The sequence below is a fragment of the Thermobia domestica genome, chromosome 1, assembly GCF_964235325.1.
Source record: "Thermobia domestica chromosome 1, izTheDome1.hap1.1, whole genome shotgun sequence".
Lineage (NCBI taxonomy): Eukaryota > Metazoa > Arthropoda > Insecta > Zygentoma > Lepismatidae > Thermobia > Thermobia domestica.
The window spans coordinates 137084599-137219745 of NC_137454.1; the positions used below are offsets into that span (position 1 = coordinate 137084599).

The window sequence follows — 135147 nt, forward strand, 5'->3', positions numbered from 1 at the left end:
TTTTTTTTTTTTCATAGCTTACACTATATTTTTCTCGTAAATACCGGACTCAGTTATGTGTTTCTTTCTAATTGCCAGTAGCGGTTCGTGGTCTATACAAGCACCGGTTGCAATCTTACAATATCAAAGGTATGTAGGTATGCGCAAGCAGGGATGGATTCAGGGGTAGCCCGGGTGGAATGTCCCCCTGAAGAAAATTTATTTCCCCCGGAGAAACTCAAAATTTCAATCATATCACAAAATGTAGAAATTCAAACCCAAACTCCCCTTCTCCCTGAGGAATTCACATCCCCCCTCGTGTGAAAATGTCTGAATTCAACACTGCGCGCAAGTGTTCCCCCCCCAGCATTCTTGAGTCTTATCAAAAAAAAAATATATTCAGGAAATATGAAGAGGAAAGTCTTTTAAGCTCTATTTGTATATTATTGATTAAATATTTCTCTAATATTGATTTAATATATAAGCTATTTCCTTTTTTTTCAAACAACCACTATCAATGTACGTCTATCCATTTATGAATATTTTCCTCTTCATTTTCTTTAGGGTACAGGAACACCTCTCTCCTTCGACAATATGCATTTTGTTAGCATTTCTTTGTATGAATATAAGGAACAAAAAGTTCATTTTCAGAAACCACGTATTTTTGCCTACTGTTCTACTATAAAGAAGCATGAAATCTAAGATGTTTTCTTCCGAAAATGAAAAAAAAAGTAATAGTTTGACATTCCACCAAATTAGGTAAAAGAAGGCAAATGATTATTGAAAGTGAATGATTTGAGATTATTTTTTTATTACTCTCCACCGGAAATCGAACACGGGATCATATGCGCGAAAGACACAGAGCTAGGAATTAGACCAGTGGTAAAACATTTTCTTCTTCGAGACTCGATCCCCCCCTAGAATAGGATATTTTTTAATTTTAAAAATAAAATTTATCCCAAGAATTTTCTCCTTTGTATTATAAATGTTAAATAAAATCTATTGACTTCGAACGACCGCCCCCCAAGCTTTCAGCCTAGATTCGTCCCTGCTACCACCAGATCTGTGTTTGTCCTTTGCAAGTTCGTGTTTTGTGAATAACTTTTTTTTTCAAGCGTCTGTATCTCCCTCACCCTATCAATTGAGTGAAGCGCTGCCAAGCGGAGGAATTCGTAACTAGGGATGTAAAATACCTGGGTATTTATTTCGGCGGATAAATACCCGGGTGTTTACCCAAAATGGGTATTTTAGTGGGTATTTTATGTTTCAATTATCCATAAATGGGTTTTATCGTTGTCAATGAAAAATATAATCGTCATTTGTATCACCTGCAACAGGAATACTAAATAACTACTGAACTAATCATTGTTTTCTAGTAATTAAATTATGAATTTGATATTTATTAAGCAACAGAATACGGATTTCCTAGCTACTTACCATCATTTTTCTTTCTACTTACACTAAATTTCCTTCTATTACCCTTCGCGGAAAATAATTGTCCATTCTACCCCATGAACTTTTACCTTAGTGTGCCCCTGAGAATTCCCATTAGCTACGCGGTAGAATTCGATAATGGACCAAACCAACACGAAAATATATAATTTATTATAGAACATAACGATGACTAACAAAAGTGAGATCAGTTGTCACCAAACCAATCACACACTATTATTAAGTATTCAGCCTGCCAGCAGCTCCTGGTATTAATGACACGGAAATTAGGTTCTTCCTTAGGTTCGCGTCTGATAAAACTACTTTCTCCATTTCTCTCGAATTGGCGCATCTTCATTTATCTTCCACTTCTCCAGATTTTCAAATCACCGATGAACACACTAACTAAACTATCTAAATAACAGCAGGATCTCTATTACTAAAATAAACAACCACATTTTCTTTTGGTTTGCCAAACACATTAATGGCGGGAAAAGAACTATTAATAATTACTTCCCTATGTTGAAGATCTAAAGTTTACAACAATTTTATTGTACATATATATTTTTAACATTACCTTAAAAAGTTTGAATAGTACAGATGAAAAACAACTTTTTTATATAATTAAGAAAACTGAATTCATATTCTAAATACAGCTGGTTACTTTCTTCACGCAAATAATGTTATTTTTGGTATTTTACCTATAGACAATTAAATGTACTGAATTGTTAGTTATGCAAATAATTTGAACTATAAGTTTCTTGTGTTTTACTCCTGGTTTACTGAATTAATAAATAATAAAATAAGTTTAGTTTTTCCCCTACAATTTTTTCAATATTCTGTTTTTAATGCTTTTGTCTGTTTTCGTTTGTTTATGTAATTCAAATTATGGTTCACTCTTTCGTTTGGTGTGTTTGTAATTGTTTAACTAATGTCTTTACAATTGTCAAAGTCAGTCTTTATAATTTGTATGCTGTGCTTTTGAAAAGAATTTCCGTAAAGAAAGAAAATAAGTTGAACTATTCACCGTCCGGAATTGCGCGACAAAAAAAGTAAAAAAGATTGGAGTGTCTTTGCTTATCTCACAATAATTGTTAAAAATTAACAAATTGATGAGCAGGATAAGTATATCTTTTTTTAAAAATGGAATATTTAAAATACAACATTCCCTTGTGCGTTTTATTCTTCAAAGTTCTTAACGAAAACTAAGTGTAAATGCAAAGTGGAAAAATAGTAAAAAAACGTCATGGTTGTACTTTGAGAGTAGAGGAGTGTTGATATAATTATAGTGCTAAAATGTGTGTTTGCACTTATAAGTAATAGTATTGTTCAAAAAATCAGAAAATTCTAAAAAAACTTATCTACATTTTAATGTATTATAGCACAGCTGCAAAGTTTTAGGTGTATTGGTAACTACGGTAAAATTTTCGGCGTACAGTTTTACCTGTACTGTAAGTGTTAAATAAATTAAATATTTTATTATCCTTCAGGAATAACCGCTATATATGTATTTTCTTTTTACAATAACTATGGTTCAGATTTAATATAAAATATTATGGGGCAACAAAATTATAATAGCACAAATCTTAAAGCAACAAATCTAAATACATAAATAATTTTAAAAAATTGGTTCCTTGGTAAGTTTTTCTTCTTTTTATAAAAAGTGGCAACCCATGCTAAAAATACGTTATATTTTACATCTTGGCTAATACGTTTATAACCAATAAAAACAACACAAAACAAAATATTACCAAGTGTTTCCCAAAATACAATTTCCGTTGCATTACATAATAAATGGCGACCCAGCCAGGATATTTGTTTATAGACGTTGACTGCTAGGTTTTGTTCCAAACAAGCCAAGATAGAAAGTATTTTTAATAGTACGGTTATGAACAATTTGAGTTAAAAACTTTTAAGTAGGCTTCTGAAGGAAATTTAATAGTAAATATCAAAATGTCGAGCGATAGCAGTAGTGGAGAAAATTCTTCCGACGAAAGTGTTGGACATAGTTGTTGTAATCGAAAATATAGGTACAGTGTAGCTTGTAGTATCCGTAAGCGCTGGTATCATTTAAGGTGTCAGGGGATACTAAATACGAAATTTGAAATACTAAAAATAAAATGTATAAAATGGAGCTGCTTAGAGTGTATGTTAAAAACGGTACAGATAGAGAAAAGAATATAGATCGCCGTAGTGCCGAAATCACAGATAATGATAACGTAGTGGGAACAGTGTGGAGGAAATTACCGGTAAGGAAATTGAGATAGGTGGTGCTTCAAACGTTACCACACAAAAAGTAAGCAGTGGCAGTAAATTCAACGGAAGATCTTGTTAACGCTAGTAATCAAACCAGTTCAAACGTCGAGTTTATAATGATGTTAGAGAAATTAAAAGAAATGTCGATAAAACAGGATAATCAGTCAAAATTGTTAACTGAAAGATTAGACTGTCAGGCAAGGGAATTTAGTGAAAGGTTAGAAAACCAGGTTAAAGCAATAAGTGATAATTTTGATAGAAAGATAATTGAGTTACAGGGTGAATTAAAGGATTTTCAGTTAGAGACTTGCGTTGAAATTCGTAGGGACTTAGAACTTGTACAGGACGACGTTGAAACTCTGAAAAACAAGTGTGAAGAAGTAGATTCACAAGTAGAAAAACTGAATGACCGTTTAGTGATTTTAAAAAAAAATGATACGAAGAGACATGAATCTAGTATTTGTCGTTAAATGCACATGTAAATTCATTAGAAGAAGGAAATAGGGTTAACAATAACGAAATAGAGCAAAATATTGAAAGAAATATCCATTTGTGTAGCCAAAGTCAACATCTAGACCAACGTTTGAACGAATTAGAAAAGAAAGTGGAAAGCTTTAGTTTAGTTAAAAATAAAGTTACGTCAGAAAGTAATTGCATTGATAATCGAAAACCACGCCAATATACTGTAGGTTCTAGAAATTCTGAAGTTGAGATGCGAGAAATTCCAATCGCAAGTAGTTACACGAATTGTACTACTACAAGTATTGTTACTGCAATAGCTAGTACTCCGTGCAATAAACAAATTAATATTACATCGCCTTTTAGTTTGCCTCTTGAACCAATTAGAGCAAATAAAGTATATGGTACTGAAGTGACTAACGTTCATAGTAATGCCAATAGTTTTTATCCTTTTAACACTACTAAGAGCCAATTAGGTAGTTCAACTGCTATTGCATGGTCTGGTTTAAGGTCTTTTCAACCAAATACAAATATTTTAGTGGTAATAGTGTTAACAATCATTTCTACTTTCGACCAATGAATCAAAGCAATACTGGTTTGAGTAAAAATAAAAGTATGTTCCCATATTCAACTTAAGAGTCTACTAAACGCAAAAATGGTAACAATACAAGCTTTTCCTTAATAAATTTAAACGCATTCCCAAAATATGGTAATCCTACGCAAGATGCCGCTCAAAACTTTTAAGAGAATTAGTTCAGTGCATAAATTTGTATAATATATCAAAAAGGAAGAAATTGCTAGTAATTCAGAGATTGTTAACACATTCGACGTCAGCGTGGCTAGTCAGTTTCAGAAGAAATAAATTCATTCAATGGTTTTGTTTAAGAAACAGTATTTCTCAGCGCGCCTAAAACGTGCACAAAAAGACAGTTGCAATCTCTTCGTTACGACAAAGTAAAGTTCCCACAAATGGTAAATCTTGTATGGTACATTGTAAATCAGTATTACAGTATTTGCGATACGGTAAATAAAACAGAACTAGTAAATCTAATACTCGAGTATTTACCAGAAGGAGAGTCAAAATTGTTAAGACTAGTAGGTTGCCAGGATACAAAATCTCTAATTGCTCATCTGATGGAATTAGAAGCACAAACAAACGTTGTAAAGTGTCAATCCTCTAGTGTAAAGCAAATAAAAAAAGCTTTTGTTAAAAACGTTAATGTTCAAAAGGGTAAAAAACAACAAAAATTGATTCTTCGGTGCAAACAAAGCAGTTTTTGGTAATAGAAACAGTAAAACTTCTGATTGGAAAGGTTATCACATTATTAGTATTCTTACAAGCCCTACCGTTACCAACGGAATAATAAGTTCAAAAGAAATGGTCGTAGTAGGAAAATGATATATAATAATGATAATAATAGGAATTATAACTCAAATTGGAGACGTGACCACCCCAAGTTAAATTCGTATCCTAATGAGTCGCCAAGAGTACAATATTAATCAAAGAATAACAAAGGCAAAAAATGTAAATTATCGTATGGGAGCCAATTCCACTCAGAAAAATCCTAATAGAATACGGTAATAACAGATGCTGTTGTTCATCACTCGCGCGAGGAAAACTTCCCGTGCAGTCGACATTAGAAGGGGGCAATTTCGACTGCAATTTGAGTCCCCTGCAGTTCTCAAATTTTGAAAATACTTCTGGTAACAGATGTTTCAATTTAACGAGCAATTTGCATATTGATAAATCTATTTTTAGTGTTAGCAATATCCAAGAAAAGGGTAAAAAGTTCAATAAAATTTTAGTGGATAGCGGTTGTGCGTCAAGTAAAATTTTAAAATCGCCCTCAAAATTAGTTTTCAAACATTGACAAAATATTTATCAACTTATACCGCAAAGTCAAATCGTGCAATCCAAATACGTTCTGTTATCAATAAAGAAAGTGAGCTAAGTAATTCTAAAAGAAAAATTACAAAGTGTCATCCTCCTACTATAAACTGCAAAATACCTAAACTTCCTATAAAATACATAATCAATTGTAGCTCAAAATTAAATTTACTAAATCTATCTGTTTAAAATAAAATAAAAAATGAATATCCTTCCGCCAAATTACGCCCAAATCCTAATATTATTTTGAGTGGTTTCGCTAGAAACAAAAAAATACTTAGTAAAAGATTATCAACTTTTAAATCTAAATATCCAGGGTAAAATATTCAAAACACCAGTGTATGTGGTAAAAAACCTGAAGACTGGTATAATACTTGGTGTTCCATTCATTAAAAGATAAAATGCTGTGCTAGATTGGAAAAACAAAATCCTGTCGTTCGAGGATTCTAATGAAACAGAAGTTACTGTAAACTTTAATAAATATAATATCTTTTTGGCAAAGTTAAAAGTGCATGATACAATCCAAAAAAAGGGTGTAATATCCCAAGAAAAAAATGAAAATTACGTTCGTGAAAGAAATATCTTAAATAGCGAAACAAAGTCAAAATTATTATGATTGTTGCTGAAATATCATGCGTTGTTTTGTGAGTATCCAAAAAACAAAACAGAGCCGTATAAAATTCAGTTTATATATATATATATATATATATATATATATATATCCATCTGAAATTTTTGCCTTTTAGCCACATTTCATTTTTGCATAGGCCTAGCTTCTTCTTCCTGCTCTAAAGGTTTGAATACGCTCACGCACACACTAGAATAAACATTTTCTACCTGACTTACTGGCAACCCTGCTAACTGTCGTAACTTCCGTTCTGATCCTAACCTGAATTTTTGTATAGTTCCTAAGTGAAGTCTTGACCCGACTATGGTAGACAGTGGCGGCGGTTGGACGTTAAAAGTGGGGGCAAGACATGATCTTAACAATTGTATATCAGTGTTAGATTTCCTGGTTGTTTCTAACACTGTTTGATGAAAGGTTGTGTAACTAATAGGATACTATCTTTTTTCACTTAAAATGCCGTGTATCGTATTTCTATTTTATTAAGTAAATTCATAAGAGCAAATACAGGTAGGTACTATTCCTTTATACTCTTAAATAACGAAAGTGTAAGAGATTTGAGTTTTTGCTCATGAACATTTTAAAATTCTGTCTAGAAAATTGTCTGATCAGATTATTTAATAAATTTGCGAAACAAATAAATAGAAGGGATAATATTAATCATAGTAACGAATAATACCACTTGTTTTGCAGAAGTTATATTGAAACTCGGAATCAGTTGTAGCGTTCAGTTTTTCCCCTACAATATTTTAAATATTCTGTATATAATGTTTTTTTCTGTTTTCATTTGTTTACGTAATTTTTATTATGGTTCACTTTTTTGGTTTGTTGTGTGTTTGAAATTGTTTAACTAATGTCTTTACAATTGTCAAAATTAGTCTTTATAATTTGTATGCTATGCTTTTAAAAAATGCCGTAAAGAAAGAAAGTAAGTTAAACTGTTCACCGTCCGGAATTGCGCGGTAAGAAAAGTAGAGAAGATTGAAGTATGTCACTTATCTTACAATAATTGTTAAAATTAACAAATTGATGAGCAGGATAAGTATATATTCTAAAGAAATGGAATGTTTACAGTATAACATTCATTTGCACATTTTTTCAAAGTTATGAACGAAAACTAAGTGCAAATGCAAAGGATAAAAATAGTAAAAACTGCATGAATATAGTTTAAAAGCGGACGGGTATTGATATAATTATAGTGCTAGAATGTGGTGTTTGCACTTATAAGTTATAGTATTGTTCCAAAAAATCGAAAAATACTAAAAAGACTTATCTGAATTTTTAAAATATTACAGCACAGCTGCAAAATATTACGTGTATTGATAACTACGGTAAAATTTGCGGCATACAGTTTTACCTGTACAGTAAATGTTAAATAAATTGAATATTTTATTGTCCTTCAGGAATGACCGCTATAGTATTTTTTTTACAATGATTATAGTTCAAATTTAATATAAAATGTTATGTGGCAACGAAATTATAATATCACAAATCTTAAAGCAACAAACCCAAATACGTAAAGTAAAATTAGTTCCTTAATAAGTTTTCTGCTTTTTATAAAAAGTGGCAACCCATGCTAAAAATATGTTGTTTTACGTCTTAGCTAGTACGTTTATAAATAAAAAATAACGTAAAACAAAATTTTACCAAATGTTCCAGAAAATACTATTTCCGTTGCATTACATAATAAATTGGCGACGCAGCCAGGATATTTGTTTCTAAACATTGATTGCTAAATTTTGTTGCAAACAAGCCAAAATAGAAAGTATTTTTAATAGTACGGTTATGAACAATTTGTGTTTACTAAACCTTTAAGTGAGCTTCTGAAGGAAATTTAAATGTAAATATCAAAATGTCGAGCGATAGCAGCATTGGAAAAAATTGTTACGACAAAAATGTTGGACATAGTTGTAATAAAAAATATAGGTACAGTGTAGCTTGCAGTATCTGTACACGCTGATATCATTTAAGGTGTCAAAAAATACCAAATACAAAATATAAAATACTAAAAATAAAAAGTGTAAAATGGAGTTGGTCAGAGTGTAAAAAAGGATTTGCCATAATGGCAAAATCACAAATAATGATAACGTTGTAAAAAAAAGAGTGTGAAGGAAATTCAAGTTACCGATAAGGAAATTGAGATAGATGGTGCTTCAAACGTTACCACACAAAAAGTAAGCAGTGACTTAGCAAATGAAACTAAAAATCTTGTTAACGCTAATAATCAAACCAGTTCAAACGTCGAGTCTGTAATGCTGTTAGAAAAATTAAACGAAATGTCAATAAAACAGGATAATCAGTCAAAAAGTATTAACCAAAAAATTAAACTGTCAGGCAAGAGATTTAGTAAAAGGTTAAAAACCAGGTTAAAGCAATAAGTAATAACTTAAATAGAAAGATAATTGATTTACAGGGTAAATTAAAGGCTTTTCAGTTAGAGACTTGCGTTGTAAATCGTAGGGACTTAGAACTTGTACAGGACGATGTTGAAACTTTGAAAAACAAGTGTGAAGAAGTAGATTCACAAGTAGAAAAACTGAATGATCGTTTAGTGATTTTAAAAAATGATACGAAGAGGCATGAATCTAGTATTTGTCAGTTACATGCACGTGTAAATTCTTTACAAGGAGGAAATAGAGTTATGAATAACTAAATAGAGCAAAGCATTAAAAAATAGTCATTTTTGTAGCCAAAAAAGTAAACATCTCGACCAACGTTTGAACAAATTAAAAAAGAAAGTGGAAAGCTTTAGTTTAGGTAAAAACAAAGGTACATTAAAAAGTAATTGCATTGATAACCGAAAACCACGCCAATATACTGTAGGTTCTAGAAATTCTGAAGTTGAGGTGCAAAAAATTAAAATCGCAAGTAGTTACACGAATTGTACTACTACAAGTATTGTTACTACAATAGCTAGTACTACTCCGTGCAATAAACAAATTAATGTTACACCGCCTTTTAGTTTGCCTCTTAAACCACTTAGAGCAAATACAATATATGGTACTGAAGCGACTAACGTTTATAGTAATACTAATAGTTTTTATCCTTTTAACACTACTAAGAGCCAGTTAGGTTGTTCAACTGCTGTTGCATGGTCTGGTTTAAGGTCTTTTCAACCAAATACAAATACTTTCAGTGCTAATAGTGTTAACAATCCTTTCTACTTTCAACCAATAAATAAAAGCAATACTAATTTGAGTAAAAAAAAAAGTATGTTCCCATATTCAACTCTAAAGTCTAGAAAACAAAAAAATGGTAACGATACAAACTTTTCCTTTAAAAAATGTAAACACGTTTCCAAAATATAATGGTAATCCTACGCAACATGCCGCTCAAAACATTTTTAAAAAATAGTTCAATGCATAAAATTGTATATCAAAAAGGAAAAAATTGTTAGTAATTCAGAGATTGTTAACACATTCGACGTCAGCGTGGCTAAACTCAGTTTCAGAAAAAACAAATTCATTCAATAATTTTGTCTATCAGTTTAAAAAGCAATATTTCTCAGCGCGCCTAAAACGTGCACAAAAACAGTTGCAAGCTCTTCGTTACAACAAAGTAAAGTTCCCGCAAATAATCAATTTTGTATGGTACATTGTAAATCAATATTACAGTATTTGCAATACAGTAAATAAAACAAAGCTAATAAACCTAATACTCAAATGTTTACCAAAAAAAGTCAAAATTGTTAAAACTAGTAAGTTGCCAAAATACAAAATCTCTAATTTATCTTCTAATAAAATTAAAAGCACAAACAAACGTTACAAAATGTCAATCCTCTAGTGTAAAGCAAACAAAAATAGCTTTTGTTAAAAACGTTAATGTTCAAGAGAATAAAAAAAACGAAAATTGATTCTTCGGTGCAAACAAAGCAGTTTTTTGGTAATAAAAACAGTAAAACTTCTAATCGTAAAGGTTATCAATATTCTTACAAGTCCTACCGTTACCAACGGAATAATAAGTTCAGAAAAAATGGTCGTGGTAGAAAAAGAATGTATAATAATGATAATAGTAGGGATTATAATTCAAATTGGAATCATGACGACCTCGAGTTAAATTCGTATCCTAATGAGTCGCCAAGAGTACAATATTAATCAAAGAATAACAAAGGCAAAAAATGTAAATTATCGTATGGGAGCCAATTCCACTCAGAAAAATCCTAATAGAATACGGTAATAACAGATGCTGTTGTTCATCACTCGCGCGAGGAAAACTTCCCGTGCAGTCGACATTAAAAGAGGGCAATTTCGACTGCAATTTGAGTCCCCTGCAGTTCTCAAATTTTGAAAATACTTCTGGTAACAGATGTTTCAATTTAACGAGCAATTTGCATATTGATAAATCTATTTTTAGTGTTAGCAATATCCAAGAAAAGGGTAAAAAGTTCAATAAAATTTTAGTGGATAGCGGTTGTGCGTCAAGTAAAATTTTAAAATCGTCCTCAAAATTAGTTTTCAAACATTGACAAAATATTTATCAACTTATACCGCAAAGTCAAATCGTGCAATCCAAATACGTTCTGTTATCAATAAAGAAAGTGAGCTAAGTAATTCTTAAAAGAAAAATTACAAAGTGTCATCCTCCTACTATAAACTGCAAAATACCTAAACTTCCTATAAAATACATAATCAATTGTGGCTCAAAATTAAATTTACTAAATCTATCTGTTTAAAATAAAATAAAAAAATAAATATCATTCCGCCAAATTACGCCCAAATCCTAATATTGTTCTGTGTGGTTTCGCTAAAAACGAAAAATACTTAATAAAAGGTTATCAACTTTTAAATCTAAATATCCATAGTAAAATATTCAAAACACCAGTGTATGTGGTAAAAAACCTAAAGACTAATATAATACTAGATGTTCCATTCATTAAAATATATAATGCTGTGTTTGATTAGAAAAACAAAATCCTGTCGTTCGAGGATTCTAATGAAACAGAAGTTACTGTAAACTTTAATAAATATAATATCTTTTTGGCAAAGTTAAAAGTGCATGATCCGATCCAAGAAGAGGGTGTAATATCCGAAGAAGAAATCAAGAATTACGTTCGTAAAAACTGACTTAAATAACGAGACGAAGTCAAAATTATTAAAATTGTTGCTGAAGTATGGTGCGTTGTTTTGTGAGTATGCAAAAAAATTAAGACAAAATCGTAAAAAATTCAATTAAAAATAATAAGCCAGTAGTAGGTAAATCTTACCCAATTCCTCAACATATACAGGGCAAATTCTAAAAAACCTTAAGTAAATAAATACGTATTGGTATAGTGAAAAAATGTGTTAGTCCTTTTAAAAATCCAATAGATTGTGTTCGCTAGTCATCAGGAAGCATGAGGCCTGTATTAAATTTGAAACAATTAAATACTAAAGTTATATCACCAAAAATACAGGTGAAACCAATAAAAAAAATTTAAATCATGTCAGGGTCTACTATTTTTTCTTCATTGAATTCTACAAATTCATACTATGGAATTACTCTTCATCCAGATTCATCTCTTTGTACTAGTTTCCTTTATTTAAAAAACAATTAATCTTTTTACAAATGCCAATGGGACTAAAATTTTCAGTGTCATCAATTTTTCAATTTTTCAGTGTTATAAATCATTATTTTAATATTAGTACTAAGGATTTTATCATATATTATTTAAATAATGTGGTGTGCTTCTCGCCTTCGTACAAAAATCATTTTTCTCACTTAAAAAAGTCTTTAAAATTTTCAAACAAAAACTTTTCATTAAACATTTAAAAATGTCAATTTTTGATATCCTTAATTTTATTCTTAAGACTTGTAATAAGTAAAAATTCCATACAGGTAAATCCTAAACATAACAAGGCAATTCAAAATTTTCCAATTCCCAAAAACAAAAAGCACCTAAAGGCATTTTTAGGGCTTGTTAAACGGAAAAAACATTTCGTCAGTAATTTTTCTAATTTAACATCACCTTTGTACAACCTATTAAAAAATAAATAAATTTAAATAAACACCTAAAACTTTAAAATCTTTCAACAAATTAAAAATCATATTAAATTCACCTCCTGCGTTATCTCAGCCAAATTTTAATCTAACATGCCATATCTATACTAATGCCACTGCCCAAAATCTCACTGGTTATATTGCACATCTTAAAAATATATAATTGGTTACGCTAACAAACGTGTTAAAGCCTATAAAATGTCATTATCAATATTTCAGTTAAAACTACTAGCAGTGTTATTTTTGTGCAGGCAATTTTCATATTATCTATTAAAAAAGCTATCATACATTGTAATAATACCAAAGTAAAGCATGCGTTAACTCCAAAAAACTTAAGTCCGCTCACAACCCACATAATTCTAAAACTGCAAAAGTTTAACTTAAAGTGTGTACATTTGCCAAAAATAAAAATCAATTTTACAAACATTTTAAGCAGGTATCCACTTAATGTGAAAAAAACCTCAAATATACCAAATAAACTTCATGTCTCAAAAAGACAACTCACCTCTAAACTTTAATAAAATAAAAGAAATGTCAAACTTCAAATAATTATGTAAAGCTAAAATCTTTAACAGCAAATTTACAATTTCAAAATAAAATTAAAATTTTAAATGGCATAATTTATCAAAAAATCCTAAAACTCAAAATTGGTTGTTAATAATCCCCAGTAAAATAATTTCAAATTTGGCACAAAAAATACATATTAATAAACATTGAAATTAAAAATGCCAATTTTTTGCTAAATTAGTGTTTTATTATGAAGGCATAAGATCTGCCTTCGCAAAATGCATAAAAATTGCCTTAATTGTGCTACGTCTAAGTTCACTAATAAAAATAGCTAAATAATAAAAAATCACATTACTGCTAAAAAACACACAAAAAATTGTGTTAATATTGTTAGTAAACTTCCAGGCATTTCCGGATACTATTTTATACTTTTCATTTTAAATGTTTTTTCAAAGTTCATTTGTATTTATCCACTAAAATTAGCAGAAACAAAACAAAATATTACGATATTAAAAAATATTTCCATCATTATCCTATTCCAACATGTTATATTACTGATCAAAAAGCTCAGTTCATTCAAAAGTGTACAAAAATTATGCAAAATATAAAATACAACATACTATAACATCCCTTTATAATCCAAAGTGTAATAGTTTAGTAAAAAACATAAAAACTTAAATACTATCATCAAAGTATATTGTCATAAAAATCACACACACTAAAATAAAATATTAAAACAAGCCCAAAATCTAATAAACAATTCATTTTATAACAACACGGGCTATACTCTATCTAAACTATTTCTTTCATAATCAACATCAAAACGTTTTAAATCTAACTATCCCTGGTCTAAAAAAATAAAAAATGTAAATATGAAAAATCGTTTCCTAAAAGTTGTCAAAAATAAATTCTAAAAGAAACAAAAACACAGTAAAATCATCAAAAAATAATAATCAAAAAAATTAATTTTAATAAAAACACATGCACTTTTCTCATCCTTTAAATAATACACAAATACATAAGTACTTACACAAAACCGTATGTAATTACTAAACTTACAAATCTTAAAAAAATGCGGCTGGCATTCAAAATTTTTCAAATTTAAAAATATTTTATTGTTGCCAAAAAACAAAAAAAACTGTTAAAGAACTATGTTGTAGTTTCATCAAGTTAATTTGTTTTGTGCCTTATTATATATCAATATTTAGTAAATTTATATTGTTTTCATTTTCGTTGTATAAACATTGTTTAATAGCATTTGTGTATCTACTAAACATTAAAGTAGTAAGTTAAATTTACATCATTCTTCAACTAAAACTTTTATATATTAAAAACTAAGTAATTTTAGTGAAGTATTTAAGTTAGGTTAAATAATATAAGCAAAAAATAATAATTAAAAACTGTTAGCATTTTTTTACTCATATATTATTTTTTCGTGTGGCAGCAGAAAATGTAGCATCCAGTTTTTATCCTACAACATTTTAAATATTGTATTTATAATGGTTTTATCTGTTTTCGTTTATTTATATAATTCTAATTATGGTTCACTCTTCTGGTTTAGTGTGTTTTTAAAACTGTTTAACTAATGTCTTGACAATTATCAAAATTAATCTTTATAATTTGAAAGCTATGCTTTTTTAAAAAAAATCCATAAAAAAGTAAATAAAACTGTTCACCGTCCGAAATTGCGTGGCAAAAAAAGTAAAAAAATTAAAGTATGTTACTTATCTTACAATAATTGTTAAAATTAACAAATTAATAAACAGGATAAGTATATCCTTTAAAGAAATGGAATATTACAGTATAACATTCCTTTGCGCATATTATTTTTCAAAGTTATGAACAAAAACTAAGTGCAAATGCAAGAAATATAAATAGTAAAAACTGCATAAATATAGTTTAAAAGGAAACGGGTATTAATATAATTATAGTGCTAAAATGTAGTATTTGCATTTATAAGTAATAGTATTGTTCCAAAAAAATCAAAAAATACTAAAAAGACTTATCTGCATTTTAAAAATATTACAGCACAGCTGCAAAATATTACGTGTATTAATAACTACAACAAAATTTGCGGCATACAGTTTTACCTGTACTGTAAATGTTAAATAAATTAAATATTTTATTGTCCTTCAGGAATAACCGCTATAGTATTTTTTTTACAATAATTATAGTTCAAATTTAATATAAAATATTATGTGGCAACAAAATTATAATAGCACAAATCTTAAAGCAACAAACCTAAATACGTAAAGTAAAATTAATTCCTTAAATTCTGTCTAGAAAATTGTGTGATCAGATTATTTAATAAATTTGCAAAACAAATAAAAAGAAGGGATTATATTAATCATAGTAATGTATAATGCCGCTTGTTTTGCAGAAGTTATATTGAAACTGGGAATGAGTGGCGTGGCGTGACACTTTCACAGTTGTTACCGGTTGTTCTTTTTACAAGTATCTCTAGTTTTTCAATATCAGAAAATCTAGTACTTTTTCCTTTTAGTGTGTCAATTAATTTAAACTATAGGCATCAGGGAGGAGTCAAATCCCACTTCATTTACCTTGATCTTTTGAAAAGTGTGGCTTTTCGGGTTCTTCCATTTTTACTAAATAATCGAAACCGTCTCTCAATGAATTTAGATATTCTTCAAAGTCATTAATTTTTTTCTGCAAAAACTTACATCATGAATTTCCTTCTGTAAGATAGTGAACAAGATTTCTTATCTTGACCCGATAACATAAAACAGTTCAAGTAAAAAATTGAAGTCAAAAGTTTGAAGGGTTTGGTAGAATTTTGCTGCACGAACTCTGGTTTGAGAATCTCATTCGTCGATATTTTCGTCATGGATTTAAAGAGTCCTAACAGTTCATCTTTAAAGCTATACAGCACATCATTTATCTTACTTGTATAGTACCATTGGGATACTTTTGTTGACTACACAGGCTGGCAGCCAGCCCAAAAATGTAGGGGGGCGGCTGAAGTTAAGGGGGCCCGATCCAACCTTATTATACTTCATCACCATAATATAGTTCATTTGCAAGCCTACTGTGAAAATCTTAGGAGGCAGCAAAAATTTAGGTGGACCCGACTCCCCTAAATCCCCCAGAATACGGGCCTGTGACTACATAGTCCAAAGCATTTGTTCTTTTTGAAGACTTCGAGAATAAAGAAGCAAGTCACGACATAGTTTTAGAAAAAACTTACACCGTTTTGTACAGTCAACGGACTTTTCTAACACTAAATGAAGCCTATGGACATGACAATGAAAAAAATAGATTTCTGTATATCTTTGTTTAACAAGAGGCTGCTGCTACCTACTTCACCAACCATAACCGAAGCTCCATCGTATGTTTGAGCAATAAGTTTTCCGTATTGAAAACTAGTCAGACTGTCAAACATAATGCGGGACAGTCAAACTACGGTATAGTGAAGACGATTGCACAGTTCTTTTTCAACACACCAAACTGCATCAAAGTGCAAATTAAACTAGTAGACTAGAGGCTAGGGCTGGAAATTTGCTGAATCGAAAGTAGGTATTCTATACTAAATTAAACACGTTGGCCGCCATGTGCATAATTCTGATGCACAAATAGTGTGGTCCAAAATACCCCCAAAATTTGGCTTGGCGGCTAACGTGTTAAAATATTTTCAACTTAATGAGCACAAATCTTAAATAATAATAAATATACGAATTAGAAGGAGCGTCGGGAAACATCTCTACTTCTCTCTAATTATCATTACTATGAAATTGTATACTGTTAAGACCATGGGCGGCGATTAGGGGGACAAGAGGGGGCAGTTGCCCCCTCACTTTTTTGAAGTGACGCCCTAATTTATATAGGCTAGTTCCATTTGAAAATGTAAACAGGTGTCCACACAATTTGGAGAGAAGATCTTTGACTTTTTCCTGACTTTCCATGACGAAAGTTCCCTGACCCCTGAATAATAAAAATATAGAAAAAAGAAACACGAGCGTCCACACTCCCCATAGTTGGCCTTATTCTCTTCCGCTTCGGTTTCTTTCTTTTTTCAATTTTCTTTCCAAACGAACGTAAATTTACAAACACGTGCGTTAGGCTGATATTGATTAGGGCTACATATTACACAAAATGTAACGTTAAAAACGAAAGTGTGCAGTATACAGAGTACTTAAGATATGAAAAAAATTATATTAGTCGCTTACACATTATACCAATTACACAGCATTATAATATTGCGTATAGTAATAAACAGTTCATACATGATTTTACTGATTAAGAAAAAAAATACACACACAGACGTTACGTAACACATACTTTGGCTAGTGCAATTGTTAAATGCAACCCATTTAGAAATTTGTTTTCATCCTTTCTCGCAGTTTTTTTTCCTCATTGATCTGAATATCCTTCTTGTTGTCTCCGCAGTTTAATTTTCTTCTCTTCTTCCTCCAGCTCCTTTAGTTGTTGCTGAATTTTCCGTTTCTCTCTCCTCTTCTCGTCTCCAGTATTTATTTCTCTTTTCTTTTCCAAACACACCTGATATTGTCTCATTGAACTTCTTACTGAATTTTTTATACCTCTTGCAATTATTAATCCTGATGATACACCTGTTCTCATCACAGAATCATATATGATCCGTTGGGCCACCAGAGATTCTTCTTGTAAGTTGTCAACAATGAGAATTTTATTTATTATGAAACCACTTTCAATAAATGCGTTTCCGTGAAAGAAGATAAAACACAATTTCATAACTGACCATAAGTCAACGAAGTTCTTCCCATTTCCTAAGACTAAAAAAAAACTCATCAAGTCCAATACCATCTCTGTCATTGGCTATGAATTCATTCGAGTGTTCCTTAAATTCTTCAGTCTGAGCTTTTACTGTGAGCTGGAGGTACTATTTCTTCGCGTTTTCAGCCACTTGTCCAGATATCCTCTTGGCACCATGCAATTCTTCTAGAACAGCGTCTACCCTTTTGAGCAAATATGCCATGATGCAGTTAGATGCGTTTTTCACAGAAAATTAGTTTCAACAACTATATCAGAGAACACTGAGTTCCTCAATATCATCATTGAGAACACCACATTTTGCATTAAGTAACAGTAAAGAAATCAACCCTGTTTCATAAATTCAGTAATTGAACAATGGACCTAAATTGATTTTTCCCTGACTTTCCCTGACCAATCGCCATTTCCCTGACTTCACCTGATACTTTTTTACTTCCCTGACCTTTTTCTGACTTTCAGTTATTTTCCAGAATGTGGAAACCCTGGTAAAGGTTTCGTATGTATTACTGTTTCATAGAAAAAAGAATGGTGAAATATAATATTTGCCATTGCGTGGGTACGTATTGGTTATTTGTCTTTCCGTCGAGTTAAGAAAGCTACAGGAATTGCGTTTTAATTGCAATTCAAAGCAATTAATATTGCAATTTCATATTTCTTTAAATATCATATCATATGCTTGCAGTACTTACTGTATTTCATTTTCTAAGAAAATAATGAACTGTTTATTACTATAGGCAATATTATAATGCTCTGTAATTGGTATTATAATGTGTAAGCATATAATGTGTATTTTTTCATATCTTAAGTACTCTGTATACTGCACACTTTCGTTGTAATTTTACATTTTGTGTAATATATAGGCCTAATCAATATCGGCCTAATGCATATGTTTGTAAATTTACATTCCTTTGGAAAGAAAATTGAAAAAAGAAAGAAACCGAAGCGGAAGAGAACAAGGCCAACTATGGAGTATGCAGGCTGGAGTTTCTTTCTTTTTTATATTTTTAAGTTATCCAAGGGTCAGAGAAATCTGGACTTTCGTCATGGAAAGTCAGGGAAAAGTCAGAGATCTTTTCTCCAAATTGTGTGGACACACTATTTACATTTCCAAATGAAATTTATAAATTAGGTTGTCACTTCAAAAAAGCCCCTGCCCCCTCTTGCCCCAAGGTTGGACTATACTTTTTGTCTTATCTTGGTGTAAGGAATTACCTCCAAATGTTGTCGGTGTTGTTTTGAAACACCCTATATATATATATATATATATATATATATATATATATATATATATATATATATATATATATATATATATATATATATATATATACATATATATATATATATATATATATACAGAGTATTCATTTATTATGTATCCAAAATCCACTGGTGAAATCCCCACAATTAAACAATGAAAAATCCAGATGAACATAGGACGAAAAATGTGTTGTTTCAAAGTTACGGGATGCCAAAATAGAAAAAAAAATGTAACTTTGAGGCTGCCTCAAACTATGAGAGATATCAAAGGCGGTTAAACAAATATTTGAGGAACTAGTACACAATCTATCTAAGTAATCTACGTAACCATGTTTCAGAGTTGGGTTTTACCGGCGCATATGATTTTAGAGCTAGGGGAGGAAGAGCGGATCCTATACCGCAGCTCTTCTTTAAAATCCGTTGTGCCGATACGTCTCAACTCTGAAACGTGGTTATTTAGATAGACAGCGAACTAGTTCCTCTAATATGTCTTTAAAAGCCGCTGATATCTCTCATAGTTTTCGAGCTGGGCAGTCTCAAAGTTAATTTTTTCTCGATTTCAGCATCCCGTAACTTTGAAACAAAGCGCTTTTTGCCCATGTTCATATGGACTTGTTTATTATTTAGGTGTGAGGATTTTACCAGTGAATTTTGGCTACATAATAAATGAACACTCTGTATATATATATATATTGGGTGTTGCAAAATAAGTGTTACAACTCTTAGGAGGTGACTCCTGCCGCTGAGACAAGAAAAAAGTTCTCTTCAACTTTCGGCTATCGGACATAGTTTCGGTAGTGGCACATGTTGACATTTGTCCATTAGCTACATGTTGATATCAACACACACATTGGCCACATTTCAATATCGATCATGTGACATTCATTTAGTTTACCCAGTTTCTTAGTGAGTCCTCTTGCACAATTTCAACTTGGCCACAGTTGCTGCATCCTTACTGGTATGAAATCGTAAACATCATATTGCATCGGATTGATGGAATATTATTGGTGAATTGGCAATGGCTTTCATGTTCTTGATGATATTCCTTATATTTTCGACGCTTTCAACTCACGTTTACTGAGTATGAGTGCAATTCTGGGCATTTTTCGTTAAGTGTTTCCTTACATGTGAATCATCCTGCTTCATCTGTTGTGCTCTACCGACACTCCAGATGTCTTTCTAGAGCATTTGACTACAAATTCGCAACACCCAATACTCAGAACGTCACTGTTGGCCAGCATCCGTACCTGGCGATTATGCAACCATACACAATGGTCATGAAGGTGTCCGCCATTTTGTATTTGTTCCAGATATCGACTTAATACAAACGAATTGTTGTTACCTGGCAGAAACCCTATTAATTCATATCCATTTAGACAAATTTTCATTTAGCAGATTATCCGGGACTCCCTACGTTCCTTTGGGAATCCCTTGCGCGTGCATGGTAGGATTATGAAACATGTAAAATTCAATACAGCAGGTATGACTTCTTCAGTGAATTTTTTACCCGCCCTCTTTACGTTGGATAGTTTCCGAATTATTGGAGTCCGAAAGTCATTTTCCCACGCTTTCGGCACCTTGTAGATCCGAAATTATGTCCGATAGCCGAAAGTTGAAGAGAACTTTTTTTTCTTGTCTCAGCGGCAGGACTCACCTCCCAAGAGTTGTAACACTTATTTTGCAACACCCCGATATATATATATATATATATATATATATATATATATATATATATATATATATATATATATATATATATATATATATATATATATATATATATATATACATAACAAAAGTATTTCATCAATATGTATAGCCAACTTGTGGAAAAATCTAGAACGGGTAGTTCACTGGTGGATGTAAGTTATTTGAGGCCGAGTATTACAACTAGGGATCAAACCCAGCACCATGCGGTTATAAAATACTTGAATACGAAGAAGTACTGGTCCTAATACTTTCAAATATAGATATAGTCTAACGTAGGGCCAGGTTTACCACTAGACTCGAGCCTAGGGGCGCATCGTTCTTAAAGGCGCACGTCGGACGAAAATTTAGTAAGACGAAAAAATTGCGAAAGTTGAATAATAATAATAATAATAATAACATATAATTAAGACCAAAAAGATCGTAAAAGTTGAATAATAATAACAAAAAATATTAAATTAAAGGTAAACATTTTCTAAGCAATATCGACATCAGGTTTAATTTCTTCGGGGGGTAGAGGGGCAGAGACATTTTTTGGGACAAGTTATGTTCTTGAATATTGAAAATGATAGTTTTCATTAGTTTGAGGGAAGCAGAAAACTTACTGCCGTGATTGACAATTTCCATATATTTCAGAACAAGCATCTTCCTAGCTTGATGTGATATGCAGTCCTTGAAAAAGGGAAAGAATGAAAATAAAGACGTTTATGAAGCTATGGGAACATTTTGTGACTTTTTTATTCAGGCTCTACAAAGACATTTCAGAACAAACGAATGAAATAAATGCTTTTATAGCTATAAAGCTTGTAAACGTGGTTCCTGCTTTTTATGTTTGAATGGAAAGAGTATATTACGTCACAGAGACAGCTTTAGACAAGGACAGAAAGAGGAGAAGAACTAGTTAGATTGAATACCAGGAGCAAGCAGTCAATCGAGACGTGTTTTTCTGAATGCATAACCACACGGCGCAAGAGTTTTTTTTAGTAATTTGGACTCAAACTTTTTGTAACATTTTTAATGCCAAATATTGTACGTTCAAATGTGAAAGTTGGTCCTGCATTAGCAGATAAGAAATGAGGTTGTGAGATGAACTTAGGAAATTATAGAATTCCGAAGTTCACAATATCCAAAAATCAGCAAATATTATATTGATAGACCTGAACACTCCCATAAGTAATACACACAGAATGTACAGAGTCCTAATCTGGAACCTAAGGAAAACAAATATTTGTAAAGCTATAGAAAACGATGAGAAGGTGAAGCAAGATATTACAGAGATGGAATAGAGCAGTTCAAATTGGATTCACTTAGTACAGATAGAATGCAGTGGATCCTTCGAGTTCCTTGAGCCTTAGAATTATGCACAAAATCGTTATATATTGCATAATTATTAAAAGCCATTCCTAAAGAAAGAGAGAAACAAAAGATCCTCAGCAACAAAATTTAACACTTAACAAATAGGGCAAATTCCAACGCGTAGTTGACATTGTAACATAATATCCTGGTAGGCAACTTATTTCAGCAACAAAACACAAGGAGGCTTAAGGTCACGAATTTAATGTAATAAAATCTGCACACGTCCAGTAAACAGTTTGGAGTACCCAGAAAGACTGGAGACAGCGCATTGTTGAAAAGTGTAGTACGAAATCCTACCATTATGAAGGGACCGTTAATGACAGTATGCCTGATGCACTTAGTGATTAAGGATGGATAACATTCATAAGTTCTAAACGGCATAAGACCTAAAAATATAGGAACTGGACCTAAATTTTATTTCTTCTGCCATTTAGGACTAGTGCCTCGAAATGATTTTTAGGTCCTGTGCCGTTTAGGACTTGTGCCGTTTAGGTCTTGTGCCTTTCTCATTCACCCGCTTTAGTTCTGAAATTCGCCACCACCACACGAAATTGCGACGATGAAGTAATTACGAACGTTGCTAATTCCAACGGTAACAGCTATATTTGTACTACTAAAATTATTTTTATCATTATGTGTTCTGCAGTTATACATGAATTACATTATATAACCTATTTCATTCTAAGAATTAATTATATAATTGATTAAGAAATTCGTTTCTTTCAAATGGAGATACGAGAATCCCATTACAAATTCCTAAAAAAGAATTTACTAAAAATGTTTTTAACATCATATTTTACCATACTTTTCTGAAACCAAGCAAGCATTCAGAATTGTAATAAATATACCCTGTGGACTGTATTTTATTAAGAGTAGGACAAAAGCCCACTCTAACTTTCCAAAGGTAGGGCACAAGCCAACCAAAGTTTGCTTAATTACGACAAAAGCCCACTAGATATTTCACAAGTGAACACAAAATACCAATTATATATATTAAGAACGCAGACAGTTACTATATTTCACAGTGTGTTTTGATAGAGTTGATATAAGTAAGAAAAATCAACAAATAACACTAAATTACTAATATAATACGCAACACAATACGTTTGAAGAAACCAATACATAGTCATTTAGGGATGCAGCTTGCAAACTTTTCCAAGGGAGCATGCTTTTTTCATACTAAAAGCAAACCAAAGGTATGTTTCCAAATTACGAAAGCTTCAATAAGACAACAAATATATACATATTACACACGTACATAAATACATATATTATTATTATTATTATTATTATTATTATTATTATTATTATTATTATTATTATTATTATTATTATTAATAATAATAATAATAATAATATAATAATAATAATATATTTTCAGTTTGTTACCTTTTTGAAACCTGGATCTTTACAGTGCGTGAATTTAAAACTACAGCTTGTGGGAAATGTACGAATAAGGGAAGTCAAAAGAAATCGGAAACTGTTCATGAAAGTCCATGAGTTTGACTGTATTTATCTTCTGTACTCTTATATAAAAGAGTTAAGATAAGTAACTTTCTGGGCATACTACTGGCAAGTAGAATTGTTAAATTTTAATTGTAAAAAAAAATCATTTTCTTACGAAAGCAGGATATAAGAAAGAATTTTTGGAAATAAGTATCGTAAAAATGATGGGGTAAGATTCTTTTTTGAAAAAGAGTAGTGTATCTCGTAAATCTCTGAAGCTAGTAAAATGGAACTTGGCATATAAACTTTCCACTGTAAAACAAACAAACCCAACTGAAAATTCAACACATGTGCACTTTCTTTAATGTTCGAATTTCTTATTACTTATTGAGAAAATATTTATAAAATAAAGAGGGATTTGCTTAAGCTGGATGCGTGAAACTCGGTAATGGCTATTTGAGAATGCGTTTTCGAAGCGTTACCCCCTAGAGCGAACGCGACCAAGTTGGCTATTTGGTAACTTTACTTTTGCCAGAATTATAAATCATACTGTGAACCAGTCAGGGTTTCCAGGTCTTTTTTGCCAAGACCAGGTCTATAATAGCAGAGTTCCAGTACTCTGCACAAAGCATCTTCAAAGCAGCTGTTTCTTGCTAAAATCCCCTTGCCTGGCAATACGTCTTTCCTTTTTTCCTTCCTTTTGACATCTTTTAAACAGCAGGCGGTCTATTGTTCCAAAACACACCAAATACGCTCGAGCTAACGTTTTCTCCGCGATTTATTGCTTTCGCGTTTGTGATTAGCCATCCACATATAAATACATGGTCAACGTATTCCAAGCGTACGCAAGAGCAATAAAATCGCTTTACAAATAGCCGGGTACTAAAAGTACAGTAATACAATATATGTCTCAGCGTCTTGAAAATTACATTTCTAAAAGGGAAGGAGGATCAATTTCTATAGTATTAATATTTTCCACTGCTTATGAGATTTGGGCAGAAAACTCTTTTCCTTTAGGTCTGGGTTCGTCCAGTTAAGCAAATGAGAGTATAAAGTGGATGATTAATTAGGTTCTATTAATTATTTTAAAATGTTGACGTAGGAATTTTTAAAAAGTGTTTCTTTCACATTCTATTATAAATATTATTAATTTGCTGTAATTATTAAACACAGACTAACCCCCCACTCGGGGGCCAAGAGTTTGTTTTGGGTGTTAAGCCATCATTTGCCGTCCGTGACATAACTTTTGATTTTAACTTCACGTACAACCAAGGCTCAGGTCTCAAAAATGTAGCATATCTGAAATATACTATAATAATAATAATAATAATAATAATAATAATAATAATAATAATAATAATAATAATAATAATAATAATAATAATAATAATAATAATAGTTAATTCCAACGGTAACAGCTATGTTAATAATATTAAAACTATTGTTAATAATGGTAACGAGTAAAGGGTAGTTAATTACAAGTATGACACCTATTTGCTACGGAAAGAGTTGAATATAATAAATATATGTGTAAAAATAATTTACTTCAAATCAGCCCAAAGAAAGCAAAATTTATGACGTATATAACTAAACACAACATTATGTTACTAATATTACTAATACGAAGTCACTAGCGTGGGAATAATAATAATAAAAAATACATTATGAAAGATCTGGGGATCATTTTTGATAGGTAGTTAATATTTTGTCACCACACAAATGCTATCATGCAAACAGCAAGAAAGAACAATAGGCTTTATTTATTTATTTATTTTATTTCAGAACGATAGAATATGTATTTATACACACACACACACACACACACACACACAAAAAAAAAAAAAAAAAAAAAAACTTGTAAGAGCTAAGCTAGAATCTGGTTCTGTAATATGAAGCAGTATATCTAAAACTTTGATTAACAGATTGACAGTATTCTTGGCACGGACGCGATGGTAGCGCCACAAGGGATTTTTAGGTCCAGTGCCGTTTAGGACTAGTGCCGCGTCCCCGTTAAAGGGTTAAATTTTGCATTGTCTTAGAGATAAACGATAAGAGCTGTCTGTAGTTTAATACTGTGTTCATCTAGCTTAGTTACTAAATTACTTTGTGCTTACGTGGAATAAATATTTGTGGATTTTATATAAGTAATTACAACCATATTTACATTTAATATGTCCCTTGTCTTATAACAAATCAAAGCACTCTTATGTTCAACATCATTGTTGGGAATGAGGCTATGGAGTATGGATAACAAAGGTTTTAGAAGTTAGCACATGCCTAGATATGGTATGTTAGTTGCTAGGGATGACACTGTGAAAACAAATTATCATATCAAGATGGATTTCAATAAGAGTACAATGTATGTGGGTATTTTGGAATCTTTGATGTTATTTCGATAAGTGTAATCTGTGAGTAGGAAATAGATACATGAAAAGTTAATGGAATCTGAATACTCTCATGGGGATATGGAATTTAGTGGAATAAATATATAAATAGTAATCAGTCATTTATGTTTGTTGGTGTAAAAGCATTTAGACCTAACAAGTTTGATTAGGTGTTCTATTGGATTTGAAACATTGGAAGATAGTTAGCACAGATCCAGTTTTGACACTCCAGTATAGTTAATAAACCATAAAATTATATGTGGAAGAGAGAAGAAGTGCAAATGAAAAAGCAATTAGTGGAATGAAAATGGAGGATCAACTTGGGTTAATAATTGAGAATCAAGTGAAGATGCAGAATCAGATTAAATATTTAATGAATCAATTAATGATGGTCGGTAAGAAAAAGAAGAAAGGAACTAATTAATGATGATCTGTAAACGATTTGATTGAAACAGAATCTTAGATAAAAATGCAATGGTCTTAATTAATTGTGATTATGAATAGTGTATTCGAAAGAAACTAGTTTACGTGGGTTATCCACATACTTGTTCTTATAATCTGAATTAGGTTATGTTGTTCGGTATAATAGTAATATTTTTTTGTGGTAATCAAGTTTGTCTCAATATATGGAAAGGGGGAGAGTGTTGGGAATGAGGCTATGGAGTATGGATAACAAAGGTTTTAGAAGTTAGCACATGCCTAGATATGGTATGTTAGTTGCTAGGGATGACACTGTGAAAACAAATTATCATATCAAGATGGATTTCAATAAGAGTACAATGTATGTGGGTATTTTGGAATCTTTGATGTTATTTCGATAAGTGTAATCTGTGAGTAGGAAATAGATACATGAAAAGTTAATGGAATCTGAATTTATATTGGATACTCTCATGGGGATATGGAATTTAGTGGAATAAATATATAAATAGTAATCAGTCATTTATGTTTGTTGGTGTAAAAGCATTTAGACCTAACAAGTTTGATTAGGTGTTCTATTGGATTTGAAACATTGGAAGATAGTTAGCACAGATCAAGTTTTGACACTCCAGTATATTTAATAAACCATTAAACTATATCTAACGATCATCATTATTTATTTTCAAATAAATAAAGACAGGAAGGCAGAAAACGTAGCGAAACGGCGATTATTAACTATTAGGAATTAGCATTATTATCAGTCTGATATGATTTCGTATTATAAATAGATAGTCTTTATTATGGGAGTCAGAGGCAAGGAAAATTTCACAGGAAAATTATTTCATTTGTTGTAATTAATGTAATTGTTTACATATTATTGAAACGCTTTTTGTAAGGAAAGTTTGATTTCCCGCGTGGTAGATGGGTGGTTAGAGTTATCGCACTTTTATGAGGGAGATCTAGGTTCGATCATCAATTACCCTAGCAGCATAGACAGGAGATGCACCAGCTGAAATTGGCAGGTTAGCTGTCTGAAAATATTTTCCCTTCGTTGCAATTGATCGCTTTGTTAAGCATCTACCAACCAACTCAATTGCCAAAGTAATCATTACGTAAGAGGTACAATTGTGATAGTTATCACAAATTATTGGTTGGCCAACATACTCTTTAAAAAAAATACGTTGGAACAACTTATTTTTTCAACTTCATTTCTGCAATTCCCAATCATGTCGATCATTAACTTACCTAGGGCTTTACTAGTATGCTGCTAGGGGAGACGGAGTAGTCATGTGGTTTTGACCATATTTATTTAGAACTGATGCTGAAAAAGTGATTAATTAAACAATCTTATGGTTTTAGATGCATGCTAACATTGCAGCTAGTGTGTTACAGAAATTATAATAGAAAACAGAGACGAACCTGTTTATCTGGGGATGGAACTTAAGCTCGAAGTTAAGTCGAACTGATAAGTATACTCAAAGTTCTGCCCAAAATAATATTTTGGGTGGAATTATTACTTTAAAAAACTCAGTAGAAGGACTTCAATCAAACGAAATTTAATTCTATTTTATATAGGCCTATATTAACTTAGGAATTTCGAGAACAGATGTTTTTGATTCAAAATATAAAAATATAGCTTCTCCCCCCAAAATGTCTCTACCCTCCTACTTTCCGCCAAAGAAATTAACCTTAATGCTATACTTACTTAGAGGACGTTTATTTTTTTTTTACTTTAATCATGTTTATTATTGTTATTATTTTTATTCCTCTTTCAGAATCTTTTTCGTCTTGATTACTCTATATGTTTCTTATTATTCAACTTTTCAGAAATTTTTCGTCTTACTAGTTTTTTGTCCAATGTGCGGCGTTAAGAACGTTGCGCCTCTAGGCCCGAGCCTAGTAGTAAATCCGGTCCTTTTCGTATGTTAGACTATATCAATGTTTCAAAGGATTAGGACCAATATTTCTTCGTAATAAAATGTTTTCTGACGTGTGGTTCTGGGTTTGATCCCTAGTGGTAATATTAGGCCTCAGATAAAACACAAGAAATGATTCCGGATCCCACTTTAAGCAGTAGATTCTGTCTCATGTAGTCTAGACAGAAAATGAGGATGTTAAATTCCATTTAATTCTGTATCATCAGTTAACGGATGTCTGGACACCCCTGCAAGTCTTCTTTGAAATTCTGTAACACGTTTCAATGATAATCTATTTTATTGAACTTACAGCTTACGTCATAGGCTAAAGTAGCATTCATTGCTTTACTTTCAGTTAGAGACATTACCACAAATGCAAATAGGAAGCTCCCATGACCTTCTTGTTAAGAAGAAAGAAAAAAAAAAGGCGGAATGCCCCTATGCGTGCAAGCAAGCATCGTGATGGACGATTACGTAAGAACAAAACGTCACAAATTCACAAACTATAAGGTTGTAGGTTCTGTTAAAGTTTCTTTCAGTTTATTCGTGACTCAGATGGATATGCATTTTCGGTGTCCTTCAAGTAAGAAGGTATTAATTTTTCTTCACTGAGAAGCTCTTCCGTTTCATTCAACTAGTTACCGGTACGTACACAAGACTTGTTATATTCTTTAAAGTTCACTTGTTTATACACACTTGTAAGTTGTTCTACGAGGGCGCAAGTCTAAAATTTTCAGGTAAGTTGAAATTTATGCTTAGAGTTCCTTAATTGTCACTAATAGCCTAAATGACAACTTGGGGCAACATGTAATATTATGGTATAACATGAATCAATACTGTTCTTTCTGCTTATCTGTAATTGTCGTCATTTACATTATGTTGATTCACGAGTTCGATTCACGATGGGAATTCACGTGGTTCGGATTCCACCTTAAAACTGTAGGTCCATGTCTCATATAGCCTCGCCACTGAAAGGATGCTAAACTCTAATCCAATCAACTATGGCGATTTGTTTCAACCTTGAAGTTTATCCATCCGTTTGTATACTGATTGTAGCTGGAGATTGCCACCAGCAGGGAGGGCAAGGGGAGAAAAATTGCCCACCGATGAATTTTCGAAAGAAGTCAACTGTTCGAAATACATGACAAGATATTTTAGATAGTAGATTTGCTTACACAATACAGTATATTTATTGTAGTTAATCGAGTTACGCAATGTATATAAATATATTTGGTTTTACATGAATGTGCTGCGTGGTTCAAGATGTTTGTGGGCTGCGACTGCATTTGTGTATCGGCCTTCTGCGTTTCTTGAAAAAAGACTTATGCAGATGTCCCAGTCGCTGCACTTCCTCGTACAGTGCGCTTACTTGAGCTTTACATACAGGGTGTTTCAAAGATCTGTAAAGTTCATTTTTTTCATGTTTTCCGCAGCCTATAACTCCGAAAGGAAGTATTTTTGCACCCAAGTTGGTCTATACTTTTTGTTTTATCTTGGTGTCAGAAATCACCCCCCAAACGTTGTCGGTGTTGTTTTGAAACGCCCTGTATAATAGGAACAAGTTCAAATTGTTAGATGTACAACCAGTGACAAACTAGAGGGGGCAACGGGGCGACGTGTTGTATTGTAATCAATGTAATGTAAGTCAAGTACTTTATTATTTTCAGTACGGTATACAGAAAATGAAATGAAATGAAATATTTTATTTTTACCCCCCATGGTTATGGCGTGTAGGCTACAGGAGACTGTAATGATGAGAAATTAATGAAATGGAGAAATTTAAACGTGGGAGGAAGCTGGAGAACCCCGAGAAAATCCATCCACACTGTGTTTATCCACCACAAAGTCTACTTGGCGCGAGCTGGGATCGAACCAGGGACCCCATGCATAAGAGGTGAATGCTCTGCCACCGCGGCCCAGTATAGAAAAATAAGTTCTCCCTCTGTCCCTTCGCTTGCCTCCCAAGAAATTAAAGCGGGCGTTGTCACTGTGTATAATGTAATCTCGAGCAAAAGAACTGAGAAGAGGTTTGAATGTTACTATAATAGTATTCCGGATGGTGTGTCAAATTTCGTACCAGTCTTAGCAAAATAAGCGAAGGATGGTTGTAAGTTAAGAGAAATGATCCCTTTCAGGGGTGGACTGGCTATGTAAAAAGGGCGCGGTCACATACTCTGGGAGGGCACCGTCCATCTGAGGCTTTCGCTTGTATGGAATACCCCCTCCTAATAAAAGAAAGTGCTGGGGGGCTTCCCCAGGAAAATTAGTAGACAAAAAAACAACAAAAGATTAAGTAGCTATTACAGTTAATCACGATAGAATTATACAAATTCAATATTTTCATAAACAAACAAAGAGACTTTGAGTACTAAATACGAGGCGCGTTTTTTAAGTAAGGTCCGTTTTGTTGTAGACCCTAGTAGTTCGCGCGCATACCTCAACTAGCATGCCTCGGGAAAAACTGTGCTCAGTTTCAACTCTGTAGCTGACCTGTACGGTTGTGTTCTGTGCTTTCCCAATGTTTAAGACTATCAAGTCGCCCGCCGCGTGTGAGGTTCGCTCAGTGATACGGTTTTTGTCAGCAAGTAACCTGTCTGCTGCAGAAATTCATCGACAGATTTGCGAAGTGTACGGTGATACTGTTACGAGTGCAAGCAAAGTGCGTAAGTGGGTACGAGAATTCAAAAATGGCCGTGACAAAGTCCATGATGAGGACCGCTCCGGTCGCCCTTCTTCGATTACAGACGATTTGGTGGCTTCAGTTGAAGCGAGGGTTCATGAGAACAGGCGCTTCACAACAACAGGTCTCTCAAACGAATTTCCTGACGTGTCAAGATCAGTGCTTTACAAAATTGTTTCTGAACACCTACAGTTTAGGAAACTGTGCTCCCGTTGGATCCCGAAACTCTAAAGAGGACCACAAAAACCAAAGATTTGAGTGTGCCATGAAGTTCTTGACTAGTTATCACGAAGAAGGTGACAGATTCTTGAGTCAGATCGTAACTGGAGACGAAACATGGGTTTCGCATATCACGCCCGAATCGAAGCAACAGAGCATGGAATGGAGACACACACACTCGCCTGTAAAGGTGAAGGCCAAACAGACTCTGTCCCAGCGCAAAATCATGGCGTCGGTGTTTTGGGATAGGCATGGTGTTTTGTTGGTCGACTTCATTCAACGAGGAACCACTATCAATGCAGAAGCATACTGCCAAACACTGAAAGCTACGCAGAGCGATTCAAAACAAACGAGACTCGGCATGCTGACAAAGGGCATTGTTCTTCTTCATGGCAATGCAAGACCTCACACTGCAGGTCAGACCCGCGATTTGTTGGACTGTCTTGGCAGGGAAGTTTTAGACCACCCACCCTACAGTCCTGATCTTGCGCCGAGCGATTACCATCTGTTCCTCCACCTCAAACAACACCTCAGTGGCAACCGTTACAATGATGACGACGATGTGAAAACGGCAGTGAACTCTTGGTTATCGGAGCAGGCGGCAAGTTTTTATGAAGAGGGTGTTTGAAATTGGTTGAGAGATATGATAAGTGTTTGAACAAACTTGGCAACTATGTCGAAAAATAGAGTAAAGTATGTACTTTCTGAAAATACATTTACTTTTTTGAAATAACCTTTCGTTGTGTACTTATGTTCAAACGGCCTTACTTAAAAAACACGCCTCGCAGATTAGGCCTATATAAATCTGCACACTTTAACTGAGACTACAAAAATCACACCAGTTGTTCAAATTCTTCGGCTACATTTGTTAACAGCGTAATTATAACTGAAGATTTGAGTTAAGTTTGGGGCTTATGCTATTTTTCATACTTCTGTCCTTTTAAAGCTATGTTCATCATAACATTAATTTATTTTTCATCTATTTTTAAAACCGTTGATAAAAAGTATTCTTGAAATATTTACTACAAATTAACAAAAGTAAATTTAGAATTATATACCTACCTAGCGAAAAAAGAAATTCAAAAACAAAACTGGAAAATGAAAGTAAAGTCACTGCTGTATGCTTGAAGGAGCCTTCGCATCTCCTTGCTTTTTTCACACATTTTGTCAATAATAAGATTGTTGTCTATTTTGGTCAGAATGTCTCTTTCTGAGTTCATCAAGAACAATGATTCCAGATGTTCATCTGTAAGTCTTGAACGGAGTCTTGTTTTTATGTAACGCCACTAGCGTCTCTAACCGCGGGAGTGGGAGGGAGAGACATCTAAAAATGATCCAAAATGACCGAGATTAGAGTCAAATCAATATATTTCGAAGTCGCTGGGATCATTAATGGTACCACTAAAGCCTAAAACAGAAAGGGCAAGGCCGTAGGCCGAGTAAAGACGGGATCTGGGCACGGAGCTGTGGGGGTGGGAGCCCTAGCTGGCCAAAGGCTAGCGAATTTATAAAATAATTATGTAGGAAACTGTTCAGAGAGGAAACTGTGCGCCTTCCCGAGGCTAAGACGGGTCTTAGCCCCTCCCGAGGAGGGCGCAAAGGCACTGATGTGAGGAGGGCGCAGCGGCCATCGGGCCGGTACTTGATTATGGCCAGTCCACCCCTGATCCCTTTAACATCGACCGCTTTCAACTCGTAAGGATTAGCATCTTCAATGTGCACTTATAATGATTTTAGTCCTTTTCTTTTCCCTGAAAAGTTAATAACAAGGATATTATTGTATATCAAGCGAATTCAACGAAATTCATCCGAGCTGGATCAAAGTTTGTATCGTGGTTTATCTTAACGTGTTACTCAATATTATTGTAGGGCCGTGGTCGCTCAGTAGTAGAGCGTTCACCTCTGGTGCATGGGGTTCTTGGTTCGATCTCAGTTCGCACCAAGTGAACTTAGTGGTGGACAAACACCGTGTGCGTGGGTTTTATCGTTTTTCTCCCGTTTCTTTCCACTTTTTTCATTCCAATAGTTCATTCATTACTCACCATCACCGCAGCAGCGGATCTAGCCGGTCGGGCTGGGCCCCCAGTCTTTTAGTGACAAAAATAAAGCTATTATTTGTATATTTTAGTATTTTTGTATTGTATATTTGTATTTATAGTAATCTCATGATATAGCCTACGAACCATAGTCTGGATTCTGGCTGTCATCCCCCCACCTAAGTTTTGACCTTCTAAATCCGTCTCTGCATCACCGTCTCCTTTAGCCTAGCCGACATAATTGTGGGACGTAACACTTAAAGATTTCATTCAGGAGCGTCATTTCAGATTTTGCTTGGAGGGCAAGACTCCCTGATATAAATAAAATTTCGCGTTTATCACTGACTTACTACTATTCTATTGGGGTAAAATCTATATAAATCTCAAACTCCGGAGGGCAATTGCCCCTTGCTGCCCCCCCCTAAATGATGCCCCTGATTTCATTTCATTTCAATATTATTGTGTGTAGATTTTCGGTTCCTAAGTTATACGTAAAATAAAATTCAATTACAAAACGAGTTTTCACGACTATGTGAAAGTTTTACTATAAAAAGAGTGAACTATTTTGAGGACACTTCTTAATCAGAGCTTAGCAGCATTTTTTTTTTTTTCGAGCGACGCTAAGAGAGAAGAAAGTATTGTGATCATGAACAAAATTGAATCCGAGATTTCAACGAATTTACACGTTTCGTGGCTCCTACAAGCCGACAAAGTGAGTTTTCATATCTGTTCGTTCACCTGTTCGTCCTAGTGTAAATGTATCCTACGTTCACTCGCTTTGAGGCCTTATCCTTATCATTCAAGGTATCCGCACCAGATTTTAAACTTAAGTTTTTTTAAAGGACTCTCCAGGGAGTGGAGATTTCGAATTTTCTTCCTACCCTCAAATTTAAGGATAGTTTACGGAAGGGTGAAAAACAATGCAATTTTCTTTTAAAAAATGCTTTAGCGATTTTGTTTATATTTCATATATGCATATATTTTATATATATATAAGTAATAACTCTGTATTGTTGCTTAAATTACTTTCAATGAAAATATCCACAAAGGATAATTTACTCTTAGAATGAGTTTTCTTCGGGTGAAGTTTTCCGAAAATGTCATATATTTTTGTTCGTATTTCACAAGAAAATATTTCATTGATAAATGCACCGTAATATTATTTAGTTTGTGGTGTTGGAGCGAGAAAGTTTAGTGAGGTGGCCCGTACCTTTTCCTTAAAAAAAAAAAGTGGTATCTCATCGGAATTTACTATACTAAATCATAGAAATGCGATGAAAAACAAACTGAATAACAAAATGTGTTGCATCAACCGTGCCAACCGTCTTTTGATTTGTGTGTTTCATATGTAGTTGTTATGAACATGAGTTTGTGGACAACATTGAACGAAACATGACAAATAAAATGTCTGGTGTCGGTGCACAGAAACGTAACATATCAGTTTGTTTTCTGTGGCCCCGTGTAACGTAGTCGCTAATGCCCTCGCCTTTGGTGCAAGCGGTCCCAGATTCCATTCCTGGTGGGGATACTCGGTGCTGCATCTTCCTCATTTACACCACGCAAATGTCGGGATTGTACTCAACATAAAGGTTTCAGACCGCTTCTTTCTTTCCCCATTCTTTTCTTTCTTCCCCACTTTATCGGGTAGTGTGGTCGCCAAGGGACGTCATTCCTCATATATGATGGGCTAATATTGCCATAGATCCCAAATGCTCGGAAATATAATTCCTAATTCAAATCAGTTTGTTTTCCTTTTCTTTCTATTCTTAATTTCCCTAAGATCCCTGTAAAACAAGCTAAGCTAAGGGAAGATTCAGATGTTATGATTAAATTTAGAGATGAACTAAAGGATTGGTATTTCGATTTCAGCCCCCCCCTCCCCGCACTGATGAACAGTTATATTGCAAAGTTCGTAACTATGATTCCTCATCAACTGGCACTGAATGGAAGCCCAAGAAGATATAATTTAGGCAAAATGAAAAGAATTTCAAGCAAGAGTAAATAGTATAATAACATTTCCATGGTTTGAATATAGCGTTATTCACAATCCATTGTTTTACATCTTGTGTCAATTTTTGTCATCCGAAGATAATTCTTAGACATCGCTGACAACAAAACATTATGTATACTAATTGAAAACAAGTGATTATCGTTTCATAGTGTACAACTAAGACTCTCAAAATATGTAAATCCAATACTCAAACTTGCAGAGTGTACCTATAAGTACTGGTTTGCAATAGAGTATCTAATAAAGTCAAAGTTAGTAGGGGGAAGGGGGTTACATTAGAACAGGGGGTACATTCGAACTTTCAAATTATTTCTGCTGTCACGAAAAATTAAGAAAGACTATTTATGTCATGGCGTTGACAATACTGCGGTGGTAGTCTGTCATTAATTTTCAGACATATTGGTTGCACGGTTGTCAGTAAATCTCATCATAGAAAATCTGGAGTGAAAATTAAATATTCGTGAAGAAAGTTGTAAGAACTTTTTGGAATCACCGTATACAGATATCTACTTGTGGCGATATTTCTTTATTTTCTTGTATGTTTAATTTGTTTAGATATTTCAACTTTCTCTCATTTTACTGTGTTTCATTCAATATTTTCTTTTTGTTATTATTTAAAATTCCCGTTCGTCGACATCACTATTATTGTATTATGTCATCCATTGTCTTTGGGAATTCCCGTTATCTCTATATCATGACCTTGAAAGGAAAAACAAGAAGAGAAAACGTGGAAGAAACTGCTAGTTTCCGGAAGAACTCGTAATAAATAATTATTCTTTTAATTCATGTGCGTCATTCTTTTAATGTGCTATATGAGTAAAAGATACCGGTACGTGGCTATTATGCAAGTAAAACATGCTAGATTTTCAGATCCTCAGTAGTTAGCAGCGCACGCATACCTTTTAGTGTATACATGTCCTGGATTTTCATCTACAGTAAGGGGAAGATATTGTTGGCTTCCCATATTTTACTGTCTTGATGCGTAAGTGCAATATACCATCTCGTCGCTAGGTAACTTTTCCAACCGTAGTTTAAAATATTTTATGCAAACATATGCGCAAAGGATTATCTTTGTTACTGTTAGGCAGAAAACAAACAACTACCACAGATATGATCTGACGCTACAAATATAGCATGTAATAAATAAATAAATAAATACTGTCAATTATTATCTGCGCGAACGAATGACAATTCTTAACAAAATACATTCTTCAATGTTATTTTCCAGAAATCGAATTGTGACTAGGGAATGCAACGTTCAGAATTACATGCAAGAACAGGGTGCTAAGAAAAGAATACTCACAGTCACAGACTAGGTTGCTATTTAAAACTTACCATTGCTACGTATAATGCGAAATGTCTGTCATCAGTAGGAAGGGAGCTACGGAAGATCAACTGGGACATCATCGAATGAGGAGAAATAAGAAGAAAGAAAGATGAACTAATCGATGTTAAGTACATTCGCCTACCCTATTGCAAATTGTCAGAATGTGGCAAGGCTGGTCGTATTAGATTTTTATATATGAAAAACTCAAAAGCAATGTCTTTGAGATATAAAGTATATCTAATCGAGTAGCAGGTTTGTCATCAAACTCTCCCATATGTATCGCACATGCCTGAAAAAAAAAATCTTCTGACTTAGGCTCAAGTTCCGTAAACCAGGCGCCAAACAATACAAAACCAATTTGATATATAATCCTATATGTTTTAAGTTGAGTTGATTTTGGGTTTAACGTCCCGTTCAGCAGCGAGGCTATATGAGACGTGGTCCTAATGATTAACGTGGAATCCGAACCACATTAGCTCCCACCGGGACCTATATGTTTTGAATTAAATTATATAGACGCCAGACTCGTATTTTCAGTCGTCATGGCGACTTAACACCTAGGAATTTTCGAATCCTGTGCATGAGAATAAAAGTAAGTTTATATAGCCTATCGCAAAATCAACTGAGTTTAGCCTTAGACTACCCTCTGGGGGGAGTAGTCGTTCTTTCGCTTCCTCCTGTCAATCCACCATTGTACGTACACTCGTGTCCAAAATTATTGTCACATGTCTATAAATATGTTGTACGAATATAATTTGATAACGAATTCGCCCAGTATTTCTTATAATGTTAGTATGTGTATAATCAACAAAGACATGTATGTAGCAAATTTCATGTTAAAAGAGCAGTAAATAAGAACAATAAAACGAAAATAAAACTTTCTTGTCCATTTAACATTTTGTTTTACTCATTCTAATTTTCGTTTTTTTATAATTCTTTTCCTATTAAATTTATTTCATTTCTCGATTATACACATAGTATCAGTACTAAAAGTATCCTGCAAAATCATATATATTCTTACAAGAAGTCATGACATGAGTGGACATGAGTGGACATTAAACATATTTTTGTAGATCATAATATTACGCCGATGTACTTACATGATTCGGTTATTATGACTTCATTTCTCTTGAGAAACATGTTTCTAGAAACGAGAGAGGATGATTTGCTTTTCTTTTCTAATGCCATACCAAATTTGACAAGCCGATATGACGTAGGATGACTAAATCGCTAGACATGTTTTCAAATGGGCGGTGTCCCGTGATACATTGGAAGACAAAGCGAAGGTGGAACCTGATATAGCAATTGTGACAACTATAATGCCATTTCAGAAAATAGTTTTGGAGCAAATCTATAGGTTAATCTATCATAAATTATTTTGAAATCTTCAAACTGCCTGCAATATGTGTTTTTTCCTACACAAGAGTAGCCTTTATGACACATGTTGCAACTATTATTCATTTTAGTCAACGATTACCAACTGTTTGCTACAACCTATGCCACGTTCACACTGTAGATAAGGCGATAGTGGGAAATACATGGGAGCCGAGAATGAGACCGAGATAGACACTTGTAATTCGAGACGAGACTGAGGTGAAACTAAGTTCAGTTTCGGTCTTGTCTCGAACATTAGCAAGAAAGAGAAAAAAGTACCAAAATTATCTTCATTCAAGATTCGTGGGCGTTGTTAAGTTAAATTTAAAATATTGGAACAATTACCATTCAATTACTGCAATCATAAGTGTATACATAGGAAAAAGAGGGGCAAATGCCAGGTATGAGTACAAAAGTTTGGATTGAGATTCGATATGTTTTATTCTCTTTCCACTCATTTTAATTACTTAAAGAGCATGTCGCTGACACATTTCGAAATGTAATTTTGTAAAGCAAACACCTAAGGTTTCAACTCGCCAACATTATTTTTCCATATAGCTAAGGAATTATCCAGAGATCAAGGCACAAGGGAATCAAGCCTCTTTTTTCTTTTCACCAAAGTAGTAAGAGTAAAAAGAAAGTTTGAATGATACTCTAGTGTACATAGAAAAGTTAACATTGTTTTACATATTAAAGGAGTTATTTACAACATCTAGACATGAATCCTTCAAGTTCTGAAAATAGCTTAAGATAAGAGATCTTATAGATGAAATATATCCAAAATCACCAAAAAAGTAGATTTGATTCCCATGTGCTCTGAACGCGTCATATGTTTACGTATGAGTAATAGTACCAACTTTCCTTTGAAACTAAGTGTAAAATCTTGAGATTAAAAGAAATAGAAACAGAAATTTCGGAATATGTTAGGGTAAGATCACAGAAAGAGTAAGCACATCAAATTAAGGCAAATAATTTGTTAGGACTATCAATCAGACTTTACATTTAAACTGTGTGAGAATGTCTAATTTTTTTAAAGAAACGATTTTACAAAAGTCATAAAAGTGCTACATACCGGTACATTCTATTTCCTTCTCTTTTCTTGATCTCTTCGCGGTCTGTGGTTTGAGATACGACTCCAGTAATTGTAGTGAAATTATGAATTCTGTGTTAGGGATTCTACAACTCTTTCAAATACAATAATGTAATTCTCATAGCATACAATTACTTACCCCAATTATAGTCTCAGGCTAATAGCCAGGAAAGCTTGAGGCTCTTAGCCTTTCTTGTTTTTAGTTTTTCCATATTCCCAATACAAATTTAAAACGGGCTATGCACAAATAATGACTGTCTCTGTTTCCTACCAACCCTGTTGGATGCAAACTTTCCCTATAATTTAAATTTATTATATATATATATATGTATATATATATATTTTATGGTTGTAGAATTTCAAAGAGGAACTTCGTTTCTCCCAAATTAAATATAAAAAGAATTAAATTCTTTGTTTTTAAACAAACTTTTTATTTATGTATTATCTGCCACGAAAGAAAATGCATGTTTTTCGCGGGATAGTATATTTTGCCCCTTCAACCAATGGAAGATATGAGAAAATCAGTTCGCTTAATAATGTAATTGACCTTTATAAAACTGTGGATCCTGGTGAAATAACAAAACACATTACTTTTTTCAAGTGCAGTTTACACAATACATAATACAAATAGTGTAATAAGCAAGGAAAGCAGAAAAAAATGTTATATAGTACGTTCCACACAACAGAAACATAAAAAATCACTTGTATGTTTAAAGTTTATAGCAGGAAAGTAGCACGTGAGTACATGGCGTAGTGGGTAAGGTTCTTACTTACCTATCAACTGACCCGTGTTCGAATCTTCATTAAGTACACTTTTTTTTTCATCGAAGGAATAGCTATTTAACACGTTCAGTCCGACATCTAAAAGTAATGAAGAAACTATGCTTTTCGAAAATCTCCACGTAAGCCATCTGTGGCATGCCATTCTTTCTTAATTCTCGACATGCGCTACCGATGGTACACGATCTTTATTCTGATATTCATGGCTATAAGTTGCTTTTGTGTATTTGGTTAGAAAAGTAGAACAGTCTTACGGGTTTTCTGTTATTATATACATCGTAGGTAATCTATAGAGCATACCTGTAAATCTTTTAAGGGAAATAAACCTGATATGTATTGTACATGAAGTGTGGTTAGTATGACATCTTTTATAATATAAAATACATATGGAAATGTGCAGATAATCGTAAATAAAACTTATTGAGAGAAAATTGTAGACAAATACTTTTTCAAGATCAATAAAAATAGTATTATTCACTAGAAAATACACTTTTAAAGAATCATAGATACACTGAAATGAAAATAACGAACAGATTGACGGGTTAATTATTTGGTTTTTGTTTCTTGAATCTTCTTAATGTTTCGCATTGAAGCACTCAAGACACATAGTGGGGTTACCTTCACAGCTATTTCAGTATTTGGAAACACGTTTTGCCAATTTTTGAGTTGCTGGGTTTTCTTTTTATGCTTCATGGCTTCGTAACAGGATTTTACGTTTCAAGTATTTACTACCACTTTTTACAAGTATTTACTTAATTGTGATAAAGTAGCATAACAGCACCAGTTGTTACACTAGTTTCAGCTTCTGCAACAATGCTGCTACAAACACTTCTGCAACAATGCTGCTACAAACACTTCTGCAACAATGCTTCTACAAACAATCTCCAAACACAAACGAACCAATACTGATTTTCTGTAATAAAGCTGCTCTTTGTGAGCATCTGCAGTTTGAAAAATATCCGCGAGACTACTCTCCCAACTCTTTGACAAGTATTGCCATCATCCAGGTATTCATCTAACTGCCTAACCTTCAAATAAGAAAAAAATGACAAAATTATTGTGTGCCACCGGTGGCCCACGAATCCAAATATGTGAAACTTTCAGCAAAATAGTATTTTATGTCCAAAGAGGCATCTCAGAATGGATTGCGTCATAGAAAACCCAAAATTCCATAAAATTTGAATGTCGGTTTTTTTGTGAAGGTAAAGTTTTTCCAACTGCGTTACTTTAATTATCTTATTTTGTAGAACGTATTAATGTAGTATTAGAGTTTTAGATATGGTTTTATTTTGTTAGATATTTTCTTATTTTATTCTAAGGTATTAATATAAGGCTACAAGTATGATTCTGGATCAAAAGTAATGGTGTTCTAGATTTTTTCATTAGTAAAATATAGAAATAAGCTTAAATCCAGAACTAATTATACATGCAATTGAAACGAAACTAGCAAGTGTCTACCAATTGACTCAAACAGCAATTGCGTCTCTGTTCGTTCGTCTGCTTTACCATAATTCTCGCGTAACTTATTCGAATTTAATGAAACTTGGTATATGCCTTCCTCCAATCTTATTGTTTGATGTTACAAGAATTAATCAAAAATAAGGGAGTAAAAAGGAATAAAATCCTCATCATGCTGCAGTTTTCACAGAAAATCATTTTCTGGTGGGAACTACGTAAACATGATTTAAATTCGATAAAACGTAGTGCATACTTTCTTAAGAGTATCTCAATCTTCCCTAATGATTACAGTTGAAACCGTTCAAGGGCAAGTTGGTAAAAAATGTAAGTTCCTTAAATTTCGAAGTTTCATTATTGAAATAATATGATACTAAGAAAATAATTTTCATTGATAACTTTACAATAATGATTTGGTTTTGATGCAGTATGGTGTATACTTTCTTATGGGCTTCCGAATCACCTCACTGCATAGCCTTAAGTTCTGTATCCCCAATGAATCCCCAATAAAATATATATATAATTTTATTTTGTAGAAACATAGAAATAAAAATTTCTGAACAAAGCAAGTTTTAATCAAAAAATAATAATCGTTTAACAGTTTCACCAACAAACTAAGCATCTTAGTTTCTTCAGACACAGTATCATGTACTGTATGATGAAGCCGAGATATTTAGTTAGTTGGTGAAACTATTACACAATTATCATTTTTGTTTAAAACTTGCTTTGTTCAGAGATTTTTTATTTCTTTTATGAAGTTATTAAAGTAAAGCAAAGCTAACATGAACCAAATAGCAACATAGAGCATATTTCCTTTGAAGTTTTCAATGATTTCCCCTAGATTGAGTTTAAGTCAGTCAAAAATGAGAAATAAATTTACTTTGCCGATAAAAATATTCCACGATAACATTTGTAAATAAATATTCTCTTTTTGTAGAACAGGCCTATTGGATACATGTATCTGACGCTTTCCAGTCATTCCACAACTTTCGAGATAGAATCGATCGAGAATGGAGGAATGAATTTAACTTCCTCCATGTAGCTTACAAAATATGTTTTTTGATAACTTTCGTAAAAATAACTAGATTTCATAGTATATCTGAACTGGACGTGAGTCCGACTGAACGTGGATGTCTCATGGTTTTATCTTTGAAGACAAATCTATGACGCGAAGAATAGTTCCGACTTCTTGAACTAGAACTTGATCTTGTGACATTGATGTCGCCTGCGGTCTTCTAGTCCATTCTTTCACAATTCTAGGATCACAACCAAAATCTCTAGCAATGTGAGACAACTTCTTAGCAACAAAATAAATAATATCACGTTTTTGATTGCCAGTCAAATATAAAGAGCCGAAAATGGCCAAGTGTCCCGTTTTAGCTGTTGTCCTGTATTTTTATTCTCAAACGAGATCCCTAAATTTCCCGTTTTAAGCAAAAACGAACACGGTGCCCTGTAAATGTTGTTTAAAATGTAAATGAACCGAGCTATTCTACATTTTTTCGTTAAAGTAATTATATATACACATCCATTTTTCGTAATAATACTCATTGGAAATGTTTACGCCATGCAACCCTTCCTGCTAGTCTAATGGCTAGCACTTATGAGTTTGGTACGCGTGGCCCTGGGTTCGATTAACGGAGTACAATACAAAAAGTTAATTTTACAACCATTCATTTTCATTAATCATCCGTTTGATTTAGGCTAAAGGGCATAACCATGGAACATTAAATTTAAAAAAAAAATCATTTCGTTTCATTTAAGACCACGCCTGGAACTTTTAAACGCTCTTGAATGTCTGAAGTTTTTTAATGCATTACTTGTGTATTTCTTAATTAAAAAACTTTGCTGGCGCTAAATTCAATCTGGAAATCAGAGGTTGACAGATCTCCCTTCCGATTCATATGCGTCCTGTTTTGGCAAGTTGAAATTCTGATCACTTCAAAAGAGCCTCTAGTTTTAGGAATTTTGCTGGCAACAATTAAATCACAGACGAAATATCTCACTTACTATATGAATGTGAGGAGGGCATGTATTAAAGATCAGAGTAAAATTTTGAATTAATTAATTTATTGAATCACGTTTCATTAATGTCGGTGCTGTTAGTTTTATTTCCCTTAAGAAACAAGTTGTTGTTCACATATACAAATACAATTATCTATTTTTCTTTTTTTGAAAAAAAAAATGACAAGCGTGGATTTTTTTTAGAAGTGTAGTAGCAAACAACTTGTTCAGTGAATCACCCCTGAACGTATAGGGAGAGAGAACAAAGCAGTGTTACCTCACGCATTCTTTGATATACTTGTCTTATTTCTGTCTTAAGTGTGAAGTGAAGATACTTTTTTAAACAAAATTTTAATCAATGAAATAGTCTACTGGTCTGTGTGTGAAAACGTAACGAAAAGAGAAAAATACTAGGATACTCTATTCTTATTATTATATCTTTCAGTATCTTGAAAGAATATTATTTAATCGGAATATGATTAATAAATTAGTGTTCTTACTGAGTAGAAAGACAGTATGTATCCTGGACCTTCATATTCTGTTTGAGAATACTCATGTGAGATTTGAAAGAAATGTAACATTTTATGGAATCAGTTCCACCAGGAGATTGCTTCTTGGTGGGACCTCATTTGGTTCGGGATTCCAAGTTGAGCGGTAGAGCTGAAAGAGATCCCAAACTCCCAATCAACCAACCCATTAGTCTTAGAGGTTATAAGTTTCAGGGGAGATGATTGGTTTATGATCCATGAAGGGTCGCAATTAATCTAAAAGTATGCATGGAGCAATTTCCACGTAAATCCAAAAATAGAACGAAGTCATAAATCTGAGTGTAAAAGTTAATCTCTCACTGGGCCATTGTGACCCATAACTAAACTTCGGTTCCTAATCTTCCAAAATTTGTACTTCTAGGTTCCTAATATGGGCTCAAGAGATCCTTAATTGTATTTCAAAATTCATCAAATAGAATATACAATTCTTTTTTTAAAATATTGACTGGGAAAATTCTTAAAAGGCAGACACGAACTAGTTGAAATTCTCGTTCTTTGAACGAGAAGAATAAGTTTATGGGAATATTACTTACTAAATATTTAACCTCCTTCCTTCAGTAGGATAGCATTTCAATCAAAGTGAAATAATAAAATTCGAAGTGAATCCAACTAACTATCTTCAAGATTAATTTTAACCAGTTAAAGGGTTTCCTCGTTTTGGCCAGTTTATGAATACCTAATGGGAAATTAAAATATTGTAGCAGTTACCCTCATTTCTCTGCTAGAGCTGGAATTTTCGAAAATAATGGAGCACGTGATCATAAATGTTTAATGAGGGGTTTATTAGGCAAGTTTCATCTTCCTAAACTCTTTCCAGGCTTAGAACAAAGTAGACATAAACAAAGCGAAATGTATTACTCCGTGCTCTCACGTGCTTCGGCAGCCAGAGACGTGAACAGCAAGATCGTCTGCTAGATCACTGTCGTCGCATAATTTCCACAATGTTAAGGCTATGGTTGGTTGGTAAATAATTAACGCACTGACACTATATTGGAAATATGTATTTTCTTAAATCCTTATAAAAACGAGCTTACCGCTGTTCCTGTGTCCACTTTTGTGTTTTATAACACGAGACGAAAATGGATTATTGTCACATATCGTCGCCACGAAACTCTGCATTCTGCTATAATTTTAAATAAGTGGGTAGGCGCGCCAACGCATACACATGCGCAGTAAATACTATATGTCCAAATACGCGTGAGGTTGAAATAAAGCAACATCTGTTGTCAAATATTATATATATTGCGTTTATTATCACAAAATGCAGGATAAATTCAGATATCTTTATTTGAAATTATTATTTTAATAGGGATTATATTGCGGTAGGATACTAGTGCAGTGAGTCCAACAACCAATCACTTGTCATTGACCCACTGGTAGTCAGATGGGTTTGTTTACATCTACTTTTTCCTAAGGCTGGAAATAGTATATAATGAAAGTCTCGTGAAATACTCTAATTTTTGGAGTACATTTTAATCCTCTTTTCCCCACTTAGGATATGCATTGTAATGAAAGTAACATAATAATAATCCGGTCCGAGCTAAGAAATGGCCAGCTTTTGCCTGCTGTCAGGCTTGGAAAGTAGAGAATGGTCAATTATGCCTAAATACAAAATTTCGAGTGGAAGTGCAACGGGGAGAAATTATGGGGTTGAAGTGAAGTTTACCATTGAAACCCAATAAGAAACACATTTTTGATGCAGCCGTATTCGGTCAGGTCCACAGCACTTAGAATTCAGGTAAGCGTAAGAAATATCAGAGCGGTTGGGGTAAATAATCTGTTAATCAGACGTTCATGTGTTCAAACCCTGTAAGAAGTTACGTTTTTTTTTCGTTCGCTCGCATCAAATTCTCTCAATGGGTTCCGATGCCAAATCTCAAGCCCTTATTAATGAAAGTAACTGGATAAAAACCCGATTGGAGCCAAATGCTAAATACATTTTGTTAAAAAAAATTCGTATCAAGCTGTTCATCCGTTTTGCTGTGATGGCAAGATAAACTTCCTCAACGTCATCATTCTTAAATATTGAGCAAAAGTTATGGAAGTTGAGCCTCTTCCCCATTTAATATCAAAATTTCTAAAATCGTTTGGACAAGTGCCCACTTGTTTATAATAAGAATTTTATATACCAAATTTCGTCTTCCTAAAGTCAGATACTCTACTTTTGGCATATATTTTTAACCTCTTCTCCTCCATTAGGATACCTTTTTAAACTGACGTGACAACAACACTGAGGAAGTTGTTGGGTTTGTTGAAAAATTTATTTCAAACGTATAAGCCATTTTCTTTATGATTGACAACATCTTTTTCATTTGTATATCATATGTAAATAAATTAATAGTATTGGCGCTGTCTTGTATGTGTAAGGTATTTATTGACATCAAAAATGAGTTGTTATATTTAATGTTGTAAACATTACATAACAACATTTTCCATGTTATCAACAGTCAAGCTTTGAATTGTCTGTAAGATTTGTATTATGTTGAATACGTCACACTAGCAGCAATCTAGGCGTGAATGCTGAAGCATTATTCAGTTCCATTTCTCAAGAAATTTTTCTCTCCTGTCCAATCATTATTTTGTCAATATCTTACAAAGCACTGGCACCAAACTTTTTGCATGCATAGTCTTTAACACCGCATACATGTTTCTCAACTTCCTCAGATTTAGTTGAATAAATTTCCTCAACACCTTTCCAATACTGAAAATTGTTCATGTAATAATTTACCATTAGCACCTAACTTAAAAAATGTTTCTGATTAAAGGAAAAATTAAACTGAATATACACAATATCATATTTAGATTGTTCATCTTGAAAAAAATTCTTTGCTATCAATATTGTACACTCTTTTTTTTTTTTTAAATTATATGCTACTGCTGCAACTGGGATTATTTTGGTCATGACTTTTATCCATGTCACCCGAGTTGAAGGTAACCCAAACAAACCTAGCTACTTGGACAGCCCTATGGCTCAAAAGTAACCGGAATATCGGTTCTACAGCATTTTATAGGGTTAAGGATGTCCACTATTCTAGCTCGAATATTCACGTGTTTGATTCCCATTACGACATTTCTTAATCTTCCAAGTCTTCACTATTTTTACAATCGTTTTAAGTTTATTCGTCTTCTTATACTAAAAGTAATGCAGTGGTTTTGAACACGTACTAAGCGAAAAGATTTAACAAAACACTACTTGGGCCCAGCGGTATCTCTTTTCTACACATGTTCTGTATGCTAGCTTGATTAAATTTTGACGATCCCTTATAAGAAAATCATATGACTTACCTTTTCTATAATTCTCACGCATTTATACTCTTATAGACCTTGTTATTTTTCACTGTAATGTACTGACACACACAGATACACACATCAAGAGAGAGAAAGATAATTATAGATTTAGTGAGAAGAGAGGGAAGAAAGAATTAGCTAGAATTACATTTAAAAATGAATGAACGTTAATGAAAAAATGGTTGATCAAAGTAAGTGCTAGTTAAGGTAATTTTTGTGATTACCTAACGAGAATCAAACCTGGGACTACATGCATCAAAGGTGCACGCGTTATCCACTAGACCAGCAGGAAGGGTCATACCTACATTATCAGTGTCACACAAATCCTCCATGTGTATGACAGTGTTTCGTCGACTCCAGGTCTATTCGGGTCATACCGGGTTTCAGATCTGACTGCTTCCAGGCCAGGAAGTTCATAACCAGTTTCATCACTGCTTCCCAATTCCGAGTATAATATAGTGTTTGTTCCAACACTAACGGTTAAGAACTGACCGTGGTCAAATACTGTTTTTTTCCTAAAAGCGGACTTCAATTTTCTATGGGAGTGGTTCGTATCCTACGTTAAGCTATAGGTCCATGTCTGATATAGCCTCGCTGCTGAACGGGGCGCTAGACTCAAATCAACTTCATCAACTAAAATAAGAGATATTCTAAAAAGTGCTTTGCAGACCATTTTCTTCATAATAAAATTTTATTCGTAGATATATCACACAGATCAAACATGTATGTATATCAACAAACTTTCTGTAAAACCTGTCATTAAATCTAGAAGGCTCAGGTGGGGAGGTCATGTAGATAGAATGGGAGAAAGTAGGAATGCTTTCAAAGTCTTAACTGGAAGTCCAATCGGAAAACGACCATTAAGAAGACCTAGGCACAGATGTGAGGACAATATTACGATGGATCTCATAGGAATAGGAATACAAAGTAGAAACTGCATCCAGTTGGCTAAGGATAGAATTCAGTGGAGAGCTTTTGTGAATGCGGCATTGAACCTCCGGGTCCTATAGACCATAGAGTTAGTTAAGTCCCATGTACGCCCCATGGGACCGACAGGTTGTTCGCTCAACGAACCGCATGAATGTCTATTCTGTTTCGTTACTTCCTTAGGAGGCCATACGCCACTTCGCCCTTTCACCGACGGTAAGTCCGATCTTGTTGAGACTTCCCCATTGGAAGGGACCGACGCGGCCCCTTCGAAGGATTTTGTGCTAACGGTCCAGTAACATTGTATTTTATTTGTTTTTTCGTGTAGAAAATTATTAGTGGCCCATTTGAAAAACTACAAAATTTACCACGGCGCTCAACGTGTTAAAAAAGCGATTTGATAGGGGGGGGGGGGATTCCGGCAAAAAATATTCCAACAAGTAAAGTAGGATATTATTGACATTATTAAATTTGATTAGTTGCTATATTTGCTAATAAAAGGTTGACGTTACTCGTTCTTCCTGAAATATATGCAAAGGAAAACAATATCTTTTGATCTAAAATCCGGTACGTAGTAATAATGTAATTAGTTATGTTGATTTATAAACAAATCGGGAAACAAGTGGTGGTTCATTGAGCCACTCCCTGGATTTCTCACTAGTTCAATCAGTTTGTAACGACAATACCATAGCCATGCGACTTCTAACTTGTGTCGAATTCCTCAAGGCTTAAAGTTCTTAACATTTTTCAGATTCTATCTAGAATCAAATTCAAGATCTATATTTCAAGATAAAATGTCCCTATCTATTCAAGAAACTTGTGTTTCAGCATATAAAGACAAATATTTTTGCTATAAACCAATATATTCATTGCAGTTTGTTTTATTATAAACCGTTGCCTAATTTATTACAGAATTGTTCATAATGTTTGTCACATTATCTTCGACATTTTCAAGTATAAATATATTCATTTTTGCATTTATTTATGTAACGAAATGTAATGGCATAGTGACATTTTGAGCTTTCTATTTTGTTTAGAACTAACGATGTGTATTTTACTTCTAAAGACAAAATGATTTTAATTATATTTAGTTCCAGAAATAAAGTTGATGGAAGCCAATATGGTGACCACACACAAAATAACTTAAACCCACCTCATTGTCCATAGCTATTTATGGACTAACATTATAATTGAAGAGAACTCAATTTAGTTTTCAGCTGTAAATCTATTCATACCTTTTATTAACAGAAAAATTTAGAGCGGTCTTTAAGCTTGTAAAATCCTATTTCATCCTCCTTACTTGACAAAAAAAAAAAAAAAAATATAAAAAATAATAATAATAATAATAAAATAAATAAAAAATAAAAATAAAAATAAAAAAAATAAAAAAATAGAATGTCGAATCACATCTAAAATTGTAAGAATATCTTCTTGTTTTTGCTATTGTTCTACCTGCTGAACGAAAAAAAAAAGTGCGATATAGATTCGAATGCCGGTTGTGTGGGTAAGAGTCCCGTACGGAACATGTAGCAGAACTCATGTACTCTTTAAATGTGCTTCTATGTAATAGCCGTATAAGTTTCAAGCTGTGAAAGAACGTAGTTTTATTTTCTTCTTTTTATTAAGTTTATGATAATTCTGTAGTATCTTATATGAACTGTAATGAGAGAGAGAACGCAATTATCGATTTTGTTTGAAATTGGACCTTTAAATCCTTTAATTAAATCACGAGGTGGTAGAAAGGTATGCGCACTGATTTAATTCTTATAATAAGGAGCAAAAGATTCTGTCTAGCGATAAACGCATTTTCTTTTGTGACAGATAATGTCATTATATACCATAAATTAGTAAACCCTTTAGCTATGTACAGGTTCAATGTATTCGTCCTTTCCTGAATTATTTTCCTTATTTTTTGTATATGAAATAAAGTCTCTTGGGTTCGTATTTATTTAGTTTCATAACTATATGAAAAAGAACTTCAATGTCATATTTCTTACTCTTTCTTTCCAGAAACATACATAACGTCTCTAAAATGCAACTCGTGGCAAATTATTTATAAAAGATCGCGACTTTTTTGAAGGTCAACTTCTATTCTTTATAAATCTTAATTAAACTTGGAACGCATTTGCAATCTTTCTTTGTTTACACTATTTTTTTTTTTTTTTTAGTTATATCCCCGAGATTGTCGACTGATGAGCACTGAATCTTTTAAATATATTTTTCTAATTGAGTTGTGTTAAGGACAAGTTGGCACTTTAATTTTTGTTAATCTGTTTTACTTCATGCAATTATTAGCAAATTTATGGATTATTTTGCTCTCGGAATTCAGTCTTATTGTAAACTTAAACCCTTTCTCGTATTCTTAACTTTTTCCTTGTGCAGTAAATTATACCTGTTAACTTCTTATGATTCTTTTTGAGCTTTTTCTTAAGAAAAGTTTATATGCATGTTAATGGTAAAGATTTAGGGCTATGGTAGTTTGAACTTATTGTTTTACAATTCCTATGTAAATATAAGTAGTTATTTTACTGGAAGTAAGGATGTGTATATATAGAGAATGCATTGATTTTATTTTGCTATTCAGTGTTGGTTCGTATTAGCCTACACCTACAGGTATGTTACATAGACAATATGCTATTTTGTTTATTGCAACTTGGTTTATCAGGCTAAATTTTAATTGTATGAATATTATTTTTAAGCTTCAAAATCGAAACTTCTGTAACAGACAAAGGAAAATTAGTGGTAGTTAATATGCTTGTAATGAATCCTACTTGCTCTTAAAGAAGCCGCGGTTGCGCAGGGGTAGAGCTTTTACCTCTGGTGCATGGGGTCCAAGAGCGCCGATCCTGGAGGGGCCGAGGGGGCTCATGTGGTCCCCAATATTGTATTTTTGAATATACAATATTTGGCATAATTTGAGTGCAATTTGTCTTAAAATCTTCATATATATGGGAGGGCCGGCGGAAGGGGAAAATATCATCCGGGCAAAGAATCCATATGGCGCCCCCTACAACCCATTGGTATTACTGAGTTTAAATTTGCTATGCTACCTTACAGATAGCTGCTTTTAAAGGATAACTCCTTGAACTCTATAACTATAACTATAAGAATCAATTATCAAACTGAGTAAGATCTTAACTTTTGTCGGTTAAATACACAGAGTAAGTTTGGTTAACGATGTACGAAACAATTATTTACAAATGAACATGCAAAATATTCTACGTCACTGATTAGAAATTTACAGAACGATTCAAGAAACAACGATTTATATAAAATTAAGATTGATGATGCGATACAGCATTTAATTTATTTACACATATATACATAAACAACCTTGTTAACTGCAAAAGAGAACACATATATGAACAAAAGAACATACAAATATATTTTATAACAACATTGTACAAAGATTTTGTAATACAAATAATACAACCAGTAATATAATTTTATATCTTTATACAGTTTTAATGCAAATTGTCCTTTGACTTGTTTACAATGCTAAATAAAGTTAACTTTTCGTGCCTTTTTCTCTGCAAAGTCTTTAATTAAAGTATCAGTGTCAAGCTCACACAGAACATCACATTCAATAGACATCATAGAAAGGCCTACAAGACGCTCTTGCGTCATCGTTGATCGTAGGTAGTTCTTTAAAAGTTTCAACTTGGAAAACCTTCTTTCTGCTGAAGCTACACTTACAGGAATAGTTAGTAAGATTCTTAGAGCAATAGTTGCATTTGGAAATAACCCAATAAGGGAGTTCTTGCAAATATATGTAAGTACTTGCAACGGTTTGCTCCCACTTTCAGAACCGAGAAATGAAGGTAAAAGTAAGAGCTCTTGATATAACTGAAATCCGTCAATATCACAGTGATCTTTGTCTGTTAAAGATAGTTGTAAGTCCTTGCAACACTTTAGTAAATACTCTTTGTCCGTTATTGGATGGACGTCATGCAAAAACCCAAATATTTCGCTGTGCTGCTTCAGTTGTTGAAATCTTTCATTCAGGGAACAGATAATTGTGTCTAATGTGCAAAAATAGAAGTTATATTTAAATGCACTGTATGGATCATTAATCGGTTCGTCTTCAGATTCATACAAAAATTGTCGTTTGACTTTTCTAGGTCGGAGTTTTGGTTCATTCATATATATAGAAGCTAGGCCGTCATGAACATATTGGTACAAGATATTTAGAAACAATTGTCAGTCTGTCGAATTTATAATTTATGCCTGTCGAATTGCAATGTACTCTAATAATAAAAGTAATTATGTTTCACTGCATTTCCTCTTATATTTTACACAATGCTGTAATTGCGTGATATTCAACCAACATGCAATTGTATGTTTATTCAAATCGCAAAATGTTTAACGTACGTCTATTACAATTTCCTGTGGAAATGCTGATCCATCTTCGTTTCGTATATCAATTGTTCCAGGTTTCAATTGTTCTTCTTCCTCCTGCGAAATGCTCGTAATCGATCGATCCACCTGTGGAAAGGAAAAGAACTAATACGTTACAAATAAAGTTTCTTTTCTTAAAAGAAAAAAATATATTTAATTTGTATTCTAAAGGTGAAGAAAATGCATAAATGATAAAATAACTGCGTATAAATATTGAATCTACATATTCCGTGTTCATTGTGAAAATGTACAGTTAGGAAAACAAAAAATGAGGCGATTCTTACAGAATCTAGGTAAGAATGGCCTCATTTTTTCTTTTGCTAACTGTACATAAAAATTAAATTCTCTCCGTATTCATTAACAACTTTGTGTTGTGAAAATCATCAAGAATCAGTGCATTCATAAAATAGATGCGAATGCATTCAAATTAGCTGCCGAAGCCCGAACACTTTTTTTAAGTCGCGTTAATCGTATTGCATAGAAACATAATCTATATAGTCTTACACTGGTACATGTTACTTATTTACGATATGTTTATGAAATAATGGGTCTATTGCAAAATTTGTGATAGCGAAACTCCACGAGAATCTGTTAACGGTAACAATCATACATTTTAACTCTTCAGAATTCGTTTGTAGACGATACTACTACTACTACTACTACTACAATACTACTACTACTACTACTACTACTACTACTACTACTAATAATAATAATCACTGGCACGGCAGACCAATATATCCTGTGCCTGCTCCAACGCCATCTGATAGCGAGTGGTAAAAATTCATCCACCTGGGTAACAGAACGCGGGTCAGCCGGTCGTGTCACTACCCGCCAACAGGCGTATTAGGAGCTTTGCAGGTCAAGTGACCGTCATATCTTTATTTATGTGACTCCCCAGTTTTCCTGCCGTTGAAAAGCGGAAAGTCCGGGGATTGAACCCAGGAGCACGTAGACATGAGTTCAACGCTTTAACCTCTAGACTATGGAGGCCCTCTACTTAATTAATAAATGAATGCTTAAAATACAGCTAAAGTTGGTTAATACACATCTAACGAGTAAAAGTCTTATCGCTTCGGTACATGTATCAAGTATCAGTGTTATTGCTACTTATATCAATGGGGAAAGAACTTTCTTTGAGCTTGAAGTTCGCCGCCTATCTGAGAGGCCGCGACCTTCCCACCCCAGCCTGCTAAGACGCTACGTGTGTAAACACCTCTTCTCTATTAAACGTAATAAAACGAAAATACGTTACGTAATGTAGGCCTACTTACCTGTACTGTGTTGTTATCTTCTGGAATATTTGTTGATTTCTTGCTGGTTTCCTCATTTTCTGGTTCTACGTTTTCATTTCCATTATTGTCTGTTTCAGGAGTACGAAAGAATTTCTTTAATGCTGCTGCCTGTTTCTCATTTTCAGCCGCATATTGTGCTCTTCTTTTTCTGTATACATTTCCAGAAGGCTTCTTTTTTTCCGACATGTTGATAACACATTAACGCAACGATTCTTCTACTAAGAGTCGAAATTCAGGAGTAAAAAGGAAAGAAGAACACGCATACCATGAAGCTTGCACTACCTGTACATGACTTCTGATTTATAATTTTCTTTCACGAGACATTTGACAGTACAAACAGGACTAATTTCTTTTTGGTTGCCGATAACTCAATATTGTTTGTGTGTATTGTTAGAGCGGCCGACATAGCTTTGTCGCAAGGAGTGCAATTGTCGGCACCGTGGCGGTTGTAAGTGTCAGAGCGTGTTATTGTTGCTCAAAACTCCCAACTCTCAACAATAGCCTTTAGCTTTGTCAGCGGAGATTTTTTTATAAACAAATAAGGTGAAGGGATGAAGGGATTTCCTTTATAGGAGATTCAAGAAGAAACCGGGGTTGTTATAAAGAGTGAGGCCTATGGCATGAGGTAGTAACCAATGTTGCTACACAATTTATGAAAAAGTTAATTTTTAGTTCACCGTTTACAATAATATAAATTTAGCAAGGATTTTGGCGCCCCCCAAACTCCCCTAAAATTTGGCGCCCCGGGCGGTCGCCCGGCTCGCCCGGCCCTTCCGCCGGTACTGTATATACCTTCTGCATCTGAATGGGCCCCCAAATTTATAGAGAAATCGGCGCCCTCGATGGGATCCATTGTTTGATTCCAACTCGCGTCAAGTGGGCCCTGTGGTGGACAAACACTGTGTGCGTGGGTTTTCTAGGGGTTCTCCCGTTTCCTCCCACTTTCTTCATTCCACAATTTCGTTCATTTCTCATCATCATTGTCTCTTTTAACCTCGCCGGCATAACCGTCGGACGAAAAAACTTTAAAATTTCATTTCATTTCTTTTTTGAGTATCTTTTGATTTTTGATATACCGTAATATATTTAAATTTATATTACAAAATGAAATTTTAGCTTTAGTGTTAGTGCTAGAGCACAAAGCAACTAGCTTTTTTTATTTTAAACTACAGCTAGGAACTAACACTTTTTAATATATCTATATCTATCTATCTATCTATCTATCTATCTATAGCTTCAACCGGTCGCTTCGTCCCCGAGTAGTAGATAAAAAAGAAATATATTTTCGTCAACTTTTCTCATATCCTAGCTTAACAAATTGTTATCCTTGATGTCAAAGAAAATGTTTCTGTAACATGTATGGAAAACCGTGAGTTTGTTCGTGAAATGCACCTCAATCTTCCATTGACCTTTTTTCCGCAAAATACTAATTAATTAGTTAATTAATTTGAATGTTTTGTTGCGGAAACTTCATTTTAGGGTGTTATTATTGTACTAAGAATTATCTACTATAGTATCGATTCACAAATAAAAAAGTTGACTTTTTTTCAGAAGTGAAGTCTATGTTGGTTTGTATATCTTACATGGGCTTCTCGCACTAAGTCAAAAATGATAAAAATCAACTTTAAAAATTTACTGCGGGCAAACTATTTGTTATTTTTTAACCGGATTTGAAGAATATGCTAGGGTTTTACACAAAGAATCTTAGAAAAAAATTGCGCTCCATTCCGTTAATAATAACGTAAGATAATTTAAAAAATATATATACTTTTCAAAAAATCAAGGTCGCTGAGTCCCCTAAAATGAGAAAAAAGCTTATATTTTTAAAACTGTTGTATTTAGTGCATCTAGGTTTGAATATGTTGGCTATCTAAACTTACTTTTAATATCACTAAAGTTTGTTTTATTATCTACATCGAAAATTAATTAACTAAAAATGATGTTTTCTTATTTCTGAAACCGGTCGCCTCTCGACTTTGAAGTGTTTCCAATTGCTGGGTATTACCCCACATGTTCTCAACCAATCAAATAATTCTATTTGGTTGTGCGACGAAAGAGCGTTTAACAACTTCTAAATTTCTATATGGCAATTTTGAAATTGTGTTTAAAAATAGTAACTACTCTCAGAGCTACCAACATTTTAAGAATATATTCTTGTGACACTAGCGAATGAAAATTCTTGGCGGGATACTGATTTTGCATAAGGAGAGACGATACAGTTCAAGGTCATAGAAGTAGAGGGCGCAATTGTGCAAAGACAATAAAGAAGCGAAGCGGGAATCGAATCTTACGGTAGCTCCATGCAGGGGAGGGGTTGTCTAGCATACATAGTGTTCGCGTGCGAGAGAGAGAGAGAGGAAGGGAGTGAGTGAGTGTGTGTGTGTGAGAGAGAGAGAAAGAGAACCATGTTGTCAGTGAAATGAATCAATTCAACCCTTCGCGCTTCATTGAGTACAAAATAGTTTTCTTTGTAAACACCTTTCTTGGAAGTTGTTTCAATGTGTTGATTATTTTTCATTAAAAGCGCATTTTTAAAGGATAATATAAGCATTTGTTACTAAAGGTATATTTCTCTTTATCTTCTGCTCTGAAACATACACACCAGTATAGCCAGCAATTTTTTCCTATGGGAGCAGGACTTCTTTTAGAAGAGGTGAACATTTTACACTAAAAGCAAACCAAGTTTGTTTCATATTTATTATTTATTCTCTACTTTATTGAAATATGGATCCTGAGACTATGTAAAAAAAAAAAAAAAAAAAAAAGACTGTAGATATGCAAGTTTATAAGGAAGCAAAAATTGTTCATCGTAGTCCACTTATTTGACTTGCATTAACAAAGATATTAAGAACGAGGAAATATTAGAGGAAAATTCAGTAATAAATTCGCTAGTGAGTGCATTCAGTTAGTCAAATAAGAGTAACAAATTGGGAGCAGTAGTGGCTCCTGAGGGAAGTTACATCAGTAAATATTTAAATTTTATTATTACAAGTCTTGTAACTAAAATTTTACAAACGCATAAAACACATATTAACTTCAAATCTGTATTTCTTTCCAACAATACCAATGAAATTATAATATCAAAAATTGCACTTTTACTAATTAAAGTATCTACATTAGCACATTTCACTTTTGCTTTACTGAAAAGTGAGATATCTATTTAATACCAACTATTCAAACCAAATAGTTACTTCTTAAACACTGTTTTGTCTATATATAGACCTATAAAATTGAAAGTGACAATTTTCGTAACTTAATAACTTTTGAACCACCCGACCAATCTCCATTAATTTTCATCATAAATAATGTTAAGCCTGGGATCTTTTCACTTTGAAGGTGCAACTTGGAGCAGGGGATGGATATATATATATATATATATATATATATATATATATATATATATATATATATATATATATATATATATATATATATATATATATATATATAGTGTTGCTATTCTAATTTCTTAACAACCGGTTTTTTCTCTCTCTCTCATATATATATAGTATAAGGATATATGTAACTCTCTTAGGAAACAAACTATACAAGGTAGACAAAACCAAAATATTTATTGGATGTCGCAAGTGACATGTACAGACATACACAGCATCCTAATACAATGTAGTGTGACGAAATTAGGCTAGGTAGCACTGCGAATATCTTGGAGACGGATTAGCCAAGATAGATGGTTCTCAAAAAATGTTAGGAAGATCTTAATCGAGCAGTGGACCAACAATTTATTATTGATAATGATACGTATGCGTTTCATATATAAATTACCCTCACCACGACACTCATGTGATCCCAGTTCTCATTCTTGATACCTGAGCTTTTGAGATTAAGAAATAAACGGTTATACCTTGTTTTGAGAGATCATATGTTTAACCCTGTAGATGTAAGAATTTCTAGAAGCAAAGATGCTTAAACTAAAATTTTCTATTCCTGGATATAATTGGGTGAAAATTACTTCATGTTTGGTTCTAACAAACGGTTCTGCGAACTCGAAATATTTTAACAACCGGTTCTGGCGAACCGGCTGAATAGCACCACTGTATATATATATATATATATATATATATATATATATATGATCGTAAATTACCGACATTAATGTCCAATCCATAGTTTTCGTGGTAACGGAGACGAATAGTGACACTTCCGATGCCGTTTAAATCCAAAAGCATCCCCCATTAGTACTCCTAAGGGAGACGGTAACATGTGAAAATAATTGAAATTGACAGATATTAGTGTCGAATTCCTAGCTTTTGGGATCCCTAAGTTGATTGGTGACAGTTTTATTGCCCTTTATATCCGAATTTAAACGTTGAGTTGATTTTGAATTTTACGTCCCGTTCAGCAGCGTGGCTATATGAGACGTGGACCTACTGATTGACGTGGAATCCGAACCTCATGAGCTCCCACCGGGAATCGAACCTGGGTCTCCCACGCCAAGGGCGCATACGCTTAGCCACAAAGGAGGTCCGAATTGAAACGCATTCTCCCTATGCAAAGAACGGGTATTCTGCTAGTCATAACATAAAAAAAGAAGAAAAAGATTCGTGAAACTAAATTTTATACAGATTAGCAACTACCCTTTTGGAAAACAATATAAAATAATCAACCTTCTTTTTACCTTTCTGCCTTCTTTTGTTCGATAATTTCCACCTTCAACAATAAGCTAAGAGAAGAAAGCTTTGTACGGCTTCAAACATGGAACAACACTCCAACACTATCTTTATTAAAAAGAAAAAAAAAAAGTCAGGGCTACCATTTAGAAGAAGCTCAACAGACTTATCTAATCGTAAGCGCAACACTGCCCATATGCTGTATATAAGGCAGGCCGCGGTGGCTCAGCTGCAAAGCGCTCTCCTCTGGTGCGAAGGGTCTATGGTTCGACCTAAGTTCTACCAAATAGAATTTGTGGGGGATATACGCTTTGTGCGTGGGTTCTCCCGTTTTCTTCTACGTTCTTCACTCCACTTCGTTCATGATCATTGTCACTGCCGTCATAATCAAATCCTGAAGCTAATCATGAAACTCCAAAGTATAGAAGAGGAAAAAAATTGCTATTTGACTGCCTGTGATCTCAGCTGGTTGTGAAAGGAGCTTTTCTGTTATGACACTCACAAAACATGAATAAGAACTATGTTAAATGGGGGAGCAGGAAAATTCGGTGTAGGAAATTTCGGTGTAGGAAAATTCGGTGTAAGAAAACTCGGTGTAGGAAAATTCGATGTACAGAAAATTCGGTGTACGGAAAATTCGGTGTGGGGAATGTTCGGTGTAAAGAAAGATTCGTTGTAGTAGACAGTAGTATTTATTAAAAACTTAACTTTGAGCATAAATGAGCGTATTAGTTTTAAGTTCAAACTTTGTGTAGAACGTACTTTTGCTGTCTGCTATACCAAATTTTGAAAAATTGTGATCGTGAAATAATTTGAATTCTAGATTTCGACGGATTTTAGCATTTCATGGCCCTTACATGACGAGAAATTTGTTTATTGATGTCCGTTTGTGTGATTTAGCGAAGCGATCAACGATACCAATCGACATTTCATTTAAAACTTAAGTTTTTATGCTGTTTTGGAGGATGTCTCCTAGAATTTTATATTTCCAAAAAAAAAAAAAAAAAAAGTAGGTTACTAGACGGGTAAAGTTGAAAATTGTAGATTTTTCAAAAATGTTCTGACGATTTTATGTATATTTTATAAATAAATATTTAAATTTAAATTCTTCAAAAACGACATAGTTTATTTATGTTACTCAAAGGTGTAAAAATAAATGCCTCAACTAAAGTATCTACGCCTGATTGGAGGAGAAGTCAATAAGGAGTCAATAGGGTTGTAGTACTTGTTTACCTTAAGGCAAACAAACTAAAGTGTCTGATTGGAGGAGGAGTCAACTATTTGTACAAATATTATATGATAAAACCATCCTGCTTTATATTGCCCTTTCCACTAAGACTTTTTTGATCAATATATTTTTGCATCTTACATATGTATATGCAGAGTGATACTCCCGGATTCATTGGGCTCTAGAATTTCCAACTAAAGTCCGGTTTTCATGCGGTTTGTTGCAAATTATCAAGGGAGAATGGGAGGTTTATGGGACTATGTTTACTGGTTTAAATTCATCCGGGGTAATATCGAGCAGGCCGCAAGAAAAACAGCAAATATTCGCCATTGTACGTTACAGTTCGAATGAGATATTGGATATTTGAAGCGAAATTGAAGAATACAAATTAAGTGTTAGTGAGAATACAAATTAAGTGTTAGTGAAATGAAATGAAATCTTTAAGTTTTATGTCCAACAACATCCGCCAGCGGTGTCCGATGCTTCCATGCCTTACTCAGAAGAGATCCTGTTTCCTGCAATTTATTCACTAGCGACCATGTTATGTTCCTGTTTGGGGCAGAACGTGAGGCAAAGTTGCGTGTAGCTGCCCTTTGCGTAGCAACAACAGATTCCGGCCTCTAAAATCTTTTTAACGATAAAATCACGTTGCTCCAAAGAGTACATTATTGTAACTGCGGCCTGATCATATTGGTACAGTAGCACAGCATAATTCTCAATACGAAGGCCCAGTCTCCTGTTTCTTATTGACCGTCGCGAGGTTACCATCTAACGAAGAAACTCAAATCCCCATACCGCACCTCACCTAATTCCAATTCGGTACAGTAGCGAATATTTGCTGCTTTTCTAGAGGCGCGGCCTATATTACCCCAAATGAATGTAAACCAGTAAGCATAGTTCCATAAATCTTCCAACGTTCCTTGATCATTTGCCACAAACCGCATGAAAATCGGACTTCAGTTAGAAAATCTAGACCCCCAAATGAAATCCGTGAGTTTTAAAAGAATCACCTTGTATATGTTCTATGATGTACTATATAGGAAAGGTGTTTTTAGTTGTTCCTATAACTATTCTCTGAACTTATAGTTGTAATTGTTTTATTTCTGACAAAAAGTGTCAGCTTCATTGTGTGATGAAAAGTAGTTTATAGTAATACCCCGCAAAAGACATGCAAGAGGTATTGGACTCAAGGCAGAAAAATAAATTTGCTTTTCTTGAAATAGGTAATAACATTTTATTCGTTACATTATATGGTTTTCGTTTTCACAATATGAAATGTCGTAAATTATTGTAAGTAGTAATATCCAATATGTATTACACCGAATCTACCGTACACCAAAATTTCCCCACACCGAGTTTTCCGTACACCGAATTTTCTGTACACCGAATTTTCCTACACCGAGTTTTCTTACACCGAATTTTCTTACACCGAATTTTCCTACACCGAATTTTCCTAGACCCGTTAAATGGTACATTTTCGAAATTGATTCTGCTTAACACTTAGTCACATTGTTAAGCACAATTGAGACCCCAATGGGTATTTGCAGATAGGGGAGGGGCTAGTGGAAACGTCGCCTCGGGCGCTGATTGCAAGACGCGTCTAACGAGCAAGAAGGAGAAAGTGTTGGAAATGAGTAAACATTCCCTGAACAGTTGTCAGTTTGCCAAGAAATAGATTTGTTAAATGTTTTCTTCTAAGCTCCGCTTGCAATCCAAACTTCTTAATAGGGGTCAGAACAGGTTTTCACTTATTATTTGTCAGTAATAGTTAAGAAAGTCATTATAAACCTAAGCAGGGCCGTACCGTAGGGGAAGCGAGCGGGGCGACGGCCCCGGGCGCCGAAGTAAGGGGTCGAAAAATTCGGGAGAAAAAAGGAAGAAAGATACGAAAAATTGTAATATATGTATGGGAGCGCCGTCGTATACTCTCTCCCCGGGCGCTGATTTTCCACGGCACGGCCCTGTACCTAAGTATGATTCCTTAATGATTATGTGATATACAAGCTGCTGAGTAATGATTTATAGTGTATGCAGGAGCGTTTTCAAAATTGGAAACGGTAAAAGTTTCAAATACGTGTTAGGCGCTTTAATGATGATGAGTTTGGTTCGTTAATCACACTACCCAATCGGATTAATCACGGCAGTCAGAATGAAAGTATGAAAAATAAGGCGGGTGAAGAAACACACACAACCTGCTATTTACGAGGGAATGTTAAAAACGAAGGTAAAGAAGGGAAATAATAACATTTTTTAACCTGAAGCAGTTGTAGAATAGGGGCTTAAGGGATCAGAACTTAACCCAACGAATTTCGTCTTTTTCAACGACTGATCACTACCAGTGATTGCTTTTGGTCCATTAACATATGAAATGCTTCCAATTTGAAGGACTTTATTGGGATCATTTTTTCAGCAACTACGTGTATCGCCAGGTAATATATATATATAGGGGAAACACAAAAAATCTAAAAACACTTCATACAGGACACGTTAGTTTGGCCCTCCACTGTACAACACGAATTGATCGTTTTTTGTTTTCAATGTGCTATGGGGACCTTCCTCTTCCATCAGCAGTAACCAGTTCACCTGTGAGTGTCGTGGTGTGAAAGTGGTGCGGCACAATGGGCGACCTGACAGACTTCCAAAGATGCATGATCCTTGGTGCCCGTCTGGTTGGAGCTTTAGAGGCAACAGTGGCGAACATTGTGGGGTTATCGAAAGGCACTGTGTCCAATGTCACGAGGGCATACACAATTCATGGGCAAACGACGTCTGCAAAGCACAACAGTGGTCGAAAAACAGTCTTGTCAGATAGGGACCAGAGGGCATTAAAACGGATCGTAGCAGCTAAAAAGAAGACCACTGCAATGGAAATTACGTCTGAACTCAATTCCGGCCTACAAAACCCGGTTTCATCGAAAACAGTGCGACGGGACTTCATAAAATGAAAATTCGTGGCAAAGCCCCTGGTCACAGAGTAAATGCAAAGAGGCGTGTCCAGTGGTGCAAGGACCACAATCGTGATGAGTGGACTCGTGATCAGTGGAAACACGTAATATGGCCCTATGAATCGACCTTCACCTTGTTTCCAACAACCGGTCATGTTTACGTGTGGAGAACACCGTCGCAGGCCTATGATACAGACTGTCTGCTCACAACTGTAAAGCATGGGGGTGGTTCTGTTGCAGTATGGGCAGTGATATCGTGGTTTTCTGCAGGTCCCATCATAGTCTTGCATGGAATGATGAATGCTAAGGTGTATGAGGCCATTTGGGAGGACCAGGTTCTCCCATGGCTCAAATTTTGTTCTCTGATGGTGATAGCATCTACCAAGATGATTTGGCACCCTGTCACACTGCAAAAACGGTGAAATCATGGTTTGAGGAGCATGATCAGGAGCTATCACACCTCCCCTGGGTCCCGCAATCACCAGATCTGACACATTGAGCCATTGTGGTCTGAGTTACAAAGGCGTGTTCGGTCTCATTACCCTCCACCAGCATCCCTTAAAAAACTGGAGCGTGTTTTGGAGGAACAATGGTACAAAATTCTACACATTACATTTCAGGAGCTGTATACGTCCATTCCACGTCGGATCCAAGCTGTCTTGGACACAAAAGGAGGTCCCACACGATACTAGATATGATTTTCACACTTTTGCAAACGTTTTAGATTTTTTGTCATATATATTGTGTTAGCGTATTTTTAATATGTTAATTAATAATAAGTAACCTTAAATCCAGGACTTTCACTTATTAAGAAATTAAGTAATTACTGCAATTTCACACATATGCAGTAGCCAAACTATATTTTGGATTTTAAATACAAACATTAAATATATTATTCAGCTCCATTTATCAATTTTGAGAAATTCACAAACAAGACTCCTGAATTTCCGTTACGTTTCAATATATATATATATATATATATATATATATATATATATATATATATATATATATATAGAGAGAGAGAGAGAGAGAGAGTCGTAAAATAATTTAAATTTAAAATGCTATTTGTGTGGTCATATACAAAATAAAATTACAATTTGTAAATTTCTATTACTGTTCTCCAAATGGATTTAAAGAAGTTTTGTCAAATTTAACAACAACTCTTAGTTATGAAAGAATACATAATGATCGCTTTTGGCAGTTGCAATGATCTGTCCAAGCAGCTTGGGAGGACCGCGTTGGCTCAGTGGCAGAGCGCTCACCTCTGGTGCACGGGGACCCGGGTTCAATCTCACTACCGCCAAGTGAATCTTGTGGTGGGCGAACACCGTGTGCGTGGATTTTCTCGTTTTTTTCGTTTCCTTCCTCTTCCTTCATTCCGTAGATTATGCACTTTTTCGTTTTAGCCATTATATCCTATTCCAATCTTTATATATAGTATAATGTGTATATATATATCGAAAATATCATCATACTCTCTTGTTAGAGGTAACTAAACCCGCGAATCTAAGTTAAAAAGAAAAAAAGTAAAGAGAAAGTTATTGGAGGAAACTGAAGAGCATAAACACGAAGCACACTGAGGTTTTGTAAGAGTAAGAACATAGCATACGACTAGAATAAAAGAAAGTAATATTTGTAATAATTAATATTTCCAAACCGATTTTTTAACAATGGCATATATCATTTTAAACATATTTGTGATAGGATCGATTTTGATTGATCAGTTATACGAGAGTATAGAGTTCAAAATTATAGAAACTATTTGCTCATAGTTGCTCATTTTTAAAAATGGGTCCAGTCAGTAGCTTGGTAAAAGATCTTGGGCCTTATGCAGAGTCATTGTGACGCGTGATTAGTGCCATACTAAGGATTTCGACTAATATGTTTCCTGCAGTACTCAGGCCTTTAGTATGACGCTAATCATACGTCAAAACGACTCTTCATAGTGCCCCTTATGTTCATACCATACGCGAGTGTTGTCAAACTATATGTGAATAGGAGGAAATACAGTGCCACCACGCAGAAAGGTACGTGAAGCATTAATTGATATAGTAATTTAAGCCAAATGTCGTAGTCCAGTTTTAACATGATTTCTGTTTATATATATGAATATAACTTCTTGTAAGAGGCCCAAGCAAAGAGCAGCAAATTTTGTTTGGTAGCACTGGATTCTTTTTGCATGCTTTAAAATATATTATAGTGAAATTGTGGTTAAATGTCTGAGGTGGGGGGGGGGAGACGCGTGGCCATCAGGAAAGTGTTTGACCCCTCTGAGTCGTGACTGTGATGGGTATAGGCGGAAGAAGTCGACTTTTTGCAATAATTAAAATGAAATTTGGAAACTCACAACGATAAAAAAAGAAAAGTTGTTACGCATGATTTTTAGTTTGGTTTACAAAATTTTCTTCAGGATACAGTGGTTAAACACAAAGTTATGGATAAGGTATAAGGCTCAATCTTGTGCATTTATTTTGTGTGGTACGTACGGATTTAAAGATCAATTAAATTTCAGCCGAAGTCAGCAGATTGGATGCATGATGGGAATCGTCCTCCCAAAATCTTCTTGAAGCAACATTATACACTGACTTTGATAGGCCTATTGGGCTTTTTTTTTTGCTACTACTATTTTTCCTAGATTCCAGTACGTAATACGAATATAGTTGTTAGTCAGTATGTCTGAGTTATCTATCTGAAGCAGGGTCATCGTTTGAGGAAGACAGGATAGCAATTGTTCCTCTGAGTTTGAGAAATACATATTAATCAATTGTATAATAATAACTAATAAAAAAATAAATTTTTATGTGAGTGAATAATCTTGCCCCCATTTAGCAAAATTTGCTGGTGTCGAAGGCAGAGTTTAGGCCACTTATTATTCTAAACTAGCTAGGTAGTAGTAGGGTGGTCAATTTCATTCCTCTGTGGTTCCAAATGGGAAATTACAAACTGGCATTTATATGCTGGAGTAGAGAAACTGGTTGAGAATTAGGATTAAAATTGAATTGGATTCTTAGTTTAGCACCCCTTTCAGCAGCGAGGCTATATGAAATGTGGTTCTACAACTTAATGTGGAATCCGAACCACATGAGTTCCCGCCGGCAGTCGAAGCCGTGTCTTCCACGCCACAGGCGTCCGGTAACAGTCCTAATGGCACTCAAATCCAAGTTTAGGCAAGAACGAACATGGCAGCTGGTTGGCGTTGCTCTTCGGCATTTCTATATTGCACTTATATTATGCTTATATATTGCTTTATTTATTTATTTCATTGATTTCTTTACTTTTAAATATGATATATTCTATAAATCTTATCTTCTCCATGTATTTCAGTTAGTATAAAATAATTCGTCAAGTAGATACCTTGCTTCAGGAAATTGTACTGAAATTGAACTAAGCATTCTTAAGTTTAAAAAAGAAAAAATGTGGTACGTGAAGGTTTTTTTTTTTCTGGTAAAGTTGACTTTCATATATTCTCATTCCGTCCCTCTGAGGAAGTTTGAAGGCCTGGAGTAGTGTATTTTTGTCTATTTTCCGCCGGAGGCTACGTGATTCATTTCTAACCAGGGTCACACTCACCAAAGAACAATATTATTATTATTGTACGAATTTATAACTTCTTAATTACTATATAACTCATATATGATGTATAATTCAGAACAGTAGGGGAATTGTTCATAATAATAGCTACGTATTTATTGAATTGTAAGTAGCTTCCTGTATATTTGATTTATTACAGGCCTCCTGGTATTTTGTTTAAATAAATCCATTGACTGTGTTCTACGTGCATAATGATTTAAATAAGTCTAAACTTAGGAATTTCTACCTAACAGAGGAATAAAATTTAAAATTAATTTATTTAAATAAAAACTGAATTTGTCGTAGAAGATTGTTCAGAAGATTATTGTAGTCAATAGTTACGGGTTACCATCGAGGCCGAAACTTAGAATCCAGTCACAATAGCTATCGCCTATATTGACGGCATGATACTTTGTCTTATTTCTGAAAATATAATTCAAATTTTCGTGATAACACACCAAATGTTCATTGTCCCAGTGAATAATGAAATACGAATGTTCTTCTCCACACTATACGTGATAGATTTTATACTAAAGTAAAATAAAATACAATGATTTTCCATATCCTGCGTTTTTCCATTTTGTCATTTTTATTTAATAATTGACACTTCCCCTTTGGGAAAAAAGATACTAGTTTCTTTTCCATTCTTTTCAGGAAGTGTATGATGTAGACAGACCCTTAAACACACCTTTTAATGCACTGAAACATCAGCAGAGTTGATAATTCAGAATGTTAATTTATGAGAACCACGTTTTCCTTAGTAACCCCTTACAGAGACCTCATCCGATTAGTTATCGGTGTATATGAAAAATTCTTTTTTCTGCTCCATGGTTTCTAAGCTACTAAAACTGAACAAACTGACAGAACATCCATACGTATGAATTATTTGTCAATTTACATGTTTTGCAAAAAAAAAAAAAAAAAAAAAAAAAAAAAAACTTTAGTTACATTTAGCGACATTGCGCGGTTCCTAGTGTACTTCAATCGTTGCTTCCTAGTTTAAAAATATATGCATGAACAAGGCTTCTTTATGGTATAACCATTATTTGTGTATCGCTTCAGATTCAAAAATTCTACTATCCCAAACTCCAGGTTGCATTGTATATTGAACACCCCCTATTTATATTATGCGAGTAAGGTAGAGCTAGGAAAAAATGCAAAGCTGAGTTGATCAGTTAGATTTTTTTTTTTTTTTCCTCTTAAATCTTAAGCTTTACGCAACACGAAAGCCACACTTAACATATGATGCGAACAAATATATACGTTCCGATTCAAAATGGGGTAAAGGAAAAAACATTTTTGTTTTCTTTCTAGTTTAACGACCCACGATTTTGCATCGAGGCTATGGGAAACGGTGATGATAAGACGAACGGGTCTAGGAAAATTCGGTGTAGGAAATTTCGGTGTAAGAAAACTCGGTGTAGAAAAATTCGATGCACAGAAATTCGGTGTACGGAAAACTCGATGTGGGGAAATTTAGGTGTAAGGTAGATTCGGTGTAAAACATATTGAATATTACCACTTACGGGAACTTACGACATTTCATATTGAGAAAACGAAAACCATAAAATGTAACGAATAAAATGTTACCTATTTCAAGAAAAGCATTTTTTTTGTGTATGTGTGTGCCTTGAGTCCAATACCTCTTGCATGTCTTTTGCGGAGTGTTACTATAAATTACTTTTCATCACACAATAAAGCTGACACTTTTTGTCACAAAACAATTACAGCTATAAGTTCAGAGAAAAGTTATAGAAACAACTAAAGACACCTTTCATATAGTACATCATACGGGGTGATTTTTTTTAAAACTCACGAATTTCATTTGGGTCTAGAATTTCTAACTGAAGTCCGATTTTCATTAGGTTTTTGGCAAATGATCAAGGAAGGATGGGAGATTTATGAAATTGTGTCTACTGGTTTAAATTAATTTGTGATAATATCGGCCACGCCTCTAGAAAAACAGCAAATATTCGCCAGTGTACCTTACAATTGGAATTAGGTGAGGTGCGGTGTGGAGATTTGAGTTTCTTCGTTAGATGGCAACCTCGCGACGGTCAATAAGAAACAGGAAACTGGCCGTTGTATTGAGAATTATGCTGTGCTACTGTATCAATGTGATCAAGACACAGTTACAATAATGTACTCTTTGGAGCAACGTAATTTTATCGTTAAAAAGTTTTTGGAGAACGGAATCTGTTGTTGCTATGCAAAGGGCATTTACAAGCACTTTTGCCTCACGTTCTGCCCCAGACAGGAACATGATATGGTCGTTAGTGAATAAATTGCAAGAAACAGGACCGCTTCTGAGTGAGACAGGGAAGCATCGGACCCCGCTGGCGGGTGTTGTGGAAGATGCCAGTTACCGACTCTTTAAGTCGCTCAAGAAATCTCTCTGTGGTTTGTAGTGAGAAACCGGCTATAGCTATTCAACATGTGATTTATGTGTATTACCACTAACACTTAATTTGTATTCTAGCACTTAATTTGTATTCTAACACTTAATTTGTATTCTTCAATTTCGCTTCAAATATTAATATCTCATTCGAACTATAAGGTACACTGGCGAATATTTGCTGTTTTTCTTGCGTGCTGCTCGATATTACCCCGGATGAATTTAAACCAGTAAACATAGTCCCATAAATCTCCCATCCTTCCTTGATCATTTGTAACAAACCGAATGAAAATCGGACTTCAGTTAGAAATTCTAGAGCTAAATGGAATCCGTGAGTATTAAAAGAATTACTCTGTATATACCGTACATATGTAAGATGCAAAAATATATTGATCAAAAAAGTCTTAGTTGAACGGGAAATATAAAGCAGGATGGATTTATCAGATAATAGTTGTACAAATAGTTGACTTCTCCTCCAATCAGATACTTCAGTTTGTTTGCCTTAAGTTAAGGCAAACAAGTACTGCAACCCAATTCACTCCTTTTTGACTTCTCATCCAATCAGGCGTAGATACTTTAGTTGAGGCATTTATTTTTACACATTTCAGTAACACAAATAAACTATGTCGTTTTTGAAAACTTTAGATTTAAATATTTATTTATAAAATAGACATAAAATCATTAGAACATTTTTGGAAAGACTGCAATTTTCAACTTTACCCGTCTAGTAACCTACATTTATTTATTTATTTATTTATTTAACAATTACCAGATACAGCTCTGAGACTATTTTATACTGGATATCTAACAATAACAATAACAACAATAATGGAAAGGATTTGGGAATGTATCGGCCAGGGCCTGTTTTAGTAGGTACCATCCCGGCATTTGCCTGGTAGGATTGAGGCTTCGCTTCGCTACTTTTATTTTTGGAAGTAGAAAATTCTAGAATACACCCTCTAAAACAGCATAGAAACTTAAGTTTTAAATTAAATGACGTTTGGTAGTGATGGTCGCTTCGCTAAATCACACGAACGGACAATGACAAATAAATTTATCGTCATGTAAGGGCCATGAAATGTTAAAATCCGTCGAAATGTAGAATTCAAATTATTTCAGGAACACAATTTTTTAAATTCCTTATAGTAGACAGTAAAAGTATGTTCTACACAAAGTTTGAATTTAAAACTAATACGCTCCTTTATCTTTAAACTTAAGTTTCTAACGGATTCTACGATCTACTACAACAAATCTTTCTTTCCACCTAGCATTCCCCACACCGAATTTTCTGTATACCAAATTTTCCGTGCACCGAATTTTCTTACACCAAGTTTTCCTACACAGAATTTTGCTACACCGAGATTTCCTACACCGAATTTTCCTGCTCCCAAGATGAACGATATTGTTGCAGTCTTGAAAGTAGGAGGAAACGGGAGAAGAAGACCCACGCAGACGGTATTTGTCCACCACAAAACCCACTTGGTGGGAACTCTAATGGAAAGCGGTATCTCACTGTTCAGAGGCGAGCGATTTACCACTGAGCTACCGTGACCCCGAATGCCATTTCTTTTGGGATTCTCCTGAACATAGGCAGAACCATAGTCTGTCATATTCTCATGTATGAGCTCCCTCATGGCTGTATGGTTAACATACGCGTCTTTGGCACGGGATAGCCGGGTTCGATTAATGGTGGGATTTCGTCTTGTTCGGATGCATGTTAATCTGTAGACCCACGTCTCATATAACCTTGCTGCTGAACACAACGCTAAAACCCAATTCTACTCAACTAATATTCTCATTTATAAATGTGAGACTCGTAGTTATTTATTTTTTTAAAAAGTACACTATATTCTCTAAGAAGAAATGACGCATAAGATTTAAAAAAAAAACAATTAAATAATATGTACTAACTAGGATGTTATTGTGGTTGACTGATAAAAAATTTGCTCTGTTGTGAGATCTCACAAAATTTAGATTTCATCTGAATATGTAGAATTATGTATCATATGGTTTCCTATGAGTTTTAGGCTAGACGCTGACATCCAACTATCTATTGCGCAAAAGCTTATAACATCATGGGTACCACTACTTTATATTATATTGCAATAATGTGTAAATACTGTATTAATTTGTTTAAATTTGAGAGTCGCGATTTTAAACAAATTGAAAATTCCGCAACTGTGAGCAAACGGTTTGTTTAGTTTCTTTGCTAAATTCAAACTTTCTTTCTTAGGTTTATTATTTGTATATGCAACAATCTTGCAAGTGTGTGCAGCTCCCAAGTTTGTGTGGTGTTCGCCTCTGTTAAGGAAACATAATACGATAGAGTCGTTCTTCAAAATTCTACAATATTGTTAGTTTTCAATGAGAAAAAAAGCTTCTCCAACGATGAGATACCAAATGATAAATCTGAGATGGACAAAATGGTATGCTGGAGTGTAAAAGCTCACATATAATTTTCGAGAAAATTAAAGAAAAAAAATTTAAGAATTAATATCGTATAGAAATCATGCTACTTATTAAGATGAAAGTAATACTGAAATATGTTCTTTCAATCTCTTCATTATGACACAAGCAAGATCACAGTACGGAGTATGATACAGAGATGGTGTGGATCAATGAAAACTTGACCCACGACCCACTGACTCACCACCCATCGTGATCCATGAACTACTGACCCACCGTAACCCACTCTGAACCACTACCCATCATGACTACTCCGAGCCACCACCCACCATGTACCACTGGGATTCACTCCGACCCACCAAAACCCATCATCATCTACTCTGCCCAGTGATTCACGCCTTCTTCTCTACTGACTAAAGAGTTTACACTTGTAATAAAACAAGGTTGTGAAATTATCAGTAATCGACGTTTGAACTTCTGCGGTGAATCGCGCAAGTACCGCTCTGCTACAAAAACGGTGGATCTGACGTTTGCGATATAAAATGGTAAAGTGTTTGTCATGGGCCAAATTACGATAAACTTCAATTTAATCAACAAATAGAAGTATTTTCTTGTTGAATTACAGATACTTTTCAGTGGAAAATTGAATGAAATTTGAGTCTCCAATCAAGGTATAGTAGACCAACGTAAAGGAGTAAAAATGGTGTAGTTTTCCATATATTTAAGCATACCGTACAAACTTCAGTTTCCATTAACTAAGCTTACAATATAAATTTTATCTATTTTATTCTCACAATTTTATGGCTTAATTGCCTTGTGCTCTGAACGCTCCATATAATGAACATACGATTCAGCAATTATTATAGTAGAAAGCAGTGGATATATAATGCGAAGCACTGTATTTCTTGTTTCTCAATTAAAAATTATTTCTCAATTTGTTTTTCAACTAATATCGATCATTTCTGCTTACTTTTAAAATCAACCCACGACCAGTTTCCCATATATAGAAAGAGATTTTAAAAAATGCTTGAACACGTTCTGTTTATTTTTAATAAAAAGTTAATATCCTGACTTTCAGCTCCGTCAGTTGAACAACTTGTGAGATACACAATTTTTTGCAAAAGTTCGGACCCCCACTTTCCCCATTGTATATGTATTATAATGAGATTTATAAAACACTTCAGTTGAGACTGGGGCCTAACTATATTCATTTCATTTGGTTTTGCCATTTGGTCGTAATCATCACGTGCAGATAGTTACAGTCATTTTTATGTAATAATTCATATAGTACAGCTGATTCAAAAATATATTTTTCCAGTAGTTAACACCTCTAAAAACTCACAGGCTGTATCTGGAAAGCCAGGTTGTAAGTCCTGTTGCTATTATTACAATTATAACCTGTATTTGAAGTTTTTTTTTCACTTAAATATACATGTATACATTCCTCTTAGATAAGTAAACAGAAACAAATGGAAAAGGAAGGAAAATGGAGACCTTGAAAGTAAAACATACGTAGAAATTCACCAGTGTTTACTGCTGTCTTAGGGATGCGCACGAGTCGAGACAAGTCTCGAGTCTCGACTCGACTCGACTCGAATTCGAGTCGAGATTCGAGTTGAGACACACTCTGTAAAATTCGAGACGAATCGAGACAGACGTATTTCTCGACTCGAATTTTCAAGTCGAGTCGAGACTGTTCGCAAAAATCTCGACCCGATTTGAATGTCTCGAAAATCTTCTATAATTTTTAATATTATTTTGAAGAAAGTACTTACTCAGAAACAGTCTTGAAACTAATTCAAGTGAGCACCCATGCATAGGCGTAACTTAGGGGGCAAGGGGCAACTGCCCCCCACATTTCTGAAGTTTATTAGAATAGTCATCCAGTGTTATCTATGAACTGAGCTGAAGCGAATACAACACCATTTTGCTTAATTTTATATTTTTGTTACACAGTATTAAGGTCTTTAGGCGAATAACGAGGCCAAGAGAAAGGAGGGGCAAGGAAGTGAAAAAACAGCGACCCAGGCCTGACAAAAGGTACCAAGTAAAACCTCAGTCACTCAGTCAGGATGGCCGGTGGGAACAGAGTTCGTGGCCATGCTCCACCTTTAAAATGCTGCTCGTTAGGCATACACACTGCCCAGGGCTTAAAGTGGTTTCAGTGAATAGCCACCTCACCTGAATGCTTATCCACAGTTATTTGCGAGAACGCAGTCAACAATGAAAGTAAATAATCCCTGATCCATGTTCCAGATCTGGTTTGATAGATCATATTACTAGTCGTTTCATAGACGGAACCAAAATATTAGTTAAAAATTAATGCACAATGTTTGTAAAGTGACTGTTTTTGCACACGAACTAAATTCTGACAACAGGCTGATTTGCCAGAACTTTGTGCCGAGCATTCCGGCTCACTTTAAGCCTTGACACTGCCTCTCTACAGTACTACTAGCTTGGTAATTGCCACTCACTTTCGATGCATGTGTTCTGAATTGATTCAAACCTCACTTTATTGCTTTTCTCGCTTTTAGGCATTACATGTTCCTTTACGACGGTAATAATAATTTATAAACTGTATTGTCATGATTTCTTTATTTTTCTGTTATATCATAAATGCGTGTAATTTGAATAAATATAGGACTTATTCAGAACATTTGGGGGGTGGGGGGTGGAGGATCACAGAGGCAGTGTAAAATTGTAATTGAATATATATTTAAAATAAATTTCTCATGTTCAGAGATGTTCATATACCTTCTCTCTTACTGATTCTGGCTGTTTCCTAGGCAATGGACAGTTATTAAAAATTTTGTCTTACGGTATCTATGCTGATATTATTATAAAATGTTCGACTGTAAACTGTCTTTAAGTCTGAAAATTGTTCTAGAATAACAACGGGAATGGAACTCTGATTTTAACCATATCTGGTAATGTCTTGCAATAAATGTTTTGCCACATCCATCTTAATAAAGGTTAGTGAACTTTGAGTGTGCTCGAGAAAGGGAATGCGGTGTACGTTGATGCTCAAAGGAAGAACAGGTCGGTCTGTTGTCTGGGATACAGGGTGAGTTTTATAAGGATAAGCAGAGACATACAGAACTCGGCTCTTTGTCGGAAATCTTGTGGTCCTAAATACAAAAGATATTTTAATCCTTTCCCTGTGTCACAAAAATAGCAACATCTATTGTTGTAAAGTGGAAAGGGAGAATTGTAAGGTTAAAACAACGAGTTATTTTTACTAATAGCCACCCTGGCACCCAAACCAAAAATAATACACTTGATTTATTCTGAAGTTTGTGTTTGCAGTGAGCAAGGGCGCCGATTCTAGGGGGACGGGCCCCCCAAAGCTCATATGGGCCCCCATACATTTTTTGAATATGTATGTTTATATGCATTTTATATTGTTATATGTATCTTTTTATGAATATACAAACCCACGTCTGAATGCCCCCCCCCCCTTTCCAGAGTTACAGAGAAATCGGCGCCCTTGGCAGTGAGCAGTTAGTTTGAAGGTTTTTTTTTCTGTATATATAGCCTTCACGTGTATCGGTGTATAGTGGTTTCATTTTTTATATTTTATCTAGGGTATTTGAAGATTTCTCAAGTTTTACAGGAAGTTGTTGTAAAACAACTAATATGCAGTGCTCCCCCCCCCCCCCAAAAAAGAAAGAAACTTTGTTGGAATATTTTAGTAAGAAGCCGAAACTTAGCAATATTGACAGTGCCAGCGGAGATAATGAAATAGTGACTAAACAATCTACTTCTTGCGTTTCAAAAGAATTCACGATCTCGCTTCATGAGGACACCTTATTACAACTACAATGTTGAAATTTGACTAAATATTTATTTGAATATTTCACTTAAAGTTTGTCATTTTCAATAATAATAATAATAATAATAATAATAATAATAATAATAATAATAATAATAATAATAATAATAATAATAATATGGTATTTTGATCTAAAAGGTGCAAAGTGTTGCAACTTTATAGTGTCCATATAGAAATGCGTGTAACTCTGAAAAGGTTAATTGAAATGTGTTTAAAATTTAAAAGGTAATCATAATTTTAGGACATTTAGGTTGTTACATCTTATTAAGGATAGGGTGGACTGTCCTCATGCTAGTGTAGTAATGAAAGGCTGAATAGTGTATACTTTGGAAAAAAGTTTCATTTTAATTATTGACCCTGTTAATGTTATGTACGAATAACATGTTTGTACCATAAAAAATTAGTTTTATCGATTTTTATCGCATGATGATCGCTTATAAGTATTAAGATTCAAACAAGTCATTCAGTTCAATGACACCTATTGATTGATGAATGTCTTATTTTGGACGTTTTTCCATGGAGCGGCAATTGTTAACTAATAGAAATTAGCGTTGATCACGAAGTATTGCTATTATAATATGATTTTATTGTTGATTCCAAAGAGGCTATATAGACTATCAATAGTAGGAGGTTTTCTATACGTATATTGATAAGATATTAATAAGAACATTTTTTTCAGTTTAAGGTAGAACTACATCATTATCCTAAAGTATTGCTGAAAATGTCCCTTAGTAAGATCCTTCTACGTTTTCTCGTGTCACTTCTACCCTCTATATATAGTCTAAAGCTCTCAAAAATGAAAGCTAGTTCATGTAACTAAATACTACTTCGCCTTCCACGCTAATTAGTACCTAGAGCAAGCACCTGCGATTCAGAAATTTAAATGGACTACAGTGATTCGGGTTCCACTCTAAACTCCCATCAAATCAATCAACCAACTAGTGACGTACACAAAATTTCATGAGGGAATAAGTTCAATCACCCAAAATCTTATTGTTTCAAACACATTTTTGAACACATGTCTTAATATAGTAATTGTTTATTTTTTCATAGAATCTTGTTAAATGGGGAGTTAAAACCAGGAAATTCCGCCTTTCTGTACTCCACTGCAACCAATTTACATACTACGACCCTGCCAAAACGCATTGTTGCACACTTCATTTTGTGAAACATTAAGTATTTTGACGAGATTTTTTAATTTCTTCAAAAGGTAGCTACTTTCTAATGATTGAAAAGAATGTTTGCTATTTTACCTTTATGCTGCGCGAGGGACATGTCGAAATCCTTCCTAGAGAGATTTTATTAAAACAGGTTTCCAGAATTTTGTCTTGATACATTGGACAGTGTGACCTCTAGGTCTGTAAAGGGGGGATGACAGGCAGACCGAATCAGAAAGCCAGTTTTAAGTCATGTATACGACATGAAACGCGTAAATCCGAAGAAACTTTTGTTTTGAATTATAACCACAAGACTCTTTACTAGTACTGTTGTTCCAAAGTCAAAAGCACATCCTACCTGTAAACTATCTCTCCACATACATCGTGACATGATCTCTTCAGGCTTTCCTAAGAAAAAAGATATTCTATTTTCTATATTGTAGGGTTATATAGGAGAACCCCCGAGGAAACACACGCACACGATTTTTATGTGCCACGAAGTCCACTTAGTGATAGCTGGGATCGAGGCAGGAACTCTACGCACCAATGGTAGGACGCTCCTCTGTGTATGAGGTTACCGGATCGATCTCATTCGTGGCAAGTGGACTTTGTGGCGGACAAACACTGCCTGGGTAGTCTCATGGTTCTTCCGTTTCCTCCCATTTTCTTTATTCCACCATTATCATTCACCTTATCATCACTCTTTTCACATCATTACCGTTAACCTTGGATTCATATTCATGGGACGCTAAACTAAACTGAGTTATCTTACAAAATGTGGAAAAATAATTGCTTGAGCCGTTTTTGAGAAAATTATCCGAACAAACTTACTTCAAGAGAAACTCAGTAAATCTACGGGAATTTCCCCAGAGAAACACTACATGAAGCTGTTGATGAAATACTTGGTTATGACACAATCATAATTGTTCGAGTCATTTTCGAAGAAACAGCGATTTCAAGTTTTCAGCTATAAGAAAATTACTTTTATACGGGAGTAAGGATTAAATTCGATGCATCCCCCCTTACTCTAGAGAAACTTATACACAACCTCGTGATTAAACTTTGGTCCGATACGTTAACCGTATAGTCTCTAAGTGTGCACACATATATCGTGACGAACTGACATAGCCTTTTCAACTTATAAGAGCCCTAAAATATGTAAATCTGTTCAGTGGCGTATTTAGGGGGAGATACACCCGGCTCGAGCTCCCTCATTGAGTGCAAAGTTTTTTTTTTAATGTACTTACAACAATAAGAGAAAAACTCACGAAATTGTCACCTAACGTCTCTTGTCGAAGTGAAGAACAAAAGGCAGCATATCTGCAACAGAATGACCCATCCCTCTTCACCTCCATCTCCAAACACACACACCAACGAACACTTTTAACAAGCGAAAATGTAATTGTAGTGGAACGCTTTAAAGCCCCATTCCAATTCGGCTCTCTCTGTTCTTGGCACTTTTCTCCTGTGCATATGTATATATATGTATATATATACAATACAGGGGCGGATCCAGGATATGATCAAGGGAGTCTCTAGCCACTATAGCCCCCCCTTGGATCCGCCACTACACACACACACACACACACACACACATATATATATATATATATATATATATATATATATATATATATATATATATATATATATATATATATATATATGTGTGTGTGTGTGTGTGTGTGTGTGTATGAGTGTGCGTAATAGCCATACTTGCATACTTGGATTCATGTACAACACAAAATAGGAATGTGTTGTACATAGTTTTGCCCGAAAATTTTCAGCGCCTTCCCTCCCATTGAAAATTTCTGGGTACGCGCCTGAATCTGTTGAAATCTGTTCTTTGCACAATGACGAGATATTACTATCATCATTGGAAAGTTAAGAAAGACATATTGATACTTTAAAATTAAAATAAAAATAAAAAAAAAAATCCCAACAGGGCACGCCAGGCAGTGATTTCCGAAGTGCTTAGTTGATAGTAGAAATATTTACCTAAATGTATATGAAGAAGAAGTAGATTTTATACTTTAAAAATGTAAGGCTTTTGGATCAGTAGATAAAAATCTGTTTATACTTGGAATCAGGGCCGGATTTAGGGGGATGCAAAGGTGCACGTATACCCTCCTTCATTGTAAATATACAGTACCTAAAGTGAGAAGCTACACAGTAAAAAATGGTTGTATTAATTCAACTCAATTTCAACACAGGGCAGTGGTTCCAGCGAGTGGGGTGCTGACTGCCACAGCCAATTATTGGTGCTGATTGCCACGACTGGCGCTGATTGCCAATATCAAGGTGCTGACTGCCACGATGGCGTGCTGACTGCCATGAGCCTGAGAGAAAGTTGCTAGACGTAACATTATCGGACGCCAAGAAGCATGAAACAAACTAGATGATCCTTAGGATCGTGTTGTTCAGACCAATACCTAACAAAGGTAAACAGGTCTCTGTATGTACACTCATGTCCAAAATTAGTCACATGATTATAAATATGTTGTTCTACTAATATAATTTGATAACGAATTCGCCCGGTATTTCTTATAATGTTAGTATGTGTATAATCGGCAAAGACAAGTATGTGGTAAATTTCATGTCAAAAGAGCAGTAAATAAGAACAATAAAACGAAAATAAAATTTTCTTGTCCATTTAGTTACTCATTTACTCATTTTACTCATTTACTCATTTACCCATTTTACTCATTATGATTTTTGTATTTATAATTCTTTTCCTATGAAATTTATCACAAATATAAATTTCCTGATTATACACATAATATAAGTATTAAAAGTACTCTGCAAAATTATCAAATTATATTCTTACAAGAAGACAGTTATAGATATGCGACAATAATTTTGGACATGAGTGTACTTTCAGTTTTGTCAGGGAGCGGTGCGTACAAAATTGGTACGATTTATGTATTCTCACTTGAACTCCCCATGTCAGCATGAACTGTGTACAGCTCTGCAAATTGTTTCGAGCAGCTCTTGAAAGTCCCAGCAAAAAAGCACTGCTGGCTGTACCTCACAATTGAAGTTCAGGAGAAAGGACTCGCCTGCAGAGAAAGCCATTTGAAGTCCCAATTTATGCTGATTATAACAAGCTAATAAAATTCCTGTACGGTTGAGAACGGTTCGAGATATTCAACTTGGAAGTTTATATGAGAAAATGAGAATATACGCATTTATACGCGTTAAGCATGATACAACATAATTAGTAACGAATATTGACATACGAATTGAAAGCTGAAATGAAATGAAATGAAATTTTTGAGTTTTACGTCCCACGGTTATGCCGGTTAGGCCAAAGGAGACGGTGATGATGAGAGATGAGTGAAATGGTGGAATGAAGAAAGTGGGAGGAAACGGGAGAACCCGAGAAAACCCACGAGCACGGTGTTTGTCCACCACAAAGTTCACTTGGCGGGGGGCTGGGATCGAACCCGGGACCCCAAGCACCAGAGGTGAACACTCTACCACTGAGCCACCGCGCCCCCCCCCACGAATTGAAAGCTATCGGAAGTAACAGAAAAAAAAGTGTTTCGCAATAACTAACGGGTTTGTTAGATACAATTAGTCATTACATTGTTCACAATAATCATAGGTTAGAGATGAAAATTGATCACTGTTGTTCTTCTGTTTTATAAAGAAATGACGCAGGCAAAATACTCCCTTGCACCATGAACATTTTATATGTGCAATTGTGTTGCATCCGTCAAGGGAACAATTCGCAGAACCAAAGCAAAAAAACAAATTCGACAAGTGATTCAAAAGTTATAGGCCTATAATTTGTTCGTAACCTGCCTTGCAGAACGCAAACTGAAACAATCTAATGTATCGCGGTGATCGGAAGTGATTCGTATGGACACGAACTTTATTTGATTGTTTCGTTGGTACATTATAACGTCCAGATGAAGAAGATTCATACTATGTACAAATCTCCTGCCATAATCTTTGATTGATCGGAATCAAAACACATCAAATGATTGCACAAATCGTGTGCAATTCTTTGGTATCTTCTCAACCATTACGTCTTTGCCATCCGTTATGCAACTTGTAATGGACAATTTGTCTGTGAATGGACCCCAGTGATCAAGCAATAGCAAGTTCAAACCATCAGGCTTCGCCATGGGTGAGAATACTTAAGGCATTGAAACGTGCATCCACTCATTTTCTCATATAAATTTCCAAGCTGAATATCTCGAACAGTTCTCAACGTACAGGAGTTTTATTACCTATTGTAATCAGCATGAATTGGTCCTTCAAATGACATGCTTATTTCTCTGCAAGCGAGAGCTTCTCCCAAACTTCCTTTGTCAGCTGGCTTCAGACCATCATATCCATTAAATAATAGAATAAAACAATTAACATAAACAATGAAATGTGCAAATTGTACATATAACAGAAAAGACAATCCCTTTATAAACATCCAAGTATATGTCGTTCTACTTAGTGAGCAACTTTGTAACTTATAGGATGCCACATAGATTTGCTGTGATTACTACTAAATTAATTAATAATCATAAATTTAGTATGAGGGATTAATTCCTCTCTTTCCAAATATAGTTTCTCCCAGGCACGTGGCAGTCAGCACCTTCATATTTGCAATCAGTGACAGTCGTGGCAGTCAGCACCAATAATTGGCTGTGGCAGTCAGCACCCGTGGCAATCAGCACCTATTCGTTCCAGCGTGACTACCACTATGCGGTGTTAGTTCAACACATACCCCGCAGTGTTGGCGTTTAACACAGGGGGTGTGTTACGTCTTTAACGCACAACCGGTGTTGAGCCGTGCCGTAAGCGTTAATGAACCACAAAATTACTCCCCCAAAATATGTTAAGTCGCCTATGTGCATAATATGTTTACATTATGCTGAGTCTAAAAAACCACTTTAAACAAGTAAATAAAATGTACTCCAGTGGTGGGGAGGGCACGAATCACCAACCTTTCAATTACTAGCCGCGTGCTCTTCCGACTTGGCCACGGAGGTGATGAAGAAAACGTCGCTTGTAGAGGGATAAAATGTTGAGGTTTTTGAATTTGGCTAATCAGAGTGCTCCTTTAAGCCGCGTATATTCGACGATAACCGTTCGGGATAAGATAAAATCTGCTCGCCATGTAGACCTAATTTTATAACAAATGACGACTGTCTATTTACTTTATTTTATAGTTCTTTCATATACACTTTCAAATAATCGGCACCAGTTCCATCTAATAAAGTTGATGCGTTTGTTGCTTCTAGTATGCAATCGCTTAGAAAAAGAAGCAATAAATGTATCAAATATGGGAGATGAAATTTTGCGTATACCTGGATTTGCTTAAGTATTTCTTTCTACTGTGTTTGTCTGTAGCTTCAATTCATAAGTCTTTTTAATTAGATGCCCAACATATTTGACAATCACGCAAAAACAACACCGAAGATTCTACACTTGTGCTGATTTAACACACAGGCTGTGTGTCATTTCAACTACCGGCATTTGACACACAACTCCAAATGGAGAGGGAGTTGTTCTAACCACTTGTTTGTGTTATATTTTAACACAATCGTGTTAACACATAGGCATGCTGTTGAAATAACACAACGATTTTTTACAGTGTAGCAGTGAAAGTAGCAACACTTTCTGAAAACTTCTGCTGTCATGTTTCCATTTGGGTTTAAAAGAAAGTGAAGTTTTCAAAAATCAATAGTTTAAGTCAATTTTTTGAAGGTTGAATGAAAAGGATTCACCGAGAGCAGACACTTAGCACTTCCAGGGCAATTCTTAATTCACACCACAGGTGCCTAAAGACATTTTAAAAAATCAAATTTAATTCAAATGTACTGGTAGTTATTAATGCACCCCCATCAGAAAATCCTGGATCGGCCCTGCTTGGAATTGGAATTTGTACAAAACTTGACAAATATACTTACGAATTATTTATGTTAAATATAATTTGTCAGTAGACCCTATGTAAAATAAATAAATAAATAAATAAAATAAAGAAGTTCAATATGTTGTGACACGTAGTTGATACACAAAAGCTTTTACTTTATTATTATTAAAGATGAACGGGGACGTAATATGGAAGTTAACCCCTGTAAAGGTCAAAGATAACCACAACTTTATTTTCAAGGATTATCCGAACCTTTGAAAGTATCGTTTTTTCTACTGCGTTAATTTAGAACAAGAGAGATTTTGTAGGGTCATTAAATGGGTATAGTGAACGAAATTTCTTTCATATTTTTTTCCTTCTGCTCTGCCTGGTAACATTAATTTTCTTATTCCCTATAGACATTATTTCATGTTATAACGTTTTCTTTTAATAGTTTATTATATTTTCATACTTTCGTGTTAAGGCTCTCTATTGAAATTTCATATCGACGTGTCGTAACAGCCTACAAAAATATTATTGTTTATTTCATCCAAATCCATATTGTTTGTCGAGAGACAATTCGAAATTGTTCATCTTGCGAACTCGCAGTAGGTCCACAAGGAGGATGGGAAGGTAGGATATTTTTTAATTGCAAGGCATTCGAATATGTATATTTTTTTCTTTCTGTATATACATATATCAAGGAAATCACGGGTTGCCCGGTGCAGCAGCCTTTTACAAGAATACTCTATATTCCATATACATTTAAGTACCAACCCATTGCCGGCTATTATATCTTCTCTCCTTCGAAATGAGAGTAAAGTTGCATTTCTTACATTCTCATCGGTATCTTCGTGCTCTACCTAATGATTCTCCAGCACTTTGTGGCACATTTTGTATCTTATTTTATCTTTAACCAGAACAGAATTCCTGTTCTGCTTAACCTTCACAAAATTTATATTTTGACTCTGGAAAAATGTAATAGTAATTATTTTCTCTACAATTGCAGTTGCTTTCAGGGTCCCTTAATTTTCATCTACTATTTCAGCATCCCTGAAATTAAATTAACTATCGTAAATCGCCATTAGTTCACTACGAGTATATTTATGTCGTGAATACTGACCAACTACAACTTCATCGATGTTCCTTCGCTATATAAAGGGATTCAGAGGTTGTGCATAATGGTAGTTTCCTGTATACATATATATAAAAGGAAAGAAATTACAAATATAACTTAAGTGTTGTATATGAAAAAAGTGAGTTAGATATAACAATGCAGTTTTATTTTTTTTAACTTTAAGCATTTCGTACTACCTATAATGTTCCCTCTTAAAATATTTTTATCTGTCAACAGAATTATTTAAATTTACTTCTAATAACAGTTTAGAAATGTTGGACCGTAAGTGCTACACCACTTAAGCACAGACACATTTAAGAAAATGCTAATAGTTAATGGGGGATGTAGCAAGGCAACTAAAACAGTGCAAATATAGGATATCTGGTCATTTCTCTTCACACAAGATAATATACTACGAATACCTATGTTTTCATTAGTTTTCTCCTGTCAAATAAATAACAAGAATTTTTTTTAAAAAATAAAATGCAATAATAATATTTCATAGGTTCAGAGGTCCGAGAATTTTTGGAGATCACCTGATTCTTCTAGTTGTGAACGTGCAACTAACTAAACAGTAATGTAGTTGGCGACATATCCCTGTACCAGTGGTGCTGATATTTATTAAATTTGTGGGTTACGGTAATGTGTGTGTGTTAAATTGTCATATATCCAAACACATACACTTAGATTCTGGGGAGCCCAAGCAAACTTGGGACGCCCATGACCCTCCAGGACTATATTTTTTAGATTTGCAAACTGTGCTGTCTATAAGTGTGGAAAAGTGTGAACGCTCGTGTCCGTCCGTCCGTCTGTCAACATATACCAGAGCGAAAACTTTAAGATACGCAAGCGATTATTTTTCAGTCAATTTAGGGTCGCAAGAATGGATTCTATCTCCTCTGTTAACTCTCTATTCACAACGGAAGCTTCTCAGATAAACCATTTCCAGTTTCAACATTAGTACCATGTGTACACAAACAACAAACGTGTTTCTGAAATCGATTCAATGTCTCAAGAGAATACATCATCACTACCTGCAACAGTCTACTAATACCAGAAATGGTGGAAATTTACTAGTGTTTCAGGTTTCAATATTGATTTTCATAACACAAAAATGATGACTCAAGAAAGTTTTTTTTTTCGGTCTACTCATTGTTCGACGAATAGACTCCATTTCTTTCTTTAACCCTCTATTTAAATCGGAAGGGGTAGAAGTCAACCATTTCCGCCATAGAAAGCTACGTTCATAGCCATAGAACAAAAATGGTAATAGATAGCGACAAGTGGTTTCTGTCAATCGATTCAGCGTCCCAATAGAATATACGATCACCATACTCAGCAATTTTACCAAAACCGTAAGTGGTTGAAATTTACTAGTAATTCTGGTTTCAAAACTTGGTTTCGTTGATTAAAAATTGTGTTTTATTTCGACTTTCATCTACTTGTTCAACTTGGAAAGGTAAAAATCTACGACTTTTTAGTTACAACACTGATCACATAATTGATAAAATGGAATTAGATAACGATAACCCTTTTTTTTTCTTTTTTTGTATATGGGATACAATCCTGAACAATATGTTTCACCTCTGATTTTATTCCTCTTTTTCAGAACTGATATCAATTAGCAATTACAGTTTCAATATTAATCTTCGTAAAACAAAAACAATAAGAAATATCGAGTAATGACTCTTTGTAATTGATTCAGTGTCCGAGGAACAGAATCAATCTTTGATCTTATTCCTCTGTTGCAACCAGTGGTTAGAGATGCATACTTCAAGGTTGAATACTGAATTCGCAGTTTGGAAGTCTATCCTAGTGTTTCACACTGAAACGAAACTCACTTGTTATTTATTATTATTATTATTATTATTATTATTATTATTATTATTATTATTATTATTATTATTATTATTATTATTATTATTATTATTATTATTATTATTATTATTAAATTTTATACGTTGGAACTGGAACTATCTCCTTGTGTGTCGGGAAAGATTAATTTATACTTACATCACATCAGCTCAAAATGGACTAGAACGGCATTTCCCAAACATTTTTAAAATCAGGACTATTTTCACTATTTAGAATGTTTTGTGGACCACAATACTCTTTACACTTTGAAAAACTAATTTATCATCAACATTTGACCATATCTGTATACATTAATAACAATATACAGTACGTTCATTTTTACAAAAAAATAATTTTCGAATATCAATTAAGGTTCCCTTATTTTGTTTTTGTGTAAATAAATACATATTCCTTTCATTTAATAATTCAACCGTGTGCGTAGGTTTTCTCGGGGTTCTCTTCTTTCCTACCACATTCTTTATGCCACCATTTCATTTATTTCTCATCATAAGAATTTCCTTTAGTCTAGCCGGCATAATCGTGGGACGTAAAACTTAAATATTTCATTTCATCTATATATTAATAGCGGTGTCTGTGAACAAAAGACTTTAGTTCCAAATTGAAAGTGGCTATGATTGTGACTCTTAATTTCTTAAACCACCCGAATGATCTCGATCAAATTTTGACGTAGATGCAGTTCTGGCTTAGGAGTGTTTTTAACTATTCACTTTGACGTTAGAGCTTAGGGGAGGGAGAGGAGGAGGAATTATACAAAAATAAATAAACCTTAATAATACTTGAATCGAACTACCAATCTCGATCAAATTTTCAACATAGATGGCATTCGTGCCTGGGATGGATTTTACCATTTCACTTTTATGAAACAAAGTTGGCAATGGGGAGGAGGTGGAGATATACAAAAATCAATAAACATAAAAATAAAAGTGCTCAGGTTTGTGAGTTAATAACTCTTGAACCACCCGATCGATCTCAATCAAATTTTCAGTATAGGTGAAGTTGGAACCTGAGACGTTTTTTTATTATTTCATTTTGATGGTAGAACTTAGGGGAGGGGAGGGGAGGGGAGGAGGGCAAATATATGAAAATGAATAAAACTTAATAACTCTTGAATCACCCGGCCGATCTCGATCAAACTTTTAACATTGATAAGGTCCGTACCTGGAATGTTTTCATCATTTTACTTTGACGGCACAATGTAGAGGAGGTTAAGGGGGACATATACGTAAGAAAAAAATAAAATAGAATAGAAGAAATATAAAGTAAGTGTTTTTGTGACTTCATCACGCTTAAACCACCGAACCGATCTTAATCAAATTATCAACATAGATGAGGTTCGGACCTGAGGTGGTTTTCATCATATTCCTTTGACGATAGAACTTAGGGTAGGAGGAGAGGAGGGGAGAGATATAGAAAAATAAATAAGACTTAGTAACTCTTGAACCAACCACCCGACCGATCTCGGTCAAATTTTCAACATACATGACATTCGGGATTGGGATAATTTTTATCATGCCATTCCCCCCAACATGGGAAGGGGAGAGGGTTATATAAAAATCACCGAAAATGACCAATATCAAAGAACTCTTTATTAATAGTAAAAATGGAACATAATACTATTTTCTTAATTTTACCCAGCGAAATTGGGTTGCGTCTTGGATTCGAGGACGTCTTAAATTCGAGTAATTATCGAGAAATTCTTAATTAAAGATGTTATTAACGTGTTATTAAAGCTACTTTGCTAGCCATAAATATTTTAAATTTTCTATTATATTCAATTATTCAGACAACAATTGTGTCCTGCGTGCGGGTTTGTCAGTTTTGTAATTGTAAACGAAGAAGAATATCTTATACACTAGAGTCACAAAGTTTATAAAATGTCAGTCCTGAAGGAGAAAGTAAATTATGGTTGCGTATGTAATTTTCAAATTATGTTTGAGATTCTTAGCTGTAGTGTTTAATTTTCATATCTGATTTGTTTCAATTTTATCTTCTCTCTCGTTTTTGGACCAATGTTCATTTCTAAGAGCACCAGAAGGGTAGATCTCGAGTATCACTTTTGATTCGCGGACTACAGTTTGCAACACACTGGGCTTGAGTATATGCCTATTTACGGAAGGCAAGGGGACTAAAAGATTTGGTACTTAATATTGAAGATAGTCGTATATCCGTTGTATGTCATAGCCTATGTCGTTTCCATGTTCAGCTTGAAAAATATACAAATGATTCTTGATGCACTGCACTATAATTGATTTACATATTCGGAAGACACGGGTGAGATCTTGGATTTAATACATACATTTCGCGGATTGCCCAGAGGGAGGTTCTTTTGTCTCAAACTCCTTTAAAGACCTGTTTAGTGTGTGTGTGGTGTCGGGGAAAATATTTTGAGATGATTTGATATTGAGTTTAACGTCCCGTTCAGCAGCGAGGTTATATGAGACGTGGACCTACTGATTAACGTGGAATTCGGAACACATGAGCTCCCGTCGGGAATCGAACCCGGGCCTCCCACGCCAAAGGCGCGTACGCTAACCGCTTAGCCACGGAGGAGCTCGGGAAGATATGTTATTGTTGTTACACAAAGAATATAAACTAGAATCGAATGAGCCATAAATAAATGAATGATAGGAATTCGGAATACCATGATATCGTACTTGGAGTCTAAACATGAATGAGGAGAGGGATAATGTGTCAAAAAGAATTTAACTATATCTTATAAAATAGATTATTAGTGTTATTAGATTTATTGCATATCCCTCATATAATATTTCCGACTACACCAGAGATAGAGGTATTAGAACTCCTACGTATAGTCGAATTTTATATGTAAACGATATGTACGTAAACATTTTTGTTACCATGTCAGCACTCAATTACTTGTGTTACTAGCATATTACTGAAAACCATTAGAGTATTGTTCATGTAATACTCGTGCAACGAAAATTTTAAAGAAAGGGGGCACGGTGTCTCAGTAGTAAGGTGCTTACCTCTGAAGCATCTAGTCCCTGACTCGATCCCACGTAAGTTTGTGGTGGACAATATTTTCATGGATTTTCTCTTTTCATCTAACATTCTCATTCAATTAATTCCTCCATTATCATTAACTTGTCTAAATCATCGATTGCCTTAGTCTACGGTCATAATCGTTGGACTTTAAACTGAAAGACTTTATTTTTTAAATTTTTACTTTAAAGATAGATTTAGTTTAAATAACTGCCTTAATAGTGCGAGATCATTGCATATGTTTCAAATTTGAAATATTAACTGTTGAAATGAATATTCCCATATATTTTCTTTTCTCTTTCTCCTTTCTTTGTTATTAATATACCCAAAATAAAATCCTGATCTCGAAAATATGATATAATTTGAAAATTTTAATCAATATGTTATTGCTGATGTGTAGAACAGTATACACATCTATAAAGTATTGAACAGTGAATTCTGTGCTTAAAAATCTTAAGTCAACAATTTCCATACAAAAGTTAGTTGGTAAGCCTGATTGGGATGAAGAGACCTCGAAGCTTCAAAACGACCTGTTTGGATATCCATTTGGGGAGGAAGAGACCTTTTTTTGGGGACGAAGAGACCTTACGGGGACAAAGTGACCGCTTGTGCTTTCTGGAGAAAATTGCAAGAGGTCGATACGTCCCAAAATGGGGACCAAGAAACCTGTTCAAGATATCTATCTATCTATCTATCTATCTATCTATCTATCTATCTATCTATCTATATATATATATATATATATATATATATATATATATATATATATATATATATATTACTTAGAAAACTTATATTGATATTTAAAAATGGACATACCTAGGTACATGAAATGAAGAACAAGAGAACTTCTGTGTTGGAAATCGAACATAATGTTCTCGATTTCGAACTGAAAACAATCAGGACGATGCGATAGTTCGAAAAAGTCGGAATGCTTTCGGATTAAAATTGAAGTCTACAGTCACTTCATGTGTGAATGATAGATTTTAGAAAATTTCTAGTTTTACGTTTCCAGGCTTATGCCCTGGGAACTAAAGGAGAAGGATATAATGAAATTTAAATTATCATGAAAACATTGATGGAATGGACATGGAAGAAACGGGAAAATTTCGAGAAAAATCAGAGTATGATGTTGTTTACCATAAACTCACATAGTCTGTGATCACATCGAGGATTTTTCGCACTACAGGCGAGGTCTCTAGTACTGAGTCATATTATTCCCAGTAGATTTTTAAATTATTACAACGTCAACGGGTATTATTTTTCTTTCCACAAATGAAAAATTTATTCACCAAACGAATAGGTATTAGTGTTCTCATTTCGTACTCAGAAGATCCTTGATTTGAATCTCGCAGTACTAGATTATGATATTTATGAAGTAATTAGCAAATTACTTGCGAAGATCGTAATATTTCATCATACACTTATCCAAAAATAGCATCCAAATGGTGAAACAGGCAGGTGTAGCAAAGTAATGAGCTGCATGAATTCAAGTCAGCTCGGTTTTTTAGAAGGTTCAGAATGCACTAGTGTTGCGGATGCTTGGCTTGAACTTAGTGATAGCATTAAAACTTCAGCAACAGAAAAATTAGGGCACAAGGAAATACATAGGAACAACCATGGTTCGACTAGGAACGCACTAAACTAGCATAGAAGAGAAAACAGTCAAAACTGCATTGACTACAACATTCAAACGATATAACTACACAAAATGTTGTTGACATTAGGCGGAAAACTTCCAAAACTTTTAGAACAAAGAAACGCGATTTTTTGAAAGTTAAAATTAATGAACTTGAAGATAATAGTAAAAACAAAAACATTCAGAACATGTATAAGGGCACCAACGAAATTAAGAAAGGTATCAATCTCGGGCATGTATATTAAAGAAGGCCGATGAAACAATTCTTACTGATACAGATACCATTTTCAATATTTGACGAGGCACTTAACAATCAAACAAAAACTAATGTTCGTGGTGAAAGGAAAATGCTCACAGCAGAGCCTAACCGAACAGAGGTAGAAATTGCTATAAAGAGACTAAAGAAACAAATATCCAGGTATAGGTGAAATTCTGGCTAAGTTAATTTTAGCTGGAGGAGAAAAAATATGGATCAAGATTCACAAACTCATTCTCCTTATCTGGAACAAGGAGGAATTACCACAAGAGTGGAAAGAATCAGTCATTATTCCAATTCACGAGAAAGGCGACAAAACTAATTGTAATAATTATCGAGGCATCCCTTTTGTCAAGATTCTATAAAATCCTCTCAAACATTCTGTTAGGAAGATTGACCCCATATGCAGTTAAAATTATTGGAGAATATCAGTGCGGATTTTGCCGAAATCGATTAACTATTGTCTAGATATTTACCATTTGACAAATACTCGAATACTCTGGTACATTAACTATTTATTGATTTTAGAAAGGACTAAGAGTTAGGAGGAATACATTGTATAACATTCTTACAGAATTTGGAATATAGGAAAAGTTAGTTAAATTAATTAATACGAAATTGGCTGGGACTGTAATACTGCAAATTATGGATTCGTCAAAATATCAAATAATACTTTTGACAAAATGGATACTTTCAAATAGCTAGATCAATTATTAACCGACCAAAGCCATATTCAAGAAGAAAGTAAATGTTGACTGAAAGCATTTTGTCTTCGCGAATCCTGTCGAGGAATTTGAAGCTTAAAATAAATATAAAACGATAATCATGCCTGGTGTGCTGTATGGTTGCAATACATGGTCACTTACTCTGAGAGAAGAACTCAGACTGAAAGTATTCGAGAATAAAATCCTCAGATGAATATTCAGATCCAGGGGAACGGGAATGGAGAATTGCGGAAACTTCATAATGAGGAACTGCACAATTTATACCGTTTACCGGACATAATTAGGGCCATTAAGTCTAGTAGGCTCAGATAGGCAGATCATGTAGCCAGCATGAAAGGAAGTAGGAACGCTTTCAAAATCTTAACTGGAAACCCAATCGGAAAACGATCATTAAGAAGACCTAGGTGTAGGTGGGGGGACAATATTAAGATGACTCTCCCAGACACAGAAATACAAAATAGAAACTGGTTACAGTTGGCTAAGGACAGAAGTCAATGGAGAGCTTTTGTGAACGTAGAATTGAACCTCTGGGTTCCATAGGCCATAGAGTTAGTTAGTAGTTAATACATTGTACATTCATTAACATGGACAAATTGGTTATTAATTAATAAGTTTATAGATTATATACACTTGTTCAATGGAAGAGACTGATAGTTGTTTCAAATTACTGTACTACCAGAAGTGTTTATGTTTAAAATCATTAGTTCACACATTCAATATCGACAGATCTTTAGAAGCGTGTTCAAACTTAAGAAAATACCTAACTCCTAAATTTGTTATAGTTATGCTTGCTTACTGATTCGTGGAAGATATTATGCACCACTGAACCTGTACAATCATTCAACTTTAAAATTATTCGAAAAGTTGAGTGATTACGTTTTTCTGGTAAGATCAATTAAATATACATTAAAGTAATCAATACATAACAATATTGGTCCGTCCTAGTTTGCTTGACTACTCAACAAAGACATATTTCAAGTGATTTAATACATTTATGAGGTCACTGCAAAATTTCAATTACTCAAGGTTGTAGCCACACCTTTATTGTACTTGATAAAATATTGAAATTTTATACAATTTGTACGTTAAAAATACTTAGATTTTTACTTACAAAATGTGGAATTTAATCAATGATAATAATGATATCAATTGCTGGGTATTCAAATATGGTAATTACGTGGAGCTGGAAAGTTACTTTTTATTACTTGCGTTCATAATAGAATAATTATGCACATATAAACAATGAAAATAAGAAATAAATAAGAAAATCAGCTTTAGTTGTCCTCATAAAGCCGTTTAGAAGAAATTTTAGTTACTTGTCTATGTTAACTGAGCACTCATAAAATTATTCTCATTCTATACCCCAATTTCATTTTCCTCAGCAAATTTGATAAACATGTCAAAGGATAATTAAATTTCAAGTTAGATAAAGTATTTTTAGATACTTTATCAGTTTGTCCCTCTAGGATAAATTTGACTATGGTTACTTTAAATCATCGTTAAACGTGACCTAATAATGCTATCAGAATTGATCAACATTTTAAAGGATTTTGAAGTTACACATAGAGGATTCGAAGGATGACAGTGAAACCTATCTAATTGCAGAAGGATAGAATTCTACAAAAATGTAGTATACGTTTTACTTAAAATACAAGTACGTGATTCATTATAAATTCCTTTCTTTTTTGTATATAATATGCCACATTGCTTTGTTCATTATAAAATTAACGTTACTGCACGTCTACTGCCTTTACATTAAGTTACGACGTAAATTCGTGAGTTGATGGTAATTAGTGCTCAAAATACCATACATAAGGAAGTAAGTGGACCCATTTCTCCTATTGTAGATTATCTAATACAAACTTAGTAGCCTTTTCTTTGAGGTGAATCTGAAGACTTCGAAATGGACAAATATGTGCTTAATTAATAATGTGCATCACAGAAACAAACGTTTTCTGATCATCATACTCTCTCCTTCTCTCTCTCTCTCTACGGAATTCCAATAGTATGATTCAAATTGCAAATATACAGGGTGTTTCAAGACTATTTCGACAACGTTTGGGAGGTGATTCTTGACACTAAGATAAGACGAAAAGTATATACAAACCTGGGTGCACAAATGCTTCCTTTCGAAGTTATAGGCTGCCGAAAACATTAAAAAGAATGAACTTTAAAGCTCCATAACTACAATGCTATGGGACCTACCGTAGTCGGGTCAGGACTTCACTTAGGAACTAGTATGTGCCGAATGCAAATATGCATGTCTCAGAATCCTGCGGTACTTCTGCAACAATTTTTGTAGAGGTAGTTGATGAGAACTTCAAATTATATGTCCGTAGCAAACTCCCTCCATAAAAAATTTTTGCATGAGTAGCTTAGGATTCTGAAAGTTGGATATTTGGATAGAGCACATACTAGTTCCTAAGTGAAGTCTTGACCCGACTACGGTAGGTCTCATAGCATTAGAGCTATAGACCTTTTTTTCATGTTTTCGGCAGCCTATAACTCCGAAAGGAGCATTTGTGCACCCAGGTTGGTCTATGCTTTTTGTCTTATCTTGGTGTCAGGAATCACCTCCCAAACGTTGTCGGTGTTGGTTTGAAACACCCTGTATAAACGTTAAGATTATAATAAAACGTTTAAACGGTTGAAATTCATGATAAAGCTAAACTGGTGAACATGATGCAAACAAACGCAGACTAACTCTGTGTCACACTTTTCATTGGCTTTTGTTTCTTGAAGTTTTGCATCCATTTTCAGACCAACGCTATAGAGGATGAAGACTTACTGGAATTTGAACCACCATAATGTGTTCAAGTGTTAACCGCACTTATACGCGCTAACCGCTAGACAAGCAGAAGAGATTTTTGAAGCAGCTCTAAGTAATAAATGTTATTTAATTAATTTGTGCACATCAGCGCCATGTAATTACTTCCCTTAACAGATTTGTTAAATATTCAAATCCGAATTTTGATGGAAAATAATTGGGGAACAAAAATTCTCACTCCATAATATTGGATTGCATCCTAAGCTTGTAAAAATCTACCACTGTCAAATTTATTGGTTAAGCTCGAATGAGTTTCATCGATCGCGTTTAGTATTCTTTTTCTTTTTCTTCTCTTTCTTTCCAAAATTTAACTACGTTCAAATCTCAACTTTGATGGCAAATAATTCGAAACCTAAAGGTCTCCTCTTTATCATTGCTCACGTAGTGGTAGACCTTGATACGCTTTCTGGGAATATGAAATATTAGATTGTGTAAATGTTTGGTTCCAGATTTATTGGGCCATCAAAACGTTGTTAAAAATAAATCGAAACCCGAACTTTTATTAACAATGACTCGATAACGAAACCTCTGCGCACCAGAATACGTCGTATGGGCACTAATCTCGTCAAGCTTTATTACCATGCCACTTGTGGACAAGATCGAATGAGTTTCATCGATCGCGTACGATATATACAATGTATTCATTATCTTTGTAATTGATTTTTTTTAAAAAAAAAAAAAGAAAAATAAATGAAGAACGACGGCGGTTGACTCCTTAAAATAAAATCAAATGAAAGATGGTAACAGGGAAAGGATTTATTATACTATCTATTTTGTAGCTTAATTTTATTTTTTGAGTGGGCTGTTGTCTTTCTTTGGCGTCGTTCCTGATCTTTAGAAAGCCTACACAATTACATCTCTTGAAGGAAATCACGTCAATAAAAATTAAACTTTTATTGTTTCAAACGAAGTAAAGGAAATTAATGCTCTAATTTTTATTTACAAGAATTAAAATATTAAGTTTTTCCTCTTAGTTGGAAGCGGTGCAAGTTTAACATTTTACCAATCCCACTTCCCTCAAGAACCTCTGCCACAATGTTGTTTTTCCACATGAACGATCGCTGTTCGAACTATATAGTGTGCTCTTTAGAGGTGAACATTCTCTTATTGAACTATTGTGACCCTAGCTCTGAAATTAATAAATATTATAGACACTACAGTCAAATACATTTTGTTATGTTATTAATATTACTCAAAATTGATTTGGCTTATCAAATTTTCTTTTAATTGTTTCTGACCTTGATATATATACATATTCTCCTTTCAAGGTTCTAAAGAAGAAAATAAAATGAAGATTCCAATAACTGCATTCTCTGTTATCTTGGGATTGTATGCAGTAGCAGTGTTGACACCTACTGAAACGGCAGTAGCACCAACTTACATTCAATGCCAATCACCTGACGATTGCGAGCCAGGAGAATGCTGTGTTCTTGGTAAGCTATAATAAATGAATAAATATTATTTCTATACTGTAGAACATAGATATAAACTAACCTGGTTATTCATTATGATTTTCTACGTCATTTCTATCGCTAATGCTATCTTATTACTAATTTCTATCGAATGGGCTTTAATTTTCTTTATTTACCTATTTAAAATGTCTCACTTCTGGGGTTGACGTATGTCTCACAAATATAATGTCCCGTTCTAATATCTATCTCAATCAATTGGATAAAAAAAATACAGTTTTTCTCCTTGGAAATGTGGTTAGCTCATTCTCCTCGAAGGCAAACCATCTTAACTCAGTGAAAATTTTGGAAGTTGTTGATTAAAAGGGATAAACCACAATGTGGCAATCAAATTATTTCTATTTTGTTCATAAGATACGTTCTCATGGCTCCTGCAGTAGCCTGTAATCTAGTCAGTTTCAAATGAATAGAATTTTCCTAATATATATATTATCTGCAGTGTCTAATAAACATTTTACATTTAAGAATTACAACAGTTTTTAAATAAAAATCTTAATCGACTTCTACACAGCATTCGTTGAGATGTTTCATATGCTAGCTCCATACATTTTCATCAGGTTCTAAAGCAGTGTTTAATTCAGGCATGTTCAGGGGACTAAGCCCCCCTAGAATATATATATATAGACATACATTGAAATATTTGCCTTTTTTCTGTTTAATTTTTTCGGAAATAAAAGTCTTAAAAACAAAGATTTTATTTTTTAAAAAAAGAAAATAATTTCTTTTTTGCCCAACCTAATTGTTCTAATTAACAAACTGCGTTTTTGTATAAAGTCGAAGTTGAATAAAAACTTGGAAGTTAGATACAGACACACACAAACGCTTTACAACGTTAGTTAGGGGAAAATGGCAACATGTTGGTTATTACAACCGACCAGACAACAACAGGTCGCGAGTTTTGTTGCGACAGATTCCTGTTGTTCTATTGCAATCTGGAACAGAGCTCCTCCTTAAATTTTTATTGCCCCCTTGTACAAAAGTCTAAATTCAACACTGATCTAAGGAAATTTATATGGAACCACGGGGAAGATATCCTCTTTCAAATAGAAAAAGAAGCATCAAAAAATGGTTCTCATGTGTTGAAGTTATGTGTGAACATATATAGACCTATAATATAAACCACAGAGCATTATTATACAAGCCAAAATAAAGCAAATATATATATAGATATATATCTTTCGAGTCCTCAACCTCAACTGGAGACACAAATTGCACTATGTGGCAACGTCGCAAATAAAGAACCATAGAATAGATCTACCAATCTATCAAATAATTATATCGATTCTTTCCAGATGGCAGCTAAAGTCGATATTGATTGACACTGGCATCATTTATTTGTGTAGCAATCGATTCAACTGCTTGTATTCGTAGAGTAACATGGGCGCCCGAAGGGAGGGCAGGGTGGGACCCGGGCCCCCCTCTGGTTCACGAAAATGTATACGTAATATATCAAATCACGTATATTAAATACCAGAAATATCAGACGTAATATAGCAACCGTGGAGATGGGCCCCCCTCTAGAAAATTTTCTTCTGGCCCTCCTGTAGAGTAATGCTAATGGTTCCAAGTTAATCTGCGACGTTGCCACATTGTGTAATTTTGATTCCCCATATCGGCTGAAGGAGGCCTCTAAGGGCATACCATCATATAACATTTTCGCTTTATTTTGGCCTGTAAAATAGTACTCTGTGGTCCGTGGGCGCCATTTTTAGAACACTCGAGATACTGTATATAAGCCGACTGAATGAAGTTTTTTTTTTTTTTTTCAGTCGGTTAAAATGCACTTTCAAATTTAGCAAACAACATGATTAACACTATGATATTTTTTTTCCCGTTAAGTTGTAATTTTCTTGTACTGGTTCTGAAATGTGCACTTAAAATTATTTTCCTATTTTCCCTTGATTTAACTATATTGCTGACATTTTTATTATAATTAATTTACTGATCTTTCACCTCATAAGGGAAGGCACTCTGTTATCATTCATTTCAACATTACAGATTCCTGAGTTATGCATATCTCTAGAATTTCGGTTTATATTATAACTTTAGTCCATCTTATATCTGTTCATTGATATCTGCAGTAATATGACGAAATGCATATTGCCTAGGAAACGGGGTTAAAACTGACGGGGAACGGAGAGAATGCCATCCTCCCACCTCCAAAAATGTGTATGGCGGCCCTTTCATTAGTCATACCTTTATGAACTTAAATATAGAATTCGTAATATTAAAGTGTAAATTACCATGAAAATTAATATTTTTTTTCCTCAAATCTTAGGGCTGTAGTCTAGACTTACGTTGGAACAGTTACCGTGGAAATTCTAATCCATTGATGAATGTTTGATATTTGATCATTTTAATGATTATTGAACGGAACTGAACGTTTTAGTGAACAGAAACGAAGAACATTTTAATGATTCTTTTCTCCATAGTTATTACAAGTTAATTGTATTTTTAATAGAATTCGTTTGTATATCTGCAATTAACATTATTATTAAAAGAATAGTATTAAGAAATTTTATGTAACTTTCAGTTACATAGACTGATTATAGCTTCCTCGTGCGTATGTGGTTAGCACACGCACTTTTGGTATGCGAGACCTGAGTTTAAATAAATCATTTGCGCCAATTAGAGATCATTTGCTCCAGACTAAAAATAAATTAACCGACCAGATCCACCTATGCATGGTAAACAGAGAAAGTACTAGAACAAATGCACCTTACCCCTAGAAGCTTCTAAAGATTTATATAATAATAATAATAATAATAATAATAATAATAATAATAATAATAATAATAATAATAATAATAATAATAATAATAATAATAATGTTTGAAATATGTTTATTGGAAGCAAACAGCATTACAGCCACAGGTACCCCAAAGAAAGAAAAAAACGTTTTTACAAGCATAGGGCGCATGCAAATAAAATTAACAACATACAACTGATTATACAAAAATAGATGAAATGGGTAAAAATATTAGTTCAGAAAAATAACATAAAAACATGCAGTATCTGTTACAAACTGGGAAATATGAAAATAACAATAGTAAAAGAAAATAAGCATAATTAATATGCATGTAGGAAAGGTATACCATATAGGATAAGTATACAGTGTAAAATTCAAAAATAGATTATTATTGACCATGTAGTTGTAACAGTTTACAAAATATTAAAACAAACAAAAAAAATGTTCAAAAAGACACTATGTAGCTGCTATTACAAATTGAAAATAAATATTTCTAAGTTAAACACATCAAGTCAAATACACTGATTCATAAAGCTAGTAATAATGACGAAAATAAAATAAGCATAAAAAAATTACATATGACACAAATAAAGATCCATGACCAAGTTTAAAAAAAAAAGTGCAGTATACGTAGTAAGGAAGGAATTAAGCATTGAAGAAAAGAAAAGATGATAGGAAAATAAAAGACGAGAGAATAATAAAAAACTAACAAAAGATAAAAAGATCCTTCAAATGGCACCTTACAAACTTTACAAAATGACCTCCAGAAATATAATAAAAATAAGAAACAAACATGTGTATCTGTTCAGAATTAAAAAGGTTCTTACAATTTGATTAAAAAATACAATATATATATATATATATATATATATATATATATATATATATATATATATATATATATATATATATATAACAAATCCATCCATACAGTATTTAGTGGAAATACAAAACAAAATTAAGACAATCAGTTGCAAGGCTAAAAATATTGAAACATTTCATAGTTTATTTAAAAAAATAAAAAAATAATTCACGCGCCTTCTTGAAACTCTTATGAAACAAGTCAAGAACCGGATAAAAGTTATTAGCTGTTTCTATACTTTTATAGATTGAAGCCCTAATTAGATATTTTCTAATAAAGGGAACAAATTTCCTAATATTTCTGTAAGAAATTTTTAAAGAAAAAAGTTCTCCAGAACAAAATCACCATGCAGAATAACATGAAAAAAATTTCAAGTCAAAGAGCCGACGCCTGTCAGACAGAAGGATAAGATTAAGATCTACCCTTATGTCTGACAAGCTCGCCTCTCCTATTTCTTTAAACTTCCATTTTAACCAGGCTAGGAATGAATTTTGAACTGATTCAATCGAAGAACTAAAATATTTTGCTTCACTATTCCAAATTACTGTACAATATTCAAGATGAGACCTAACATTACACATATAGAGAATTTTACAGGTGTTAATATTAGTAAAGTTTCGACATAACCATTTGAGCATTGTTAAGTTCCTCCTAGCTTTGGAGATTACAACTTGAAGATTTTTCTGAAAAAGCAGTTTTTCATCCAATATTACTCCTAAATCTCTAACATGCTTAACGAATTGGATACGCTGATTTCCTATCCTGTATTTGTAGATGGAAGGGTTAACTTTTCTCGAAAATGTTATTCCTTGCGTTTTATTAAAGTTCAGGGGTAGGGAATTCTCTTCGGACCATTTCACTATGATATTTTGGCTATTTTTTTGCAAAGTATCTTGATTTCTTTTGGACTTAATTTGACTGAAAATTTTAATATCAGCATATAACAGATATTTACAAGTTAAATCAACACAAATGTCATTAATATATAGCAAAAACAATAGAGGACCAAGATTAGAACCCTGGGGTACCCCGGAAGTATTACTATGAATAGCAGGCAGTTTCCCTTTATATTTTACTACAAATTTCCTTTCATTTAAATATAAAGTCAACCAATCAATAACACAGTTAGGCAAGTTATATCTTTTCAATTTGTTTATCAACAAGTAATGTGGTAATTTATCGAATGCCTTAGCAAAGTCCAAGTAAATAGCGTCAACTTGACCACCACCAGCCCAAATAACTGGAAGCGTATAATGCATAAAACTTGCTAAATTAGTTATTACAGATTTACCAGCCATAAATCCATGTTGGTTTATATTAATTTCATTCTTTGCTTTATTATAAGCATATTTATAGATTATTTTCTCAAAGATTTTCGGAATTACCTTCATTACAGAGATTGGTCGAAAATCATTAATAGACTTTCCATTAGTTTTAGGTATGGGTGTTATAGAAACCAATTTCCATACATCAGGATAATTACAAGTGGATAAACTCCAATTAAACAAAGAAGACAATATTGGTGCAATTGTTTCACCTATTCCTTTAATAATGAAAACTGGAATTCCGTCTATCCCGCTTGACGATTTAATCTTTAAAGTTCTGATAGCTTCCAATACATGTTGAGTAGTAATTTCTGGGGGTTTAACTTGACCAAATTCTTCAAATGAACATAAATTGTTAGTAACACTAACCGAGTTTCAAAGACTGATGAAAAATATTTGGCAAACTTTTCAGCCAACATACTATCATGAGATAAAATTGTTTCATTTTCAACTTGTTTCTTTACTAGTAACGTCGTTCATTCAAAGTTCTCTTTTTTCAAAAGATCAAGCTCCTCCTTTATTATACCAAATTCATGTAATTCTAGTCTTATTCTGTTTATACCCTGTTCAAACAACTTAGATATGGATTCAAGATCAGTAAATGATCCTTTACATCTATTTCACACAAATAATTTTCTTTCGTTTGCGCATTTGCTAAATCATCAGTTGATTTACCCAGAGTTGAACCTCCGGCCACCCCAGGAGAACGATCTTGGCCAGTTTTCAATTTCAGAACACAAATATTACACTTGTAATTATTTATATGAACATTGTTTCCATCATTATATTGTCCAAAACAAGATAAATGACTTTTGCTCGAACATAAAATACATCTTACTGTCTTCTGCCTATCGTACACATAATGGACAATTATCCGAAGAAGGTGCCATCAAACAAAAACATAAATATTAAAAGAAAAAGCAAACAAAAAATTCACACTCTGTGGCCAGAGTGGAGACAAATTAATGGATTCAAAAAAGACGCTTCTCGACCTGCCAGAGGATCTAAAAGAAATGAAGACCTCACGACCCTTCAATTGTTACGGTAGCTGGAGTTGGAAAAGAAAAAAAATGTAGAGTTCTCTTTTTAGCCACCGAGAGCCCTACTGCAGCACACAAACACTGTAGCACGACCGAACGACGTAACCACGGTGAATGGCTGACTTACTGCTCACGGTGTTACCAGACCCAACCGGCCAAAGTTAAAAAAAAAAAAAAACTCATTGGCTCTCTAGGAGGAAGGGACAGTCGCTCAAAATGGTAATTGCCAGAAACGGAGGAAATGCAGAAATCCTATGATAATAGAGTGACTATGGGGCCAAAGGCCGAGAAGCGATCTTATTATTATTATTATTATTATTATTATTATTATTATTATTATTATTATTATTATTATTATTATTATTATTATTATTATTATTATTATTATTATTATTATTATAGTTAACGAATGATAAATGAATAAGTCAGTATCAATTTAGGGGTCACACGAAACTTTTAGGGGCGCCAATGAACTTCCAGACACTCCTCTAACGACGTCACTGAGGTGAAGTACAATGTATTCGGTGAACGTTATTAAATGTCATGAGCGGACCGCAATAATGAAGCTAAAACTGTGTAGAATATATCGTCATATGAGAACCAGAGGAGTGTAACTCCATTTTCGTAGGTTACAGGAGAGAGGGGAAAAAGTTGTTGTTTTTTTTTCTTTCTTTCAAACAAATGTTGCTTTAATAAGATGGTAAACACATTATTACATAGCAGACAAGTCAATGACAAAGTCAACTTCAATAACACTCAAATATCATAACACCAAGTAAGGCTTCCAGAACTAAGTTCATAACCCAAGCAAACAAAAATTCCATTCTTGGAGTTAGGGTCTACGTACCTTTGGTTCTCATACGATGATATGTAAGTTAGAAAATAGATTCGTAGGATAAATACATAGCTCTATGTGCGGGAGTTCTCCAAGTTATGTGGAGCCAACACTAAACATTTCAAAGATAGGTACTGACTTCTTTGTTGAGTAATTTAGCAGTTATGAAGACCAAACTTTGATATACAGATTATCTTTCAAGTTAGAGCGAAGCGGCTAAAACTTCTTTACAAAATTTATCCTTATTCGATATGAAAAAGATGCAATGGAGAATAAACAAATGCACTTCCGGGAAGAACAAAGCGCTCAATTCGTTCTTATAATGTAAGCCCCATTCCTTCAATAATGTAATTTGAATAATGGAATTGCTTTACACATATGTACTTTAACGCCTTATATGTATTTCACTAATACATATATTTTAACTGACACTGTTTCAAAATGGTGATGAACTTCAAGATATTTTGTTTTCCAATGACTGAAAATAACGTCTGCACCTGTACCTTGGGTGTCCTAACTTCTTTGCTAGTCTCCTGCCTCCACTATAGCTCTCTTAGCCACTTTTTAGCGAATCATGAAGAAAATCCACCTGTTAAACATTTAATTTCTTAAAAGGGTTATATGATATTTGCATAAATTGTTCTATATGTTTAGGCGTAACTTAGCTCCATTGGGAGAATTTTCGGTGAGTATTCCTCGGTGGTTTAACCTAATTAAAATTTTAGATTTTATGATTCTTACTAGAAATGTTTTGTCCATCATTCACAATTTGGTCGAGACCTGTCAAGCAAAGAAGGTAATGTCTTCGAGATAATTGATTTTCGCTCCCTAATATTAACTACAGCAATTTTAAATCTTGCTATAATGATTTTCTTTTTGTTTGCTTCCAGGAATGGAAAGGTACAGTATCCCGATGTGCAAACCTCACGTACCTTCTGCAGGAAGTTGTAAACCTATGAACGAAGCCATTAACACCACTGTGTATTATCCTAATGGCAATGCAGTCAATCTTACCAATGTTCATCTTCTATATTGTCCTTGTGAAACTGACCTCGTTTGTGGACGAAAATCTATGACCTGTGCAACAAGTGTGGACATGTAATACGGATGAATAGTTAACCTTCATCCATGCTATTTATTACTATCTGCTTTACATATTGTACTGTATATACTATACACTTGTTCCAGTGAATGCTCTCTTCTTTTGAAGCATTCTGTGGGTTTGTTGCTGTTTTTTTTAAATAAAAGTAATAATAACACAAATTGTTGTTCTCTATTCTATGATAGTATATTCAATCTTTTTCCCCTTCCTCCGGAGCTACTACCGAAGTTGGTTTGTTTTTAAAATTTAACTAGGGTGTTTGTGACTTTGGTTAAATATAACTTCTCCATAGTACTAACAAAGTTTAGATATCTATGAAAAATAGAGTAAACAACACTACAAACAACCATACGTAATATGTTATATTTGAGAACAAAGAATTTAAAACTATAACATCAATGAAAAATTACTAATATTCAATGTTACAGGCGAAGAAAAGAAAAAACCGAAGTAAAATTAATTAATTCACTTTTATAGACAGTATCTACACGTCCCAAAGTTCGGTTCCTGGCAGGAGCTCATATGGTTTGGATTACACATTAATCAGTAGGTCCACGTCTCATATAGCCTTGCCGCTGAACGGGAGTTTAAACTAAAAAATTGATCATCAGTATCTACATGTCAAACTTCCCAGGGTGCTACGGTAGTTTCTATAGCTGTTTAGTAAGAAGCAATATGATGGCTTTCCATTTACTAGATCAATAAACTATCTTTGATCTAGAAAACAAAGGAACATCGCATTTATAAAAGTTCTGAGATTTGGAATCTCATGGTACGTACGACATCACCGAAGAGTATTGACGCAGTTTATCAACTGAAGACCCAGTTCATTAAACACCTGGATTGTTCGAAGTCTGAGACATTCAAATGAAGAAGTTGCAAAGTAAAGACCAATAGTGTACAACCACAGAGATGGACTCAATATTTTGCTATATAAAATACGAAATTGGATTGGCATTCTGGTTAATATAAAACCAGTTTTTAAGGTAAATGGCATCATAAAACATTCAGCGCTTCTATTTGCAGTCCCACGATCAACAATAGGTTCTTGTTCTCGGGGACCAAAAGTAATTTAGTTAAGTCTCAGCTTTGGAAAAGCACATTTAAGTTGGGCTGGAAACGGAAAACCTCTCTCCCGATCTAAGCTTCAATAACGATAATATCCATCGTTGTAAGATTACTTCCACGAATTACCAACAAATGGCTTCTAAGCTCTCTCAGCTAAATAAGTTGTAAGTAAAATACCATTATTTCCCTTACTGAAACAGATTGCTAACTAACTAACTCTATGGTTTATGGAACATGGAAGTTCAATGCCGTGTTCACAAAACCTCTCCATTGACTTCTGTCCTTAGCCAACTGTATCCAGTCTCTATTTTGTATTCCTAAACAGTTTGCTGGTGAATTAAATTTGTATAGTATTAACTTACCGTTAATTAAACACATTGTGATTAAGTACAGAAGAGCGTTGTTTATCTGTATTAATTGGGCCTGAATTTGTGCTGATAATCGAACATGTGTTTACGAATATTTAACAAAGAAAAGTATGTACGGTATAGGTTTATTTTTTCATACCATATCCTGTACTTTGTATGAAGAAATTATTAACGTATGGTGAAAAAAATGCACAAAATTTGCAACACTGCAAATCTGGCAACAGTGGACCGTGGCACACGATATGAACTATGCAGGAAGGTTAGAGTATCTGTCGTGCATTAGCAAGCGCAGGAGAAGAATGACGCACAACGAAATGAGTTTGGCGTTAAATGAGGAACGGCGTCGTAAAATAATCGTGCAATATTGGAAAGACAACCCGAATGTTAAAAAGTCAGACTTTGTGAAACACTTCCAGAGTGTGAGAGATTCAAGAGAAACTGTGTATAATATTGTGTCGAAAGTAAAGAAGGGTATAAACGTGGAAAGGAAGGTCGGCAGTGGACGGAAATCGACATTAAGTGATCCCAAAGTGTTGAGACAACTTCGACGAGTTACTGCAGGTAAGGTAGCAAAATTATATCGAGAACTTGGTAGTAAATTTCACTGTGATAAAAATACAGTGAAGGATGCTTTACAGAAAATGGGAATTACCAAACGTAAACGGAAAACTATGCCGAAAATTACGGAACAACACATCGTGATTCAGAAACAACGTTTAAGAACTCTGGTCACCAAAATGTTCACTGCTACAAATGATGTACTGTGCATCATGGACGATGAGACCTATTTTACATTAGATGGTCATGAGTGGCAGCCTAAATCGTACTATGATCTAGGAACTGGTGATGTGCCTGATTCAGTGCGTTTTTTTCCGAAATCAAAATATCCACAAAAGGTGTTCCTATGGCTTGCGATGAGTAAAACGTAACTTTCTAAACCGGGTTTTCAGTACCGGTCTTGCGCTAAACACTGAACGGTATGTGGAGTTCTGTCTGCCGAAAGTTAAACAGTTAAGTTATCAACACGTATCATCGTGGAGACAATGTAGTGTTTTCGCCAGATTTAGCCAGCTGCGACTATGCTACAGCAAGTCATGCAGCCATGGCACATTATGGTATACGCTACATACCCAAAGATCAAAATCCTCCTAATGTTCCTCAACTTTTGCCTATTGAGGACTTTTGGGCAAATTTAAAGAGACAAGTGCATGCCAATAATTATCAGCCTACATCCGTTGCAGGCCTTATCCGACAGATCCGTAGATGCTTGAATGAAATTGATACATCGTGTTTCGCGTCATCCATGCAAGAAATTCCCTGCAATTGTCGCAAGGCCAGCAGATATGGCGTAAATGTATTTGTATATTAAAGTTTAGATGTCACTCTTGTTTAACAGTCAGGGAACACAATAAAATTGCGGATGTTCAGTGTGGCAAACGAATTATCATTTTGTGCAAATTTTTTCCACCATACGTTATACAGTGCTATACATACTGTATACGTATACAAAAACATAAGACGAGAAAATGATAAAACACTCGAAATATACATGCCTAAATTACAATCCTGTGTTATTTATGTGATATATATTTACCAGATTTGATAACTTTTTTTGTCGATAAATCTTGCATCTTTTCAGTAGAAAAAGCTGGGTTGAAAACTCTCTTCTTGCTTTTCGTACCACGATATCACAGTTTCTATTGCAGTGAGCGCCTATTTGTGACTTGGTCCACTTTCCTCTTCATGGTCTATTTCACTTTCTTATTACCATTCTCTTTTTGCATCTCATCATCATTGAAAATTTGCAAGTCTTGGTCACACACTTTCCAACCAAGTTTAGCCATATTCTCTATCAATCTAGGGAAAACAAGCATCTGTAGGAATAATTCTACAATTTCATTTAAATCCTCCTCAGTATCTGTTTCATTCTCAACATTTTTCTCTTGTTCTTCCACTAAATTATTCCATGCATCTCAAAGATTTTCTTGTGACAAAATGTGTCGAGCATTCCTTAAGAGACAGTTTTTTTTTTTCGAAAATTCTATTACTCTCTCCTTGTCTTTTTTTAAGAGTGAAAGACGTAAGACTTCCTTTCTGTACGTTCGTTCCATCTTCTCTACCACACCTTGATCCATTAACTGAGTTAATGTTGTAGTGTTTGGCAGTGGCGGCTAATGTTACTGTTGCAGCGTTGCGCAACGACCAAAGTATTTCAAGAAAAAACTATTATTATCAATAGTAGTAAAGAACAGAAAAAAGACTTTTTAATACTTGCATATATACACTTTAAATAACATATTTTTACTTCTGGAACTGTCCATTCCGTTAATCCGTTTTAAAAAACGAAAAATAATCCGTCACAGAGTCTCTAATTTATATTGTGTTGCAGCGAGCATACAACGACCAGATTCCTTCAGCGCGGCAATTGGAGCAAATGTTAAGTCTCCTTTCCCCTAACTCAGAAGTTAAAGGGACTGGTCGTTGCAGTGCTTCTGCAACACAGCACGGTTTCCAGTGAACGAGAAGGTTTTTCACGCTAAATAAGATTTCTGAATTTTCTTTCACTAGCAATTAACAAATGGAATTTGTTTTTATGCATTCATACTTTTAAATTACGGGGCCATACTGATGCAAATCAATATAATGTCAATTAAAAAAAGTTATTTCAGAATTACAAAATAAGAAAGAAAATATCTAGTAGAGGAGAAAACAAATGAAAGTAGACCCGTATTTACAAGTTAATTCTTAGCTTATATTGATAATGAAGGTTTCTTCTACAGTAATTTGTGAATCAAATATTGATAAGTCAGCATGTAGAATCGCTCTCCCCCTCTGTGGATAGTATTTTAGTATAAACATATTTCTTTTATAAAATAAGTATATTTTATACTCTTGATAATTTCCACATAAAACTGTATGGTGGGGAACGCCACATTGAATTTGGGACTAGTTAGCAATGCTCAGGGGCGTATCCACGAGGGGGGTCTACCGGGTCCGGACTTCCCAAAAATTTCCAAACTTGACTAACATTTGTAGACTTTCTTAACGAACTATACTTGTTTAACAGAGAAACAATTGATGTAGGCTAAATATTTTATTTTACGCCTCATCATGTACTCTTCTTTTCTTATAAAAATAATCGGTCTATCATTTTTTCTAAAAATATAGGTGATAGTAATTAAGAATTACTTATCGTCTTTTCGGGTGCAGTATAAGACAGGTTCCATATTATGTAGACGTATTGGACCTCCCTCAAATACTTTGGACCCCTCCCAGTTAACATTTCTGGGTGTAGAACTGGCAGTGCTGTTTGTTTTTATGTTCCTTGATCTTTGGCTTCTGTTACATGCTGATCCTTCATCTGGCGGGTTTCGAGGTTTCCTTTCCAGAACATATCACATTTGTAAGCATTGTTTCGCCTCATGTGGAAGTATATTGTGTTCATCGTGCATTGCGTAACAACCAAGACGGATGATTTGGAATGTAGTTTTTTTCTTTTACGCGCATGTGTGTGTGTTGATGTATGAATATGTGACATTCGGAATTCATATACCAGTATCTATTTTGTATTAGCTGTTTTGGTTTTTAATTATTAGGTTTAATTTTATTGTGTGTGCTTTAATTCTGTAAATAACCTACAAATTCTGAATGAATTGTATACCATGACTTCTGTAAATAACTTACAAAAAACATTGACCAGCTTTCAACTGAGGAAAAATTTGCAATTAAGGCTTAGACAAAACAAGCAAAGGGCAATTCAGAAGAGTGTTCGAGAAAAAAAAAATCCAGTTTAAATTTACAGGGTATCTTATGGCAGTAGTGTTGTTTGCACCAAATACATTTCCTCAATTTATTTTGAATTTTCCTGGATAAACTGTAAATAAAGTGTGTTCAATGTACATTTTTTTTATAACACTAATCTCTGCTACGAATTCTCTTCAGTCAACGCTGAAGAGGAATTCGGATCACTGTCAGGGACTGAGTTTGCTAGAATGAATCGTTCGCAATAATCTAGAAAAAATATTTAGTGAATCTACAAAGCTTCTGAAGTTAATATTAACTGTACCTATGGCGTCAGCAAAAGACGAAAAGTTTTTTTTTTCCACATGAGAAAGAATTGATACTTTCAAGAAATTGAATGTCCCAAGAAAGGTTATCACCATTGGTTATGCTTTCCATCGAAAAAGATCTGACAATAACAATACCAGAGTTCAACCAGCATGTATTAGACAGATTTGCTCCAATCAAAGAGAGGAGAATGAACTTACTAATTAATTAAGGTGATTAATCGGATAAAATGTTCTGCATTTTTTATTTTTTAAAAACATAATTTTATTTAATTTAACATGTCACATAGCATTTGCATCTAAAGTTATGCTGATTAGTCAATGAGTCAACTTTATATCTTCTGTCTCTTATCGCTCGTACTGCAACACCCGAAACCACAATCTACCGGCCGCCACTGGTGTTTGGGGACAAATATTCAACATGTAAATCCTCGTCAACTGAATTTAACAGTTCAACGTGTGGATGTGATGGTGTATTATCCAGTAAGAGTATCGATTTTCGAAATTTCATTTCTTTTTCTCGTAATCACTTCATATTTGGGATAAATTCTTTCGTATACCAAAGGACCGAACTTAAGCAGATTGGAATAATTGCTTCGAATCGGGCCACGCGCTAGAATGAAATCTAATTAAAAATGTGAAATTTTTGTACGAGTAGATAATCTCCCCCTCGCAAAATCTGAAATTACGCTGCTACATCAATTCAACAAGAACGATTGAACAGTTTGGAATTTTGTAAACTGAATCTGAAATTAGCAGGAATTTGAACTTAGACAAAATTCTTAGAGAAAATTCTTAGTTACAGAAAAAAATAACTTTAATAATAATAATAATAATAAAAAAGAATGACTTATTTATAGTTTATGTATGTTTAGTGACAGAAGTTCAGAAGATATTTGTTTTCAAGAGGGCACTTAAACTTTCATTTTTCTCTGAAGAAACGGAAAAATAAAGTCTATAAAAGTGTGTATATATATACAGGCCAATTTTCATGCCTCTAACGTGATACGGTATTTAGGCTTTTAAACTATACTGTATAAATAAAAATGAAAGTTACCATGTTTGTGACTTAATAACTCTTGAACCACCCGACCGATCTCGATGAAATTTTCAACATAAATGAGGTTCGGGCTTGGAAGTGTTTTCATCATTTCACTTTGACGGTAAATGTAGGGGAGGGAGAGAGGATATATATATATAAATAAATAAAACTTAATAACTCTTGAACTACGACACCGTTCTCGATCAAATTTGTCACATAGATGAAGTTCGGGTCTGGGATGGTTTTTATCATTTAACTTTGACGATGCAACTTAGGGGAGAAGGAGGGGGAGATATAGAAAAATACATAAAAATGAAAGTGACTATCTTTGCGACTTAATAAGTCTTGAACCACCTGACCGATCTCGATCAAATTTTCAATATTGATAAGGTTTGGACCTGGGAGTGTTTGATCATTTCACTTTGACGGTGCAACTTAGGGGACTGGAAGGGAGGGAGATATTTAAAAATGATCGATATAGTTTTCTGGGTCTCTGAGATGAACAGTAATACTTCCGATGCCGTTTAAATCCACATTCAGCTCCTCAACTTGGGGGAGATATAAAGGAGTTGTGCATTTAAAGTTTTTCTTTCAACCCAGCGAAGCGGGTAATCAACGCTAGTTGATAATAATTTTACATTGTTAATCCAGTTCCTATTTTTCCGAAATTGTTCTGAACGCCTTTAATAAATAGTTTTCAAATGTTAACTTTGATCAAATAATGATAAGCCGATTTTTTGATTTATGTAATAATTACATGCGTTAGGTTTTCTAAAAATGAACGTTAAGAATTTATTATTTTTTCGGTAAATTTTGAGATAGAGATTATTATTATTCTCGAAACCGCGTTCTGAACTAAATTTTATGTTTTGATAAATGTTATTGAAGCCATTAAGAATATTATAATATCATCAATGAAAAGAAAATACCTTATGAATTTAAATCCTTCTTTCTGAAAATTTCAGTCTCAAACTGGTCCATATGATGTTTGCCAATAGTGGAGATAAGAGGCTTTCCAGAAGTCATCTATTTATCTGTAAATTTTGTCTTCAAATTTCAAATAATTATTAGAGATATACAATTCTAGAATTTTGATAATCTCATATATTTCTAAATCGTTAAATTTGTTGCTTGTTAACAATTTCTGAGTGCATTTCTAGAGGGAAAGTTTCTTTTTTATTTGATCCTTCTATATTATGATATAACGTTGATGGCACAAAATAAAACTAAAAGTTCGTAGTTGATGCTTTCAGAAAACGCAACAAGGAAGCTGGGAGTTCCTATTAAAAATTTCGGCATTTATTAAATGATAGACGTATATAAAGATTAATCCAAGTTAATATTTGTAATTACGCGTCAATTACCTTAAGTTCCTTAAGTTGTTATAGAGTGCAATGTTGGTTCCAAACATTCTACCAGGACGACTTAAGCATGGAAGATACGGATGGTTAGGGACGTTGCTCTTCTATTGAGGATGAGGAATTGAAGACGATCACTGGAAAAGACCCGAGAGATTGCGGAGGAAAAGTTTCTGATATTCTACAGTAGTGCACGGCATTTGGAGAAACTAGGAGAGGTTAAAAATACGAATAAATGGACTGTTCTTCCGCTACAAAAACGCTTTCTATCACATTGAAATATACGAACGAGAAATGAATCATGCAGCAACCTACAATTTTTACTTTCCTGAAACTTTTCAGTTTTCATTCCTGAAATATTCCAAAGCCGACGTTGTACTCGAATAATTTTATCATGACGGTGAGATGTTTCATAGCTGCAGCGGTTCACTTTAGATTGTTTAATTTAGGCGAATTCATATGACCGAGAAATATTGTCATGAAGTTTGCAACATATTTAAAAAAAAACTTGGTTCCAAAATCTTAATTCCTAACGACTTTTTCATCATTCACAGTAATATCGCTTTATTTAGAATAAGGTCATACCTGCAGAACCACAGATTTCATTTTTTATTTCACTGGAACATATTATGTACATATATTATGTCATAACTAATATATTTTCTTTCTTTTCTCCCCTTTAACATTTCCTAAGTGTTATGAAACTGCTAGACAGAAAAAAAATTTAAAAAATGAATGTAATGTTGATATATTTTTATTGCCTGTATTCAAAATGTGAGGGTACAAGATTTGTGAACAATATATTTACACGAACAGGAAATCGAATGTCTTTTTCTTTTGACAAAGACAAGAAATACACAACATTAACATTTTTAATGTTTAAAATATTATAAGTACTATGTTTAATTATTACTTTTATTTTCGCGATAATTATTACTCTATACTTCTTTCTCTCTTCATACTTATTCACAAGGAAAAAAAGAATACTTGTTTCTGTACATAGAAAAGTGGAATTGACTTATCTGCACAATACATTTCTTTAAAATCATTTAAGCTTTTAATACGCTCTTCATTTTTAAGTTTTTAAAAAAGAGGAGAAAAATATATATATATTATATACAGATATTTTTATTTCCCGCTTGAAGCTTATAAAATTAAAATATACAATTTGTTATGCAAAACACAGTTGCTTTCAAAGTGCAAAAATTGCGATAAATCGATAAAAACTACGTATATTATATATGTATATGCTTTACATATATAGTATAACGAGTTGTGCACATGTATAATCGTATATGCATATTAATGCATACATAGATGCATATTAATGCATAATGGAAGTGTGTATCAGTAACAAAATTATATGAATTTTCAAGTGATTAGAAAATTTTGTTGGCAGTTTTGTGTTTATGATATAATTAAAAAAAACGTGTAGTAGAGAAGGTTAAAAGTGTTAGTATAAGAAAAGCAAGTTCAATATAATGTATATAGTATATACAGTGAATATATATATATATATATATGTATGTCACAGTTACAAAAAGCAAGATCGTCATTAGGCCTTTCCATGATATTCTTTAATGTAGTATATTTCTATTATACAAAGCAAAAGTCTTTAACACTAAGTGAATTACGATTTTAAGTTATTAAGATGCGTTTTATGGAAATTCATCATATTTTTCCTTTATTTATTAATAGTGCTCGGCAATTGTTTTTCTAGTTCAACTGAGAAAAATCAAGATTATACATAAAACACTTTGGATGTTTAATATGTCAAAAATGAAGCCTAATAATCGCCGTGAAAGCATAAACGAATATTTATTAATTAATTCAAATACAATGATTTCTTATGTTAAAAATAATTTAATGCGATAAAAAAAACATCCATGAAAAGACTACTTTGTCTTTTTTTTTTTTAAAAAAAAAGTAAGGAATTACATCAGGAAAATGCATAATAAAAAGCTTTAATTATTCATCATATGAAAGGTTGCTCTAAACAGAACATTTTGTAGCTATCACGTGCATTAGAAAAGAAAAGGTGTTTGATGTAATATTATATATATATGTTGTACAACTTCAACTAGTGATTAAGAAGCAAAAGAAAATTATATAGACATACTATTTTTGTAAAAAAAAATAACTATCGCAATATTTGCACAAAAAAATTCACAGATGTCCTCAATAGATTTCAGAAAAATCTCCTGGTCACTAATCTTGACTTTCAGTTATTTTTTAATCTGCCCCATGCCAGTCTAGCTGAGTGAAATTGCGATTAATATATTCATTTAAGTGGTAAAAGAGCAAATTATATATATTTCCATCATATTTCACTTTCTATGTGTCTCAACACCATTTCACAGCCATATGGTTATATTTAGCGAGTTTTTATTTATTTATTTATTTATTTATTTATTTTACCAAGATGTCGAACATAACATTTAAGAAATTAACGTCATCATTATGAATACATATCATGAACGTATTTTTACAAAGAAACAACATACCTTTATAAGAAAAGAAACAACAAACTTACTAAATAAACAACTCTTATTTACACTTAAATACAGTCTAGCTATCAAAAAATAGTACACTCGTTTCATCTTCCCTGCTTTTCAAGAAAACACACAGCAAATTGCTCACTTTCCCAACATATAACTATTTATATTTGTTATCATTACTACGAACCAAAACCATGAGGAAAGTTGATCTCATGAATGCATTACAAATTGATTTCTCAGCACAAGTTGACAATTTGACTTAAGTTGAACATTATCGATATAGAGACAGTTTAGAATACGTTTCAAATGTACGCCAGAATTTTATGCTTAACAAGCTAAGATCCAAAAATTTCCATCACATACTGATTAGTACCACAGCATAACTGGATCAATATAAAAAGTTTTTTTTTTCAGAAATAAGTGCTAACTGATAACAAATTTTGCATTGAAAACATATGCAATATTGCATTTAGGTCTTTAAAAACCCTTCATAAATTCAATAGCACTTTTTTAAACTAACATTTTTACCACAAAAGGCAAAAAATATAACATAAAATCATCAAGAACACTCCAATTTTGTAATTAAAACAACCAACTAGATTGCATTTACTTTTCTACACAGAAATTCCTGAATTTTCAAAACTTCTTCTCCATTGAATTTTATTAATATTTATCTTTTACTCACTTTGAATCAAAGAATTTACAGTGGCAGATTTAAAGTTAAGAATCACAATATATTTATATTATATTTTAGTTACTTGTTTATATTAAAGTCAGAGAGTGTGAATAGTTGTTTGTGACTTATTGTTATTATGTTTGTGTTGTTTTTCAGGTAATGTAGTACAATATGTGCTTTACTATGAGAAAATTATAATGTTGCATTATTTTCTTACCGTAGGAAACTATTTCAAGTTCCTATTCTTTCTGCTTAATAAATAAAATATTTCATAATATTCATAGTGCACTTTTTAATTAACAGTTAAATATTTCTTATAAAATATTCACATATTTGTTTTGTGATTATTTCCAAACATCGTGCTAAATTTTGGATTTAAAAAGTAACAAACCTAGAGGACGAGCGGTTATACTGCATGAAATAAAACTGCAACAATTCGAGATTAATGCTAACATAAGCAATACATTTAAAGAGAAAATAGTAATTTTTGAAAGCTGGTCATGAAGAAAATCTGCTGTATGTTGTATAAATAAATAAATGAAGTTGAATTACTATCTATTTCTTAGCTTCGTACAAATTTTAATTAAAAGTGGACAATATTTTTTTTTAAGTAAATTAGTTAATTAATACTAAGCTGATACTTTCGAAGAACATTTTTTTAGTTTAACGTCCCTCGATTATGCCCCTGTTACTTTCGATCTTTAGTTAAAAGAACCAGATGCGATCCAAAAAAACATGGTTAGTGTTAAAGAGCAATGTTTTGTGAACTTTATATATTATTGAGTAGTCTAAGAACGCTATTGCTTAGTATCCATAGAAGAATTTAATTATTTCTTTAAATGTTATAATTAGTAGGATATCCATAAGATAACATTAACTGAAGGCCAAGAAGAAAAAATCAAAGTCCAGAAAATGAAAGTTTGCTGGATAAAGTTGAAGCGTAACGCATGTGAATTCAATTAACGCTTCTTATGGTTTCAACAACTACTCATTCAATGGAATATTCCTCTTTAAGGTTTATCATGTTTAAAAAAGTACTGAAAATAATTCAATGATACTATCATATAATTTTCACAATTTTGTGTTTCGAACTTTTTTCTTCTATCCTTCAACTACCAAAACAATATTGCTGAACATTATACGTGAAGATCATTATACAGAACTGAAACAATACTGTGTATATAGTAAATATACAATTTTAATTTGCTTGCAACCGTACATGTATATTTAAAATTTAATATTAGGGACACAAAAGAAATTAAGATCTCATGTATTCATACTTTTACTAAGAAGGTAGTGAAAAACAGAAATTTCTTAAATGAGCGGTAATTTCAAAAATATGATATTGAGCTGTATAAAAATATCAAGAGTGAGAAAGAAAATATATATTTTGATAAGTTGATTTTTATGTAAATACATGCGTACAAATAAATATGTACAACTTCCATCACAATATCTGTGACTTTCAATTTAGTTTGCGCAAAAGAGCTTATGCGTAAAGTAATAAAATATATTTTATTAACGGTATATTATTATTATTATTATGCATATACTTTGATTTATGTAAGAACTGATTATGAATTGTCATGTCATATTCGTCGTGTGTATAAAAGTCGAGTTGTTTCTTTATTTTTAAAAGATTGATTATAGGTCTCAAAAATATAATTGCATAATACGTAATTGACAAAATATTTTAAAGAACTGGCATTTTTCGCGAAATGTGGATAATATTTCAGCATCATAAAATTATCAAAATTAAAATTATATATTTTAATAAATATAATATTAAAATATAATGAACAGTACTAATATTTATAATAAGCATGTAAGAGAAATATTGTTATAGAAAATTTTATGAGAGGTACAGTAGTTTTTTAAGAGTAATATATACACATACACACTTTTAAGTATGTTCTTGTTTCGCCTAGTATTAAGATGAAATAGTTAAACACACACATACACATATAGTAGTTTGTATGAACTTGAAATTTTTGCCAGCAAATCTGAAATAATAATAATAATTATTATTATTTAATTTATGAATATCTTATATCCCACTTTATAAACTTTCTACTCCTTTAAACACATTCCGTAGTTTAAATATATTAACATTTCCGAAGTAAGTTACACTCACATTTTCAATTAAGCGGACCCTATGTCTCAATTCAGAATATTTTAAAATATTTTACAAATTTGCAAGATTTTCAGAAATTACAAAAAAATTTACATACAGAAAAATAATTTAGAACAGTAACGAAATCCTGATCGATAATGCTAAAAAAACTTATTAGTAGTATAACATTTTTCAGTTAATATGTTTGACAGAGTTTTAACAGTCTTTGGTATCTCTCATTTAGATATATTGCTAGTCTTTTTATTTTTCACAAAAAAGCAGTGTTCAAATTTGTAGGAGGGACAATTGGTAAGTCATCTTCACAAAATATTTCTGTAACTTTTGTTTCAGAAATATCAACCTAGTCTGACAATTTTATGTTACAAATAGAGATAAATTATCTTTCAACATTTCAGAAATGGGACAGTGAAATATTTCTTTGAATAATGTTACAAAAAATGCTTGTATGTACAATGTATCAAGCGTAATGAAAAATAAATCAATTATAAATATTAGAGTATATTATGTATATGTAAAATTAATCCCTAGCTATTTATTTATTTTTCAATACATAACTACAATAATTTTAAGTAGACTTACACAAAAATTACTATTCTTTGTGGTTTTGATATTTTGAAATAGAAAAGGAAGAAGCTTCTCTATTTTAAAATAGAGAAATATTGTTCTTCATGTTAAGTACTATGGTAGGTATCTTAAGTCTCTCTTAAATTTTGTAATTATTCTTTATTTTGGGTTTTTATAAATCATATCTTTCAATCTGAACAATGTTATAAAGACTAAAATTCCATAATTAGCTAAAAAGTTGGAAGAGTTGTTATTTGAAGTAAGTTAAATTATTTGCGGTTTCTACATCAGGGTTTAATTTAGTGTCACATTCTCTGAAATAATGGTTATTTTTATCAAATGAATGTTTGCAAAGTGATCTAGAATTCAACAAAATTCAAATAAAAGACTATCTCAATTATTTGTGTTTGTAAATTATATGAGCATTAACATAAAACTTTTCACTGAACACTTCACGAAGTGAGTATATCTGATATTATAAATCCAATATATTCAATTTTACGAAAGTGATCGATTCTATTATTAAATCAGACAGTATGAGTATTTAAAACAATAGCTGAAGACATGATCAGTTGAATTGAAGCTCATAGATTCCGAAGGCCACTTGAAGACGGTATGATAAAAGGAATAAGAAATAGTTTCGAAAAGATAGTGCTTTTAAAGCTGTAATTAGTGAACATAGTTTCAAATTGAACCACAACAATTACTTCGAAAATATATGTATATATAAATTTTTAATCCAGAAAATGGTGCAGTATTCGAACTTTTTATTCAAGAAAAATACGAGCGAAAGGCTGTTACCAAGGTAAAAAATGTAAGCCAATAAACATTTCTTCTTCATAAAAGAATGTTATATGTATTGAGAAGTATTTCATGACAAATTTACTATTGATACAGAAAGAAAATATCGGAAAGTATTGCCTTTATTAAATCAAAAAGATTATTGAATGGAGGGAAGAAACAAACTCTGAGTGAAGAAGGATATTACATATATTTAATATGTAATATAGTCACTCTTTTATTAAGAGTTTCCTACAATTCATGTACCAGTTGCATTGAGAGAAATTTGAGACATAGTAATTTTGAAACAATTAAATATAATTAGTTACAACTTCGAAACGTATGTTAAAACAGTCAACAATGCCTTGCCCTACATAAGTTGTGTGTATTAATTTCATTGAAAGAAAACAATACGTATAAGAACCTTTCTCAATGTTTTCTTCTTCAGTAAACATTTTTTGTACGAGCATCATTGGCGACTAAGTATGTGTTTATTCAGTTTTTACCTTTATGTGTACTAGCGAATAATATTATTGGGTAAGCATTGTCATTGATTCAAGGATACAACTCACAGAATCAAGAAAAATAACTTTTTCCTCTTATACACAATCATCTTGGTTTTACAAGTAAAAAGATGCTTTACAATTTAATTAAATTAGCAGGGTAAATTTTCCTCCGTACCGCACTGAGAAGGATGGCAGATAGTCGTCGAAATTGTATTTAACTATTTAATTTAACAGTTACTTAAGGCGAGTATTTTAAGCTATTTAATAGAAATTCTATTGTATCATTAAGCATACACTTATGATTTTTTTAGACTTATACTACTGTATTAATAGTGATCTTCACCAATATACGCATATCTTTGTATTTTTATTTTTATTTTATAAAAGCTAATTATAAGTCATTGTAGTGTTTATATTAATTTTTGTATCATAAAGCATGGCCATAGCACAATTACCTTAAAATTAGTTAATGCAACAAGTAAACTAATATGGACATAATAGTAAAGACAAAGTTTTAACGAAGTAGCACTGCTTATAACATGATAGCTGAAGAATCTTCAGCACAATAATATTTACTTTGGTGTGAAGTTAAATGAAACAAAGAAACAGAGGTCATATAGACCAATCTCAAAAAAAATAATACATATTCATTGCTGTGAAAGGTATATTAGGTATATTTTCCTGTCTTTGACAACTTCATCGTACTACAAAATATTTTAATTAATCAACAAGCAATTCTAAGCAATGGATGAAAATTAATTAAAAAATATAATGAGAGGGCTCGGTATGAAAGATATGTTTGTGTATTGTAATTCCCTGTAATAAGTGTTACAACAGAGCATGTATTGTTATCAGATTTATGTAATTTGTTATATTACTAATGTTATTATTGAAATGTGGGGTAAGAGTATCTTCGTAGCTAAGTGGTTAGCGTACGCGCCTTTGATATAGGAGACCCGGATTCGATTTCTGGTAGGAGCTCATGTGGTTTAGATCTCACATTAAGCTGTAAGTCCATGTCTCATATAGACTCGCTGTTGGAAAGGGAGGCTAAATTGAAAACAATTCAAATCAAATGTGTGTGAGTTGTTTTAGTGAGCTACCAACTGCAGCGAAAAGGTATGAATAAATGTTAATACATAAATAAACATCATGAACTTTGTAATTCATAGTTGTACTAATATCGTATTAATAAAAGTATGGACCGAATTAACCTACACATAATTTATGCCAATAATAATAATAATAATAAAATGAAACAAAATTTCAAACTAATTGGGCCTATTTTCATTAGATAGTTGTTTTAAACCTATTCATCAATAAAACACAAAACAATTATGTTTACCTGGTCAGTTCATTACAAATTATTGTTATTGTAAAATGAAACCTCACCTTTCAATTTGGTAGTCACGAAATTAGTCAATCTTCAGAGAACATTGTGACTTTTTATAATCTATGTAAATAATAAAAAAAAATAAATAAATAAAAATAAAATCCAAATGAAAATCGATATGATGTTATTCAAAGGTGAAAACTTTCAGTCTAATCTCAATTTGTGTCAATTTTTCTTTACTTATTTCGGCGATTGAACATTATAAGTTACAGCAGTAGATAAAGAGACATTTAAGGGACATAACTTACTTTGCACTGTATTTTTATGACAACTTCTGGGCAGCAAATTATTTTGTTTTTCTACACAGTTTGATTTATACAGAAGACAATAAGTTGTGGTTTGTTTGTGAAAGCTAATTGAAAATTTGAACCTTTTTAAAATTACTTTAAAATATGGAGAAATTGTTTCCTTAAACTGATTTTTAAAATTGATAGATTGGGTTTATAATCTAGCACATAGTATAATATTTTAACCTTCTTTGGTTTGGAAAGTATATACATGTGAACAAAAGAAATTCAAATTTTGATATGAATTTTCTTTCATGCGAATTAAGTAGAAACACTGAACATCTTATACATTATTTGTTATATTGATTCTATTGAATATTTTGAGACGAAAGAAATAAATAAGAAAAGAAAGAGCATAGTGGCTAAGTCAAAGAGCACTCATCCCAGATGAAAAGATCACAATTTGATCCCAAATAATATGGACTTTATGGTAGACAAATACTATGGTGGACTTTCTCAGGTTATTCCGTTTCTTTTCACTTAATTACATCGATCGAATTAGAAATTTCGGGAAGAGCACTTTCTTGACTTTTGACCAATACTTCTTTTAATGCAATATAGATACACATCGTTTTCTATGAAAAGGAAACAGATCTGTGCTTCGTTTGTATAAGTTAAAGTTACTACCAGCAAATAAATATTTCCCTATTGCCTCCATTATGGGCAGAATTTTTAACATTTCTGCTTTCTTGGAAACTTTATTTTTTGTTTTATTTATTTATTTATTTATTTATTTATTTATTAGAGGTGTGCTCTGTTCAAAAATTTTCCATTCCATTATTTTCATAACCATTCAGTTGCTTTCATGGTATAGCCACAATAACTTATTTTTTCTCTCCCTCATTCTAGAACTTATTGCATATCTGGGTTAATCGCAGATAACTTCTTCAGGAAAAGTAGGTTAAAAAAGTTTATTTGCGTGAAACGGAGTAACTAAAGAATATTTGCTTGGTAGTTATGAAAAGAAAATTCATAAGGTAGAACTGTTATTTAGAAACCATTCTCTTAAAAGCATTAAGAGTATAGTGTAGCCGGGAAGAAAAACAATACTTTTACAAGCGTATATTTTTCTCTTTTAAAATAAGATCTTTAGGTAATAATTCTACGCCATTTAGGACAAGATCTTTAAATAATAATTCTATCAGGCATGAAGAAATAATTTTATTTTATTTTATTTTATTTTATATTAAGTAAATTATATTTTATTTCAAATTACTCACGTAGTAATATTCCTAATTTTACTACCAATATTTCGACTGTGACACACTTGGCATTTATCCTCAGGGGCATAAAATGACTTAAACCCTTTTCAACAACATGATCTTATAAATATCTATGAGCGGCTCGAAGAAACAAATGGTATGTCACATTTTCGAACTTTCGAGTTAATTAGGTAAGAAGGGTCTACGTTCTCATACAATTCAATGTAATAACCTATACCAAATAAGCTTCCCCTGCCATCTGTACACACATTTTGGAACAAAACTATCTACATACTGTTCTATGGTTAAATCCCAACCCATTACACTTAATAGCTCAATTTCACTGCATGTGGTGCTTACCATTATGTTCATGCGAGACGCTCATATGTATAAATTGATTGAAGAATTTGAAATATTAGAGAAAGTATTCCACATGATTGGTAAGCATTTATATTTTATTTACCTCTTTTTAATCAAAGAAACTTTTCCCTAATCCTCCTTATCCTGAAGAGGCTATCTGTTATGTAACGAAGCCACACACTAACAGTTTGTTCTGAACAAAATAGGCAGGAATTAAATAATTATTAAAATAATATCTTAAGTCTTAATTTAGATTTTGGAAAAGTTTTTGTTTTAGTTTGCTTTAATATGTTACACTGTGCATTGCGCATGTAGAAAAATTATAGTCAATCGAAAGAACTGAAATAAATGATTAACATATACCAAAAACATCATCATCTTCATTTGCAATTACAATTGTACTATAGGGAAAATATTGAGACAGTTGAATGTATGTGCTACTGGAGTTCATACTGTCTTATCACTTGTTTACTGTAAAAAAATCAAATTGTTTTCTCTATTTTCTTTAACTACAAAATAAACATGTGTGAACAATAATACATATATATAAGATTTACATTATATTTTTCTTCCTATACACATGCCTTGGTTTATGCAATACTAACAATAGCAAATAGAGATACAAGTTAGGCCTATGGAATATTAAAACTTCGTTTTGTCTCATTTCTACTTCCTATCACTTAAAAACTACATTTTTTCTTTCTTTTTCTGTTTTTAATAACTATACTTTACTAACGCAGTACTTTCTCCAACACGTTTTATCTTTCGTAGTTTTCTTTGCTACAGTCACACTCACACATACAATGTACACACACAATTTTCGTATTTTTTCCTTACTATTTATACATATTTTTTTTTTAATTTATTACTGTAGTTTTATTCTATGCAACAAAGTATTTTAAAACTGGAAAACACTTATATTTTATAAATGAGGGAAGACTTAAAAAATAGTCAGCACCTTTTGTACTACTGTAGAAAGATACTAATCTCTTTAGTTCTTCTTACAAAGGAAAAAATCAAGAGAATAAATGTACAGATTAACTACTAGTAGTCAATTACTTTCTTCTCCCTTCTATATCTCTTCATTTTGTTTCTGTTTGCAAGAAAATTTCCGCTATTCTTATTTTCTTTTCGGTCTAATCACATATTATTATTATTATTATTATTATTACATAGAGAAACAAAGAATATGCTTAAATATCGCTATAACAATGACCTATAGCATTTTATGTGCTTTCATTATTTGTACTGAGCGACAAATTAAAAATGAAAATTTGCCACGCACCATTAATCTGCTTACTTTCTAAAAAGGCTTTATTATTCTACTTTTAATATAATATGTAGCTAATAGAAATTCAAATAATTATCATTAAAAAAAGAACTCTCTTACAGGAATAACAGTTATCACATACTGTTATTTTCCTTTACATAAATAAGGAAAAGTAATAAACATTTAGTATATTTAATGATTTTTTTTACACATACAGCTGAGCTATTAGTTTGTCTATTCTGTTTTATTAGTTGAAATATTATTATTCTTATTATTAATAGTAGTATTACAGAACTAATAACGGTTTACTATGAGCGAAATCTTAAGATCAAACTGACTGTCTATTTAAATGAGAATTCTTTATTGCTTATAAGTGCCTCTACATTGAGGATGTTGTTTTCCTTGGATAAGATTTTAGGTGTGAATGAGAAAACAATATCATTTTCCTTGAAACATGGCTGCTAAGGAAGCCTATTTGCCGTAGCCTTTCCTCGTTTTACATATAGTTTACTTCATCTAAGATTTCATATAATATCAACTACGCTCTTCAAAGTTATTGTTAGGAATGAGCAACTAGACACGACTTGCTACTACAAACCAGTCTAAATACTGTGCTTTCTTTTAAATATATATATATTATATATTTTATTTGAAACACGAAATTGCTTGGTGTCTTGACTCTTTAAAAAAATCACTTTGTATTTAACCTAGCCTTTACATTGACTTATTCATTGATCAGCGTGCTTTCCTTATTAACATTCAAAAAATTGAGCATTCTACAAGCCTCGGAATTCAGTGAAATATTAAAATATGCTTTGATTTTTTAAAAAAAACTTTTTCACTTTTCTTTAATTTTTATATACACCGCAAATATACATATTTCATAATATTAAGTATGGAAAAATCTTTTTTTTTTCCCTACGAATAGATCTTATTAATGCTTATAAGCGTGTATTCATTAAGTGTTAATTATACATATTCTGAGATCATAAACTCCGCAAAATAAATGGCGTGCTTTGTTTATTAAGCTTATTTTTATTTTGTTTTTAATTCATTTCATAACATAAAGCTTGGTAAAATAATGAATATTTTCCGCACCTCTCTCTCCAGTCCAGATGAATTCCACCTGTATTTGGCATGTAGAATGGATGCATTCTCTTCTGTTACTTAAAGAGAGTGTGTCCTCTACTTTTTTTTTTCCTTGCTTGCAAAAAAAGTTCATACTTGCATAGCTCCTAACACACGACTTCGAAAAAAAATCTTGAACACTACTTTTCATTTCAATGGAGGGGAAATAGGTCCAAGTTAATAATGCGTATAATGAACTTGTAAATAACTTACATTGTTTAAAACTGTTGAAATTTGTGTGAAGTTTTTCCTGCCTGTCAGTCTATGTTGGACAAACAAAAAAGCCCAATTTTCTTAAATGGGAAACGATTGAAAAGAAAAATGGTACAATAGGATGGTGTTATCTCATTAGAAAAACCATCATAAGTATATAAGTTTTATCAGCCATACATTCAGTTGCATTATATGTATAAAATTTTATTTTTTATGTGATCATTTCATAACGTAAATATTATTACTATGGTAAATCTTGAGCCATTGTAAGATATAAGAGGCACTTATCTTACACCTGATGTTAAACAACCTGTTAAACAAGAAACTAATCGTAAATAAGTAAACATAACTATATTACCTTACATAGTATACATGACTGTGGAAACAAAGGAGACAGTATAATTCAGTGAAGCTTACATTTAAATTTCAATAAATTTTACTTGATAAGCTTCGTTCATCTTTGTTTGTCATCATTCAAGTACGATAGTGGATGATTACACAGCTTATTTGATCACCTGCTTAAAAATTTGAGATGAATTAAAATATACTACATTTTAACTATTTAAATATAAGTTAATTAAAAGTTATAAAAATATCGATTAACTTGTATAATTAAAAGATAAAAGGGGGGGTTATGATAGAAATTCAATCAAAGAAAACCATATTCATAGCAATGAGAAACTAAGAAACAGTTAAAAACACTTAATATATAAAATTAATCTGTAGAGTTCTTAAAAGAAAAATATAGTTCGCTTGAAGTATACAGTCTCCATAAAAATATATGTCATACATAATACATAATTTACAGAATATCTTTCGGACCTATTTCCCCACAATCCTCAAAATTCATTACTTTTAGCTTCGTCGTAAGAAAAAATCTTTATCCTGCCCCCAGTACACACATCAGCTCAGCTTGCATTAGTTTCTCCAAGCACCCGCGGACCTGAATGCCAGCGTTTGACAGTGATAGGAGCTGCTGGTATGTGGCAGGTGCACTGAAAGCTTTTGATCATAGCGACAGATCAAATATCTGTAAAGACTTCGTTATAACCTCATCCTGAAAGAGAAAGAAACAAACAACAAAATTACTTAGCAGTTAATGACAACAAAATTAATGTAAAATGGGAGATTAATTTCGTCGATAGTGATCCAAAGGTAGGTATCAGTAATTAGGAATTTAAAACTTAACTAGCTGAACCTGCGCTGTCTACTCAGCGCATCGTTCTGTTATGACCATGAATCTCCTTCCCACTGTGCATGCCTCCTTTCTCACACAAGTAAAGGATAGGAGACTTACAAAGGAAGTGAATTGCTATGTACAGATGTTGGGGTGAGTTTGCAGCAAAGGGTCTTTCCTAGTAAGATAGTGAAATCGGCCCTTGATCCAAATTGGGTCGCCATTGAGCCAAAAGGTTACCCTTGTCCTAAAACAACCTCAAAAAAAATTTGACCGCCTACCCCCTTCCCTTACCGAATTATCGTATCATACATGCTCAATATTGAATATTTTTAATTTTTTTTTGGGGGGGAGGGGTGATCGAAAAAATTTGAAAGTTTCAGATTGTAGATACTATCTAGGTGTAAATTGCAATTTTTTTCAAAACCATCGTTGCGTATTTTCTTTATTTTTTTGCGTGTTGAAAATTTCAAAAAATTGTAGGAAAAGATCTGGGGGGCACGTTGCTGATTTTCTGGTTAAAAAATTTGTTATACCCTTAGGTACAACATATATTTTTTTCGGGGTCTGAAAGTGATGGCAACATTGTCAAAAAGAAATATAACTGCAAAAAAAACCTGATGGAAGTCTGAGCCACAGTGTTTACAGAAAACCTACTCACACTGACCTTTATCTTAATGGAAACAGCTTTCACCATAAATCACAGCGCAATACAGTCATCAGCACGCTTGTACTTAGAGCAAAAGCCATCTCAGACCAAGAAAGCTTCTCCAGTGAACTTGCATATCTCAAGAAGACCTTACTGCAGAATGGATACAAGGGAGATGACATTCGATTGGTCCTGAAAAGGACCTTTTCCAGTAAAAGAACCACCACAGAATCTGAAGATAGGACCACCACAGAATCTGAAGATCCAGTCAACATTGCAGTCCTGCCCTATACTGGGAAATTATCTGGAAAAATTACAAGAATCATGAAGAGACACAACATCCAAACCATACACAGACCACCATCAAATATCAGAAAACTACTCCGTCCAGTTAAAGACGATTTGGGTCTTAAAACACCAGGAGTATACTGCATTCACTGCGAATGCGGGAAAACTTACATAGGACAAACAGGACGAACAATAGACCATCGATGCAAGGAGCATGAGAGATATATCAAGCTGTTTTATCCGGAGAAATCACCCCTGGCGCAACACAGTATAACGGAAGAACATAGAATTTTATTTTCAGACACTAAAATTATTTCAAAGAGCTCAAACCACTGGGACAGGATAATTAAAGAATCTCTTGCCATATTACAAGAACCCAACAATATCAACAGGGATACAGGATTTCAACTCAGACAGACATGGACGCCAGTCATAAAGAGAGCATATGTGAATACGACCAATCAGCGTCAAGCTATAGACCATCCAATCAGAGACACGGATTCGTAACCCTCCCACTTACCTCTCCTATATATAGTACACACGAACTGGTCTCAGTATAATCGCCCTGAAGACGAGAACGATGTCAGTTCTTGAAACGTCGGCTCTATCGTCGGGCTTCACCTGGCTGATATCCTGGGAACATCTCTATGAGATTGATTATTGTAAATAAATACATGTTGTAATGGGCAAAGACTCTTGAAATATATTAAATATATTGATTATTACGTATACGCAGCATACACTTATATGTTGTCTGGAAATTCTTCTTTTCAAAATGTATTGTTCTTTCTTTTCCTAGGGCCCCGCGTAGAATAGTCGCTAACACTCTCGTCTTTGGGTTTTATCCAGGGTTCTATTCCTGTTGGAGACACTCCATGTGAAAGGTATCTATTTAGGCCAGTCATACTGAGTGAGGCTTTCCCTAGGTTTTCCTCATTCACACCAGGCAAATGCCTGGATAGTATCTAACATAAAGGTCTCAGGCTACTTCTTTCCTTTCCCTTTCCTTTCTTCCATCCCACTTTTCCAAGTAATGTGATCGTTGAGAGACGTCATCCCTCATACGTGGAGAGCTAAAAGTTAAACAAATAACTATCTAATTCCGTGTGAAAATATCGTGATCAGATACAAGTTGTACAAATTTTATGAATTGGCTGCTAAAATTTTGTGATTGTATTCCTTTGATGTTTCCTGATTGAAGGTGTATCTAGAATCATTCGGTAAGAAACTGAAGAAAATGTACTGTTGTCAAATAAATAAAATAATAATATTGCTGCAAAGTTATGTTGTGTTTTATTAATAGTGTTTATGTTATATAAACATTTATATGTTTTCCTTGTCTAAGTTGAAGTTGGGTCCTTTGGTGCTGATGAGAATTTTTTGAACCGATTTTAGGAGGGGCGGTGGCTCAATCGTAAAGCGTTCGTTCACCTCCGGTGCTTGGGGTCCTTGGTTCGATCCTTGCTCGCGCCGTATGAACTTTGTGGTGGACAAACACCGTGCTCGTGGGTTTTCCCGGGGTTCTCCCGTTTCCTCCCACTTTTTCATTCCACCATTTCACTCATCCCTCATCATCACCGTTTCCGTGGGACGTAAAACTGAAAAATTTCATTTCATTTCATTTTTTGAGCCGTTTTTCATCAGAACCGAAGAACCCAAACTCATCTTAGACATGGGAAATCTTGATCATAAATGAGATAACATAATCAACAATATTAAGAAAATCATAACATAACTTTGCAACAATCTTTTTACTTTATTTACTTTACAATAATTCATTTTTTTTCACAGTATTTTACCGAATGAGTTTGGATATACTCTTAATTTGGAACCATTACAATCACAAAACTTTTAGCAGTCTGCTTGCAATGTACAAACTAGATCTACCCATAGTATCTTCACACGAAGTAGGATAGTCACTTGTTTAAGTTTGCAGAATAATATCTGAAACAAAATACAAAAAGACAGGAGTTTAAATTTTGGAAAGAAGATTGATGGATGTATTGAGTTCAGCGTCCTTTTCAGTAGTGAGGCTATATTATACGTGAATCTACAGCTTAATATGGGATCCAAACCACATGAGCTCCTACCGGGAACCAAACCCGGTTAAAAGAAGAATATCAAGCAATATCTAAACTGTATATACTCATAATAATCAATATGTTTAGCGGATTTCAGTATTTGTACCCACTATAAGATGTATATATTCAGAATAATCTATCTGTTTACTAAATTAAAATGTTTTCACCCGTTATAAAAGAGAATTTAGACTGTAAAGTTGTATATATTCAGAATAATCTATCTGTTTACTAAATTATAATGTTTTCACCCGTTATAAAAGAGAATTTAGACTGTAAAGTCAACTTTAATATGTAACACTCAGCTTAAAAAAAAAAAAAAAAAAATGTAAAGTTCTAATGAACCATTAATTAGAATCAACACGTTCTTTCACAATAACTAGGGACTAATTTTATAAATTCTAGTGTCAGTTAATAGGTGCTAATTAATTATGTAATCAAGTGTATTACGTAATTCTACACAATGAGCTTGTATTTTTGAAGCACATTAGAAAGAAATTTAAAAAGTGAGGCAAGAACTTCCATCGACGCAGAAAAAAAAAAAATGTTGACAAAGATCTTGGACCAGTTTGAAATATACAATTAATGTATAATACCTCGAGATATAAAAGTAGGTTTACGTTTCTTCTGAATATGTACCCCATAGATTAAATCAGTAAATTTCCTTGTGTTGTTTTATACTTAACTTTGATTACTGAAATTTTCAACAGATCTATACCTAATATCATAATTTTAGTTTTGTTTGCTTATAATAATAAATTGTTCATCCTGTACCGTGTAATTGGTTCATCCATAATCGTATTGTCGTTTCTCTCGATTTCGTTCCTTGATTTTCAAATAAATACAATTACGATGTCATCAGTATAACTTATCATTTCGATTTTTTCTCTCATGTTATCTAACGTTTGAAGACGCAGTTACATTGTAATATTCCATAATATTACACACACGAAGCCCTGAATGCAGCTCTTAGTTATTATTTCTCTTATTTCTATTGTTGTGTTCTTATATTTTACTATTCTATTTCTACAATAATCATTAAGAATGCATTAATTGCAAGGTTCTACACGTGCTTCCAACATCACGTGCTGGCTGTAAACGTGTTATTATTTACTGAGTCTAATATTTAACGTACTATTAACTGTATTGTTTCTGTGTTCTCTTGACACTTTCCTCAACAGATCCAACAACTCACGAGCAAATCCATTTCACTTCTCAGAATTTTCATTTGCACTATTTTCTTTATATGACAATGTAAATTCCTTGCACTAAAATCTTCTTCCGCGTAATGTAAGTTCCTGTCACCACGGCATGGAGCATCCTCAGGTTGTAGATCGAGGAGAAGGCCTCTAGATATAGAGGTTAGCTGCGAATATACTGAATGAGCAGTCGCAGACAGACGACAAGGATTGGTTCTCCAGCTTGGGGCTTTGAGTAAGGCTAACAACCTCATACTGTAAGAAAAAAGGCACTTGTTCAGAAACATTCACAGAAGGCTCGGACCAGGTCTGATAACTTGGTACGACCTCAGCAAAAGAAAATGGACATGAGATTTGTAACATGGAATATTAGAAGTCTTTATAGGGCAGGCGCGTTAAAATCAGTAACGAATGAGTTAGAGAAATACAGGATGGACTAGTAGGAGATCAGGAAATTAGATTGGAGACGAAATGGAACTGTGTATTCCGAAAATTCTCCGTTCTTTTACGGGAAAGGAAATAAAAATCACCAATTAGGAACAGGGATTTTCGTTCACAAACGAATAATATCAGCAATTAAACGGGTTGAATTTGTTAATGATACACTTCCTTTTATTACTCTTAAGGGACGGTGGTGTGATATTATTTTTTTAAATGTACACGCCCCAACATAAGATAAGGATGACTATATAAAAGGCAGTTTTTAAGAAGAAGTGGAGAGGATATTTGGCTAACTCCCGCGATACCATATGAAAATTCTATTAGAGGATTTCAATGCGAAGGTAGAACGAGAGGATATTTTCAAACCGATTATAGGGAACGAAAGTCTGCATAAGGAAAGTAATGACAACGGTGTTAGACTCGTGAACTTTGCAACATCCAAAAACCTTATCGTGAAGAGTACAAAATTCCCACATCGCGACATTCATAAATACACTTGGACATCACCAGACGGAAAAAAACATAATCAAATTGATCACGTTTTAGTAGATCGTGGTAGATAGTAGTAGATTGTAGTAGAAGAAGGCAATCTAGCATAATTGATGTCCGGTCGTTTAGAGGGTTGATTGTGACACTGATCACTACCTGGTAGCAGCGATAATACGAGAGAGATTATCGTTGAATAAAGGAAATATTCAATGTCTGAAAACGGAGAGATTTAATTTAAAGAAATTAGAAGAGAGGCAGGTAAGAGAGGAATACTAAATTGAAGTTTCGAATAGATTCTCGGTTTTAGAAGATTAAGAGTGCAGTAGTGATGAGGATACTTGGATCGAAATTAGAGATAGCATTAAAATTTCAGCACAAGAAAAATTAGGACACACGAAAATACGTAGGAACAAACCATGGTTCGAAAAGGAATGCATTCAACTAGCGGAGAAGAGAAAACAGGCAAAATTACTTTGGCTACAAAATCCAAATGAAATAACTACACAAAATTTCGTAGACATCAGGCGGGAAACTTCCAAAATTTTAGAACAAAGAAATGCGATTGTTTGAAAGCTAAACTTAAGGAACTTGAAGATAATAGTAAAAATGAAAACATTCAGGACATGTATAAAGGGATCAACAAATTTAAGAAAGGCTATCAACCTCGTGCCTATATATTGAAGAAAACTGACGGAACATTTCTCACTGACACAGATAGCATCTTAAATAGATGGAAAGATTTCTTTGACGAATTGCTTATAACGCAGCCAAAAGCTAATGTGTGTGGAGAAAAGGTGAGACACACCGCGGTTCCGTATATTCCAGAACCCAACCGAATAGAAGTAGAAACCGCTTTTAAAGAAATTAAAGAAACATAAATCTCCGGATTTAGATGAAATTCCGGCTGAGTTAATTTTAGCTGGAGACGAAAAATTGTGGAGCAAAATTTACAAACTCATTCTGCTTATCTGGAACAAGGAAGAATTGCCACAAGAGTGGAAAGAATCAATCATTGTTCCAATTCACAAGAAAGGTGACAAAACTGACAGTAATAATTATCGAGGCATTTCTCTTCTGTCAACGTTCTATAAAATCCTCTCAAACATTCTATTAGCAAGATTAACTCCTTAAGCAGATGAAGTTATTGGAGATTATCAGTGCGGATTTAGACGAAATCGATAACTATCGACCAAATATTTACCATTCGATAAATACTCAAAAAGAAGTGGGAATACAATACCCCGGTACATCAACTATTTATTGATTTTAGAAAGGCTTACGACTCGGTTAGGAGAGAAGCATTGTACAACTTTCTTACACAATTTGGAATACCGGAAAAGCTAACTAGATTAATTAAGATATGTTTAAATCAATCCCAAAGTAAAGTCCGGGTTAGAAAATTTTTGTCCACGAGCTTTCACGTCGAGAATGGCCTGAAACAAGGAGATGCGTTGTCGCCATTATTATTCAACTTTGTTCTGGAATACGCTATAAGGAAAATCAAAGATAGCAACTAGGGCCTAGAGTTGAATTGGATTCACCAGGTTATGCTGATATGCTGATGATGTAAATTTAATAGAGGATGATAGGAGAACAATAGAAAGAAATGTAGAGATCTTATTAAACGTTTGCAAAGACATGGGTTTAGAAGTAAATGCAGAGAAAACTAAATACATGGAAGTTCGTCAGGATCGTAATACGGTAAATTATGGGATGCGTTAAAATATCGAATGATATTTTGATAAAGTGGATACTTTCAAATATCTAGTATCAATGTTAACAGACGAAAACCATATTCATGAAGAAATTAAATGCGGACTAAAAACAGGGAATTCGTGTTATTATTCAGTTCAAAGTCTCTTGTCGTCGCGAATTCTGTCAAGGAATATGAAGCTTAAAATATATAAAACGATAATCATGCCTGTTGTTCTATATGGTTGCGAAACATGATCGCTTACTCGGAAGGAAGAACATAGATTGAAAGTATTTGAGAACAAGAACCTGAGACGAATATTCGGACCCAAGAGAAACGGGAATGGGGAATGGCAGAAACTTCATAACTAGGAACTACATAATTTATATGGTTTACCCAACATTGTTATGGTCATCAAGTCTAGGAGGCTCAGGTGGGGAGGTCATGTAGCCAGGATGAAAGAAAGTAGGAACGCTTTCAAAATCTTAACTGGAAGACCAACCGAAATACGACCATTAGGAAGATCTAGGCGCAGATGGGAGGACAATATTAAGATGGATCTCGAAATAGGAATACGAAGTAGAAACTGGATGCAGTTAGCTAAGAATAGAAGTCAGTGGAGAGCTTTTGTGAACGCGGCATTGAACCTTCGGGGTCCATGGGTCATAGAGTTAGTTAGTTGAAATTTTCTTTTTTCGTCCTGTTTGTTACTGTGAAAAACTTATGCAGAAAATTTTTATGAAGACTTGCATAATTTTGTAATTTTACTCTCTTCTAACAGACACTACGAGAAGATGCTGTTATAATCTTAAACCTACGTTGAAAGTTAATTACACACTAAACTTTGATGAATACACACTTTTTTAATTTAGTGCAGTATTATTCAAAACATAAACAAGTTTACATAATATAGCAAAAAGTATGTACAGTATTTAGCAAACTTATTACAAAGAAGCACTATAATTGTTTTTGAATAGTTCTTCTGTTTGTGGGATTAAGAATTTTTTTCATTGTTTATACAAACAAGTTTACTTATGTTTTGATAAATTTTTGAGTAGAGTAGACTAAGCCTTCAAATTTTGAGTTTTGTTCCTAAACTTCATTCTGGACTCTGAATAGTGTGTATCGGCTTACAATGTTAGTCATTTTATATATATATATTCAAATCAATGATATTCTATCACATCTATCTTTTCATATTGTGATGTTAATCAAAGGAACAATCTTGTCATCAGTAGTGTGATACTAGAAAGGATAACAGGTCCAATCTGAGACATTTCTACAACCACCATCTAACATACATATAAGGCATTTATTCGTCCAATTTTGTCATATGGACATATAGCCTAGATCTCCGCCCCTGACAGATTTTATAAGTGATTCATACTGTTTGAGAGCCGTGCATTAGGAATTGCCTACTGTAATATCCTGCATTATACCAGCTTTGCGTATTATATACTATAATTAAAAATAAACTAATCACTGTTGAAAGAAAAAAAAATACTTGTGACGCTTCACCAAGGTTAAAAGGAGGGGATAAACTGCTGTTTTTTTTTTTTTTTTTTTTTTTTTTGCAAGTATTGTAGATGAATGTAAAGGTTTTTTTTAAAAGGGGAAACGACAACTGGAAAAGTTTTATAAGAAATTAAAGATTGAGAAAAAGGCATTATACTAGAGGTGGAGGTGAAAAAGGAAGGAATCACAGCGTTATTAGACATGAAGATCAAGAAGTAGGAAGGGAAGTTAATCACGAAATAGATAAAAAAAAGAGATAGCAATGCAATATACAAACACTTAAGGGACATGGAATATGAGTGTAACTGGAATGAGATGAAAGTGCTAGGCCAAGAAAACAGAAAGATGATCAGGAAATGGAAAGGGGCAAGATTTACTGAAAGTGAAGATGGTGATGTAATAAAATGGAACTCAGGAATTAAAATTGATGAACAGTTGAATAAGTTATTAGGAAACATTAAAAGAGAAACTTTGTGTTATTTTTGTTACTGTAGTTATTATTAGGATTGTTTTATTATTGTTATTGTTATATTTTATAAATTCATTTGGTAATTCTTTGTTATTAAGTATATATGTATACAGTCTAAGCAAGGGAGACTTAGGAGGTTTTGTATCTGTTTTGATTCAGCAAGGTGATTAGCTGTCAGCTACCAATCACGTTACAGGAAGACTTTGGTTGTCTCTTAGTATTTAATCTTCTGTTAACTCTCATACAAGATATAGTGTCTGATGAAGCCAAGTAGTTACGTGGCGAAAGTGTCACAGCATATTAGTTTCTTAATAATAAATTGGTTTGCTTTGCTCAGTGATTAGTTAATTTTTAATTACAGTGTACAAATAATCAAGCAAGTTAACAGAGCATATACAACATCGTCAGTTTCCATTTATCTTATTGGTCTTATTCCACAGTTCTAATCTAGTACACGTATTTAACCACATTTAAACAAAATTAGTAAATCAAATTTAAAAAATACAACATAAACAAAATTAATCTCAATCTTATAACTTTATAGTATTTTCTCCACCTGTTACTTGGTTTTAAGTGGCAAGTTTGATCCTGATACGTTAATGTTGCTTAAATTTTGTGTAGCAATGTAGTTTCCAGTTAATTTAAAATATGATTATGTTTTTCATATTACGAGACAAATTACTTTCTATTTTTATGAATCTAAACCATGCGAAGGAATGAGGGGCGGGGAAGAAAAATAACTCCCTCATATTTTTATATTTTTAATTATACTCATATATGCCTTTGACTATATCGAAATTGTAAAAATTTTAAGATCAAAATTGAAATTCATTCTGATTTACACTTTCAAACATACATTATTTTTACTAACAATAAAATGTTCACAGATTAAAGCCATCGCATTTTCTTTAATAAAAGTTATTATTTTATTCCATTGATTCAAATGAAGTTAATAACAGATATTAATGATAATATTTTTTTTTTTAAATAAAAGCTTGAGAAAGTACATTTAATTAACAATTCTACGCGGATAACTTTTCCTATGAAATAGAGCAAATAATGCACTGTTTACGAAATATTTACTAAAAATGAGAAACATTTTTTTCAATCGGTGTTTGACTAAATTAATCCCAAATAGTGGAAGATATTGAAATCTGCTGAAAGAAATTTATTTATTTTTGTGTATCAATTCCTTTTTTACGGAATTATCCACAGTGACTTGCCTAATATCTTGGAATAAGTACAAACTCAAATAGCACAGATTATAATCGTGATCCAAATTTTTGCTAAGAAAATTGATAATATTAAAATGTGTACATTACAATATAGAAATTAATGTATTAAAGTATTTTTATTTCTTTGTGAGATTTAAGTTTGGAATTTTTCATATTTTGAAAGAAAAAAAAATATTTATTGAAACACCACTCTAACTTAACACTTAAATATTAAAATCTTTAATGTTTGCCAGAAAATATTAAAGATTTTCCTCTTCCTATACCAAAAAATAATTAACTTTGACTTATCTTCAAGAAGTAATAACACATACTTTCTCCTAGCTAACTTAATTGATGTTTCATGAAGAAATTC

At 33.4% G+C, this 135147-nt stretch overlaps 3 protein-coding genes across 5 annotated transcripts in view; 1 reads left to right on the top strand and 2 right to left on the bottom strand.

Annotated features, from left to right (window-relative positions):
* Nucleotides 1–28852: 28852 nt before the first annotated feature.
* Nucleotides 28853–102809, top strand: LOC145666604 (astakine-like). Of its 3 annotated transcripts, none has more exons than XM_081734026.1 (3): nucleotides 28853–29111; nucleotides 94535–94699; nucleotides 102437–102809. In XM_081734026.1, the coding sequence occupies exons 2-3, from the start codon at nucleotides 94555–94557 to the stop codon at nucleotides 102646–102648; spliced, it is 357 nt and encodes a 118-aa protein (XP_081590152.1). In that variant the 5' UTR covers nucleotides 28853–29111; nucleotides 94535–94554; the 3' UTR covers nucleotides 102649–102809. The 3 variants fall into 3 exon arrangements, with proteins under 3 accessions (XP_081590152.1, XP_081590141.1, XP_081590163.1); XM_081734015.1 differs by having other exon boundaries at nucleotides 28857–29018; XM_081734037.1 differs by lacking the exon at nucleotides 28853–29111 and adding an exon at nucleotides 50611–50723.
* On the bottom strand, nucleotides 51609–52253 carry LOC145664999 (uncharacterized). Its single transcript, XM_081732225.1, has one exon. It carries the CDS (start codon nucleotides 52251–52253, stop codon nucleotides 51609–51611), a length of 645 nt encoding a protein of 214 aa, XP_081588351.1.
* Nucleotides 102810–112997: 10188 nt separating the features above from the next.
* The window catches only part of LOC145689489 (A-type potassium channel modulatory protein KCNIP1), a 398897-nt gene continuing 376747 nt past the window's right edge, over nucleotides 112998–135147 (bottom strand). The window contains exon 6 of the mRNA XM_081763662.1: nucleotides 112998–124619. Coding sequence (XP_081619788.1) covers nucleotides 124572–124619 — 48 coding nt within the window. The 3' untranslated portion in view covers nucleotides 112998–124571. The remainder of the gene's footprint in view (nucleotides 124620–135147) is intronic.

What these genes read in the sequence shown, in the direction of transcription:
- LOC145664999 (XM_081732225.1), bottom strand. Translation starts at nt 52,253, where the DNA reads ATGAATGAACCAAAACTCCGACCTAGAAAAGTCAAACGACAATTTTTG.
- LOC145666604 (XM_081734026.1), top strand. Translation starts at nt 94,555, where the DNA reads ATGAAGATTCCAATAACTGCATTCTCTGTTATCTTGGGATTGTATGCA. An exon ending in AGGAGAATGCTGTGTTCTTG is followed by an intron (nt 94,700 to 102,436) that starts GTAAGCTATAAT and finishes GTTTGCTTCCAG; the next exon opens with GAATGGAAAGGTACAGTATC.